A 143,178-nucleotide genomic window follows, 5' to 3' on the forward strand; every position below is an offset into this window, starting at 1 on the left:
TCCTGGGAAACCTAACCCAGGACACACATAAGTCAAACAAGAGTTTTGTGAAACACTATTTATCTTTTCTGTGTAACACTATTTATCTTTTCTGTGTGTCATGCATTCTCATATTATCTATTTATTTTATTTTAAAAATATTTAATTAAATATTAATAACTAATTTATTTTCATGTTGGTCATGACCCACTGCATTGATCTGAATCTGCCATGGCTTTGAAAGCACCTGCCTGGGCTATGTCCATGAAGCATGGAGGATGCTTAGTGTGTCCTTTGGGCTGTCTTTGTTTGCAAGTAAAAGAGTGCTTGGCTAAACACGGATTAAGTACTAGGGGTTCATTTTTTGCATAACAGATTTGGTAATAGGTGATTTCAGAGTTAGTTCATGACTCAACAATGTCATCAACCACCCAGGTTCTTTCCACGTATTTCCTCTCTGACACCCTTGACATATTGGCCATGTCTCCTCCTAGTCACAAAATGGCTGTCGCTGCGAGTCCCAGGCATCACATCCTCATACAACCACCTCTAAAGGAAGCAGGCATGGAGAGCAGCTCCTCATATATATTTTTTTTAATTCAGAAAAAAAAAAAAATTCTGCAGAAGCCCCAGGAGCAGCCTTCTCCTTATACCTAATTGGCCGGGTCATTGTTTATATCTTAATGAGTATCTGCCCATCCAATACCTAAGTTTCTAAATGAATCTCTGCCCATCCAATACCTAACGTTGCATTAGCAAAAGCAAACAGATGACTAGGCTAGGTATGGTGGCCCACTCCTGTAATCCTGGCACTTTGGGAGGCCAAGATGGGCAGATCACTTGAGGACAGGAGTTCAAGACCAGCCTGACCAACATGGTGAAACCCTGTGTCTACTAAAAATACAAAAATTAGCTAGGTGTGTTTGCACGTGCCTGTGATCCCAGCTACTTGTGAGGCTGGGGCAGGAGGATCACTTGAACCGGGCAGGCAGAGGTTGCAGTGAGCTATCATGCCACTACACTCCAGCCCGGGCTACCGAATGAGACTCAGTCTCAAAACAAAACAAAAAAACCAGAGTGTGTGTGTGTGTGTGTGCATGTGTGTACTAGATTGTGATGTAAACGTCTTCCATATTCTGGGTCCTGGTGGGAGTGGTTTGCAAGCCCCTGGCTGGGCTGGGCTGGGCTGGGCTTCTGCCTGAGTTGTTTTTCTCCTAATTGCCTTGTGAGGTGTAGTCACTTTTTCCAAGGCTCCGTTTGTGAGAAGCAGCCCTGCATTTATGAGACAGCCCCCTGGCATATTCAAACACCAATGCCAGGCAGAGCTGTTGGTACCTCCCATGCATTAAGAAATGGCAGCAGCTGCTGAATGTCCCCAAATGAAAATGACTAAGGAGGAGTAAAGCCAGGCTATATCGCTACTACCCCTGATGAATACACTCACGGCAGCCCTCTGGTTTCCGGGGTCCTCCTCCATCCTGTCTTGGCTGCCTCCTCCTTGACCCTTGGTTTCTTTCTTTCTCTGTCTCCCTTCCCAGAAGGTTGTCTACAGCAAATTGTATTTTAAGTCCTGCAAAGCTGCGTTGGTGAGAGGCTCAGAGCTAGCTCTGCCCTTGGCAAAAATCTGGATGAACTTTTCCCGCTGCTGGTTTGCAAAACCCTCCATGTGCAGCTCTTTGCTTGTTGTCTGGAACAGCAGGGAGGGACGGGAGAGTAAGAACCTCAGGGTCTGTGCTTCTGCCCTCTGGGAATGGAGGCTCAAGTGTCTGTAGAGCTCAGGTGTCAGGCTTTCTGTGTGCCCAAGTGCCCTAGGGAGTGTGCTAAAAATGCAGATTCCTGGGCTACTCCAAAAGCCCAGGGAGTGACCTGGGAATCTGCATTTTAAAAAAACCCAAAACTTTTCACTGACGTAATTTCACTCTTACAGAAAAGTTGCAAGAATGGTTCAAAGAGGTCACATTTGCTCTATCACTTCTCACCTTCCAGATATAAATGTGCATATTTTTTTCTGAATCATTTGAGAAGTTACAAAGGTAATGCCTCTTTACCTGAGCTTACCTCCTGAGAACAAGGAAATTCTCTTACATAACTCAGCACTGAATTACAAAATTTAGGGTACTTAGCATCAGTACTAGTATCTAATCCACAGTATGTAGTAAGTTTCCCTAACTGTCACTGCCCCTTTACTTTTTAATGATCACACATTGCTTCAGTTATATTAAAACGAAAAATTCGTTCTCTTTTTTTTTTGAGACCGAGACATACTCTGTTGCCCAGGCTGGATTGCAGTGGCGAAATCTTGGCTCGCTGCACCCTCCGCCTCCCAGATTCAAATGATTCTCACGCCTCAGCTTCTTGCACAGCTGGGACTACAGGTGCATGCCACCACACCTGGCTATTTTTTTTTGCATTTTTATTAGAGATGGGCTTTCATCATGTTGGCCAGGCTGGGTCGAACTTCTGGCCTCAAGTGATCCACCCGCCTCAGCTTCCCAAAGTGCTGGAATTACAGGCATGAGCTACTGTACCCAGCCTGTCTCTTTTAATCTGAAAGAGTTCTTCAGTACCCACCACTCCCCCACCCCGGCATCATTCATGACCTTGGCATTTTATTTCTTCTTTTTTTTTTTTTCTTAGAAATGGGGTCTTGCCATGGTGCCCAGGGTAATCTTGAACTCCTGGGCTCAGGCTGTCCTCCCGTGTTGGCCTCCCAGAGTGCTGGGATTACAGGCAGACTTGGACATTTGAGAAGCGAGCGTTTAGACCACTTGTTTTGTAGACTGCCCCTCAGTTTGCATTTGTCTGGGGAACCTGGATTTTTAACATCTCTGTTGACCTTGAAATCTTCGAGAGAATTGGGCTTCCCTGTCTAAGATGCACATATTTACAACTCGTACCTCTCAAGAATTCAAAGGACTTGAAAAAAATAGCTTGTTTTAAGTTGGGGACTTTTTTTTTTTAAGATCCGATTTGCTCAGAACTCAAATCCCAGAGATTCCTTAATTGCCTGGGTTGCTAAGCTGGCTAAGTCTTAAGGGATCCTGCTGGGCATTTAATTTCTCTGACTTTGATCCTCGGGAAGGCGGGAGCGTTTTGGCAAGGTCGAGGAGCAGGCTGGCAGGTGGGAAGTGGAGGGCAGGCAGGGGTCAAGGCTGGGCGGGGATAAAAACAGCAACGTGGCCGTGTGCGGTGGCTGCCTGTAATCCCAGCACTTTGAGATGCTGAGGCGGGCAGATCACTAAAAATATAAAAATTAGCTGGGCGTGGTGGCAGGTGCCTGTAATTCCAGCTATTTGGGAGGCTGAGGCATGAGAATCACTTGAGCCCGGGAGGTGGAGGTTGCAGTGAGCCGAGATCACGCCATTGCACTTCAGCCTAGGTGACAGAGAGAAACTGTCTCAAAACAAAAACAAAAACAAAAAGCAGCAACGTGTCCTCCCTGCACAAGAAGTGCTGGCAATGTGCTGGGTGCCCTGGGCTGATCGGTCCCCCAGGACTCTCACAGTTCTGTGTGGTGTGAACCATCATTAGCTCCATTTTGCAGATGAGAAGACTGAGGTTCAGAAAGCTGACATCACTTATCCCTCATTGCTTAGTTAGAAAGTGGCTGAGCTGGGATTTTGTTGTTTTTTGAGACAGGATCTCACTCCTTCACACAGGCTGGAGTGCAGTGGAGCAAACATGGCTCACTGCAGACTGGAACTCTCGGGCTCAAGTGATACTCTCACCTCAGCCTCCCTAGCAATGTAACTACAGGTATGCACCATCATATCCAGCTTATTTATTTATTTCTGAGGCAGAGTTTCACTGTCACCCAGGCAGGAGTGCCGTGGTGCCATCTCAGCTCACTGCATGCTTGACCTGGGCACAGGTGATCCTCCTGCCTCAGCCTCCTGAGTATCTGGAACTACAGGTGTGCATCACCATGCCTGGCTGATTTTTATTTATTTATTTATTTTGAGATGGAGTCCACTCTGTCACCTTGGCTGGAGTGTAATGGTGCGTTCTCAGCTCACTGCAACCTCTACCTCCTGAGTTCAAGTGATTCTCCTGCCTCAGCCTCCCTAGTAGCTGGGATTACAGGCACTCACCACAACGCCTAGCTAATTTTTGTATTTTTAGTAGAGACGGGGTTTCACCATGTTGATCAGGTTGGTCTTGATCTCTTGACCTTGTGATCCACCTGCCTCGGCCTCTTGAAGTGCTGGGATTACAGGCATGAGCCACTGCTCCAGGCACGCCTGGCTAATTTTTAAATTTTTCTTGGTCAAGGCTGGTTTTGAACTCCTGGGCTCAAGCAGTCCTCCCATCTTGGACTCCCAAAGTGCTGGGATTACAGGTATGAGCCACCACAAGCAGCCTTGAGCTGGGGTTTGAAGCTAAGCCTGTCTGACTGCAAACAGGCTTTCACTGTGCTTGCTTAACCATTGTGGCATCCCCCTCACCAGGGATCAAATACGGTCCAGAAAGTTCTGGAAGGAACCCAGTTTTGTACATGGGAAGCATGCAATTTGACCCAAACACCAGTGTAACAGGCTGTGATCGGTTGTGTTGGGGTGTGCCCCTTCTGTTAGGTGGTTTTTAGACTTCACCGTCTGCAGCTGCATACACGGTGGAGCCAGATGGTTTGAGTTCAAATTGTGGCTCTGCCACTAACTAGCAGTGTGACCCTGGGCAGTGCTGGGTATCTTCTGGTGGCCTCCCCAGATCCCTTCCCTGCCCTCTCCATCTTCTCAGGACCTGAGAGTTTGCCCTCAATGGATTTGGCCAATCGGGAACCTGGATGGAATAGAGGGAGAGAGGGGAGGGGGCTCACCGTGTTCATTTTCCCAGCTCCTTCTGGCAGGGACACCATGCATTCTTCTACTGAAGGCCATGGTTTCAATCAGGCCTCTCTCCCATCCAGGACAGCCACTGGATCTGGTTTTGGAAGCCTCCCCTTCCAAAACCCCCCTGTCTTCCTTTAGGGCTTCCATGCTAAGGGCTCCCTGCTGTTTTCTTTCTTTCTTTCTTTTTTTTTTTTTTTGGAGACGGAGTCTCATTCTGTCCCGCCAAGCTGGAGTACAATGGCAAGATCTCAGCTCACTGCAACCTCTGTCTCCTGGATTCAAACATTTCTCCTGCCTCAGCCTCCCAGGTAGCTGGGACTACAAGTACCCACCACCATGCCTAGCTAATTTTTGTATTTTTAGTAGAGACAGGGTATCACTGTGTTGGCCAGGCTGGTCTCCAACTCCTGACCTCAGGTGATCTGTCCGCCTTGGCCTCCCAAAGTGCTGGGATTATAGGAGTGAGCCACCGTGCCTGGTCCCAATAGCTATTTCTATTGAGTGCTTACTATGAGCTGAGATTTGTGCTACACCCTTTGCATTACTCAATTCCTCCTCACAATCCTAGGAGGTAGGTGCAATCACCATCCTGTTTACAGATGAGGAAACTGAGGCTCAGACTACTCAAGCAACTTGTTCAAGGTTACACAGCTGAGAAAACAGTGCACCTGTGAAGCCCAGGCTGTATCCACTGCCCTGCCTCCGAGGCATGAAGCCAAATACACAGTCTGAATGGGAATTCGTTATACAAGAAGGTGGAAATGTGTCAGCCCGGCCCTGGCCTTGGGACCTAAAACATTTGGTGCATTTTTGGTTGGGTGGTAGGATGATGGTGAGGTATTTTGCTCTGACACATGCCCAGGGTCACCTGCTGCAATTCCTGCTCAGCTACTTCCAAGCCTTTTCACCCTGGCAAGTTCCCTAACCTCTCTGTGCCTCAACTTATCCTTCTGTAAGCAGGGGATAACCACATGACCTGCCTCGGACGTAATGTTGTGAGGGTTAAATGAATGAATGTATTAAAGAGCTCAGCACAGCATCCGGGAAATATTTCGTACATTAATGTTAGCCATCATCATCGTTGCCGTCATCACCACTGCCTGTTGGACAACCCGTATGTGTGTGGCTGAGGAAATGGAGCGTCTTTGGTGAATTCCCTCCTTCCCTTGCTGCCTGGATCTCATCTGGTGCACCTGAGCTGGTCTCTGCTGAGTCATTTTACTTCTTTGTCCTCCGCAGCCAAATGGAGACCTCTCCCTGACTCTGCCTGGCTTTCAGACACTTTCAGAAGGCAGCTAACACCATCTGGCCTTGGGAATTCTGAGTCCTTATATTTCAGGATTGAGCTGAGAGCTTTTGGGAAACATCATCTCTGGGAGGGCCAGCCTGGGTCCAGCTCACAGACATAATATCCCAACTTCTCACTGACTCACACATACACTCAGTGCTTTGTTGAGCACCTACTGTGTGTCAGTCGCTGTGCACGGTGCTGGGGCTGTACTGTAGTAAGGAAAACAGGAGACGAGGTCCCTGCCATCATGAAGCTCACGTGCTAGAGGAAGTGACAGACAGCAGGTAAGTAACAAATGAATGTATAGTGGCAGAGAAAAATAACAGCAATGGCAAAAAGCAAAGCAGGAGAAGGGGGCTAGAGAGTGACTGGGACGGGAGGTGGATGGTGTGTGAGTATTTTAAACTCAAGGAGGTGCCTGTTCCTGGGATGCTCTGGGATATTCTGGGATAGCTGAGATAGCCAGGTAAAATGCACTGGGAATTTGTTGCTGACGCTGAGGCAGCAGGGTAGGGTCTGGAGCAGAGAGCCTAAGGTCGGTTCATGCTGACTTCCTAGAACTAAATCAAAAATCCCAACTTTTCAAGCCCCGGTAACAAAAGGACCAGATAAATAAAAGACCAGAGGCTGGACTGTGCTCAGCCTGTTCTTCCTACAATCTTTATGCAGAAGTAGATAAATGTGAAAACTAGAGAGTTTAAAAAAGTCTAAAAGGAGCTAGCTAGAATGTCAACAGAGGCTGCTCATAGAATTTTAAGAAGCAGAGCAGATAGAGGGTGCAACCTTGTTTCTGAGCCTGGCTGCCTGGGTTTGAATCCTAGCCTTGCCACTTGCTAGCTGTGAGAAGAGGACAAATCACTTCACCTATGTGTGCCTCAGTTTCCTCATCTGTAAAATGGATGTAAGAGTGACATGCAGGTATGAGATTATCTTACTATTTATAAAGCACTTCCAATGGATCTAGTACATAATGAATCTTATCTAAGTGTTTTTTTGTAACTGTATTGAAACAAGTGGGCACGAAAAGAGATTCCCTTTCCACCCTGACCTACAGATTGAGAATTTTGGGGGGCTGGGCTCCCCTCCATGCATTAAATATATATTTTGTAATTAAAAACCTTTTGTTATAGAAATTGTTGAACATATATGAAATTAGAGATAATATCACAATTATTTATTTATTTATTTATTTTGAGACAGTGTGTTGCTCTGTCACCCGGGCTGGAATGCAGCGGCACCATCTCAGCTCACTGCAACCTCCACTTCCTAGGTTCAAGTGATCCTCCTGTCTCAGCCTCCCAAATAGCTGGGACTGCAGGTGTGTGCCACAATGCTCAGCTAATTTTTGGTATTTTTAGTAGAGACTGGGTTTCACCATGTTGGCCAGGTTGGTCTCGAATTCCTGACCTCAAGTGCTCCATCTGCCTTGGCCTCCCAAAGTGCTGGGATTACAGGCATGAGCCAGTGTGCCTGGCCTACTTTTTATTTTTTTGCGACACGGTCTGTCTCTCACCCAGGCTGCAGTGGCACAATCATGGCTTAGTCACCTCAAACACCTGGGCCCATGGGATCCTCCTGCCTGAGCCACCTGAGTAGCTGTGACTACAGGCATGCACCACTGCACCTGGCTATTTTCTAATTTCTTTTGTCTTGCTATGTTGCCAGAGCTGGTCTTGAATTCCTAGGCTCAAGAAATCCTCTTGCCTTAGCCTCCCAAAATGCTGGAATTATAGGCATACGCCGCCTTCCCTGGCTCAGAATATTATAATGAACCTTTGTATACCCATTGCTCATGTCAACGATTAGTAGCTCATGGTGACGCCTGCATTTTTAACAAGGCCCTGGTACATACTACACTTTGAGAAACCCCCAGTGGGATTCCAGGATGCTCCTGAAGCTGTTACCAGAAAGGGGTCCCGACCCAGACCCCAGGAGAGGGTTCTTGGATCTCTTATAGGAAAGAATTCAGGGCAAGTCCATAAAGTGAAAGCAAGTTTATTAGGAAAATAAAGGGACAAAAGAATGGCTGCTGCGTAGACAGAGCAGTCCCGAGGGCTGCTGGTTGCCCATTTTTATGGTTATTTCTTGATGAGATGCTAAACAAGGGGTGGATTATTCATGCCTCCCTGTGTTAGACCATATGGGGTAACTTCCTGACGTCGCTGTGGCATTTGTAAGCTGTGGCAGTGCAGATGACGGGAGGTCACTGTTGTCGCCATCTTGGTTTTGGTGGGCTTTAGCCGGCTTCTTTACTGCAAGCTGTTTTGTCAGCTAGGACTTTATGAGCTGTATCTGCCTACCTCCTGTGTCATCCTGTGACTTAGAATACCGTAACTGTCTGGGAATGCAGCCCAGTAGGTCTCAGCCTCACTCTCCCCAGCCCCTACTCAAGACAGAGTCGCTCTGGTTCACACCCCTCTGACAAGGCCTGTTGCACACATGCTAGTTTGTTGGGATTTTGCTAGACAAATTGCTAATCTTGAAATCAGAAAAGATGATTAAAAAAAACTCTGTTCGCTCCCAAGAAAAATTTTGTCTGCTCCTAAGAAGAGGATTTTTTGTCCAAGTTCAGAGGACGAGAGCACCAAACACTTCCTGGAAAGGCTCAAGTTTCTAGCCTGTCCTGAGGTCCCTCCTACTGACAGCGACCACTCACTCTGCAGCCCCATTGACTATCAAGGGAGGCCAGGCCCTGCTTCACCCAGGCTCCGGGAATGAGGATCGAGAAGCAAATGAATTGGGGGAGTGAATTCAAGGGTCCCCTTTGGCTCCCTTAGCAGCACAAATTGTCCCTGAGACCGTTGGCTCCATTCTTGGATACCAAAGGAGGCACGAGTTTGCCTTTGACTGCTCTCTTGAGTGTTTTCTCTGGGTGGCTCCCTGTCATTAGGGAGGTGCCCACATTTACCAAATCAACAAGCCCGATTTCACCTGGTCACACCCTCCTTGGCACAGAAAACTGAGACTTCTTTTTCTTCCAGCTAATTTGCCATCAAGGTGTTCTGCTGTCACCGTCGTGATGGCCAGGAGTCACTGCCCACTTAGTACGCTCCTTATACCCACTAACTCACTGAATTCCTGCATCCACCTTGCGAGGTGAAACTATTGTTACCCGCAGTTCACAGAAGAGGACACTGAGGCCTAGAGAACTGTGGCAAAGACTGCTCCATGTTCCCAACAGCCAATGTTCCCTCTTTCAAAGTAAAAGAGATTCCATTTTACCAGGGCACATGGCAGTCTAGAATTTCCCAGCCTCCTCTGTGGATAAGTGTGGCTAAGAGGTGTGCAGGGAAGAGTCCCGTGGTGGTTCTGAAACGCTCTCTCTAAGAGGTCACTGCTTCTACACCCCTTCTTTTATTCCAGCATCTGGATCTTGAAGGCCAGCATCTTGAACTATGAGGGAGCCCTGAATGCAGGGACCTCTGGCTGGGAGGTTACATTGACCACTGTAACCAGGCCCAGTTCAAAAAGAAATAAGCTTCTTTCTTCCTTGTTCTTCCTTCTTCCTCCTCCTCCTTCTTTTTCTTTCTTCCTTTCTCTCCCCCCCATCCCTTACTTCTCCCCTTCCCCTTCTCTCTCTCCTCCCTTTCCCTCTCCCCTTCCCCTTCCCTCTCCCCCTCCCCTTCCCTCTCCTCCTCCCCTTCCCTCTCCCCTTCCCGTTTCGACTTTCCACCTCTCTCCCCATCCTCCCTTCTTCCTTCTTTTTCTTCTTCTTCCTTCTTCCTCTTCTTTTTTCATCTTCCTCCTCCTCTTCTTTTCTTCTTCTCCTTCTCCCTCTCCCCCTCTTCTACCTTCCCCCCTCTCCCACCCTCCCCCTGCCTTCTCCTCCTCCTCCTCCTTCTCCTTCTCCTTCTTCTTCTTCTTTTTCTCCTTCTTCCTCTTCTTCTGTTTTGGTAGAGATTAAGTTCTCACTGTGTTGCCCATGCTGGTCTTGAACTCCTGGACTCAAGGCCTCCCAAAGTGCTGGGATTACAGGCATGGACCACTGTGCCCAGCCTCTTCTCAAAGCCTTACATTTTTATTTATTGAGCCAAACTGCAATACCAAACATGGTGACAGATTTGGTTTGAATCTACATCTATGTGACTCTTAACTAACCTATCACCAATTATGGGGGGTATATTGTATAATCCTGTAGGATTCAGAAAACCCTTGTCCAAGGAATTATCTCACATGGTCTCAGATATCAACTCACTTTTGAGTAAGGAGTCTTATTTTTTTTTTTGAGACAGAGTCTTGCTCTGTTGCCCAGGCTGGAGTGCAGTGGTGCAATCTTGGCTCACTGAAACCTCTGCCTCCCGGGCTCAAGTGATTCATCTGCCTCAGCCTCCTGAGTAGCTGGGATTATAGGTGCCTGCCACCAGGCCTGGCTAATTTTTGTATTTTTAGTAGAGACGGGGTTTTACCATGTTGGCCAGGCTGGCCTCGAACTCCTGAGCTCAAGTGATCCTCCCTCCTTGGCCTCCCAAAGTGCTGGGGTTACAAGCATGAGCCACCATGCCTGGCCAGAATTGTATGCTTTAAATGGGTGAATTGCAATGTATGGGAATTATATGCCAATGAAGCTGTTAAAAAAATGATTAGTGCTGAGGTTGAGAAGGCCTGAATAGGAGGTCATTAGTTTGAGATAAGAAACTTGGGGGATCAGGTGAGGGGACAGGTTAGGCAGGCTAAGGAGTTTTATCTTTGTTACTGCTGAGGGGTGACAAGATTGGTGGACTTGTCCCTGGAGAGGCATTCATATTTCAGGGTTGTTTGGGCACCTCCCTGTGCTGGACATTTTCACGTATAGCATCCTGTACCATCCTCGTGATGAATCTGCAGTTAGGTCTGGCCAGCTCATTGTGGAGATGAGTAGCTGGGGCTCGGAGAGGTTTGGTGACCTGTTCAAAGCTGCACAGCTGGTAAGTTGTGTAGCAGGGGTCTGAACACGATTGGACCCTGTGGCTTTCTATACTATGCCCTGACTCTCACTGAGGGCTGTGGACCAAGGAGTGGCATGGGTGTCATCTGCCTCTGCTCTCTCCCGTTACTGCCCTGGTTGCAGCTTGGGTCCTGGAAATGCCCCAGGAGACCCTTGTCAGAGTGCTGACATCATCCCTCGGCTGGGGTGCAGCTGGCATCTGGATGGGGGTTGGTTGCTTAGCAACACAGATGCAGATTCTGCCCAGAGTGGAGGGAACTTCAAGGAGAATAGCCCCAGGAGGGCCTTGGGAACCTGGGGCCTGTTCCGAGGTGGGAGGCCTGGGAACAGCTTTGTCCCTGGGCTGGACAGGGAGAGCCCTCCTTAAGGGGGTGACTGAGCTTTAGAGGACAGAAAAGGAGAATCATGAGGCCTGGTTAATCATCATGATATTGTTCTTATAACCACAGCTACACACCATGCCCAGCACTGCGCTAGGTGCCTTAATTCCAGCATCCTCCCTGAGCCCCTTGCGGAAGGTTACTATTAGTGTCCTCTTTACAAAGAAAGAAACCAGGGCTCCTAGAGGGTAATTGACTTGCCTGCAGCCAGGAAGTGGAGCAGCTGGGACCTGAACCCCAGCTTCTTCTTGTTTTTTTTTTCTGAAGTGGAGTCTCACTTTGTCACCCAGGCTGGAGTACAGTGGCACGATCTCAGCTCACCGAAACCTCCACCTCCCGGGTTCAAGTGATTCTCCTGCCTCAGCCTTCTGAGTAGCTGGTATTACAGGTGCCCATCACACCCAGCTAATTTTTGTATTTTTAGTAGAGACAGTGTTTCACCTTGTTGCTCAGGCTGGACTCGAACTCCTGACCTCATGATCTGCCTGCATTGGCCTTCCAAAGTGCTGGGATTATAGGCGTGAGCCACCATGCCCAGCTGAACCCCAGCTTCTTTAACATCCTGAATCACCTCTGATTGCAGCCCTGACTGGGCACCTGGTAGAGAGACTTCACCCTGTGCCTCCAAGGTCCTGTGTGATCTGTTCTGCTCTCTCTGTGGTTCTCTTTTGCTAGCGCCAGGTATCATGTCCTTGCTTCATTTCCGTAAACACTCCGACCTCCTTCCAGCCACACGCAGGGCCTTTGCACTTGCTGGTTCCTCTGCTCAGGGTGCTCTTCCATCCCTCTGATCATGTAGTTTGCACTGACTCATCCTGGTCTCCAATGGAACATCTTTTCATTCATTCATTTGTGGATCCAAACATAGTTACTGGCCAGCCACTGTGGCTCACATCTGTAATCCCAGCACTTTGGGAGGCTGAGGTGGGTGGATCACCTGAGGTCAGGAGTTCGAGACCAGCCTGGCCAACATGGTGAAACCCTGTCTCTACTGAAAATACAAAAATTAGCCAGGTGTGGTGGCGCGTGTCTGTAATCCTAGCTACTCGGGTGGCTGAGGTACAAGAATCGCTTGAACCTGGGAGACAGAAGTTGCAGTGAGCCGAGGTCACACCACTGCACTCCAGCCTGGGTGACAGAGCGAGACTCTGTCTCAGAAACAAAACAAAACAAAACAAAACAAAAACTCCACATAGTTACAGTGCCTCCCAATGCCAGGTAAATATTAGTAAATAAAGTATACACGATCCCGCATCTCTTGGCGTTTACGCACTGGTGCCCGAGGCAGACATTGAATGATAAATGAATGGACAAGCCAACATAAATACAGTTGCAAACTCCCTCTCCTCCTGGGAAACATGCCCTGACTCCCCTGCCCTTTGGCAAGAATAGATCCGGTCTCCCTTTTAGATATACTCATGGTCTTTTGCAGTAGTTAGCCCAACAATAGCTAATCACTTAATTGTGTAATTATTTAATGCTGGTCTGCCCTCTTAGGCTGTGGGTTCTTCGAGGCCAGGGACTGTGAGGCCATCTGTGATTTGCTCACGCGTTTGTTCGTAGCACCCACTGTGGCTGCTCCTTCAACACTGTTTAATAATAGTAGAAGCACTTACATAGCACTTGTGAGGCACCAGGTGCTGTTCCAAGTGTCTCCTGTGCAGTAGCTTATTAAATCTTCTCAACAATTCTATGAGGTCAGACTATTCTTTTTTTTGAGACAGAGAATGAATATTCTTATTCATATTTTATAGATGAGGAAACTGAGGCACAGAGAGTTTAAGCAACTTGCCCAAGGTCACACAGCTGGAAACAGATGGAGCTAGATTGGTTTTCTTTTTGTTTTTGAGACGGAGTCTCAGTTTGTCACCCAGGCTAGTGTGTAGTGGTGCCATCTTGGCTCACTGCAAGCTCCGCCTCCAAGGTTCAAGCCATTCTACTGCCTCAGTCTCCTGAGTAGTTGGGACTGCAGGCATCTGCCACCACACCCAGTTAATTTTTGTATTTTTAGTAAGGATGAGTTTTCACTATGTTGGCCAGGCTGGTATCAAACTCCTGACCTCAGATGATCACCTGCTTTGGTCTCTCAAAGTTCCAGGATTACAGGTGTGAGCCTGTGCCTGGCTGGAGCTAGATTTGAACTCATGGCTCCATGATTTCAATCAGTAGTCTCTGAATGAAAGTAAGAAAGGAAGGAAGGAAGTAGGCAAAGAAGAAAGGAGGGAAGGAACAAAGGAAAGAAGGAAGGAAGAAGAGAAGAAGGGAGATAGGAAGGGAGGAAGGAAGCCGGGGAGGGAGGAAGGGAGGAAGGAAGGAAGTGGGGGAGGAAGGGAGGGAGGAAGGGGAATGGAAGGGAACTAGGTGTGGTAGCCCATCAGGTGATCATGTCTGTAGCCAGCCAGGTTTTGAAGGAAGTCGTCATCTTTTTCAGAGCTGGGAGCCCAGCCTCCTGGGTCCTGCCTTCCCTACGGCTATGTGGCAACCAGGGTTATATGACAGCCTGGGGAAACTCTTAATAATAGAACATGCCACCCACCAGCTTGCTTTGGGCCACAGGGAGGGAGCCAAGAGAAGGCAGCTTTGAATGTGAGAGGGGCCTTTGGGATGGTCATTCCAATTTCTGCTTCTAAACTGGAAAAACCAGGATCTTAAAAATCTGATCTCACAGCTCCTGAATCCAGCTCAGAGTTCTAGAAAGTACTCGGTTACTCTGTGCCAGTATTCCTAAGTGTGTATTCTCACAAATCTCTGAGCCAATGGGCTTTCTGGGGCCTTCTATGTTGTCATACCAAGGAAAGATTCCAGCGAGACAGCTCCTAAAGAACAGTTTTATGAAAGGTTGGGGCCAGAGCATGGAACCAATCCTGTTTTATACAAAGGAAACCTGGTGATATTGAGTGTGTACCATGTGCCAGGCAGTGTGCTAAGAATTCCACATAGACCCACACCTTCAACAGCCCTTCTTGTCTCTGTTGGACATAACTGTGTTCTCTCTCTTGCGAGCTGTGACCTTAGGCAAGTCCCTTCATTTTTCTAAACTTCCATTTCTGTTTGACATTAGAAAGATGAGAGGACTCGGTCAAAGTCACAGAGCCAGTGAGAAGGAAAGCCCGATGTGTCCATTCATAAACACTTCCTTAATGGATGAAGATCTATGACTCTTTGGGGGCAGGGAGTGGGAAGAGCTGATAAAGACTCTACTAGAACACATGGTTTGTCTTGACAGATAACCTGGATCACTTAGTAATGGCTGCCTTGTGGGTTGGATCCTGGATCTATGTGGAAAGAGTGCCAGGACTGATTAGTAATGTCTGCCGTGGGATCAGCCATGGGGAACTAAATATTTGCCATGCCTGGAATTGGAAATACCTGAGGGAAAAGAAGGAGGAAGAGACAACAAGTTAAAGTTCAGGGAAAACTCTTTGGTGGTGGCAGAGGTGCCCTGAGGGGGAAGGGGTGGACTGTGGCTCTGAAGATGTGTGTAGTGTTGCATCCACCCAAACTGGAGATCTCTGGAGACAGAACAGCAGGCTGGAGAGTGCACAGGCCCTGGATTAAATAAAATTTTGGTTGACTTGTTTGTTTCTTTTTCTTTTTTGAGACAGAGTCTCACTCTGCTGCCCAGGCTGGAGTGCAGTAGTGCAATCCCAGCTCACTGTAGCCTCCATGCCCCAGTTCACGTGATTCTCCTGTCTCAGCCTCCTGAGTAGCTGGGATTACAGGTATGCACCACTATGCTGGGCTAATTTTTGTATTTGTCTTTTTCTTTTTTCTTTTTTTTTTTTGAGACAGAGCCTCACTCTGTTACCCAGGCTGGAGTGCAGTGGTGTGATCTTGGCTCACTGCAACCTCCGAGCCTCCCAGGTTCAAGCGATTCTCCTGCCTCAGCCTCCTGAGTAGCTGGGATTATAGGCACGCACCACCATGCCCAGCTAATTTTTGTATTTTTAGTAGAGACAGGGTTTCACCATATTGGTCATGTTGGTCTTGAACTCCTGACCTCATGATCTGCCCGCCTTAGCCTCCCAAAGTGCTGGGATTACAGGCATGAGCTACCGCGCCTGGCTGATTTTTGTATTTTTAGTACAGACAGGGTTTCACCATCTTGGCCAGGCTGGTCTTGAACTCTTGACCTCAAGTGATCTGCCCACCTTGGCCTCCCAAATTGCTGGGATTATGGGCATGAGATACCATGCCTGGCCTGTTTTTTTTTTTTTTTCGTTTTTAGAGACAGAGTCTTACTCTGTCACCCAGGCTGGAGTGCAGTGGCAGTGATCATGGCTCACTTCAGCATCGATTTCCTGGGCTCAAGTGATTCTCCTACCTCAGCCTCCTGAAGAGCTGGGACCACAGGTGTATGCTATCACACCCAGCTAATTTTTAATTTTTTTGTAGAGATGAGGTTTCACTATGTTGCTCAGGCTGGTCTTGACCTCCTGGGCTCAAACTATCCTCCCACCTCGGCATCCCAAAGTGCTGGAATTACAGGCCTGAGTCATCCTTGCCCAGCCTGAAAGAAATTTTGAATTCAAATTCTGGCTCAGTCATTTATTTGACGTGTGACCTGGGGCGTATCATGTAACCTCTCTGAACCTCAGTTTTCTCTTTTGTAAAATGAGGAGGTTATTGGGATGATTGCCGAGTGCCTACTCTTGACATATGGAGCCCTGACTACCATATTCTGAGGGAGGCAGTATTGTAGGCGCCACCACCTTGCAGGACCCCCGGGGATGACGTTCGCCATATGGTCTGTATAAGTGGCGCCCCCTGGTGCACCAAAGTAAATGGTGTTTCCTGGAATTGTGCAACTTTGCAGCCTGGATCTTGAAGCAGAGGCCCAGAGAGGTTAACCCCCTTGCCCAAGGTGCATCGCAGAGGTGGGATTTGAGATCAGGTCTGTCTGCCTCCACCGCCCAAGCCTATAATATGCCCTCCTGGCCACTTCCAATTTACCAAATCTGCAACAGTTGAGCATTGGTGACTGCTTGAATGTCGGGGTACTGCTTCAGCTGTGTAACCTCCCCCATGTGGCTTTTCCCACAGGGGAGTGCAGCAAGGGAGCTCACACCTGCAGAAATCTCAAGCACGCAGCCTTCAGTGCAGTGGGCACTTGGGCAGGGAGGGCTGAGCACAAAAAGCAGAACAGCGAGGAGGAGGCTTGCTGGGAGATTGCCCCCACTTGAAGCTAAATGTGAGAGAGGAAACGCTGAGAGAGGGGTGACAGCCCTCCCTTCCCCGGAGCATTTTATTTTTTATTTTTAAGACGAAGTCTCACTCTGTTGTCCAGGCTGGAGTGTAGTAGCACTGTCTCAGCTCACCGCAACCTCTGCCTCCCAGTTTCAAGCGATTCTCCTGTCTCAGCCTCCTGAGTAGCTGGGATTACAGGCACACATCACCATGCTCAGCTAATTTTTGTATTTCTTTTTTTTGAGATGGAGTCTCACTCTGCTGCCAGACTGGAGTGCACTGGCATAATCTCGGCTCACTGCAACCTCCACCTCCTGGGTTCAAGTGATTATCCTGCCTCAGCCTCCCAAGTAGTTGGGACTACAGGCATGTGCCACCATACCCAGTGTATTTTTGTATTTTTAGTAGAGATGGAGTTTTAGCATGTTGCCAGATGGTCTCGATCTCTTGACCTTGTGATCCACTGCCTTGGCCTCCCAAAGTGCTGGGATTACAGGCGTGAACCACTGTGCCTGGCCTTAATTTTTGTATTTTTAGTAGAGATGGGGTGTCCCATGTTGGCCAGGCTGGTCTTGAACTTCTGACCTCAAGTGATCCGCCTGCCTCGGCCTCCCAAAGTATTGGGATTACAGGCATGAGCCACTCTGCTGGCCCCCAGAGCATTTTCAATGAAAGGGAAAAGCCCAGGGGTCCTTGGGTCAGAGGCAGAGAGGTAAAGGGAGCCGAGCAAACAATATGGGGGTCGGGGGAGGTGTGCTCAGTTCCCAAAAGGACTGTTGGGTCTCCAGAAGTATCAGTTAGGGTCCCTTGGAGACAGTCAGGCGGAGTGAGTGTGTGGCAGGATGGGGAGAGCCAGCAGGGATGGGGAAGTGCCTGGGACGGGCAAGTGCAGAGGAAGGATTGTTCTGGAGTCTGAGAGCGGAAGCCCATCAGAGGAGCTCCCCGACTGGAGCTCTCAATAGAGGAACCAGCTACCTGCATCTGACAGCACCAGGCAGCCTCCACAGCCTCATGGACTGAGTGCCAGGAGGTGGGATGACTCCCCAGGGAAATTGGGGTGCTCTTAGGAGAAGAAGGCAGGAAAAGTCAGCAGCAGGTCCTGACACAACCCTGAACAGGGCTATGTCCTGTCCCTCCCCTCGCCTCCCCTCCCCTCGCCTCCCCTCCCCTCTCCTCCCCTCTCCTCCCCTCCCCTTCCCTCCCCTCCCCTTCGCTCTCCTTCCCTACCCTTTCTTTTATTCTCCTGTCTCAATCCCCTGAGTAGCTGGGATTACAGGCATGCGCCACCAAGCCCGGCTAACTTTTTGTATTTTTAGTAGAGACGTGATCCATGTTAGTCAGCCTGGTCTCAAACTCCTAACCTTGTGATCCACCCATCTCGGCCTCCCAGAGTGCTGGGGTTATAGGCATAAGCCACCATGCCTGGCCTTCTTTTCTTTATTTTTTCTGTTCTGAGACGGAGTCTCACTCTGTCACCCAGGCTGGAGTGCAGTGGCGCAATCTCTGCTCACTGCAACCTCCACCTCCCTGGTTCAGGCAATTCTTCTGCCTCAGCCTCCTGAGTACTTGGGAGTACAGGTGCCAGCCACCACACCTGGCTAGTTTTTGTTTTCTTTTGTTTTTTTGTGATGGAGTCTTGCTCTGTCATTTAGGCTGGAGTGCAATGGTGTGGTCTCCACTCACTGCAACCTCCACCTCCTGGGTTCAAGCAATTCCCCTGCCTCAGTCTCCCAGGTATCTGGGATTACAGGAGCATGCCACCACACACAGTGCATTGTTGTATTTTTAGTAGAGGCAGGACTGGTCTTGAACTCCTGACTTCAAGCGATCCACCTGCCTCAACCTCCCAAAGTGCTGGGATTACAGGCGTGAGCCACCACACCCAGCCCGAGCAGGATTATTTCAGAACACATTGGCAGCTCTCAAGTTTTTTCAGTTTGATGACCATTGACTTGATCAGCTTTTATTTACCGGGACATTAAATTGTATGGAATTTGGTGGAACTTTAAAAGGGGACAGATTCTGGGCTGGGTGGGTGGCTGGGGGGAGGGGGCCCGAGGGCTGAGGCCATCAGTGTTTAACTACAGCACTTCCTCAAGTGGCCTCTGTGTTCAAGCCACCGATGCTCCCAGAAGGTGAAAAACGCACTGTCCCCAAACTCCCTGCTGTTATTAATCAGCAAACATGTCAGGGGCAGGTGCGCATGAGTGAATTTTGGGGTCATGGAGGGTAATGAGGTCTGGCCGGGCTGAAGCAGGTGACCCGATTGTCTGCCTGATCCTGAGCTATTGAATAAGGGGATTAATCTAATTCTGTCTGAGGAGAGGATGGCTTTTTGAGAAAGCCTGGGACCCAGAAAATGAAAGTTGGACTTAGACTTCAGGCTAAATTCCCAGCCCGGGGCCAGTGTGACCTGAGGTGTGTTCTCTGGGGACCTTTCAGCAAGGCTCATTGTACCTGAGCCCCAGGGATGTGAGGGCAGAAAACACAGAGCTGAAAAGGCCTGGGAGGAATGGAAATAGGCAATTGGGGTGGGAGCTGGGGCCAAGTGGGGAGGCCATGTCCTCATCGAGGGGGTAATTAAGACCTAGTGCTAGCTGATAGTCACTGCCTAGAGCCAAACAATTGGAGTTCAGATCCTGTCTCTGCCCTTTACTCATCACGTGACATTGGACAAGTCACTTCCCCTCCTTGTGCCTCAATTTTCTGTAAAACTGTACAATAACAGAACCCATGTTGGCCGGGCGGGGTGGCTCAAGCCTGTAATCCCAGCATTTTGGGAGGCTGAGGCCGGGGGATCACCTGAGGTCAGGAGTTTGAGACCAGCCTGGCCAGCATGGTAAAACCCCATCTCCACTTAAAATACAAAAAAATTAGCCGGATGTGGTGGTGCACATCTGTAATCCCAGCTATTTGAGAGGCTGAGGCCAGAGAATCGTTGGAACCTGGGAGACAAAGATTGCAGTGAGCCGAGATCACACCATTGCACTCCAGCCTGGGTGACAGAGTGAGACTCCCTCTCAAAAACAAAAAAACCCCAAAAAACAGAACCCATCTCCCAGAATTGTTTTGAGGGCTGAGTGAATGAATGATTTACAAATGCTTAGAACAGCGTGTGGTGCAGAGTAAAACGCATTATATGCCAGGCGCAGTGGCTCACACCTGTAATCCCAGCACTTTGGGAGTCTGAGGTGGGAGGATCACTTGAGCTCAAGAGTTTGAAAGCAGTCTGGTAAGCTAGGAAGACCCTGTCTCTACTTAAAAAAAAAAAAAAAAAATTTAGCCAGGCATGGTGTTGTGCGCCTGTGGTCCCAGCTACTCGAGAGGCTGAGGTGGGAGGATAACCTGAGCCCGAAGTTCCCAGCTGCAGTGAGCTGTGATCACACCACCACATGCCAGCCTGGGTGACAGAGTAAGACCCTGTTTCAAAGAAAAAAAGGCATTATATGTAACATTTGCTAAATAAATTAGGTAAATAAGAATGTAAGCCTTTTTGTTGCCAGATCTTCTAATCTTTCAAAGAAAGTAAATCTGGAAATCCAAGTTTTCATAATCTTATTAATGCCAAACACTCAGGCAGTTCCAAAACACCTTACGATAGTAAATATTGACAAAACATTATGATGTAGACACTGTTATTACTCCCATCCTACAGATGGGAAAACTGAGGTACAAATGTGTCACAGAACATGTGCTGGGCCAGGCATGGTGGCTCATGTCTGTAATCTCAGCACTTTGGGAGGCCGAGTCGGGTGGATCACTTGAGGTCAGGAGTTCAAGACCAGCCTGAACAACATGGTGAAACCCCATCTCTACTAAAAATACAAAAATTAGATGAGTGTGGTGGTGCGTGCCAGTAATCCCAGCTACTTGGGAGGCTGAGGTGGGAGAATCACTTGAATTTGGGAGGTGGAGATTGTAGTGAGCCGAGATCACGACACTGCACTCCAGCTGGGGTGACAAGATGAACAAGCATGCTAAAGTTATACGAGTCGTTGGTAACTGGGATATAGGGCGACCAGCTGTCTTGATTTTCCTGGGACCGTCCCTAGTTTTTGCAGTGTAAGGTCCACGTCCCAGGAAACCCTTCGGTCCAGGAAAGCCAAGGCTGTTCATCACCCTAGACTGAAACCTGCTCAGTGTGGCTGCGGCGTCCTGCCGCTTACCACTGTGACCCATTTTCTCTTGCATGAATGCTTTGGGTTTTTAAATGTTGGTCCCTGTGAGCCAAACGAACAAGCTGCAATTCCCGAAAGACTGATGCTTCATGACATTAGATTTCCCACTTGTTGCAGAGACAGGTTTCAGTTTCCTCACCTGTAAAGCGGGAAAGTTCATAATCTAGACCTCATAGGTTAGTTGTGAGGATTAAGTGAGTTTATAGATGCAAATCGCTTAAAACCATACCCGGCGAAAAGAAAGTGCTTTACAAATGTTTGTGTTTATGATTTTGTTTGTTTGTTTGTTTCTTTTTTTTTTTTTGAGACAGAGGCTCATTCTGTTTCCTAGGCTGGAGTGCAGTGGCATGATCTGAGTTCACTGCAACCTCCACCTCCCAAGTTCAAGTAATTCTCCTGTCTCGGCTTCCCAGGGACTACAGGCGCAAGCCACCAAGTCCTGCTACGTTTTGTATTTTTAGTAATGACCTGGGTTTCCCCATGTTGGCCAGACTGGTTTTGAACTCCTGACCTCAAGTGATTCGCCTCAGCCCCCCAAAGTGCTGAGATTACAGGCATGAGCCCCGGCACCTGACCTATCATTATTGTTAAATACATTCTCAAGATACCCTCAGACTTCCTGAATCGAAATCTCCAGCCACGTCTACGTGACCGGCCTCCAATAAAAATTCTGGACACCCAGGCATGGGTGATTCTTCCTGGTTGGCAATGCCTCTGCTGTATTGGTGTACGTTGTTGCTGGGAGAATTAAGTGGCGTTTGTAAGATTCCACTGGGAGAAGACAACTGGAAGCTCATGTGTGGCCTCTCTTGGTCTCTGCTCTCTGTGCCTTGAGCCTTTCCTGGTTTTGATCTGTACCCTGTCTCCGTAATAAACCGTAACCATGAATATGACGGCTTTCCTAAGTTCTGGGAGTCCTTCTATGAAATCACTGAACCTGAGGTTGATCTTGGGTGGCCATCTTGGAGCCTCCCTATTACAAAAGGAGGGAAAGTGGGATATTTGCCCCTCATGGTCTTCTCCTTTTTGGGGAGAGACTCCCTGCAGAGATCTCCATATGCCTGGAAGGATATGCCAACCCCTTGACTAATATATTGGGTATGGTTTAGCTCAAGGTAATCCGTCCCTGGGACTAAGGAGGAGGTGCAATGGCAGTTGGGCAGGCAACTGAAAGTGAATTCTGTGCTGATAGGGTGGGTGCAGTCGTTACTCTCACTTTGCAGATGAGGAAACCAAGGCCCAGAGAGGTAAAGTGTCTTGCCCAAGATCTCACCGCCAGCTAGTGGCAGCCAGGTCTTCCCGACTCCAGAGCCTATGTCCAGATGCTGTTATGTACCACTGCACCCAGCGTGGTGCCCTATGAATGGGAGACTCTATGGAAATGAATTAGGTAACCAAAGATGCACGGCAGAGGGCCCAGGAAGAGAGGAAAGTGGCACCTGCTTCCTCCGAGCTCTGCTGGCAGGGCATGGAAGCATCTCTTTTTATTTATCAAGAGAACAGCTTGGCGTCTCATTTTTTAAAAACAAAGTGAGGAAGAGCTGATCGTCTTTAATGTTGTCTGTGATTTCAGCTGGTTGCCCAAGAAATGTGGGAGAATGTCTTTGGGATGAAAATTGCTCTCTTATTTAGGAAACCATCTGGATGAGACATTTTAGTTTCGGAGGTGATCCTTCCTAGCTCCTTCCGTTTTCCCCAAACCAATCTAGCAGAATCAGGAGATGAAAACGGGTTAAATTTGTCAGCATAATGTGCTAATTAGAATTCTGATTTTTGGATGGTTTAGGAGAGCGGGCAGTGAGGAGTCAGCTTGAGTTATTCTTGGTTGCCTCATCTGTAAAATGGGAATAATGTGGGTACCTATTCTGTGGGGTTGTTATAGGAATGTTGGCTGGGTGCGGTGGCTCACGCCTGTAATCCCAGCACTTTGGGAGGCTGAATCATTTGAGGTCAGGAGTTCGAAACCACCCTGGCCAACATGGTGAAACCCAGTCTCTAATAAAAGTACAAAAATTAGCCAGGCATGGTAGTGGGTGCCTGTAATCCCAGCTACTTGGGAGGCTGAGACAGGAGAACTGCTTGAGCCTGGGAGGTGGAGGTTGCAGTGAGCCAAGATCGCACCATTGCACTCCAGCCTAGCTGACAGAATGAAACTCCATCTCAAAAAAAAAAAAAAAAAAAAAAAAAAGGCCAGGCACAGTGGCTTATACCTGTAATCCCAGCACTTTGGGAGGTTGAGGTGGCTGGATCACTTGAGGTAGGGAATTCGAGACCAGCCTGAGCAACATGGAGAAACCCTGTCTCTACTAAAAATACAAAATTAGTGGGGCGTGGTGGCTCATGCCTGTAATCCCACCTACTCAGGAGGCTGAGGCAGGAGAACTGCTTTGCAATGAGAGCAAAACTCCATCTAAAATAAATAAATAAATTTAAAAAAAGAATGTTAAGTGAATTATTGTATGAAAGTATTATTATGTATTATTGCTTAGAATAGTGCCTGATATGTACGGAGTAGGTGTTCAACCACTGTTACTACTACTGCTGCTTATTATTACCATTGCTATTATCATGGAAGAGAGAGCTTTTCTATGGAGTGGGCAGGAAGCTATAGGAGGTGAGTGGTGATCAGGATCTAAATGGAAAGATATTCTAGGGAGAAAGTCCCTGTCATGAAGAGAATTGTAGAACTTTATTAGTCTACTGTATTAGCAAGCAGTTCTGTAGGTTGCTAAATCTAAAACCTGAAAAAGAGTGGGCCAGGCACAGTGGATCACACCTGTAATCCCAGCACTTGGGGAGGCCAAGGTGGGTGGATCGCCTGAGATCAGGAGTTCGAGACCAGCCTGGCCAAGAAGGTGAAACCTGTCTTTGCTAAAAATACAAAAATTACCCAGGCATGGTAGCACATGCCTGTAGTCTGTAATCCCAGCTACCTAGAGGCTGAGGCAAGAGACCTGCTTGAACCCAGGAGATGGAGGTTGCAGTGAGTCGAGATTGCGCCACTGTACTCCAGCCTGGGCGACAGAGCGAGACTCCATTTCAAAAAAAAAAAAAAAATTAACACTATTTTTCTGTCATATAAAAGAAGTCTGAAAGAGGTAGGAGTCTAGGACTGTTAGGTCCCCAAGGTTATCAGGAAGCTACAATCCTTCTGTCCCTATGCTAAGCAAGATGTGGTTACAAGATGACTGCTGGAGCTCCAGCCATTACATCTATGTTTTAGCCAGGAAGGGAGATAATGGAAAAAGAAGGGAAGAGAGAGCATGCCAGCTCAGTCAGCCTGTTTTTAGGAAATTTCTCAAAAGTGTCATGCTTAGGTCACATTCTCCCAGAAGACCCTGAACCAAAGATCCCGATGCAAGTGATTAATCTGGGGAACGCTCCCGGGGGAAACTGGTCAGGGAGTGAGGGAAGCAGGATGAGGAGAAGGAACACGCCAAGCAAGGGTGTAACTTCAGGCCAGCCTCAGCTGGGTCCTTCCGGAGCTTGGGACTGTAAATTGCATCTCAGAGTTTGTCCCGTCTCAAAGGAAAGAAACTGGGCTCCTGCATCCCAACCCAGCCCTGGGCTGCCCGGAAGAGGCTGGGAGGAAGTAAAACTCCAGGAACTTCCGGCTTTCCACACAGCAGAGGTGGCACCATTGCCCACATCTATGTTAGAAGCATAGAATGGCTGCAGATGCTGGTGAATGTTTGCAGAATTAATAAAGGGAGGGAGGGCGGGCATCTGCTCAGGGCATTGGCATCAGCAGCACTCCCTCTACACCACCCACCACAGCTGCTGAGCCAGATCTTAGTCACATGGCTGTTAATTTCTGTAAAGGAGCATAGGAAATGCAGTTTTTGTTTTTTATTGATTTTTGTGTTTTGAAATGGAGTCTTGCTCTGTCCTCTAGGCTGCGGTGCAGTGGCATGATCTTGGCTCACTGCAACCTCTTCCACCTGGGTTCAAGCAGTTCCCCTGCCTCAGCCTCCTGAGTAGCTGGGATTACAGGCCCCCACCACCACAGCTGGCTAATGTTTGTATTTTTAGTAGAGACAGAATTTCACCATGTCGGCCAGGCTAGCCTTGAACTCCTGATCTCAAGTGATTCACCCGCCTCTGCGTCCCAAAGTTCTGGGATTATAGGCATGAGCCACCATGCATGACCAAGATGTGGTTTTCAAAGTTGGGCATGTGCCATCCCCAGTAAAGTAAGAAAAGGAAAGAGTAGATATTGAGGAAGTAAACTGTCACACTGAAGCTTCCATTTTCCCTTGAGGAGGAGGCCAGACAGGCATGACCTTTGCTGGGAGCAGCTGAGCAGCATGCTGGGTACCTATACTGCTTGGGGCACCAGGTCGCTGCTGCCGCCTCCAGATGGGCAGCCATTTGTTCTCCAGTGCCTTGCAGGGTCACAGCATGGCCCACAGGCTCCTCTTTTCCTCTCACTCTCCGAGCTCTGTGGGCTCTCCCTGTTCATAGCCTCAGCTGGGAAAAGTAGAACCAGGACAGGGAGAGGAAGGTGGCACACAGGGAGAGGAGAGAGCTCAGTTCTTCACTTTTTCAAAAAGATGAAACAAGGCTGAGGCAGGAGGATCACTTGAGCCTGGGAGGTGGAGGCTGCAGTGAGCCATGATTGCACCACTGCACTCCAGCCTGGGTGACAGAGTGAGAACCTGTCTCAGAAAAAAAAGAAAAGGAAAAGAAAGAAAAAGAAAAAGATAAGACCGGGTGCAGTGGCTCCCGCCTGTAATCCCGGCACTTTGGGAAGCTGAAGTGGGAGGATCACCTGAGATCAGGAGTTTGGGACCAGCCTGGCCAACATGGTGAACCCCTGACTCTACTAAAAATACAAAAATTAGCCGGGCATGATGGTGGGCACCTGTAGTCTTAGCTCCTCAGGAGGCTGAGGCAGGAGAATCACTTGACCCTGGGAGGCTGAGGTTGCAGTGAGCCAAGTTCGCGCCATTGCACCCCAGCCTGGGCAACAGAGTGAGACTCATTTCAAAAAAAAAAAAAAATTAATTTAATTTAAAAAAAGATGAAAACGATTGGCACAACTCCTGGTGGCAAATTAAAATTAATGCTGGCTTCACTCCCGGGCTCGTTCCCATCACCCTGCTGAGGGCACAGTCTCTGCAGCACTGAACCCAAGAAGGTCACTTGCTTGTCTTGTGGGAGGCCAGGAGGGGCTGTGATAGTCAGGGTCCCGAAGAAAACAGACTCTAACCCAGATAGGTCAAGAGACTTTAAAGAAGGACTTCTCTTGGAGTGTGGGCAGGATTGAGGGAACAGAGAAGGAAGGTTGAGGCACTGGGAGAATAGCAAGAGAAGGAAGCCATTGCCACAGTAGGGGTGGGAGGAGGCAGGAGAAGGAACTGGTGTGATGGAAGCTGAGTGAGGGCTGGAGCTGGGGAGGGGGGCCCTTTAGCAGAAGCTGTAGCAGCGCAGGGATGCAGCGCAGGGACGGGATGTCAAAGCACGAAAGGACTTTGCAAGAAACGCCTCACATCTCCCACACCCTGCCCTGCTGGTGTCCTGTTGGTCTCTCTCATCGGCCACACTCAACCAGAAGCCAGAGGGCAAGGGAGCCCGTGTGTGATGTGGACCACACTGTCCACTTCTTGGGACACACAGCAGGAAGAGAAGAGTGGCAAAGGAACTGGAGGGATGATGGACTAGGCTAGCTACAACAATATATACATACTATGCATATGCTTAATAGATGTGGATATTTGTTTTATTTTATTTTGTATCAAAATTTTTTTTAATAGAGATGGGGTCTTACTATGTTGTCCGGGCTGGTCTTGGCCTCCCAAAGTGCTAGGATTATAGGCATGAGCCACTGCACCAGGCCAGGTGTGGTTATTTTTATAGTTTTCAACACTCTAGAATATCCCATGAATAAAGAAGCCATAATTTACTTTAGAAATCCTCCTCTTGTTCATCTGTCTAGAAAACTTTTTTATTGGATATAATACACACATATAAAGGGTCCATATCATAAGGGTACGACTGGATGAATTTTCACAAATGAAATTGACCATGTAACCAGATCAAGAAACAGAACATTTGCAGCCCTGAAGCTTCCTGATTTCCCTTCCTTCTCCAACCCCCTCTACCAGATAACCTCTATTCTGACTTCTAAAGTCAAAGTTAGCTTCCCCTAATTTTGTGCTTTACACGAATGGCATTTTTTAGTATGAGCTCTTTTGGGCTTGGCTTTTTTCAGTCCATGTGTTTATTTTTTTGGTTTTTACTTATTTCGACTTGCCTGTGTAGACATGATTTTATAATAAGCACCTTTGTATATATGGATTTTGTTTTGCCTTTGGCTTATTTTCTTTTCAAAAAAATGCTATGCTGTTTATGTAACTTGAAAAACAGCTCAACATTGTAAACATACAAAATATAGAAGATTCTTCTTCTTCTTTTTTTTTTTTGAGATGGAGTCTTGCCTTGTTGCCTGGGTTGGAGTACAGTGGCAAGATCTCAGCTCACTGCAACCTCCACTTCCTGGATTCAAGCAATTTGCCTGCTTCAGCCTCCCAAATAGCTGGGATTACAGGTGCATGCCACCAGGTCCAGCTAATTTTTTTTTTTTGTATTTTTAGTAAGATGGGGTTTGCCATGTTGGCCAGGCTGGTCTCCTGACCTCAGGTGATCTTCCTGCTTTGGCCTTCCAAAGTACTGGGATTACAGGCATAAGCCACTGTGCCCTGCTAAATTCTTGAAGTTTCATTGATCGGGTGGCTCTGTGCTTTGCTGACAAGGAAGAGTTCTGCAGTTTGTTTAAAACAAAACTTAGGCCAGGTGCAGTGGCTCATGTCTGTAATCCCAGCACTCTGGGAGGCCAAGGTGGGAGGATCATTTGAAGTCAGGAGTTTAAGACCTGCCTAGCCAACAAAGACACTGTCTCTGTTAAAAAACAAAACAAAACAAAAAAAAACACCTAAAAATTAGCTGAGTGTGGTGTAGTTCCAGCTCCTCAGGAGGCTGAGGTGGGAGGACCACTTGAGGCTGTGAGGTCAAGTCTGAAATAAGCTATGATTGCAACACTGGGCTTCAGCCTGGGTGACAGAGGGAGACCCTGTCTCAAAAAGAAAAAAGCCCAGACGCGGTGGCTCACGCCTGTAATCCCAGCACTTTAGGAGGTCAAGGCATGCAGATCACCGGAGGTCAGGAGTTTGAGGCCAGCCTGGCCAACATGGCGGAGCCCATCTCTACTAAAAATACCAAACACAGTCAGGCATGGTGGTGGGTGCCTGTAATTCCAGCTACTCAAGAGGCTGAGGCAGGAGAATCGCATGAACCCAGGAGGCGGAGGCTGCAGTGAGTCGAGATCATGCCATTGCAGTCCAGCCTGGGCAACAAGAGTGAAACTCTGTCTCAAAAAAAAGGAACAAAAACCCAAACACTTATCATGCCAGCTGATCCCTCTTTGTCCACAGCTAAGAATGGCAGCAGAATGCTACATCACTCTATACAGAAACAAGACAACCTGAGCTAAACGGATGCCCACCGTGGAGTCAACAGGTCATTCTCACCGTGCACACACTCAGCTATGATTTCTCCAGAAGCCGTCTTCCCCCACGGCCTCATTGCCAACTGAGGAGCATCAAGAGTTTGTCTCGGTTGTTTTGTTCTGTTTTGTAAACTATGGATATGTATAGTCGATAACTCAGGATTCCTAGCCAATGACCATATAGTTAACACCACCTTAGATTTGAAAAAAAATGCCAGAAACATCTTTAAATGCCTTGTCATACCACCAAACGGCACAGAGAAAGGAGAACACAAGAGTGCCTTTGCATTTTAAAAATCTTTAACTTGACCGGGCATGGTGGCTCACGCCTGTAATCCCAGAAGTTTGGGAGGCCAAGGTGGGTGGATCATGCAAAGTCAGAAGTTCAAGACCAGCCTGGCCAACATGGCAAAACCCCATTTTTTAGTCTGTACTAAAAAATGCAAAAATTAGCTGGGTGTGGTGGTGCACACCTGCAGTCCCAGCTACTCAGGAGGCTGAGGCAGGAGAATTCCTTTAATCTGGGAGGCGGAGGTTGCAGTGAGCCGAGATCATGCCACTGCACTCCAGCCCTGGTGACAGAGGGAGATTGTGTCTCAAAAAAAAATAAATAAATAAAACCCCAAAAAACCCCAGCTTTGACTTATTTTCTTAGGATGAGTCTCCACATTTAGGTTTACTGGGTTGAAGAATATAAACATTTTTAGGACTCTTGCTGTGTGAGGCCAAAATGTTTTCTGAAACATGTATACCTGTCTCAGAAGTCTGTCGCTGAGATGGTAATGAGTGGCACTTACTTATGGGCTAGTACTGTTTTTATTTTGTTTGCTTGTTTTTTGAGATGGAATCTTGCTCTGTTATCTAGGCTGGAGTGCAGTGGCATGATCTCGGCCCACTGCAACCTCCACTGCCCAGGTTCAAGTTATTCTCCTGCCTCAGCCTCCCAAGGAGCTAGGACTACAGGCACACATCATCACACCCGGCTCATTTTTGTATTTTTAGGAAAGACAGGGTTTCACCATGTTGGCTGTGGGTACCACCCCCCATGGGCACCGAGGAAGGGGAACTGTCCAGACCCTAGGTACAATTGGTGCCTGAAGAATATCTTAGTTTATAGTGTTATTACTCAGCTATTTCCTTTATATAATCCTTTATATATAATCATATATTAGTTTATAGAATTAGCGCCTGAAGTATAACTTACTGCTTACATATATCTAGCATGCTTATTTTTATATAATCTTTCTATATAATCATGTAGGCATTGTAGTTGAAGCTGTACTGACACATTTAGTGCTGATTTATAGAATCTTTCTATATAACCATATAGTAGTTTGTAGTAGGAGGAGTGCCTAGAGCAGTCACAGGACAGAAGTAGCACATGGGAAAACAGCCAGACCGGGACAAGAACCAAAGACCCAGGTGGCGGCGTCCCTGCCTGAAAGGGTATATGCTGTATGGCAGGCTTGGAGCAAGAGCCTCTCTTCCTGATAAAGGAGTTGTAGTACCTTGCATCCAGTTCCTGTGGAAAGCAGGCCTCAGGCCTGAGATCCTAGAAATAACTGAGGGAGAAGAACCCCTCTGGTGTGACCAGTCACTTTTCTCGCTTCTGTGCTAGCTTAAATCATCCTCCCATGAATATCTTAAGAGAAGAGCACAAGTCTGTCAGCTCCTACTGCATTGGCTTACAGTATCCTTCTATTAGAAATCCTTTAAAGTCTCCAGCTCCCAGATAAGAAGTGTTGCACACGACACCTGCTGCACACAGCCCACCTCCTTGCCTCAGTGACCTAATGGGGGTGGACCCCTTTTCTGTACATGACCCTCTACTACTGCTCATGGCATGGCCCCCTACTGCGCACGGCCCACCTCTCTGCCCAGGTGACATAATGGGGTGGTCCCCTTGCTTGTGACTCACGTGATTTGGTATGCCCTATGACTAAGCCTATAGATTATGACCGCACTCACGACCCTTCCCCTGGCTTGTTCCTAATAAATACAGATGCTTCTGGGCATTCAGGGCCCCCGCCTGTCTCCGCTCATAGGTGGTGTGGCCCGCTGAGTCCAGATGCTCCTCACCAGTTCTTCAGTGTCCTATCTCTTTACTTCTCTGATCCTGCACCTCAGCACAGCATAAGGGACACCCCATGACCCTGTGGGGCCCAACAGCCCTACATTGGCCAGGCTGATCTCGAACTCCTGACCTCAGGTGGTCCACTCGCCTCTCAAAGTGCTGGGATTGTAGGTGTGAGCCACCATGCCCAGTCCTGTTTTTATTTCGTATGTCACGGGTGGGGTGAAATGTTTCACAATCTTCGCAGGCTTTAAAGTTCTCCATTTGGTCTGGGAAGTCTTAATAAATCAAGGCTCGGAGAGGTGTACTTGCTTTTCTAGGGGCACAGAGCAAACCAGTGGCAGATCCAGGAGTTTGGCATTCTCTCCACTGCGCCACTGTGCCTCATTGTGTTGCAGGAAAGGGGTCCTGATCCAGACCCCAAGAAAGGATTCCTGAATCTCGTGCAAAAATGAATTCAGGGCGAGTCCATAGAGGAAAGTGAAAGTAGGTTTATTGAGAAAGCCAAGGAATAAGAGTGGCTACTCCACAGACAGAGCAGCCCCGAGGTCTGCTGGCGGCCCATTTTGATGGTTATTTCTTGATGACACGCCGAACAAGGGGTGGATTATTCATGTCTCCCCTTTTTAGACTATATAGGGTAACGTCCTGACATTGCCATGGCATTTATAAACTGTCGTGGCACGGGACGGAGTGCAGCAGTGAGGATGACCAGAGGTCACTCTCATCGCCATCTTGGTTTTGGCCCACTCCTTTACTGCAACCTGTTTATCAGCAAGGTCTTTATGACCTGTGCTGTCCTCCTATCTCATTCTGTGACTTAGAATGCCTTAACTGTTTGGGAATGCAGCCCGGTAGGTCTTAGCCTCATTTTACCCAGCCCCTACTCAAGATGGAGTTGCTATGGTTCAAACGCCCTTGACAATAGGAAGGAGGTCAAGAAGGGTGCGGTTCTGGACCCCACTGGTGAGGAACTGGAAACTCTGGATGTCAACAATGCCCACTGTCTCTGTATCTGATAGTTCTTCTTTTTTCCTGCCTCAGTTTATTTGTACAGAGCACAGGAGGAAAACAGCCGCATGGGACGACAGCTCAGGGGTCATACCAATCCTTCTGTCCTCATGTTGGCAGACAGACACCTCTACTGTGAAGCCTTTGTTGGGGCCTGGGTGCCTTTGGGAGCCTGAGCTGGAAGCGATGCTCTTTGATCCTTGGCCGTTGGCCAAAAAAGCCTGAGACCCTTGGGAGTGCCAGCATGAGGCAGGAGAATCACTTGAACCAGGAGGTGGAGGTTGCAGTGAGCCAAGATGGCGTCATTGCACGCCAGTTGGGTAATGCAGGCAGGCTAATTGAGCTTCCCCAAGCTTGGAGTGGGCAGTGCAGACAGGTCGATCAAGCTTGCGGCTGATGCCCTTTGGGACCTTGAGCTTAGCCTCCTTGGCTTTGCAAGGGCCTTGCTAGCCTCGGCACCTGCACCCATGCCCTTGACATTGTCGGCCTGCATTCATTCTTTTTGTTGTGCTTCTTGGCAAAGCACATGTTCATCAGAAACTTGGGGTCCACTCCCTTAAGAGATTTGTATCTTCTGCAATCGGATTTTTATTTTTTGAGACAGAGTCTTCCTCGGTCGCTCAGGCTGGAGTGCAGTGGTGCAACTTCTGCCACCCAGGTTCAAGCGATTCTCCTGACTCAGCCTCCCAAGTACCTGGGAGTACAGGTGTGTGCCACCATGCCCGGCTAAGTTTTTGTATTTTTAGTAGAGATGGGGTCTCACTATGTTGGCCAGGCTGGTCTCAAACTCCTGACATTTAGTGATCTTCTTACCTTGGCCTCACAAAGTACTGAGATTACAGGCATGAGTCACTGCACCCGACCGGTGATCAGAATTTTTTGATGCCACTTCTGTGCCATTTTTTGAACTGGTTGTCTGCGGTGTGGCTCTTGGACTTGGCCATGTCTGCACCATAACCTGCAGCCCCTGAAGCACCTGGCTCTGGAAGGGAAAGGCTGTATCTGATAGTTCTTGGTTGCAAACAACAGAATCCTCTCCAGCTGGCTTAAGGGAGGTGAAATGCATTGAAGGCCATTAGGCAGTCCATGGATGATCCGGTGGGCTTGGTGGCTCTGCAGCGGGAACAGAACTCAACTCCCTCCACCTGTGGGCCCATGTGCTTCAGCTGACACCAGGGACTCTGAATGGAGACATTCAGCAAGCACCTGTCCCAAATTCTCCCAGCGGACTTCCCCTCTCACTGGCCACCCTGAGCTCTCAGGTGGGCTCAATCAGATCTTGAGATCTATGAGATCCAGGGTCCTCCACCCAAGTCTAGAATAAAAACGAGGACTTTTCTAGCAAGCAAGACGTGAGGGAAGGGCTTGTGCATGGTCTGCCTGTGTGGCAGTGTAGACTTGGCGAAGGAAGGCTACCCTGGCCTGACTTCACACAGTCTATTGGCCCCAATACCCAATACCTCATTAACCTATTAGTCAGTCCTTGTTTCCCAGGGAATTTTGTGTCCAGATTCCATTTCCCAGGAAAGGAGCTCTGATTGGTGTAACTTGCATGAGGTGTTCTCTCATCCAATCCTCCACAGAAGGAGGGAGGATTGAGGGACCTTGAATGCCAAGACGTGGTGATTAGGCCTCTCAGCAGGGCGGGGGAAGATGGAAGGGGCTAGAGTGGCCTCCTTTGCTGAGGAACAAAGACAGTTTATTTGTTACCCAGAAAACAAGTGAAGTGAGACTAATGGCCCTGGTGAAGTCGGGACACCCACACTCTTTTTTCTCCAACATGATTTGTTATGTTATTTAATACACACGACGTCAGAAGTCGGAATCCAGACTACTGGACGCTTACCTTGTAATCAGTACTCTTTATATTGAATGGCATAGCTGGAGCGAAATGTTTCTCAGCCTTTGCAGACTCTAAAGTTCTCAATTTGGTCCTGGCAGTCACAAGAAATTGAGGCTCAGAGAGGTCTATTTGCTTTCTCAGGGCATACAGCAAATCAGTTCTCTCCATTACACTACTGTGCCCTTCCTGCCTGTGCCCCTGTTCTGAGAATTTTTGTTATTTTTTATTTTTCTGAGACAGGGTCTTGCTCTGTCACCCAGGTTGGAGTGCATTGGCATGATCATAACTCTCTGCAGCCTCGAACTCCCAGGCTTAGGTAATCCTCCTGTCTCAGCCTCCTAAGTAGTTAGGACTACAGATGCATGCCACCGTTCCCAGCTAATTTTTGTATTTTTTTGCAGAGACAGTCTTGCCATGCTGACAGGCTGGTCTCAAACTCCTGGGCTCAAGCGATCAACCCACCTCTGCCTCCTAAAGTGCTGGGATTACAGGCATGAGCCATTGTGCCTGGTGAGAATTATTTTCAAAGACCCTGTTGGGGGCCACTGGATCCATGTCATTGGGGCAGGACATCACATCTAGACTAGGACAATCGTGTTCTCTTGGGAAGAGAGGAGGAGCATCTTTTGGGAAGAGATGAGGAAGTTGAGATGAGGACATTGATTTTTTTTTTTAAACTGGGCTCTAAAATGGGAACCCATAGAAGCAAGATGGGAGGAAGAGGGGAGAGCAGAGAAAATACTCCTTAAAAAAAGAGCCCAGGTTGAAAGAACAGGTGGTTGCAGAGGGGGATGGAGAGAGGAACTACCTTGGTTCCTGACGGCTTACTAGTTCTGGGTTCTTGTTCCTCATGGGATCTGCCTCCAGCCTTCATGAGATAGCCCTAGTATTCATATGATGCAGCACACTTTTAGATGAAAGAAACAGCAACTGCAATCTGCACTGGCTTAAACAACAAGAAAACATATTCATTTACATAATAGAAAGTGCAGAGTTCCTGTTGTTCCTAAGGTGGGTTTCAGGCATGGTATGATCAGGGTGCCAGCCACATTGTTCTGCAATTTTCTCTAGGCTCCTCCCTCCATCATGTGTTAGCCTTGATCTCACACTGGTTTCCCTTGTAGTTGCCAGAGGGCTGCCAGTAACATGAAGGGCAACATGCTTTCTTGTTTGCATCCATAAGGGTAGAAAAGCATCTCCCTTCAACCCAAGTTCTTTCTTTCTGATAGGCCACTGTCAGTTGCATGCCTATTCCTGGACCAGTAGCAGTTTCTGGGAGAATGCTATGCACTAATTGGCTTAAACTTAGATTCCCAGTCATTGGCAAGGAGGTTAGGATGGCTGTGATTGGCTGACACTAATGGAGATCTACCTTGGAGGTATGTATAAAACTTAACTGCTCCTAGTTACATAGGCTCAGCAGGGAAGGACCGTTACCTGAACAAATTGAGATCTGATGGGAAGAAGGAAAGGAAAACAGATGCTAGGAGGCAAAAAAAAAAAAAAAAAAAAAAAAATCATTTTGAGTTAGTTTGAGTAGGTTTCTGATTTTTGTAACCAAAGAGTCACTTGGACAGTCAGTTTTCTGGTCGACATCCAAATGCCTCTGCCCGGCCCCTCTGCGGCTTGGCTCTAATTTCCTCCTGTGTTCTGGAGGCCCTGATGTCGCCAACATTTCCCACCGCTGGCTCATGGCTTTGGCAAGCTGGCATCTCACCCTGCTCCAAGACCCGCTGATGAAGCAGAAGGTCCCTTTAGCAGAATCAATTCTGACATGTTCTAATTTAAACAGCCTGGTACGTCTCTGCATGAGGGCGGCTGAGAGCTGTGCCCATAAAGACAGAGAGTAAATTCATCCGAGGAAGGTCTATTTTTAACAAGTCCTGAACCTAATTGAACTTAATCATTTTTCAGTCTTTGACACTTGAAATGTGTAAGTTACTGGGCTCTGCATGGAGCTGAGTGCTGGAGCGGCCCTTTAAATATCCTTTAAATGGAGCTGCTCAGCTTTGGGGCTGCGGGTTCAGTCAGGGTGTGGAAAAGCATGGGACTCTAGAGACAGACAGCCTTAAGTTCAAATCCTGGCCGCTCCACTGACTGCAAAACTTGTTTTCTCCAAGTCTCAGTTTCCTCATCTGTCAAATGAGGATGGTCAAATGTATCCAAACACTTGATATGAATCATTTGGAGGCAAGGCCTAACATGCAGCTGTTCATAATCTATCCTTATCTTACTTGACATGAGTGCTCATGTTTCCTTACAGAAACAGTAAAGTGTGTGCTTCGGGCTGTGCTACCCAAACCCTATGTGTAATACACCATCCCACTGACTTCCGTCATGGTTACAACGTGGCTGCCAGCAACATCAGGGGCAACACACTCCCTGGTGTACCATATTATCTTTCTGAAACCAAAAATATGGTAAGTTCTTTTTTTTTCGAGACAGAGTCTCACTTTACCCAGACTGGAATGAGCAAGATCTCGGCTCACTGCAACCTTTGCCTCTGGGGTTCACGCAATTCTCCTGCCTCAGCCTCTGGAGTAGCTGGGACTACAGGGGCCCACTGCCACTGACTGGGTGCACACCACCATGCCCTGCTAGTTTTTTTTTGTTTTTTTTTGTTTTTGTATTTTTAGTAGAAATACAAAAAAATACACAGGGTTTTGCCATGTTGGCCAGGCCGGTCTTGAACTCCTGACCTCAAATGATCTGCCCACCTCAGCCTCCCAAAGTGCTAGGATCATAGGCATGAGTCAGCACACCTGGGCTCCAAAATACAGTAAGTTCTAAAACACATCCTGTCCCAAGAATTGACAGATCAAGTGAAGAACTTAGCAGGGCTGAGCTACTACAATCCACTCAGGAGTTAAAGTGGAAATCACAAGGCATCAAGATTACTGTAGAAATTTCCTATTAATTCTATGATTGTTTCTAGAGTTTAGCTCCAGAGGAAGTAGTTGACTTGTGTTTCAGGGCCAATTGTATGAAAAATATGTATCTTCAAACTACTAAACTCTGTTAGGGCAGTGAGAAGCCCACTTGCCTGGATCACACTTGGGTTCCCGTGTTATGTTCACAGGGGGTGGGAGTGAGGTAGATGTTCTGAAGAAAATTCTCCTGCACTGATGAAGTTATTTTTCTTGTGAATGATTTCTCTTCCTCCCCCAATTTTTTTTTTGGGGGGGGTTCCTTTGAGTTAGCTGCGTGCGAAGTCTGTACCTAGCAGGGCTGCTGTGATGGGAGCACGAGTGTAGGTGTAGGCTAAGAAGGCAGTAAATGGGGTGTAGTGGGGTGAGGCGGACCAGCGATTGCATGGCATTGGCCGAGGGAGGGCCTGAGACTGCTGATTGACTCAAGAAGTCGCTCAGCAGCCGGGCGCGGTGGCTCAAGCCTGTAATCCCAGCACTTTGGGAGGCCGAGGCGGGTGGATCACGAGAGATCGAGACCATCCTGGTCAACATGGTGAAACCCCGTCTCCAGTAAAGATACAAAAAATTAGCTGGGCACGGTGGCGCGTGCCTGTAATCCCAGCTACTCAGGAGGCTGAGGCAGGAGAATTGCCTGAACCCAGGAGGCGGAGGTTGCGGTGAGCCGAGATCGCGCCATTGCACTCCAGCCTGGGTAACAAGAGCGAAACTCCGTCTCAAAAAAAAAAAAAAAAAAAAAAAAAGAAGTCACTCAGCGTCATGAGGGTCCAGCTAGTCTGGTAAGGGGTCACTGGAGAATGGGTCGCTCCTCTCCCCCAACCAAAAGCCTCCCTCCAGCCAGCTGCTCTTGTCCTCTCCTCCCGAGGGCCTTGTGCCTTCCCAGGGACTTGCAGGGGAGAACGTCCAAGTCTGTGCGGGTCACAAAGGCGCCTGTTCCAGTGGTCCTAGAACTCCGGGGCGTGGGGCTGGGGGTGTGGCGCAGCGAGGCCGCAGGGCAAGCAGCCCTCCCGGCGGAGTCGCACGCGCAGCTGCAGCAGCCGTCAGACTAGCGGCCCGAGCCGCCAAGGGCACAGTCCGGGCCCCGCCCCTGGTAAGTTTTGTCGCCTGCTCAGCCGCTCCTGCTGCGCCATAGCTCCCCCTACCGGGAAAAAGCAAAGAGCGGTCGCAGTACCCAGCCCATTCAGTCCTCGGTTCCCTAAGCCTGGAAAATATCAGGGTCTCCAGTAATCAAGCATAAATAAATTGTAGCGTGTAAAAGAACTCCAGGGTTGCGCGAGGTGTCTCATGCCTGTAATCCTAGTACTTTGGGAGGCTGAGGCAAGAGGATCGCTTGAGTCCAGGAGTTTGAAACCAGCCTGGGCAACTTCGTCTCTACAAAATATTAAAAAACTTAGCTGGGCGTGGTGGCGCCACCTGTAGTCCCAGCTACTTGGTACTTGGGAGGCTGAGTTGGGAGGATCACTTGAGCCTGGGAGGTTGAGGCTGCAGTGAGCCGCGATTGCACCACTGCAAGCTAGCCTGGGTGACAGAGAGAGACCCTGTCTCAAAAAAAAAAAAAAAAATTCAACAAATGTTTATTTTTCTCCCATAATAATCCTTTAAACAAACAAACAAAAACCCAAAAAACATGCCTGTGTGTTTCTGGGCTCCTGCTTGGCTAGTGCCCTAAGCACATGTGTAATTCCATCAGCAGGCTGTACAGCCCTGACTCAGTATGATCCACGTAGCTGCCTGTCCCAGGGTCCTTAGAGAATCCTTCACGGTGCAGGCTTGTCTTTTAAAGGCAGATTGCTAAAATTCCGAAGCAGAGGAGCTGCAGGCCTAATTCAATATTAGACAAATAAAGATGGTCTCTGCCTGGAGGGAACTTCATTCATTCAGACTTTGCCAAGAGCATCTCATGTGCCCAGGACTATGGATGCTGTGGTGAACAGACTGAGGCCCAAGAATCAGGAGGCCCTTGCCTGATGTCCCCTTACCTGGGCTGCCGGACTTCTCTGCACTTTTCCTTGTACGCACTGCTCCCCAGAAGTGAGCAGGTTTTAGATTCCTACCAGGAACTGCAAATTCAAATTCCTGCTGGCTCTAGGCAGTTACAGAAAATGCAAGAATTGCGGGGAGGGGAGGTTAGCCAAGAGGGAGGAGTTCAGCCTGTGGCCAGGAGAGTGAGTGCATGACCCACAGTTATATTTTGAAACACTGTGGAACAGAACTGGAGGCACGTTGAATTGGCCCCATAGGTTAGGAGTTTGAGACCCTTGAATGAGAGGGTGGTAAGCCAGGGGTCAGGACATCTGGGAGATGCTCTGCAGACCAAGCTATGAAGATAGGGGTGGGGAGGGGGTGGATCTGTTCTGCAGGGAACAGAGGAACCCATCCCAGAGGGCACTGACCAAAAGAGAAAGACCTGGGTTAGCATCTGGAACCTGAAGAGAAGCCAGCACCCTAATGGGGAGTGACTGTATGCACATATGGACCAGCAAAACGGTGATGGAGCAAAAAGGTGAAGGAGCCTTTGGCTGCTGGAGAATGGTGCATAAAACAGCCAATGATCCCATGGGCCAGACAGACTGGTACTTGGAAATCCTAATTCACAAACAAGCTACATTCACCCAGTGTCTGTCATGAGCTAGGCACTATGCTAACCACTTTACAGGCATTATTTTATGGGTGTGGGTATCTCCATTCTACAAACGAAGAAATTGAGGCTCAGAGGGGTCAAATTACACTGGCAGTGAAGGTCAGGTATACCCAATTCATGCTTTTAAGATGGTGCCTTACAAATCCACTTAGGACACAAAGGGCCCTGGAATACAGAACAGCTCCTGGACAATATGAAATTGGAACTGCCCCGAATTCCAGGGTTGAAAGAGGTCCCAGAGGGAGTATCCTTTGTCCAAACCTTGTTAGGTAAATCCTCCTATAGCTTCTGCCTCCACCTGGAAGACCCTTCCAGAAATGATCAAGATATAGAACCATTGTCTTATACCACTTTCCTGTCTATGGGAATTTCTCAATATTAGACAATTCAGTTGACCCTCAAACCCTCAAAAACATTAGGGAAAATCCAGAGGTTCCTACGTTGCCAGCCACTATTGTCCTATTGCCCGTTAACCTGAGAATCATTTTCAAGGTACGGATCATGTGAGTTGGGAATGCTTTAGGCTGCAATGAACAAAATACTTGGTGACTGCCTTAAACAACAGTGACTCTTGTTATTTCATATAACACAATGTCTGGAAGTAGGCAGTTCCAGGGATGGGGCAGTAGCCAACAGTGTCAATTAGGACCTAATTTTTTCCCCATCTTTCCTCTTTGCTGTCTTTAGTGTGACAGTGATATTTCTCCTCATAGTCACAGGATGGTTGCCACTGCACCAACTATCATTCATGCTTTCACAATAATTCCTAAAAGCAGAGGTGAGAGGAACACATACAAGCTCTCACTTTTTATTTTATTTTAAAAAATTTTTTGAGATGGATTCTCACTCTGTCACCCAGGCTGGAGTGCAGTGGCTCCATCTCGGCTCACTGCAACCTCCATCTCTTGAGCTCAAGCAATTCTCCTGCCTCAGCCTCTTCAGTAGCTAGGATTATAGGCACCTGCCACCAGGCTTGGCTAATTTTTGTATTTTTAATAGAGCAGGGGTTTCACCATGTTGGCCAGGCTGGTCTGGATCTCCTGACCTCGAGTAATCTGCCTGCCTCAGCCTCCCAAAGTGCTGGGATTACAGGCTTGAGCCAGGCCCAAGTTCTCACTTTTTGTCACAAAGGAATGGAATAGACTTCTCCTTATGTCTCATTGGCTACATCTGGCAATCAGATGACAAAGGGAACCATGGTTACCATGATTAGCAGGAACCAATCATGAGTCGTCCTCTGGTACTAGGCACATTGAGTGGGGACAAAATCAGATTTGTGTTAGGAAGAAAGAAGTTAGGGTATTCTCAGGCATGCTAGCTGCTGTAACAAATACCTCCGCACATTTCATTCGCTTAACACGACAGAGGTTAATTTCACATCTGTGTAACAATCCGATGAGGATGTTCATGGTTGTCAGGTGACTTCTACAAGTTGATCTGGGGACCTGATTTGTGGCTCTGCCTCCCATAAATGTCAGATGAGGCCAGAAAGTTTGGAAAAGTCACATCCACTGCTTAAAAGTCATGGTCTGGAAGTGACAGACTTCCCCTCTGCTCACACCCTATTGGTGACAATTCATCCCATAGCCCTGCCTGGATCAGAGAGGAGCAGGGTAACTCAAGCAACAATGCCGCAGCACGAAGGGAAGTGACTGCGGGGGAGGCAATGAACTGATTTCCTCCAGGCCGATCTTATCTCATCCTTGCTTTTAAAAAGCATCAAGGCCAGGCGTGGTGGCTGACACCTGTAATCTCAGCACTTTGGGAGGCCGAGGTAGGTGGATCACCTGAGATCAGGAATTCGAGACCAGCCTGACCAACATGGTGAAACCCCATCTCTATTAAAAATACAAAATTAGCTGGGCATGGTGGTGCGTGCCTGTCATCCCAGCTACTTGGGAGACTGAGGCAGGAGAATCGCTTGAACTTGGGAGGCAGAGGTTTCAGTGAGCCGAGATCATGCCATTCCATCCAGCCTAGGCAACAAGAACAAAATTCTGTCTCAAAAAAGGAAAGAAAAGAAAAGAAGGCAGGATCCAGTCTCTTTGCTAGCCACTTTCCACTAGACGCTGCCACCTACGCTTGCCCACACATCATTCTCTGAACACTCCTTTCATTCGCTTCCTTCTCACCCTTTGCCCAGGCATTTCTCTCTGCCCATAATTCTCCCCACCAACTTTTCTTCTCCGCTTGGTGAACTCCTATTCATTTTTTAAAACCCAAGTTAAAAGTCATCTTCTTTGTGGAGCCTTTTCCACTATTTTGTCCCAGGCAGAATTTATGGGACTTTGCAGGTTGACTTACCACTGAATTCCACACCATATGTAGCACACAGTAGAGGCTCAGTTTATGTGCTAAATAGAGGTAAGTACTTCAGGTATGAGAACTCATTTGGTTGCAAGCAATAGAAAATGCATCTCAGGTTGCTGTAATGGAATATATTGATTTCTGTAATTGGACATTACCCAGAGGTATGTTCAGATTTGGCTAAATGCTGGTGCTTGGATGATGTCCTGTCCTCAAGGTTGTCTGTCTTCATTTTGTCTTCTTGCCTCCGTTTTAGCTTGGTGCTCAGCCTTTTGCAAAGGCAAGATGGCTGTCAGCCTCTCCTGGCCTTATCCACTGAGGTTCAAGCGCAGCAGGAAACAAAAGTCTCTCTCTCCTTGAGTGTTCCAGCTTAAATTCCACCATTCACTCTGCTTTGACTAGCTAGCTTCACGTGCCCATCCGCCCCTGAAGAAATCCCGGGCTAGAATGCTGAGGTCATGCAGATTGACCAGGGATTTTGCACTCTGATTGGCTCATCCAGAGTCAGATGCCCCAATCCTGAAGGTGGAGGGGTATAGTCCGCCCCCAGTAGTTCAGAAGGGTGTGGCTTCTCATGGGAACTTCAGGGTATTGTTACCAGGAGGTAGAGGAACACCCCTCACCGTCATCAACATTCACCACCCTGGACCTTCTGAAACAATCCATATCCTGCCATATCATCCCAGCCACTGTGCCAAGCACAGTGCTGAGTGTCTTATACACTCAATGACATGGCTTCTAGAATTTCTCCCATTTTCCAGACAAGGAAACTGAGGTCTAGAGAACTGAAGTGACTTGCCCAAGCTTTATAAGTGGCTTTGGAGAAATTTGAAATGACATCCAATGATTAGCACAACCAATGCTTTACACCGCTGCATTGCAGGACCCTCAGTGGTGGCAAAGCTGGAATGTCTGCACTGGGAACCCAGGCCCTGCAGTCTGGAATTGGCTGTGCAGTGGGTCTCACAACCTTAAAGGATGTGTGGGATTAATGCTGTTCCTTGCTCTGAATAACTGTGGGACAGATGAAGTTCAAGTGGTGATGATAGGAATACTGACACCTGCTCTGAGATGAGAGGGTGGGGATTCCCCGACAGCTGCAGCTGAAGTTGGCCACATTTCTGTTTAACCCCATCAGGGGACACACTGCTCCAATGCCTTTTTTTTTCTGAGATGGAGTCTCGCTCTGTCACCCAGGCTGGAGTGCAGTGGTGCAATCTTGGCTTACTGCAATCTCTGCCTCCAGGGTTCAAGTGATTCTCCTGCCTCAGCCTCCTGAGTAGCTGGGATTACAGGTGTGTGCCACCACGCCCGGCTAATTTTTTTGTACTTTTTTTTTTGTGTGTGTAGAGACTGGGTTTCACCACGTCGGCCATGCTGGTCTCAAACTCCTGACCTCAAGTGATCCACCCACCTCGGCCTCCCAAAGTGCTGGGTTACAGGCATGGGCCACCGTGCCTGGCCCACCGTGCCCGGCCCTCTGATGCCATTTTGCCCGCTCTTTGGGAACACAGGGAGCAGGAGGGTAACTGACACATCAGAACCATCTGCCCAGCTCCTAATAATAAATGGTGAGAGAAACAGGTTCTGGGAAAGCAATGCTTTGAAAAAAATTAAGTGCCTTTTGTCACACTCGGGTAGCCATCTGTGTATCCTCCTCATGTGCCAAGCTGTGGGTGGAGGAAGGAGTGGCAGGGGGAGGGAGGAGGTGCCATTCTGACCTGCACCCCCAGCAGGGGTGGCTCACAAGTTCTCTTCCTTTTGCCACAGTGGACAGGGCATTGCAGAGAGAGAGGCAGCCTTGTTGGCTTTGAGCTCCCTGGGTACGGCGTCTAAACGGAGGTCAAGTGTGATTCCAAGATGTCCGGGGTAGGTGATGCCAGCTCCCGGCCACAGAGCACCTACTATGGGCTCAGGCACTGTGCCGTCCACTTCACACATGTTAGCTCATCTCATCCTGACGACAGATCTGTGCTCCCCCATTTCATAGGCGGGAGGCTGGAGGCTCAGAGACACCTAGTGACTTGCCCAAGTTTTCACTAGATGGCACAGCCAGAACTTGAACCCAGAGCTCCAATGAACACCCACCTCCCACCATAGTATGCAATTACAAGTCAGTCATCTCTCCACCCGAGCAAGCCAGGGTGGGTTTTCCATGTAATAGACAAGCATCTGACATCACTCAAAGGAAGGTCTTCCACCTCTAGCCCTGGCCTAGCTAGCCCCACTGCCCTTCACCCTTAAGCCAAACTGTAGGCCTCTCTAGCCACCTGACCCACTATGGCCTCCCCGTCCTCTCCATCTCCCCCAGTTGAAGAAGTACAGGAGGAAAGACTCCGATGTTCCCGAGGAACCTTCGGAGAAGACCAAAGAGCAGCAGGCGGAAGCAGAGCTCCGGAAGCTAAGGCAGCAGTTCAGGAAGATGGTGGAAAGCCGGAAGTCTTTTAACTTCCGAAACCAGCGGAAGATCGAGAGTCAGAAGTAAGTGATGGGTGGAGCTTCACATAGAGTGGCCTTGGAGGAAAGGTGGGGTTGGGTTTCATGGTGCTTGTCTTCTTTCCTGTGACCTCTGGGCCAGGGAGCCACCTCTGAGCCCCTCTGGAGGACTCATGGTCTTTTATCTGCAGACTAGTTTCAAGAGAAACCCACTTGAGATGGCTTCAGTGGAGAGGACGAATTTATTGTCAAAATGCAGGGTGTTTTGGGGACCCCTGGGGGGAAGGGCACCCAGATCTCAGGGAAGGACCTAACTGAGGACGAGTTCTGGTTTTTGTTTTTCTCCACACATGACTTTGGTTCTTCTGTCTCTGAATTTCAGCCCCAGCTGGTGGGAAGTGGCTGCTCCATCTCTTAAGTTTACCAGCTGCACAGAGAGAGGGTCGTGCCTGAATCAATTCCAACCCCACATTCCTGGAAGTGGGAGAATCTGATAGGCTCAGCTTGGGTCAGGGGTCTCCTCCTGGTCCAATCAGTTGTGGCTTGAGGGTGCATGGCACACAGAAATGTCACTCCCTTTGTCCTACTAGAGAAGTGGATGAGTTCCCAGAGAAGGCGGAAACTCCAACGACTTTTCCTAATTGTGAGAACTGCAAGATAGAATATTTAAAATTTGGTTGTACCAGAAATTAGAATGTATTGTTTCTTTCTTTTCTGTCTTTTTTTTTTTTGAGATAGAATTTTGCTCTTATCACCCAGGCTGCGGTGCAACGGTGTGATCTTAGCTCACTGCAATCTCCGCCTCCCAGGTTCAAGCAATTCTCTGCTTCAGCCTCTTGAGTAGCTGGGTTTACAGGTGCCTGCCACCATACCCAGCTACTTTTTGTATTTTTAGTAGAGGCGGGAGTTCACCACGGCCAGGCTGGTCTCAAACTCCTGACCTCGGGTGATCTGCATGCTTTGGCCTCCCAAAGTGCTGGGAATACATGAGCCACCGTGCCTGGCCTGAAAGGGATTCTTTAGATTTTCCATGGATTCAACTTACTCAGGGCCAGGTGTAGCCCATAAGAACCTTCCATGTGAATTTTTTAAAAGGCACACTTTCTCAAGACACTTTACTGCCATCTACTGGAAAAATTGTCATTATATAGAGTTTTTGTTAGAATAAGAAAGTGTCTCCCACAAAACTGTAATAAATCTACAAAACAGTGATGTGTTTTCAAGCTGGTGGTGCTTCCTAGGGCTGTGCAGTTGACAACCTGCACATCTGTTCCTGGCTGGCCTGATTCTCAAGCCTACCTCTGGTGGGCATCAGGAAATGCCTCCTTTGTGATATATCTCTGACAGTTTTTCTTGAATTTAACCTTTCTCTACTCCAACCCTGCCCCACACACAGGGTTCTGGCTCTAAGTCAATTCGTTTGATCTGGTTTTACTCTGATGGAACTGAAGGGGAGGAGGGTGGAAGTGAAGAGTTTAGGTTCTTATTATTTTACTTATTTATTTTTTGAGATGGAGTTTTTCTCTTGTTGCCCAGGCTGGAGTGCAGTGGCGCGATCTCGGCTCACCGCAACCTCCGCCTCTGGGTTCAAGCAATTCTCCTGCCTCAGCCTCCTGAGTAGCTGGGACTATAGGCATGTACCAACACGCCTGGCTAATTTTGTATTTTTAGTAGAGATGGGGTTTCACCATGTTGGCCAGGGTGGTCTTGAAAGCCTGACCTTATGATCTGCCTGCCTCGGCCTCCCAAAGTGCTGCGATTACAGGCGTGAGCCATCGTGCCTGGCCCGAGTTTAGGTTCTTTAAACACCTATACAGTATTTAAGGAGGCACTTTCCCCCAGCACTGACCCTGGCTTACAACAGCCAGGGAGTAACTGAAGGTTTTGGGGGATCTTACTGCCTTTACACCAGTCCCAGCCCTGCTTTGAGATAGACAAACCTTCCTTTTGTTTTTACCAACCCTCTCTGGAAACCTCTTTTTGTTGAGGTGGAGTCTTGCTCTGTCGCTCAGGCTGTAGTGCAGTGGTGTGATCTCGGCTCACTGCAAACTCTGCCTTCCAGGTTCAAGCTATTTTCCTGCCTCAGCCTCCTGAGTAGCTGGGACTATAGGCACCTGCCACCACACCAGGCTAATTTTTGTATTTTTAGTAGAGAAAGGGTTTCAACATGTTGGCCGGGCTAGTCTCGAACTCCTGACCTCAGGTGATCTGCCTTCCTCAGCCTCTCAAAGTGCTGGGATTACAGGCGTGAGCCACAGCGCCCTGAAAACCCAACTCTTGTAGTGTTGTACTCTCTTTTCTCTCCACCTTAACAAAGATACCCCTCTGCCCCCACCTTCCAGGATGGGCTTAAGGAGGGAAGAGAAGTCCCCAAGCCGGTTGAGAAGATAGCTGGTCACTGGCCCAATGTCACTATTTACATTTGTAATTAATTAACATAAATAAAAATACAATAAAATTTAGTTCTGCTGCAAACGCGCAGCTCCAGTATTTCAAGTGTTCAGTAATCACTTGTGCCTCAGTGGATGCTATGGGCCCTGCGGATAGAGAGCATTTCATCACTGCAGATCGTCCCATTACAACAGGGTCTGCAAACTTCAGCCAAATCTGGCTGGCTGCTGGTTTGTGTAAATATAATTCTACTGGCGCACAGCCACGCCTATTGGTTTACTTTTTGGCCCTTTGTAGAAAAAGGTTTGCCAACTCCTGTCCTGGGACATTTTTTTTTTTTTTTAATTTGAGACAGGGTCTCACTCTGTCTCCCAGGCTGGAGTGCAGTGGCACGATCTCAGCTCACTGCAACCTCTGTCTCCTGGGCTCAAGTGATCCTCCCACCTCAGCTACACTTTCTACTTTTTGTAGAGACAGGGCCTTGCTATGTTGCCCAGGCTGGTTGTGAACTCCTGAGTCAAGCAATCCTCCCGTCTCGGCCACCCAAAGTGCTGACATTACAGGGGTGAGTCACTGCACCGGGCCTGTAGAACATTCTTTACTGTTCTATAGCAGTGTGTCCAAAACTTTTGAAGTATCTGGACACTTGATCTTGTAATGAAGCAGATTCTGATCCAATTGGTCCCAGGTTGGGCACCTGAGATTCTGTATTTCTCCAAGCTGCCAAAGGACATTCATGCTACTGATCTGCAAACCACACTGGGCAATGGTGTCAGTCTCCAGACTGCCAGAAGCTCAGCCTCCGTGCCATGTCCCCTTGTTCCATTGTTGTGCAGTCTTTCAAGCCCTCTTTGATCTTTTGCAAATCCACCTGTTTACCCACATCCCAGTAAACAGGAAAAGGAGGAGGCTCAGATTAGCCCATTTCATCATTAGCACTCCAAGGAGAGAAACTGGTGCAGCTTAGAGGCTGTTGGGCATCCTGTGTGGATGCAAACTTGAAAATCCTGCCTGGCCAGGCGTGGTGGCTCCTGCCCGTAATCTCAACACTTTGGGAGACTGAGTCAGGTGGATCACATGAGGCCAGGAGTTTGAGACCATCCTGGCCAATATGGCGAAACCCATCTCTACTAAAAATACAAAAATTAGCTGAGTGTGGTGGCACATAGTCCTAGCTACTCTGGAGGCTGAGGCAGGAGAATCGCTTGAACCCAGGAGACTGAGGGTGTAGTGAGCTGAGATCCCACCACTGCACTCCAGCCTGGGTAACACAGCGAGACTCTGCTTAAAAAAAAAATCCTAGCCCGGTGAGGTGGCTCACGCCTATAATCCCAGCACTTTGGGAGGCTGAGGCAGGTGGATCACGAGGTCAAGAGATCGAGACCATCCTGGTCAACAAGGTGAAACCCCGTCTCTACTAAAAATACAAAAATTAGCTGGGCATGGTGGTGCGTGCCTGTAGTCCCAGCTACTCTGGAGGCTGAGGCAGGAGAATTGCTTGAACCCAGGAGGCGGAGGTTGTGGTAAGCTGAGATCGTGCCATTGCACTCTAGCCTGGGCAACATAGCGAGACTCTGCTTAAAAAAAAAAAAAAATCCTGCCTGATGGTTTACTCCTCATTACTGGAGATAATTGATGGTGAAGTCTGGAAAGATGATCTGCAGAATCAGACAGGTGCCAGGGAGTTGCTGGCGAAAGAGAACTTGGGGGCTTCCTCCATGTCTGGGTAATGGGTTTTGACAGGCACAGCTGCAAATTGTTCCCTAGGAAAAATACCTACCTCAGAGAAGGCGGGGCAGCGGGAAATCATGGTGAACCGGGTCTCAGGTGATCAGGCTTCCAGACCTGGAACTGAGACCTTCGACAAGTCTTTTTTGCCTTGTCACTCATGTGGGAAGTTCCTCTCTCCACGTCTCCTTGCAGGGCTGATGTGCTCTGTCAAGGTTAACTCAGGGGTAAACTCAGGGGTTCAGGGTTAATCGCGGGCTGCTTTTCCAACAGCAAGGAGATCAAGACCCTGAAGGCAGAGCAGGAAGAGCTCACCCTACTGCTGAGTCTCATGAAATCCTCAAGGAACGTGAATCAGAGTGAGAAGGACTACATGGAGCTGCGTTTCCTGCTGCAAGCCAAGGAGGACTACGAGGCCTCGATCAAATCCATGAAAGTGCAGTTGGCTGACCTGGATGAGAAGGTGTGGGCTTTCTCTTAAAGAGTTAACCAGAACACAGAGCAAAGGGTAGCAGTTGGGGTGCATGTTCATGATGCCTTAGGCCAGACCTGACACCCCAGAATCCCGATATCTCCTCTGAACAGCCTGCTAAATGTGACTGCTGCTATCTTGCCACCCTTGAGACCTCTGGGCTCCAGTACCCAGGCTCAGCCTCACCAATCCATCCCTCCACGGTGCTCCCCAGCGCCGCCCGCTTCACCGAGAATAAACCGCCACAGCTGCACCATATTTGTTAGGAGAGGTTTGATTAATATGAATGCAGCCCCCTCCTGCATTCTCAGTGGTTTAAAACTGAAAGTTTAAGGTTTTCTCCTTGTGGATGCTACGTAACTGTTGTGGGTTGGCTAGGAGCCCCTGTATCTTCTCACACTGAGACTAGGCTGAAGGAATTGCCACCATCTTGAACATTGCCAGGTGTTACAGGAAGGAAAGAGAGTTCTAGAGGGTTTCATGTTGGCAATTGAATGTTCCAGCCTGAAAGTGAAACATGTCACTTTTTTTTTTTTTTTTTGAAACAGAGTCTTACTCTGTTGCCCAGGCTGGAGTGCAGTGGTGCAATCTCGGCTCAGTCCGCTTCTCCCGTTCAAGCGATTCTCATACCTCAGCCCCCTGAGTAGCTGGGACTATAGGTGTGCACCACCATGCTGACCAATTTTTGTATTTTTAGTAGAGATGGAGTTTCATCGTGTTGGCCAGGCTGGTCTTGAACTCCTGACCTCAAGTAATCTGCCTGCCTTGGCTTCCCAAAGTGCTGGGATTACAGGCGTGAGCCGCCGCAGCTGGCTGAAACATGTCCCTTCTGCTCATGACCCAGAGGCTCAAAATAGTCATGTTTTCTAATTATGGCAACAACAACAAAAAGAGATAGAAAAGAAAAAGCAAGAGCAAACAGTCATGTACGTGACCTTACCCATCCACAAAGGGGTCTGGGAAGTGCCATCCTCTCATTATCTAGAAGGCAAAGAGCACAGCACTAATGGTCACGCCCCTTACCATGGCTTGAAAGGCCCTGTATGATCTAGCCCCCGCCTACCCCTTGGCCCCGCTCAGGGCCTTTGCCTGTGCTTCCCCATTCCCACCCCTTCCCCACTCCCAGCCATCCTTCAGGTCTCAACTTAAATGTGGCTTTCTTAGGGAGGCCTTTTCTGTGCCCCCTCTCTAGTTTATACCTCCCTGTGTCAGTCAGCTTCCTGGCTGGGAACACAGAGCACCCCCAGCAGAGTACTTTGAGAAGAGTTTAATGCAGGGCCCATTTGCAAGGGTATGGGCATGAGTAGGGATGTTGAAACACTAGGGTTCACAATGGCGGGCGAGGGGGCTGTGGTCTGGAACTTGGAGAGCCTGGAGCAAGCCAGGGGAAATGGCTTCTCTTTCTTCCAACCCTCTGATCCTCAGTGCAAGGGAGCCCCTTGGGGATGCAGCCGGGTCAGCCTGTTGGGGCACAGAGCAGCTGGGGGACAAGCAGGGATACCTTGGCTCCCTGTAGCACCCTCTTCATAGCTCTTCTCACCGTTGTTGTTATGCCTTAATCTGGTGTTGTTTATGGCTCCCTAAGCAGCCTGACGGCTCCACAAGGGGGAGGACCATGTCTGCTTTGTTCTCCACGGTGCCACCCCTGCCCCCAACCCCATGCCTGTCCCAGTGTCCTGCACACAGTCGATCCTTGGGAAACACTTACTATTTCTATTATAGTATTTATTAATTGCTATGAAGAAATGGCTGAGACAGGTAATTTATTTAAATATTTATATTTATTTATTTAGAGACAGAGTTTCACTCTTGTTTTACAGGCTGGAGTGCAGTGGTGCAATCTTGGTTCACTGCAGCCTCCACCTCCTGGGTTCAAGCAATTCTCCTGCCTCAGCCTCCCAAGTAGCTAGGATTACAGGCATGTGCCACTATGCCTGGCTAATTTTTGTATTTTTAGTAGAGACAGGGTTTCACCACATTGACCAGACTGGTCTCAAACTCCTGACCTCAGGTAATCCACCTGCCTCGACTTCCCAAAGTGCTGGGATTATAGGCATGAGCTGCCGTACCCAGCCTCCAACACCCATTTCTTTTCCTTTCTTTCTTCCTCCCTTCCTTTCTCCTTCCACTGAGTTGCTAATTACACGCAGTGAGGTGCACACGTCTTAAGGATACAGCTCAATGAACCGATGCTTAGGTATACACTCATGTAATCATTACTAAGATCAAGAGGTGTATTATTGCCGTGTCTAGAAGGCTTCCTTGGTCTCTTTTGGCAAACCACCCCAGAGGGACCTCATCCTGATGTCCAGCATCACACCTTTGTTTTGTCTGCAGATAGAATTGCATCTAAATCACCTCTTCCAGGATATGCACTTTATATCTGGCTTTTCAAACAACATTATGTCTGCCAACACACTTTTTCAACAGCAAATAATTATTTCTTTACAATCCTGAAATGAAATTCATAAATGATACAATCCTTTCCCTTTACTTATGCTTTACAATCAATATGATGCTTAATTATAATATAAAGAAGAAATAAAAGGGAGGTTATTTATACTAAAATATTTATTTTGATACATGAATGTCCTCATCTGACTTACCTAGAACAGGGCCAGCAAGCGGTTTCTACAGGGAACCAGATAGTGAATATTTTGGCTTTGTGGGCCATGTGGTCTCTGTTGCAAGTCCTTAGCTCTGACTTTGTAGCTTGAGGGAAGCTATAGACAATACATAAATGAATGGGCATGGCTGGGTTTCAATAAAACTTTATTGACAAAAATAGGAAACGTGCCAGATTTGGCCAAGGGGTAGAGTTTGCAGACCCCTGGCCTAAAAAATGCAGTCACAGGCCTGTTTTGATCAGCAGAATCACCAAAGATGACACACACTGCAGAAAGATGCAGCCTGGCTACATCCACAACTCGAATAACGTGATTCAGGCTGCGCTGGTGATGTGATTTTCAGAATGGTGACCAACTCTTAGTAAAGTTCCAAACAAATCAAAGAACAATCTTCTCGTGATTGATATAGTGACTACAGTCCTGGATAATTCAGTGTCTGTTAGAACTGAATGGAAAATTCTGTGTGTGTGCATAGAAAAGATAGTTGTGTTTTTGTTTTAAGACAGGGTCTTGCTCTGTTCAGGCTGGAGTGCAGTGGCACAATCACGGCTCACTGTAGCCTTGACTTCTCAGGTTCAAGTGATCCTTCTGCTTCAGCCTCCCAAATAGCTGAGACTGTAGGTGCAGGCCACTACGCTTGACTATTTTAGATTTTTTCATAGAATGGGGGGGGGGTCTCACTTTGTCATCCAGGCTGGTCTCAAACTCCTGGGCTCAAGTAATACTTCCACCCTGACCTCCCAAAGTGCTGGCCGAATTGTCTGTGCCTAGAATCAAACTATCTTCTTTGGCCAGGTGTGGAAACAGCCAGGCATGGTGGCTCATGCCTGTTATCCCAGCATTTGAGAGGCCAAGGTGGGTAGATCGCCTGAGGTTGGGAGTTCAAGACTAGCCTGACCAACATGGAGAAACCCTGTCTCTACTAAAAATACAAAATTAGCTGGGCGTAGTTGCACATGCCTATGATTCCATCTACTCAGGAGGCTGAGGCAGGAGAACTGCTTGAACCCTGGAAGCGTAGGTTGTGGTGAGCTGAGATTGCACCACTTCCAGTCAAGATTCCAGCCTGGGCAACGAAACCCTGTCTCAAGAAAAAAAAAAAAATAGCCAGGCATGGTGGTGCATGCCTTTGGTCCCAGTTACTTGGGAGGCTGAGGTAGGAGAATTGCTTGCACCTGGAAGGTGGGGGTTACAGTGAGCTAAGATGGCACCACTGCACTCCAGCCTGGGCGACAGAGTGAGAGATCCTGTCTCAAAAAAAAGAAGAAGAAGAAGAAGAAGAAAATAAAGTTTCAAAGCAAAGCAGAGAAAAGTATAAAGAGGTCTCTCACCTACATAATGTCCAGAGGGACACTGGGAAGTCACAAGGATAGATGATAAATCTTGGATTCCTGGTGCTATCCCACATGTTGCAGGGTATGTGACCCTCACGACCCACCATTAAATGCCACTAGTGCCTCCATCATTGCAAGAGCCAAAAAAACACCTCTCCAAGCTTAAAGAAGGCCCCTCAGAGGACGATGTCATTTCTGCTGAAAACCATGACTTTGGGTAGGCAGAATGTATGTCAATGTATGTCAGTGTTGCAGGTGAGTGACATTCACATGCACAAGTGAGAGCAAAAACTCCATATTGTTTCATTGTACCCCAAACTGGCTAAGATTAAGTCTAATTGAGCAGGCATCCAAGAGACAAGTTAAAATGCCATTTTTGGGAAAAGAAAGAACATTGCAGCTTTTTCTGAGCACCCTTCAGTTAGTGAACTGTAGAACTGGTACCCATACAGATGCTAACACAGCTGGAATTTCTCTCTCTCTCTCTCTCTCTTTTTTTTTCAGATTGTTCAGATGGAAAAAAAAATTGCAAACCAAAAACAGATTTTCGTAAAAATGCAGGAGGCCAATAACGCCCAGAAACTGCAGAAACAGATCCACATTTTGGAAACCCGTTTGAATCTCGTATGTAAGGTCTTCTCTGCAGCTCTGCAAACAGCTCTGCCCACCTTTGCTCACAGCAAAGAATGATGTCTGCCCAGCCATTAGCAGAGCATACCCATTTCCCTGGTTAACTCAGGAGCAGGTGAACTAATGGACACACAGACCAGGAAGCCTTTAGGATTTACCACCCACCTTAGCAAATGTGGTTATCCCCTCAAACCCTTACCCGAATCCCCCAGCCTACATGGGATGCCTACTTTTAGTTCTCTGCCTCCAAACTTCCAGTTTGTTTTCAAAAAGCAGCTCACATATTACCCATTACCAAAGCAGCATTAGTTAGACCTTCCTTCTCCGTGACAAGCCGCTCATGCCTCTGTCATGCCAGTGCCTGTTTGTTGGTGGTGCTGTTGTCTCCAAGAATTAGTAGGCATAGATATGCATAACTTGATAATGGGAAAGGTGGCAGTGATCACCCTTAATCTTCAGTGGCTTTTGCATTAACCAGGGTTCCCTAAATTGCAATCTGGCTTAAGCAAAAATAGAGAATGTGTTTGTCATAGAATTGAAAGATTCAGAGGAGGAAGTGAGGCTTTCAGGCATAGCTGGGTTCAGGTGCTCCATATTTGTCTTTAGGACATATTCTCTGTCCATCTCTCCTCTGAGAAAGGACAGAGGACTTCATTTTTAGGTAACCCCCAAAATGAACAAATGTCAGCAGAAATGAAACATCTTTCCCCTAAGAGTTTAACCACATGCTCTGGGGAGAGTTCCCACTGGGCCAGCTTGGGTCATGTGCCCATCCCTGAACCAATCATGGTGATCAGAAGAATGAAATATATGGGCCCGAGTCACATGACTACCCTGGGACCCCTCTCCCCACAACCCACCACCACCACCCCAAGTCAGGGAAGGGCAGCCTTATCCAAAATATGTGGATTAGAGGAGAGGTGGTTCCCCTGGAAGAGCAAAAAGAGGAGGGGCAGAATCATAGACAGGCACAAACCACACATTCCAGCCTGGTTTGTGAAACTGTAGCTCCCACACGAGCTACTGGAGAAAGTGAATGGATTTGGAAGAAAGCCCATCATTGCCTCACTAAACAAGGTTCTTAGCTTTCTCCACTTTGACCACCGGGCTTTGACCAGGCATGATGGGAGCTAATTGGATCTGATCTCTGTTTGCCTCCCCAAGTTGCTGCCGGAGGACAGGGCAGTGTCTTTTTAATATCCATGCCCAGTGATTTGCAGCTGTGCCTCAGAATTCCCAAGATATATGTTAAAAATACAGATTCCTGGATGCCCTCTGGATTCACCAAATCAGAACCTCTAGGGCTTAGGTTCAGACATCAGAACCATTATTGGCAAATCCAGAGAGACCAAACGTCCCATTGGTTCAGACTCATAGATTTAATGCCTTGCATGGTGTTTAATGCCTCAGCAAGTATCTGTCAATTGAATGAATTACTAAATGCATGCATGATGTAATGATGACTTGTCTATAGGTCCAGTTTTGTTTTTTTTTTTTTCTATTTGAGATGAAGTCTCACTCTGTCACCCAGGCTGGAGTGCAGTGGCATGATCATGGCTTACTGCAGCCTCAGAGGTCTGCTTTTTTCTTGTAAGTCTATTTAGATGTTCTGTCCTTCGCAAGTCAATTTCAGTAATGTGTGTCTTTCTAGGAATTTGTCTATTTCATCTAAATTATCCTAATCTCTTGGTATACAGTTATTTCTTATGCTTTTTCCATAAGGTCTGTAGTAATGCTCCTTCTTACATTCATGAGAGGTCTGTTTTTTTATATCTCAAGCTGGTCCCCTTCATCCCTAACCAGATGTGATTGTGCCTTTTAGTAGGTTAGGCAGCTGTCTGGACACAGTGGCTCACGCCTATAATCCCAGCACTTTGGGAGGCCATGGCAGGTGGATCACAAAGTCAGGAGTTTGAGAGCAGTCTGGCCAACATAGTGAAACCCCATCTCTACTAAAAAGACAAAAATTAGTGGGTGTGGTGGTGTGCTCGTGTAATCCCAGCTACACAGGAGGCTGAGACAGGAGAATCGCCTGAACCTGGGAGGTGGAGGTTGCAGTGAGTCTAGATTGCACCATTGCACTCTCGCCCAATCAACAGTGTGAGACTCTGTCTCAAAAAAAAAAAAAAAAAAAAAAATTTGCCCGGCATGGTGACACACACCTGTGATCCCAGCTACTTGGGAGGCTGAGGCAGGAGAATCACTTAAACCTGGGAGGTGGAGGTTGCAGTGAGCCAAGATTGTGCCACTGCACTCCAGTCTCAGTGACAGAGCAATACTCTGTCTCCTAAAAAAAAAAAAAGCAAAAGTGGAGACTGAGAATCCTCCCCATACATCAGGTCTTTCTCTCTCCCAACGATCAGAGGATAGAGAGTATGGAGCAAAATACTAGTCCTGGAGTATAGTCCTGGAGCAAAATTCACACTAAAGAGCAAATGACTGAAAACTGCTAACTTCCCAAGAGGAAGTGGAGGATGCCAAGACAGGATAAGAATGCTCTGCTCCCAGGGACTCCCCTGCCTTGTGTGGTGGCTAGGGGAGACACTCAGGAATACCCAGAGCTGGGCCTAGCGGAGGCAAGCAAAGAGCCCAGGGTGCAACATTTGAGGAGGCTCTCATGCTCAGGCTTGTGGAAGCGCAGGGCTGGCGCCTGAGAGCAAGTGCCCCCTTAAATGTCATGCCCTGGTTGTCTCACTTGCTTTACCCCAGTGTTAGCCCTGCAGAAACCTAAGGTTTCTGAGAACATACTTTGAAAACCTCCAACGAAATTAAATCCCCTTACAGTTAGGTGTTTTTTTTTTTTTTTTTTTTTTGTAGTTGTTTCTTTTCAATGCTTATGGGAACGCTTCACATGGTCTTTTAAAAAAAAAAAAAAAACCTAAAAAAATTATTAAAAAAAAAAAAAACAGGCTGGGTGTGGTGGCTCACACCTATAATCTGAGCACTTTGGGAGGCTGAGGTAAGAGGATCGCTTGAGCTCAGGAGCTTGAGACCAGCCTGGGCAACATGGTGAAACCCTGTCTCTAACAAAAATTCAAAAAAGTAGCCGAGTGTGGTTGCCTGCACCTGTAGCTGCTCGGGAGGCTGAGGTGGGAGGATCGCTTGAGCCTGGGAGGTCAAAGCTGCAGTGAGCTGTGATTGCACCATTTCATTCCAGCCTGATTGACAGAGTGAGACCTTATTTCACAAAAATAAAAAATAAATTTTACTGTATATATTTAAGGTATATAACATCTTATTGGATACATATAGATATTAACGTGGTTACTACAGTGAAGCAAATTAACATATCATCTCACATAGTTACCCATTTTTGTTTTTTCTTTGTGGCAAGAGCCTCTAAAATCTGCTCATTAGCAGGAATCCCAAATACAGCATAATTTTTTTTTTTTTTTAGATGGAGTCTGGTTCTGTTGCCCAGGCTGGAGTGCAGTGGCATGATCTCGGCTCACTGCAACCTCCACCTCCCAGGTTCAAGCAATTCTCCTGCCTCAGCCTCCCAAGTAGCTGGGATCACAGGTGCCTGCCACCACACTCAGCTAATTTTTTGTACTTTTAGTAGAGACAGGGTTTCACCATGTTGTTCAGGCTGGTCTCAAACTCCTGACCTCAAGTGATCCACCTGTCTTGGCCTCCCAAAGTGCTGCGATTACAGGCATGAGCCACTGTGCTCAGCCCCTCAATTTCTTCATCCATTCATCTGTCAGTGAACACTTAGGTGGTTTCCAAATCTTGGCTGTTGTGAATAATGCTGCAATGAATGTGAGAGTGCGGATGTCTTTACGAGGTGGTGATTTTATTTCCTTTGGGTGTATGCCCAGGAGAGGGATTGCCGGGTTATATGGTAGCTCTATTTTTAACTTCTCTAGAAACCTTCGTTCTTGTTTTCCATAGTGGCTGCACCAATCTACATTCCTGTGAATAGTGTAACCGATAACATCACCTTTAAAAAAACACTTTCTAAAAAAGCTAAGATAATTTATAAGACATATAGGAAAGTAGAGGAAATGAAACAATGAACAGACCTATCACTTTGGTTTAATAACTGTTAACATTTGCTCTATTTGCTTCACCATTTTCCCCCAAAGTATTTGAAGGTGAATTACAGGTGTCACAACATTTCACCCTGAAATACTTTAGTTTGTATATTTTAAACTTAAACATTTTCTTTCACAGTCCTAAGACCAGTATTACACCTTACAAAATTAATAATATTTCCACGAGATTACGCAATACCTAGTCCACATTAGCACGTACCTGGGTGGCCCTAAAATGTCTTTTGAAGGCAGATCCAATCGAGGTTCACATAATTGTTAGGTCTCTTAAATTTCTTTAATGGAGAACAGTGGCTCTCAATTGGGAGTGATTTTGCTTCCAAAGCATGTTTTCCCCAAAAGTAGACAGTGTTGTTGTCACAACAGGGTTGGAGGTGAGGGTGCTACCTGCATGCAGTGGGTGTTTAATATCCCACAAAGTATAGGACAGCCCCCCCTATTGCAAAGAATCATCCAGCCCAAAAGTGCCAATAGTGCTGAGTTTGAGAAACGATGCTTGAAAACAGCCCCACCCCATTTTTTTTCCATGCTATCAATTTGTTGAAGAATCCAAGACAATTGTCCTGTAGAAAGTTCTATCAATACCTTCTCAGTTTGGCTGATTATTTCCTATGGTGTCATTTAGCTTTTTCCCCTCTCCCCTGGAAGTTAGGTCTAAAAGTAGTTGAGGAATTTGAAATCCAGGAAAAACGATCCCCCAAAGGGTGCTTGGCCAGGTGGTGAGCCACTCAAGTGGCTCCAGCCAGTTGAGCCTCTTCCCCAGTGCTCCAACCACTCTTCCATGGCCCTTGGGTGTGCAGTGGGGCAAAGACTTGCCAGCCCTCCAGGTGCCTTCTGGAAGCTTGTCTTAACGCCCCAGAAATTAGCCCTGTTTTGAAGCATGGCATTTTCAACAGGTCACTGTTCACTTAGACAAGATGCTGACGACTAATGCCAAGCTCCGGAAGGAGATTGAAGACCTACGATTTAAGAAGGCTGCTCATGACAATGTCTACCAGCAGCTCCAGCGGCACCTGTTAATGCAGAAGAAAACCATGAACTTGGCCATTGAGCAATCTTCTCAGGCCTATGAGCAGAGGTGGGCTGGGGAGAGGTCCAGGGGCAGTGAGGTCTCTGAGCCCCATGCTGAGCATCTAGCTTCCTACTCTGGGCCATCTCTTCCCCTGGCGCTTATGTGTCGGGTGATCTTAAATCAGAATAGTAATAATTCTGAGTACTGACTGTGTGCTAGGCATGAGCTAGGTACTCTGGTAGGTATTGTTTTAACTCTCACAACAGCCCTAGGAGTTATTATGCCCATTGTATAGACTAGGACATGGAGGCTTAGAGATGCTAAAATGCCTACCCGAGATCCAGGTAACCGGTGACTGTGGTGAAGTTGAGAATCAAACCTCTGTGCTGTACCATCTCCTCCAAGTGCCCCTGCCTCTAGTCCAAGGGGGTCTTTCTCAGTCTGGGCCTCCACTGGATCCACAGTCATAAGAGAAAAAGACATATAGTTTGTCTGTGAAGAGCACAGCTTTTAAAGTCAGATAGATATGGTTTAAATCCTGGTTCTATCACTACTATATTGTTGTAGGTAGGGTCTCTCTCTCTCTTTTTTTTTCTTTTTCTGAGACAGAGTTTCGCTCTTGTTACCCAGTCTGCTGGAGTGCAATGGCGTGATCTTGGCTCACCGCAACCTCCGTCTCCTGGGTTCAGGCAATTCTGCCTTAGCCTCCCGAGTAGCTGGGACTATAGGCACACGCCACTATGCCCAGCTAATTTTTGTATTTTTAGTAGAGACGGGGTTTCACCATGTTGACCAGGATGGTCTCGATCTCTTGACCTCATGATCCACCTGCCTCGGCCTCCCAAAGTGATGGGATTATAGGCGTGAGCCACCGTGCCCGGCCTAGGATCTCTTTTGATGGTAAAGAGGATTAAATAATATATAAATGTAAAGTAGTGCCTGGGACACAGTAATGGATAAGTGGTGATGATAGTGGTGATGATGATGATGGTGATGGCAGTGGTGGTGGCGGTAATGAGGGTGATAATGGTGATGGTAATGATAGTGATTGTGGTGATGGTGGTGGTGATGATGGTGATGCTGATGATAGTGGTGATTAGGAAGGTAATGATAATGATGGTGATGGTGATGGTAATGTTATTGATGGTGATGGTGGTGGTGATGATGATAGTGGTGATTAGGAAGGTAATGATAATGATGGTGATGGTGATGGTAATGTTATTGATGGTGATGGTGGTGGTGATGATGATAGTGGTGATTAGGAAGGTGATGATAGTGAGGTGGTGGTGGTGATGGTGATGGTGGTCATGGTAATGGTGATAATGGTGATGGTGGTGGTGATAGTGATGATGGTGTTGGTGGTGATGACAGCGGTGATAGTGGTAATGACAGTGATGGTGACAGTGATGATGGTATGGTAGTGATGATGGTGATAATGGTGATGATGGTAATGGGGTGGTGATGGTAGTCATGGTAATGATGGTGACAATGGTGGTGGTGATGGTTATGATGCTGATAGTGGTGATAAGGATGGTGATGGTGATGGTGGAATGATGATAGTGATGATGGTGATGGGGGGGTGGTAGTGGTGATAATGATAATGGCAGTGGTGAGGATGATGATGGTGACAGTGATGATGATGGTGATGGTAGTGATGATGGTGATAATGGAGATAGTAATGGTGGTGGTGGTGATGATGGTCATGGTGAGCATGGTGATTATGGTGGTGGTGATGGTGCTGCTGATGATGGTGGTGATGAGGATGGTGATGGTTGTAATGATGGTGATGGTGGGATGGTGATGATAGTAGTGATAATGGTGATGTGGTGAGGGTGATGATGGTGACAGTGATAAAGATGGTGATGTTAGTGAGATGGTGATAGTGGTAATGGTGGTGATGGTGGTGGTGGTGATGGTTATGGTGATGGTGAAAGTGATGATGGTGGTGATGGTGGTGGTGAGGATGATGATGGTGACAGTGATCATGGTGATGGTAGTGATGATGATGATGATAGTGGTGATGGTGGTAATGAGCTAGGTACTCTGGTAGGTATTGTTTGTATGCTGGTGATGGTGATGGTGGTCATGGTGGTCATGGTGATGATGGTGATGGTAATGATTATGGTGATGGCGGTGATGATGATGTTGATGGTAATGATTATGGTGATGGTGATGGTAGTGATGATGGTGATAATGGTGATGGTGATAATGGTGATGATAGTAGTGATGGTGATGGTGATAATCGTGGTGGTGGTGATGATGGTGACAGTGATGATGGTGATAGTGATAATGGTGATGATGATAGTAGTGATGGTGATGGTGATAATCGTGGTGGTGGTGATGATGGTGACAGTGATGATGGTGATGGTGATAATGGTGATGATAGTAGTGATGGTGATGTTGATAATGGTGGTGGTGGTGATGATGATGGTGGTGATGATGGTGATGGTGATGGTGATGATAGTAGTGATGGTGATGTTGATAATGGTGGTGGTGGTGATGATGATGGTGGTGATGATGGTGATGGTGATGATAGTAGTGATGGTGATGGTGATAATCGTGGTGGTGGTGATGATGGTGACAGTGATGATGGTGATGGTGATAATGGTGATGATAGTAGTGATGGTGATGTTGATAATGGTGGTGGTGGTGATGATGGTGATGGTGATGGTGATGATAGTAGTGATGGTGATGGTGATAATCGTGGTGGTGGTGATGATGGTGACAGTGATGATGGTGATGGTGATAATGGTGATGATAGTAGTGATGGTGATGTTGATAATGGTGGTGGTGGTGATGATGATGGTGGTGATGATGGTGATGGTGATGGTGATGGTAGTAGTGATGGTGATGTTGATAATGGTGGTGGTGATGATGATGGTGGTGATGATGGTGATGGTGATGGTGATGATAGTAGTGATGGTGATGTTGATAATGGTGGTGGTGGTGATGATGATGGTGGTGATAGGAAAATCATTTCTGGGGGTGATCTAGAGCTTACAGCTCCTGTTGTTCAGATAAGGAGGGTTGTTTTTACACACCCAGAAACCTTTATGATTAATAAAAATGATAGTCATTGTCTAGGCAGGAGGTCCCTCTGGACTGGCAGGGAAAGGAAAGCAGAGGCGAGGAGCCTCAGATGCTCAAGCTGTGTAACTTCTTTGCCCAGGGTGGAGGCCATGGCTCGCATGGCTGCCATGAAGGACCGCCAGAAGAAGGACATCTCTCAGTACAACGTGGAGATCCGAGAGCTGGAGCGTCTCTATGCCCATGAGAACAAGCTCAAGTCCTTTCTGCTCGTCAAGCTGAATGACCGCAGTGAATTAGAGGAACAGGCGAAAAAGGAGGAAGGTATTCGCTCCTGGAGCAAGCTCGTGCTCTCTCACTCTCTTTCCTGCTCTTTTTTTTCCCTCTCTTTTTAAGTGAAGGTGCCCAAGTATCCTTGTGGTTGCCAAGTTCAGCAAATAAAGATACAAGATGCCTAGTTAAGGTCAGCCGTGGTGGTTCATGTCTGTAATCCCAGCACTTTGGGAGGCTGAGGCAGGCTGATCATTTGAGGTCAGGAGTTTGAGAACAGCCTGACCAACATGGTGAAACCCCATCTCTACTAAAAATACAAAAACATTAGCTGGGCATGGTGGTAAGTGCCTGTAATCCCAGTGACTTGGAAGGCTGAGGCAGGAGAATCGCTTGAACCCTGAAGGTGGAGGTTGCAGTGAGCCAAGATTGTGCCACTGGACTCCAGCCTGGGCAACAGAGTGAGACTTGGTCTCAAAAAAAAAAAAAAAAAAAAGATGCCTAGTTAAATTTAAATATCAAATAAACAATAAAGAAATGTTTAGGATAAGCATGCAGTATTTGGGACATACTTAGGATAAAACTTTTTCATTGTTTATAATTGGGAAATATTTATACTTAAAAATACATTTGTCTAAAATTCAAATTTAACTGGGAACCCTCTATTTTATCTGTCAATCCTAAGTAACAGCATGTGTCCTCATTTGGGGCTCTCTTTCTGTTGCTTAGGGGGAGACGTGTATGTCAGGGGTCCCCAGGTTCATCTCTAGGTTTGATGATTCACTAGAATATCTTGTAGGACTCAGCACAGGAGCACAATCATGGCTGGGATGTGTAATAGTGAAAGGTGCCAAGCGAGATCAGCACAGGAAGAAGCGTGGGCCAGCGTCTGGAGGAAATGGTGCGAACTTCCACACAGAGTTACACTGAGCACGTGGTCCTTCAGGGATCTACCTGTGACCACACATGTCAAGAGTTATGTAGTAGGCTGGGCATGGTGGCTCATGCCTGTAATCCCAGTGCTTTGGGAGGCCAAGGCAGGGGAATTTCACCTGAGGCCAGGAGTTTGAGACCAACCTGGGCAATAGAGCAAGACCTCATCTCTATAATAAATTTTAAAAAATATTAGTTGGGCATAATGGTACATGCCTGTGGTCCCAGCTACTCGGGAGGCTGAGGTGGGAGGATGGCTTGATCCCAGGAGGTCTGATGGTGACAAGGTGCTGAGGGGTAGAAGAAAGCAGATCCTAAGCCCAGGAGTTTGAGGCCACAGCAAGCTATGGTTGCACCACTCTAGCCTGAGTGACAGAGCGAGACCCTGTCTCTTAAAAAAAAAAAAAGGGGGGGATTGTTTTATAGTCGGGTATACTAGAGACTCAGTACCCCACATTCTTACTGGGGGCTGGTCATGTAGACACCTCTGCCTAGCACATACCAAAATGCCAGACTCCCAGAGGAAAAGCAGGTGTTTGGCATAAACTGACAGCCATGGTGGCACTTGCCTGTGGTCTCAGCTACTGGGGAGGCTGAGGTGGGAGGATCGCTCAAGCCTCACCAGAACACTGGGGAGTGGCAACCTATAAGGAGGTCACGTGGTCAAGTGTACCTAAAAGATCCTTTTTTTTTTTTTTAAGAAACAGGGTCTTGCTCTGTCTCCCAGGCTAGAGTACAGTGGTGTGACAGTCACAGCTCTCTGCAGCCTTGATCTCCTGGGCCCAAGCCATCCTCCCACCTTTGCTTCCCGAGTAGCTAGGAATAACCAGGCATTCACCACCATACTTGGCTAATTTTTTAAATGTTTTGTAGAGGTGGGGTCTTGCTATGTTGTCCATGCTGGTCTTGAGCTCCTGGGCTCAAGTGATCCTCCCGCCTTGGCCTCCCAAAGTGCTGGGATTACAGGTGTGAGGCACCATGCCCAGCCGGGATAGGGATTTTGTATCAGCAGTGATTAGCACAGTGTATGGCTCATCGTAAACGCTTCACAAGATAATGTTTGTAAAATGAGTGATGGGTGAAACTTCTGCTCTATCTCCTGGACACATCTGGCCTCATCTCGAAGGCATAATAATAATAATTATTATGTACATATTTTTTGAGATGGAGTCTCACTCCATCACCCAGGCTGGAGTGCAGTGGCGCAAACTTGGCTCACTGCAACCTCTGCCTCCCGGCTTCAAGCAGTTCTCCTGCCTCAGCCTCCTGAGTAGCTGGGATTACAGGCACTTGCACACCTGACTCATTTTTGTATTTTTAGTAGAGATGGGTTTTCGCTATATTGGCCAGCCTGGTCTCGAACTCCTGACCTCAGGTGATCTGCCTGCCTCAGCCTCCCAAAGTTCTGGGATTACAGGCGTGAGCCACCGTGCCTGGCCATAATAATAATATTGATCACGTGACTGTCTGCCTGGCATGGATCTGAGGCACTTCCTTTTGAATGTCACCGTGACTGATTTTTCCTTTTCTAGCTCTCAAGGAAAAGAAGCATGTCAAGAAGAGCAAGGGAGAGAGTTTTGAGAGCTACGAAGTGGCCAACCTCCGGCTGCTGAAGCTGGCTGAGAGCGGGAACCTGAACCAGCTCATTGAAGATTTTCTGGCCAAGGAGGAGAAGAATTTTGCTCAGTTCACGTATGTCACAGAGCTCAACAATGACATGGAGATGATGCACAAGAGGACCCAGCGAATCCAGGTCAGGACCCTGCTCTGCTTTCCCAGGCCCTGGGGCCTCTGCATGCACAGCAGCTTTCCCAGAGCAGTCTCTAGGAAGGCTCTGTGGGAGGCACTCCAGAAGGTGGTTTGGCCAACGCTGCTCTATTCCTCCAGGGCTCCCCCTGCATTTTATTTTATTCTATCACTTTTTTTTTCTTGAGACAGAGTCTCAGTCGCCCAGGCTGGGGTGCAGTGGCATGATCTCAGCTCACTGCAACCTCTGCCTCCTGGGTTCAAGTGATGCTCCTGCCCCAGCCACCCGAGTAGTTGTGACTACAGGCACCTGCCACCACACCCGGCTACTTTTCGTATTTTTTTTAGTAGAGACGGGGTTTCACCATGTTAGCCAGGATGGTCTCATTCTCCTGACCTTGTGATTCATCCACCTCAGCCTCCCAAAGTGCTGGGATTAAAGACATGAGCCACTGTGCCGGGCCTATTTTATTTTATTTTTAAGACAGGATCTCACTCTGCTACCCAGGCTGGAGTGTGGTGGTGCGATGTTGGCTCACTGCAGCCTCGACCTCCCGGGCTCAAATGATCCACGCAGCTCAGCCTCTTAAGTAGCTGCGACTACAGGTGTGCACCACCATGTCCAGCTAATTTTTGTATTTTTTGTAGAGTTGGGAGTTTGCCATGTTGCCCAGGCTGGTCTTGAACTTCTGACCTCAAGCAATCCTCCTGCCTTGGACTCCCAAAGTACTGAGATTACAAGTGTGAACTGTTGTGTCCAGTGTCCCCTTGCTTTTTATTTGTATTTTTTTTGAGATGGAGTCTTGCTCTGTCACCCAGGCCAGAGGACAGTGGTGTGATCTTGGCTCACTACAACCTTCTCCTCCTGGGTTCAAGCGATTCTCTTGCCTCAGCCTCCAGAGTAGCTGGGGCTACAGGTGCCTACCACCATGCCCTGCTACTTTTTTTTGTATTTTTACTACAGTCAGGGTTTCACCATGTTGGCCAGGCTTGTCTTAAACTCCTGGCCTCAAGTGATCCACCCACCTTGGTCTCCCAAAGTGCTGGGATTACAGATATGAGCCACTGTGCCGGCCTATAATTGTCTTTCAATAGATGCATACATTTAATGTATTCATGTCCCCCAACCCAATAGTGACATTATAATCCATGGCATGTTTTATAAACCAGCATTCAGTAAACTATAGTCCATGGCTGCTTTTGTCCAGCCCATGACCTAAGAATGATTTTTACATTTTTAAAGGATTGTAAGAAGAAAAATAAGAGAGAGAAATATGCAAGAGAGACCTGTAAAGCTGAAAGTATTTATTATTTGGCCCCTTTCCTGACCCTTGTTAATTAACAGCTTCATAGAATTGAGGAGAGAGAACTCATTCTCATCTTGGCAAGACCTGGCTCACATGAGTATAGTAAAGGTCCTGATAAGTCCTGCAGCACGGAAACCTGCATATCTTTGTTGAACCTATAATTTCCCAAATGTCATTGGCTTCCTGGGGTACTTGCATCCCAGTATATAAATAAACATCCGTTAGAACTGTCTGCATAGAATAGAGTCTAAACCCTTAGTGTGATATTCCAGCCCTCAAAATTTGGCTTCTACCTGCTTTTGCCAACTCAGGTCCTATTATGACCCCTAGGACACCCTCTGCTGCTGCCAGTCCCAGCTGCCCCATGCTGTTCCCCCCTCCAGTGCCTTCCCCCTGCCATTCCCTCTCCGTCCCATCCCTTCTCTTCTGATGGAATCCTGCTCATTAGTCCTGACCCTGCACAAGTGTTGCCGCCTCTGGGAATTCATTACTCCTCCCTCTGAGGGCCCTGACCTCTGCTTATGTGACCAGGGTAGCTGCTTTCCTTTGCGGTATGTCACTGGTTCCCAAATGTGGGGGTACCGTACGCTGGCCATGAGCAAATAGACTGCAGCTAGACTATAGGTGAAAACATTTTAATTGGCTAGTGAAGAATTAATTTTTAAGGGAATAATAGAGCTTGCGAGCAAACTTGTGATTTAATGGATATTTCCTTATGGTAGTAAGTAATAATAATGGTAAACAAAGAATAATTAGAATGGCTTGATTTACAGAAAACAATTATAGATAATAACAGGCCAGGTGGCTGCAGAAAATGCAGTGAAGCTGATTTTATCAGTTAGGATTGTCACTGGAAACAGACAGCACAGCCGACATGGGTAAATTGGCCAGGCGTGGTGGCTCACACCTGTGATCCCAGCACTTTTTGGGGCCAAGGTGGGTGGATCACCTGAGGTCAGGAGTTTGGGACCAGCCTGGGCAACATGGTGAAACCCTGTCTCTACTAAAAATACAGAAAATGAGCTGTGTGTGGTGGCAGGTGCCTGCAATCCCATCTACTCGGGAGACTGAGGCAGGAGAATCCTTTGAATCCAGGAGGCGGAGATTGCAGTGACCCGAGATGGCACCACTGTGCTTCAGCCTGGGAGATAGAGGGAGACTCTTTCTCAACAAACAAACCCACAAAAAACCCTAAGCCCCCCAAAACCACCAAAAAACAAAAATAAAATGGTTAAACTGAGGAAAGTTTTTTTTTTTTTTTGAGACAAGGCTCGCTCTGTTGTCCAGGCTGGAGTGCAGTGGTGCAATCTTGGCTCACTGCAACCTCCGCCTCCCAGGTTCAAGTGATTCTCCTGCCTCAGCTTCCTGAGTAGCTGGGATTACAGGCACATGCTACCATGACTAGCTAATTTTTATATTTTTAGTAAAGATGGGGTTTCACCATGTTGGTCAGGCTGGTCTTGAACTCCTGACCTTGTGATCTGCCTGCCTTGGCCTCCCAAAGTGCTGGGATTACAGGCTTGAGCCACCACGCCTGGCCGAGGGGAGTTTTTAAAAAGGGACTGTTTCCAGCGGTCTAAGGAAATGAAGACGGGAGCATGAAGGAACAGCTAGAGCTTCAGAATAGGTCAGAGGAGGGAGTGGTTTTTGGAATCCAGAGAGAGGAATGGGGAGACGGCTGCCCGCGCTGCCCTTCCTGGAGGGGTGCAGCCAAACTAGGGACAGGCCCAGGGGGTGGCACACACCCCAACCTCCCTCTCCTCCCACCCTTCATCTCCCTCTTGGGCCTCCCACTGGCTGGGCCCCCAGCAGCCAAGCACAAGGGAGCCCGTAGGTGCAGGCCCTGCAGGTCCCAGGCAGGACAGGGGATGGTGCGGGGTGGGAGGTGTACCTGGAGGCAGGGAAGGCAGACTCAAATGACCCTGATGCCACTCAGTCCTCCTTCCACGATGAGGAAGGCACAGGAAATGTTTCTTCCCCAGAAGTGACCTTGACCTCCCATTCACCTTGAGGCTGCTCTCTCCTTTCCTCCTGCAGCCACACAGCATCTCCTGCACTGGGACAAGTGCGGCCGCTCTGGGACTCAGTCTCTCTATCTGTAGAATGGCACACACACTTAGACTAGAGGAGTCCTCCAAGTCCAAATTCATTTTATAATAAAAGTTTCAAACTTTTATTTAAAAGGCTACGATTTTTTTTGGAGACAGAGTCTTGCTCTGTCGCCAAGGCTGGACTGCAGTGATGTGATCTCGGCTCATTGCAATCCTGGGTTCAAGCGATACTCCTGCCTCAGCCTCCTGAGTAGCTGGAACTACAGGCACCTGCTACCACACCCGGCTAATTTTTGTATTTTTAGTAAAGTTTTCACCATGTTGGCCAGGCTGGTCTTGAACTCCTGACCTCAGGTGATCTGCCTGCCTCAGCCTCCCAAAGTGTTGGGATTACAGGTGTGAGCCACCGTGCCTAGCCATGAAAAACATTTTTGTTTAATCCCATATTTTGAGGAAACTCTGGTATGTAAAACAGGAAAGGGAGCAGACCTGGATGGAGTGGGGGTGGGGCGGACGAGGGGAGGGGCTGGGAGCATTCCTTTTTGCTTTCTTGTTGCACCTTTGCTCAAACTAAGGGATCAGGTTTAAAAAATTTTTTTTAAATTAATAACAGGACTGTAACATCTGACTTCACCCCTCCCTAGAGGCTGGTGTGGAGTCTCATAAACCGCTGAAGCCAGCCTTCTTTTTTTTCTTTTTCTTTCTTCTTCTTTTTTTCTGTTTGTTTGAGACAGAGTCTCTCTTTGTTGCTGAGCTGGAGTGCAGTTAGTTGTGTGATATTGGCTCACTGTAACCTCCGTCTCCCGGGTTCAAGTGATTCTCCTGCCTCAGCCTCCAGAGTAACTGGGACTACAGGTGCATGCCACCGTGCCCAGCTAATTTTTTGTATTTTTAGTAGAGACGGGTTTTCACCATGTTGACCAGGATGGTCTCCATCTCTTGACCTTGTGAGCCACCCACCTTGGCCTCCCAAAGTGCTGGGATAACAGGCATGAGCCACCGGGCCCTGTCCTAGCCTTCTTTTTTTCTTTTGCTTGGTCTCTTCCACCTCCCCAAGTTGCCTGAGACAATCACTGGTGACATTCTGAAATATTTCCTTCCAACTTCAAACATTTTCTCCTCCTTCCTTCCTTCTTTCCTTTCTTTCTTTTTTGGTTGTCCTTTTCCTTTTTTTTTTTTAATCAGGCAGGGTCTCATACCTTCACCCAGGCTGGAGTGCAGTGGCATGATCTTGGCTCACTGCAGCCTCGATCTCCCCGGGCTCAGGTGATCCTCCCATCTGAGCCTCCAGAGTAACTGGGACTACAGGCGCACACCACCACCGCCAGCTAACTTCTGAAGTTTTTGTAGAGATGGGCTTTCACTTCCCCAAGTTAAATTCTTAGTGCAGTGATTTAAAAACCAGGATATTGCACATGAAAATCTGAATTTCTGGTTTCTCGTGGAAAATCAGATCTGACAACTCCCGCCCACATTCCCGCAGGAATCCGACTTCCTACAAACGGGGCCACCCGCTGGCTCCTCGCTCGCGGAGACCAGTTTGGCAAGTGCTCTGGCGCCCCGCAGAGCTCAGCGGGCCTCTGCCTTTGCGACCCGAGGTTCAGGCGCGCCATCACTGTCCTCTGGCGGCCATCTGCGGTATTGCAGGGAAGGTCTCTGCCGGCAGGCCTGAAGTGAGCAGGGCTCTGAATTCACCGGTGCCAGTGGGACATTGAGGACAAGCCCTAGCAGAGGGGTGTGAGGACCCCGACAGGATACCCTGACCTGATAAGAAAATGTTCCTAAGCTGATTTGGCCTTGATTTTTCCCCCTCCCCATAAGGGGACCCTCTTCCTTAGAGTCATGACAATGTGTCTAAGATGGGTTAGTGCTCTCCTCTCTGGGCCTCAGTTTCCCCATCTGTAGAGTGATGTTTGGATCAGAATAGTAGCTTCCAAGCGCTTTGTTAAAGTTACAGAACTGTGCCTTTTGGGACTCAAATAGAGCTGCAAACACCTGTTGAATTAGTCCAGAGAGCACTAATTTCCAATAGTAAGATCTAATTTCGTAAAAAAATATTACAGGACAAAGATATGCTCACTGTGGAAAATCTGGAAACCAACTAAGGATGGAAGGAGTTTTAAGCCACCCACTATCCCATTGCCTGAGACGATTCTGGAATATTTCCTTCCAACTTCCAACATTTTCTTTCTTTTTTTGGGGGGGGGGGGTTGTGCTTTTCCTTCTTTCTCTTCTTTCTTTCTTTTTTTCTTTCTTTCTTTCTTTCTTTTCTTTCTTTCTTGGCAGGGTCTCACACTGTCACCTGGGCTGGAGTGCAGTGGCATGATCTTGGCTCACTGCAGGCTTGATCTCCCTGCGCTCAGGCGATCCTCCCATCTCAGCCTCCTGAGTAGCTGGGACTACAGGTGCACACCACCACAGCCAGCTAACTTTTGTATTTTTGGTAGAGATGGGGTTTCATGATGCTGCCCAAGCTGGTCTCAATGGTTGTGCTTTTAAAATGTAACAGTTATTATCATATAAAGTTGCATATCTGATTGAACATATGTCCTTTTGGTTATTCATTCATCCAGCAAGTATTTATTGAGCACCTAATGTGTTCCAGGCACTGCACTAGACCCTGGTAATGTGGCAGTGAACAGAACGCCAAAAAGCTCAGCCCTCATGGAATTGCTGTCTTGGTCGGGAGAAACAGGCAATAAACAACAAGCCCAGGACTTAACAGAAAGTGTAGAGTAAGTTAGAAAGAGAGATGCAGTGTGGGTAAAAAGAGCAGAACAGCGTTTTGGAGCCGGTTGGGGGGCTCCGGCAGTTGGGGAGTTAAGATCTGAATGAACTTACAGGTGAGGGATTGAGCTGTCCAGATCTCTGGGGAAGAATTCTCCAGTCAGAGGAAACAGCACGTGCAAAGGTCCTGAGGCAGCTTGCAAGCAGGCCAGGGTGTCTGGCGTGCAGAGAGACATGGGAGGGAGAGGGGATGAAGTGGGGGGTGAGGGCTGCTGGGCACATTTCCAGAAGGGATTTTGATCATTTCTCCAAGAGGCAGAGGCTATGGGAGATCTCCGAGCAGGGGAGCAGTGCCATCGACCCAGGTTACCGATGCAATTTGCAAAATACTAAAAAGTCTCCATATAAACCCAGGAAGAATCTCAGCACCGGGATAGGGCATTTGCTCATCTTTTTGCCAGAACTCCCCCCACCCTTGCCCTGTAAAGATCGAAAGACTTACTTTCTGTTTTTTTCCAAAATAATACTTTTTTTTTCTGATTAGAAATTTTTTCACAATTTGGAAAATACTCAAAAGTATAAATACAACCTTCAAATCAGGAATAGTTCCATCACATGGATATAGCGTTCTTTCATCTTTTTGGTACAGTTCTTTCTTAAAAATTTCCAGCACTTTGGGAGGCCAAGGTAGGAGGATCACTTGAGCCCAGGAGTTTGAGACCAGCCTGGGCAACATGGCAAAACTCCATCTCTACAAAAAAATACAAAACACAAAAGGAAATTAGATGCATGTAATTTCTAAAAATTAGTTCATCAGAGTTTGTGCCTGTAGTCCCAGCTACTCAGGAGGCTAAGGTGGGAGGACTGCATGAACCCAGAAGGTGGAGGTTGCAGTGAGCTGAGATTGCACCACTGCACTCCAGCCTGGGCAATAGAGTGAGACCTTGTCTCAAAAAAAAAAAGGTGACTTTGGCCAGGTACAGTAGCTCACACCTGCAATTCCAGCACGTTGGGAGGCTGAGACGGGAAGATTGCTTGAGCACAGGAGTTCAAGACCAGCCTGGGCAACATAGTGAGCCTGTGTGTCTACAGAAAATTTTTTAAAAACTAAACAATTAGTCTAGCATGGTGGCATGTGCCTGTGGTCCCAACTACTTGAGAGGCTGAGATCGGAGGATCGCATTCGAGGCTTCAGTGAGCCATGATTACGCCATGCACTCCAACCTGGGTGACAGAGAGAGACGCTTTCTCAAAAAAAGAAAAAGAAAAACAAAGCACATTGCCCAGATCCCCTCCCATCCCTACAGACCTGGCTTCTCTATAGATGGGCCAGGAATCTGCATTTTAGCCATATTTTAACCCAAGACCCTCTCCCCTGTTTTATGAATGTGCCGTCATTGATTTAACTGACCTTAGCAGTAGACATTTGGATTGTCCCCAACTGGGGGCCTCTATAAACCGTAATACAACAGACCACCCTGAGGGGCCACCTTCACCCACCTGTTCTGTATTTCCATGGGACAGACACCCAGGCCTGAGATGGCTCAGTCAAAAGGCGTGTGCCTTTTTCTATCAGGGCATGTGGTTTAAGCCCCGTGGTTCTCAAAGCTGGTCCCTGGGACAGCAGTGGCAGTATCACCTGGGCACTCGTTAGAAATTCACATTCTTAGGCCCTACCCAGATCAACGGAATCAGAAGCCCTGGGCGTGGGGCCTGGCAATCTGCATTTTCACACGGTTCCAGGTGACTCTGGACAGTATGAAATATGCTCAGGTCTGAGAACTCCTGCTCCACAGCCACGCTGTTCAGTACTGCAGCCACCAGCCATGTGTAGCTTTTTAAGTTACATTAACTGAAATCCAACAACATCTAAAAATTAGTTCATCAGAGTTTGGGTGGGGGGTGGCTCATGCCTGTAATCCCAGCACTTTGGGAGGCTGAGATGGGAGGATTGCTTGAGTTTAGGAGTTTGAGAGCAGCCTGGGCAACATAAAAATAAAAAAAGAAAAAGAATAAAGAAAAATTAGTTCCTAGTGGCACCAGTTGTATTTCAAGTGCTCAGCACCGTTTTGGCAGTGACTATGGTGTTAGCATGGATAGAACATTACCACCAGCGCAGACAATTCTATTGACTGCATTGTTCTAGAATTTTCCAGAAGAGACCAAGGCAGGCAGATTGTCTGAGGTCAGGAGTTTGAGACCAGCCTGGCCAATATGGTGAAACCCCATCTCTACTAAAAATACAAAAATTAGCCAGGCGTGGTTGTGCGTGCCTGTAATCCCAGTTACTCAGGAGGCTGGAACAGGAGAATCACTTGAACTTGGAAGGTGGAGGAGGTTGCAGTGAGCTGACATCACGTCACTGCACTCCCACCTGGGCAGCCAGACTTCCTCAAAAAAAAAAAGGAAAGGAAAGGATGACTCACCCCTCCCATCCCCTTTCATGCTCTCACCCTCCTTTTACTTAAGAAATATCAGAGAAAAAAGAAACACACAGGCATAAGAGGGGCCCAGGAGCCAGGAGTTCGGGAGCTCCTTGAAACGGGTCATTGAATTCCTTATGGACTCTTTGAGGTGCAGACTTATTTTTGGGAGTGGTGGGGAGGGAAGAGCCCGCTTTTCCTCATGGTCTTGTTCTCTCTGAGCAGGAGGAGATCATGCTCTTGCGATCCCAGCAGAAATCATCCCACGATGACAACCGCTCTGTCCTGAGACAGCTGGAGGTGAGACCAGGATCGGGAGGGAGGGATGCGGGAGCTTCTGTTGTGTGTCTCTGTCTGACGGGAGCTTCTGTCTGTCCGTCCGTTGATTCTCAGGAGCAGTAAGAGGTCTGCCCCATGACTCGAGGCTGGCCGGGATCATATCCAGACATGTTCTGATCTTTTGTACCGGGCACCTTCTGCTATGGTGTCATTGTAGAAGTCTGTCTCTTCATTCTAAAGGCTCCCCCATTTCAGAGTCCAGCCCTGGCTCTTGGGCCTGCAATTCCACCCCCGATGGGTTCCTTCCAGATGGATCTCTGCCTCTTTCCTTCTTTCTTCCCCTTGTCCTGCCTGTGCCCTGTTCTCAATCACTAATGACAAATGCACACGTTTCTGAAGTAATGACCATGTATGAGGCAGCGGGCTAAGAGCTTGGCTTGTGCTTTCACTGGGTCCTGACAGCAACCCGATGAGGCAGGTGCTATTGATCTCGCCGTTACAGATGCAGAAACTAAGGGTCATGGAAATTAAGTCACTTGACCAACATCAGGGAGCTGGGATATTCTACCAGATTTGAGTTTTATTCAACTGCTAGTAACAGGGACTCCAAATAACAGTGGTTGAAGCAAGATACAAGTTTATTTACTTTAAGAAATAAGTCTGCCAGCCTGTGGAACCCTGTCTCTACTAAAAATACAAAAATTAGCCAGGTGGTAGTGGCACGCACCTGTACTCTCAGCTACTCAGGAGGCTGAGGCAGGAGAATCGCTTAAGCCTGGGAGGTAGGGGTTGAAGTGAGCTCAGACCATGTCATTGAACTTCAGTCTGGGTGACAGAGTGAGAACCCATCTCAAAAAAAGAAAATAAAAAAGGAAATAAGTCTGGAAATAGGCACTTCAGGGCTGATATGGCACCTTCATGATGTCATCAGTGATCCAGGCTCCATCTGTCTTTCTGTTTTGCCATTCTTCGTGTGTGACTTACATTCCAAGGGTATCTTGTGGTTGCATCATAGCTGCCACAGATCCAGCCATCGCATATACATTCCAGATAGGAAGAAAATGGGAGCTGCAAAGAAAAAAAAAAAGGACTCATTAGAAGAGTCAGCCAGTTTAAAAGTTCTTTCCCAGAAGTCTCCGACAATGTAAATATCACTGTATTTACACTTCATTGGCCACCCCTATTGCAGGAGAGGTTTGGAAATGTAACTTTCTAGTTGGTCACATTGCTGCCCTAAATACAATCAGGCTTTTGTTATTAAGATATAAGGAGAGAGTGCATAGCAGATGTCTGACAAAGACCTGGGAACTGCGCTGCAGAGTCATTTCCCTTCCATTCTCTGTGGCTTTTTTTCCAGCCTTTTTTCTGTCTGACACGCACCTGGGAAACAGGGCTGGCCACTAGGTGTTATTCTCCTTTGAGCCACTGGATGGCAGCAAACACATGCTGCCCATTGAGGTGCTCAGAGTGGCATCTCCTGGGTGTCTGAGTATGGGGAATAACAGGCTTCCAGGCAGGGTCAGGTCTACGGAGGCCCTCCCCAAGCTGGGCGGGTGACCATCACTCAGGGCTACCCAGAATCGACTCTTGGGGTTGAGACTGGTGCCCCTCTACATCTTGGGGTTTTGAAGAGGCTGACCAGTCAACCCCAAACATCTCCCCAGCTCTGCCCGAAGCCCCTCCACTGCCCGCAGCCCCTCCGCTGCCCGCTGCCCCTCCACTGGTGGAAGCCCCTTCACTGCCCGCAGCCCCTCCGCTGCCCGCAGCTCCTCCACTTGCAGCCCCTCCGCTGGCGGAAGCCCCTCCACTGCCCGCAGCCCCTCGGCTGGCGGAAGCCCCTCCGCTGCCCACAGCCCCTCTGCTGGCTCTTTGTTGCTTTGGCTTTAGCATGACTCTGGGGGCTTCTTTTCAAATGCAGATACTCTAAGCAGGAGAATTGGCCTCTTTTTTTTTGCCAATCAGTTTGAGCTTTATGAGGTTGCTCAGGTTAGCCTTGAACTGATGACCTCGCCTTCGCGAGCGCCATGACCTCCGGCGGGAGCCACTTTGGACCCCCCCCTTTTTTTTGAGACGGAGTCTGGCTCTGTCACCAGGCTGGAATGCGGTGGCATGATCTCGGCTCACTGCAACCTCTGCCTCCCAGGTTCAAGCGATTCTCCTGCCTCAGCCTCCAGAGTAGCTGGGATTACAGGCGCGTGCCACCACGCCTGGTTAATTTTTTGCATTTTTAGCAGAGACGGGGTTTTACCATGTTGGCCAGGCTAGTCTCCAACTCCTGACCTCAGATGATCCGCCTACCTTGGCCTCCCAAAGTGCTAAGATTATAGGCGTGAGCCACTGTGCCTGGCCAGAATTGGTCGATAGCAATGGACTCACAGGTGTTTCTTAGCCCTGCTAAAGATCACTTCCACCTGCTCTGTTCTTGAAGCCCTTTATTACATCATCTCCTCCCCCTTTGGGAGAAGTGGTGGGACCACATGCATCATAGGAGGGGTTTGCATAGGAATTCAGCAACCAAGCTCTAGGAGCCTGGATATGACTTGCAGAAAAGTCACTTTCTAGCTGTCTGACTTTAAGATAGTGACTCAACCTCTCTGAGCCTCAGTTTCCTCATCTGTAAAATGGGGATAATAATCATACCTACTTCTTAGGGCTGTGAAGGTTGAATAAAATCACACATGTATACATTTGGCACATTGCAGTGCAGAGAGCTGTACATTGTAGCGGTTATTGTTGTTGTTTATCATGTGAACCAGAAAAATTCTAAGTCGCCCTCACTTTGTTACTAAATCATTGCCCAAGTAGAGTTGAGCGGCAAGGTCAAGCCTTTGGAGGTGCTCAGGGCAGGGAAGTAAACATGAGTTTCCCTTTCCTCTCTGACCTTAACATTGCTCATCTGAAAACTGGACTGGTTGGGAACTGAGTTCAGATGATGAGTGTGAAGTACCCGGAATGTTTTAGGAGCCAGACACGTGTTATCACCATCACATCAAGCTGAATACTGACTTTTAAAAATGAATCCTGTGATTTTCTAATGTGATTTTTAATGCACTTTTATTATAATTTGTTTATTTTTTGAGGCCGAGTCTTGCTCTGTCGCCCAGGCTAAAGTGCAGTGGTGCGATCACAGCTCACTGCACCCTCCACCTCCCAGGTTCAAGTGACACTCCCAACTCAGCCTCCCAAGTAACCGGGACCACAGGCACGCACCGGCACATCTGGCTAATCTTTTATTTCTAATTGAGGCAGGGTCTTGTTATGTTGTTATGTTGCCCGGGCTGGACTCAAACTCCTGGACTCAAGTGATCCTCCCACCGCAGCCTCCCAGCATGTGGGGATTACAGGTGTGAGCCCCTATGCCTGGCCTAATGCCCCTTTAGAGAGGGCCACTCTTCTGTCATATGGGAACTTTGCAGCCCTGGGGACTGGACATTTAGTAGCCGGGCAGAAGAAGAGGCCTGATGTGCTGGTTGAGAGACTGAGTTCCATTCCTCGCTTCCTTCTCCTGGCCATGTGCCTTGGGCCCTCAGTTTTCTCACCTGCAAAATGGAGGTGTGAATAGGGCCGACCGCTTGTGATTATATGGAAAGCTGAGGCATGAGAATTGTTTGAACGTGGGAGTCAGAGGTTGCAGTGGGCTGAGACTGTGCCAGTGCACTCCAGCCTGGGCGACAGAGTGAGACTCTGTCTCAAAAAAAAAAAAAATTGTAATCCTGTACACATGTAGACACCCATATACACATGTGAGTGAAGCAAAACTTACACTGAACAACATCTACCCTTACAGCCCCCAATGTACACCAGTATTTTCTCTTTTCTTCCTTTCTTTGCTATTCTATTTCGTTCCGTCAAAATTCGATGGAAGCCCATTTAATTGATCTCACACCCCCTCAGAGGTTTGAAAACCAGTGGTTTGAGGCCCTGACCCCAGAAAGTCCCAGACACCCTGTCCACTGAAAAGTGGGTGGGAACTGGGGTCTGCCGCCAGGATAAACTGAAGAAGACCACGGAGGAGGCAGATACGTATGAGAGCAAGTACAGGGAGGTGAGCAAGGCCTTGGAGCTACTCAAGAACTCAGTGGAGAAACTGTTCAAGAAGATAAACGGTGATGCCACCGAGATCCGGGTGCAGTTAGGGGAGACGGGGGACGTCACGGACATCAACCTTCCGCAGTATTTTGGTGAGTCAAGCTGGGGCCCATTGGACTCTTAGGAGCCATTTCCAGAACTTTCTGTGACTGGGCATGAGGACTTGCTCTTACCGAGTAGTGAGCTTGGTGGCCAAGGGCGTGGGCACTAAAGCCAGCCTGCCTGGGTCTGAATCCTGGGTCTACCCTTAGTAGCTCTGGAGCCTTGAGCAAGTTTCTTTTTCTTTTGTTTTGAGACAGGGTCTTGCTCTGTTGCCCAGGCTGGAGGGAAGTGGCGCAACCACGGCTCACTGCACTCGCAACCTCCTGGGCTCAGGCAATCCTCCCACCTCAGTCTCTTGAGTAGGTGGGACTACAGGCAGGTGCTGCCATGCCCAGCTAAATGTTTGTGTTTTTTGTAGAGACAGGGTCTTGTCACATTGCCCAGGCTGGTCTCAAACTCCTGGGCTCAAGTGTTTCACCCTCCTTGGCCTCCCGAAGTGCTGGGATTATAGGTATGAGCCACCGCGCCCAGCCAGGGAAGGTTTCTGAACCTCTCTGTGCTTCAGATTTTTGATCTACAAAAATGGGTATCTTTTAATGCCTTAATTTTTTAAAAAAAAATTTGGTTTAAACTCAGTATCTATCTCAGAGACTGTTGGGAGACTTAAATACATGTATAGTTATTAGAGAAAAATGCTATGATCATCTCAATAAATGCAAAAGAAGCATTTGATAAAATTCAACATCCATTCATGGTTATAAAAAAGAAAACTCTCAGCAAACTAGAACTAGAAGGAAATGTTCTTAACTTGATGAAAGACATGTACAAAAATCCACCCAAAACTAGGCCAGGCACGGTGGCTCTGTCTGTAATCCCAGCACTTTGAAAGGCCAAGGTGAGCAGATCACTTGAGGTCAGGAGTTCAGGACCAGCTTGGCCAACATGGTAAAACCCGTCTCTACTAAAAATACAAGAATGGTGGTGCATGCCTATAGTCCCAGCTTGGGAGGCTGAGGCAGGAGGATTCCTTGAACCCAGGAGGTAGAGGCTGTAGTCAGTCAAGATTGCACCACTGCACTCCAGCCTGGGCAACAGATTAAGACTCCATGTCAAGCAAACAAACAAAAAACACTGAAAACTATAGCAAACCTCATCCTTCGTGGTGGGAAGTGAATGTTTTTCTCCTAAGATCACGAACAAGGCAGGGATGACTGTGTGTTGTCGCCATGCCTATTCAATGTTGTACTGTAGGCCCTAGCCAATGCAATAAAGCATGAAAAAGAAATAAAAGGCACACAGATTAGAAAGGAAGGAATAAAGTACTCAGCGTAGTGCCTGCATAGAGCAAAGCTATTAACAATCACATGGATTTCTAGCCATTGGCCCTAAGCTCAGTGGACAGGGAGAGACATGCTTGCAGAGATCCTAACAATTTGGAATGAATGACTTTCACTGCTCCTAGAATTAAACCTCAGACTCTTTTTTTTTGAGACAGAGTCTTACTCTGTCACTAGGCTGGAGTACAGTGGTGTGATCTCAGCTCACTGAAACCTCTGCCTCCCTGGTAAGTAATTCTCCTGCTTCAGCCTCCCAAGTAGCTGGGACTACTGGCTTATACCACCACGCCTAGCTAATTTTTGTATTTTTAGTAGAGACGGGGTTTCACCATGTTGGCCAGGATGGTCTCGAACTCCTGACCTCAAGTGATCAGCTATAGCAGCAGTCTGGATAGTGTGAGATTTATTCAGAAAACATATCCAAATCCAGTAGTTACTGAATCAGACAATGAACATCTGGATGGCAAGGGCTGCCTCCAGTGGTCTGTTCAGGTGTTGAACGTGGCTTTCCCTCTGTCCCTGCAGACACACAGAAGCTCTGGTAGTGCAAGGGCCACGTTCGCGCTGCCAGTGTTGTCATTGTTTAGCCTTTCCTCCATTGCATCCTTAGCGCCTAGCATGCTGCCTGGTGTGGTAGGCCTCGAGTAATCATTTGAGAATGAATGAATGAATGAATGAATGACTCTTATGACTGCAGGAGGCTACAGAGCTACAGTGCAAGGGGATGTCCCCTGAATGAAGCAGGTCAGGGAAGCATTTCTGCAGGTGGCAAGGAGTTGTGTTTTAAAACACCTCTAGGGGGTTTTTCAGGGAAGTGCATAGGGAAAGGCATGCTGGCAGAAGGAACAGCATGAGCAAAGGTGTGGAGACTTGAAACAGAGCACTGGGCAGGCCAGGAGTTTAAGGTGGGGCTCCCAATTTTTAGTGTAACCTGGTATTTCTCAACCTTCTTTTCATTATCATCCTGCTTAGGAGCCTCTCTAGACATACTTTGCCTAATTGCCCTCCTTATAAATGTAATATTTTAATATCATTGAGATACTGTATGTCTGCTTATGCCCCGTGTGTATCTGTGTTTATACATTAAGGAATGAGAGGCCAGGCGCGATGGCTAACACCTGTAATCCCAGCACTTTGGGTGGCCGACACAGGAGGATAGCTTGAGCCATGAGTTCGAGACCAGCCAGACCCGGTGTCTACAAAAAAAATACAATAATTAGTGGGGCCTGGTGTCATGTGCCTTTGGTCGCAGCTACTCAGGAGGCTGAAACAGGAGAATTGCTTGAACCTGGGAGTTTGAGGTTGCAGTGAGCCAAGGTCGTGCCATTGCACTCCAGCCTGGGTGACAGAGCCAGACCTTGTCTCAAAAAAAAAAAAGTAGTCAGAATTCTTTTCCTCTCAAGGAGCAAATTTCAGCCCTAAGGGTGAGGAGTGATGTTATCCTGTTGAGAATACCAGGCGTCATCCCAGAGAAAGCCTTGTCCTTATCAGAGCCCAGATACCGCACCCCTGTACTTCCTCCTCCTCCCCGCCCTCGGCAGCGGCAGCGGGGGCACCGCCCCAGTGGCCCCAGGCCCAGGTCTCTCAGCAGCCATCTTGGTCCTGTTTCTTGTTCTGCAGCCATCATTGAAAAGAAGACCAACGACCTGCTGCTGTCGGAGACCTACAGGCGCATCCTAGAAGCGGAAGGGGCAGAGACCGAGGTCCTGCCATCCTTCGCCAACCCTTTCTGGGGCGGCTCTGCCCTCCTCAAGCCCCCAGAACCCATCAAAGTCATCCCCCCAGTGCTGGGGGCTGACCCCTTCAGCGACAGGTTGGAAGATGGTGAGTTCTCTCTCTCCCGATCTGTGCAGGTTGCTAGGAAACCTGTGCCGTCGGGTCTGGGGAGGCTGTGTCCAGGTGCCCAAGAGGGTCTGCAGTGTCGAGCCTCAGTTTCCCTTCTTTATGAGCCCTTGCAGCCCACCAGCTCCCTTGAGTGCCCTCTTGGCTGTGGCTACTTGATGTCATTTGCTTGGGGACTTTTCTCTCTATGATGCTAGGGTGACACAGATCCTGAAGTTTAGTTATTTTGGATATTTTTAAAAGTCACAACTACCTTTTGATCATTTAAAATGAACCTTAAAATATCAAAAGTTTGCAAATTGGCAAGTTGTGGATAGACAGGGTTTCCAGACTCTGTGTCTCATGCTCACCCTATCTGTGCTCCTCAGTCTTACTCACCCATGACCTCCCTTACTTTCCCTGACCCACTGTGCCCCCGAGGCCCCATTCTCGGCCCCTCCCCATTTTTGTCCCCTAACCCCACGATTGAAGCAGCTTCAATGTGGTCCATGCCAGAAGCCAGACGCTCAACTGTGGCTCTTCCCACACTGGTGCATTGATCCTCCTTCCGTTCCAAGGAAGAAACTCACTCATCCTCATGTGGGGAGCCAGGCCCTCGCTCTGAAGGTGGGAATCAAATTGTCCTCATCTTTTTAGAGAGCAGTCTGGCCATGTATATGGGAACCGGTCCTTCTAGAAGGACTTATTCAAGGGTTGAAGATGAAAGGTGAAGTGAAGGCTGTTCATTGCAGCCCCAAACCAGAAACAAATATAATGCTGAAATCAGGTGCAGCTCATCCACACACTCAGTGCAATTCGGAGCAGCCCCCAAAAGAAGGCACGGGGCCAATATGAAAGGACTGGGAAGGTGCCCTGGATATTAAGACAAAAAGGGAAACAGTCAGTTGTACGACAGCTGTCTGGGCCTCCTGGGAAGTACCGTATTGTATGATCCCTTCTTTCTAAAAACATTCTGTACATATGCACGAAATACACAGGTACACACACACGTGTGTTTGTACATATATGTGTATGTGTGTGTGTGTGTATATATATACAGTGTGTATATATGTGTATGTGTGTGTGTGTGTATATATATATATACAGTGTGTATATATGTGTGTGTGTGTGTGTATATATATACAGTGTGTATATATGTGTGTGTGTGTGTGTATATATATATATACAGTGTGTATATATGTGTGTGTGTGTGTGTATATATATATATATATACAGTGTGTATATATGTGTGTGTGTGTGTATATATATATATATATACAGTGTGTATATATGTGTGTGTGTGTGTATATATATATATATACAGTGTGTATATATGTGTGTGTGTGTGTATATATATACAGTGTGTATATATGTGTATGTGTGTGTGTATATATATATATACAGTGTGTATATATATATATACAGTGTGTATATATGTGTGTGTGTGTGTATATATATATATACAGTGTGTATATATGTGTGTGTGTGTGTGTATATATATATATATACAGTGTGTATATATGTGTGTGTGTGTGTGTATATATATATATATATACAGTGTGTATATATGTGTGTGTGTGTGTGTATATATATATATACAGTGTGTATATATGTGTGTGTGTGTGTGTATATATATATATATACAGTGTGTATATATGTGTGTGTGTGTGTATATATATATATACAGTGTGTATATATGTGTGTGTGTGTGTATATATATATATATATACAGTGTGTATATATGTGTGTGTGTGTGTGTATATATATATATATATATATACAGTGTGTATATATGTGTGTGTGTGTGTATATATATATATACAGTGTGTATATATGTGTGTGTGTGTGTGTATATATATACAGTGTGTATATATGTGTATGTGTGTGTGTATATATATATATATACAGTGTGTATATATGTGTGTGTGTGTGTGTATATATATATATATACAGTGTGTATATATGTGTGTGTGTGTGTATATATATATATATATACAGTGTGTATATATGTGTGTGTGTGTGTGTATATATATATATATACAGTGTGTATATATGTGTGTGTGTGTGTGTATATATATATATATACAGTGTGTATATATGTGTGTGTGTGTGTGTATATATATATATATACAGTGTGTATATATGTGTGTGTGTGTGTGTATATATATATATACAGTGTGTATATATGTGTGTGTGTGTGTGTATATATATATATATATATACAGTGTGTATATATGTGTATGTGTGTGTGTATATATATATATATATACAGTGTGTATATATGTGTGTGTGTGTGTGTATATATATATATATATATACAGTGTGTATATATGTGTGTGTGTGTGCCAGTTCTCAGCCAGGGGTGATTTCCCCTTCATGGGATATTTGACAGTACCTGAAGATATTTTTGGTTGTCACAACTGAAAGTGATGGGGTTGCTGTCATCTAGTGGCCAAGGATGCTGCTAGAAATCTCACAACACACAGGACAGCACTTTACAACCCTGATATGTAATAAGATATATGTAAAATGAGAGAGAGAGAGGGAGGAGAGGGAGAGAGGAAGGAAGGAAGGCTCAGAGGCAGGAAGAGGAGGAGGAGGAGGAGGACGAGGAGGGAGGGGCGGTGAAAGAAAGGGAAGGAGGAAGGAGGAAGGTTTTTAGATTATGCATAAAAATCAGAGGTGTATTAGCCGTCTGGTACAGTGGGTAATTCTGGATGCTGCTTTACAGAGAACTTTGCATTTCTAAGTTAAACAATTCTGTATTGTTTGAAATTTTCTCTTACAATGACCTTGCATGACTTTAGTAATTAGAGAAATAAAATCTTTTTTTTTTTGAGACAGTCTCGCTCTGTCACCAGGCTGGAGTGCAGTGGCGCAATCTCTGCTCACTGCAACCTCCGCCTCCTGGGTTGAAGTGATTCTTCTGCCTCAGCCTCTGGAATAGTTGGGACTACAGGCGCCCACTACCATGCCCAGCTAATTTTTGTATTTTTAGTAGAGACAGGGTTTCACCATGTTGGCCAGGCTGGTCTCCATCTCTTGATCTTGTGATCTGCCCGCCTCGGCCTCCCAAAGTGCTGGGATTACAGGCATGAACCACCATGCCCAGCTAAAAAATCAGTTTTTTAAAAGCTGCCCCCATTCTCTGAGCAGCATTTTAAGTGTGCAAAGGATGGAGGGAGAGACCCTCAATAAGCACACGTGCACACACATGCACACACACGTGCACACATACACACACACATGCACACAAACGCACACATGCACGCACCCACACACACATACACAGAGATCCTGTGTGTTTCAGCTGAGGAGACTGAAACGTAGCAGGAGTGGAAGCTAGGTCTGATGCCACCCATCTTAGCACAACTTCCACAGCCCTTTCAGTTCCTAAAAGGTTATGGGGAGCAGTGGGCAGAGCTGCTGGTAAAGTTGTCCTCACAAGGTCAGAAATGTACAGATACTGTCTTCACATCTATTCAGGGGAATATTGACGAACTTTAGGTTCTCCCAGCCCACAGGGAGATTGCAGGGACTATAGGTGTGAATTAGAAGAGAGGCCACTTCTGGGAAATTAATTAGGAAAAGGCGCCCCTTCTGGTATATACAGCTCTGCAGTCAAGTGGGGGCTGGATTTCAGCCCATCCGTCTACCCGGCTGCTCTAGGTGTCTTTGTGCAGTGCATTGCCTGAACAACTGCACTTTGTGACTCTGCCTCCTTCACAGTAAGCCAAGCATTCTTCACATCCTCCTTTGGGAGAAAACTAGTCATTGTCTGGGCAGCCCCGAGATGTATGTTTCTGTTCATTCTCCCCCTCCTTGAAACCTGAGAATTTCTGTGCTCCACTCGCCAATGTTACGGAGGGACGCCAAACCAGGCTTGGCCATCCCTGCCTTGGGCAGAGAGACAGACTCACTGAGAAGGAAGCCCCAGCCCTGGGTTTGATTTCCCAGCACCTCACACAAATCTGGTCTTGGTGCAGTGGAACAGCCCCTGGACCACAGCAGCCTTCGGCAGCTGGTGCTCGACAATTACATCCTGAAGGAGAATCGGATTAAGGAGATGCGCGGAGACAGCCTGCCCGAGAAGGCAGATGACCTCAGGCCCAGGAAGACGGCAACCGTGTGAGGCGCATGGGTCGGGCTGCCTTTGCACCGTAACCGAAAGAATAAATGTTTTGTTCTGTAGCCTTGTACTTGTCACACACGTTACTAAGGGCTTTGGGTGCTGGGGCCACCTCTGGGCTGGGGTGGAGGAGCAAGAAGTAAAAGCAGGAACAGGGGGCGGGAACAGGAGGTGGGAACCTTGTGAGGCCATCACAGCCCCTGGGAATCTCTGAGCTGGAGGCCAGCACAGGCCACCCCCAGCCATGTAGAGACACAGATGCAGATGTGGTCCACCAGATGTAGTGGGGACTAGCCTAGGGGCAGGGCCATGCTGGAGCCAAACTGTGGATCCTGAGACTCCACTGGCCACCCGGGGCGTGGCCAACACTCGCAGAAAGGAAGCTGGGGATGTCCCGGATCTGCTTCTCTGGGTGTGTGTGTGTGTGTGTGTGTGTGTGTGTATGTGTTTGTGTTTCTGGGTGTCTGTGTCTCTGTGTGTTTGTGTCTGTGTGTCTGTATCTCTTTGTGTATCTGAGTGTGTCTCTGTGTGTCCATATATGTGTGTACCTATGTGTGTCTCAGCATATCTGTGTGCATCTCTATATGTTGCTGTGTCTCTGTCCCTGTATGTCTCTGCATGTCTGTATCTCTGTGTGCATTTCTGTCTCTGTCTTTGTCTGTGTCCCTGTGTGTGTCTGTGTGTCTGTGTGTGCATCTCTGTATCTCTGTGCATCTCTGCATGTCTCTGTCTCTGCGTGTGTCTGTCGTGGGTGGGCGTGTCACTGTGGAGCCGAGTCCAGAGTGTCTTGCCCAGAACCACACACGGCCTTGGAGTGTCCTGAGTCCTGCCTTCTCAGTGTGGGACTGCATCTCTGACTACAGGAGCAGTGTAGGAGGCTCTCCGCCTGGGCCGACTCTGGAGTGCATGGAGGCTATGAGGGGGGAGGGGCGTCACAGGGTGTGGAGCATCCTGGGTTGTGGGGGTGGGGCAGTGACTCCCCTGGGTCCCTGCCCACGCAGCCTGCTGTGAAAGGGGCCCCTGGTCTCTGCAGCCAGGAGATGGTTTCATTCGTCCTGTTGATGGCTCAGCCCTGAGATCCTCCCATGGGCGACGCTGTTGTCACTGTCAAGCCTTGAGGACTGGCCCCAGCTGTGGCTCCTCCGACCTCCTGGGCCCTCCTGCCTTTGCTGTGACCCCAGCTCCACTCCCTCACCCAATTTCAGCTTGTTCCCATCATGTCATTGACTTGGGCTGTGTCCTGGGTTCTTGGGTTCTTGAGATTCTCTCTTTTTTTTTTTTAGACGGAGTTTCATTCCTGTTGACCAGGCTGGAGTGCAGTGGCGCAATCTCAGCTCATGGCAACCTTCACCTCCCGGGTTCAAGCGATTCTCCTGCCTCAGCCTCCTGAGTAGCTGGGATTACAGGCCCCACCACCACGCCTGTCTAATTTTATATTTTTATTAGAGACAGGCTTTCTTCATGTTGGTCAGGCTGGTCTCAAACTCCTGACCTCAGCTAATCTGCCTGCCTCAGCCTCCCAAAGTGCTGGGATTACAGGAGCGCCTGGCCGGACTCACTCTCTCTCTCTCTTTTTGAGATGGAGTTTGGCTCTGTTGCTCAGGCTTGAGTGATCTCAGCTCAGCGAGTGGCTCAATCTCGGCTCACTGCAATCTTGCCTCCTGGATTCAAGTGATTCTCTTGCCTCAGCCTACTGAGTAGCTGGCATTACAAGTGCCTGCCATCAGGCCTGGTTAATTTTGTAGTTTTAGTAGAGACAGGTTTTGCCATGTTGGCCAGGCTGGTCTCAAACTCCTGACCTCAAGCAATCTGCCCAACTCAGCCTCCCAAAGTGCTGGGAGGGTTCTTGGGATTCTCTTGAGAACTTGAAGTGCCCAAAGTCCACTCCCTGCTTCTTCTCAGGTTTTCCTCCAGGGAATCTCCCCTCCCATCTCCAGGCTGTGTGGTTCAGGAGGGCTCTGATTTCAGCCCTAGCACAGGCTGATCAGCTGAGCCAGGCCTGCCCATCAGAGCACTGCCCCTGCCAGTCCACTGTGATGGGCTCAGGGGTGTCAGGTGCCCCGGAGGGACCCCATGAGGGCCTGTTCTGATGTTTGTGTGGAGCTGGGAGAGAGAGGAGTGTGCCCTTCTAGGATTGCTGAGTGGCTGGAAAGGGGGCAGGAGCTACTCTTAACTATTTTGCGACTGCCAAGAGCGGAGCAACATGACAGAAAACAGAGGCTTCCCCAGCCTCCGAGGGCACTGCCTGGGATCCTGGATGCAACTGTGCCTGAAGCCCCTGGACTTCTTAGTGATTTGAACCTATTCCTTTTTTTCTTTTCTAAGAGAGAGTCTCACTCCGCCACCCAGGCTGGAGTGCAGTTCACCACAGCGTTGACCTCCTGGACTCAGGCGATCCTCCCACCTCAGCCTCCTAGGTAGCTGGGACCACACATGCACACCACCATGCCTGGCTATTTATTTTTTTGTAGAGATTGGCTCTCACTATGTTGGTCTAGGCTGGTCTCAAACTTTGGGGCTCAAGCGATCCTCCTGCCTCAGCTTCTCAAAGCACTGGCATCACAGGTGGGAGCCACCACACCTGGCCCTGTTTGTTTCTTACACTGGGACTCTTGCAGCCATAATAGGCCTGAACGCTCCAACCATGAGGGTGGGCACTCAAAATCAAGGGTCAGTTCACATCCAGGCCCGGGCCCCAGATGGGGCCAGAAATCAGTACCACTCCCCATGTTTGCTGGGGAAGAAGTACAGACGGCTTCTACTTTATCTGAAACTAGAAATCACCCTCTTAGGATTAGCAGGTGTGATTGCTATTGAACAACCTATGTTCCTACTATGTGTCAGGCCATTTCCTCCTTGTCACTGTCACTTGCAGGAGAAGCATTCTGATGGCATCCCAAGGGAAGGATGTCATGGAACCAAGGGCCTCTAAATGCTTGAGCTCTTTGGAACAGAGGGCTGTGGTGTCCAGTTAACATTCCAGTAAAACGTGGTCCTTGATAGAAATAGTCCTGAGTGGCTGCAAAGGTCTATCTTAAGTAAAGAGTCACCAAGATTCAATAATAACGACTGCAAGGCCATCACTAGCTCCTCTGCCTTTGCCTTCCTTACTCAAGGCACTGTCTGTCAGGGGAATGTCATGACCAAATACACGACCTCCTGTTTATTGGAACATGGCCTCTGGATGGATTTCCATCTGTAGGATATGTGGCCACAAGGTAGCTGTAGCCACCCAGGCTGCAAAGAAGATGGAGATGGACAAACGGGGCAGCCACACAGCTAACAGACCAGGGTGGGGACAGAGGTGGTACTCGCAGGAGAGAGAGGAGGGCAGGGTGCAGTAAAGGGTCCCCTCCTAGTCCTTCTCTTCTCCATGGGTGATGATGTGCACCAGGTTCTTATAGTCCAAGTTGCCAGTCACATCAGGAGGGAAGGCGGCGAACATCTGGTCAATCTGCAATGAACCAGCAGGATGTGCTGACGTTGAGGGGAGGGGAAGCAAGATGGAGGGTGGGGGGACTGTGGACGGGCCTGAGTGGAATGGACAGCTGTGGGGCAGGGGATGGGAACCTGGGCCACTCAGAACGTCCTCCGGGAAATGACTTCCCTAGCTCCTTCAGGGCCCCCTGGCACAAGGCCATGCCCTTTCTGGGGCAGCCCACAGCCAGCAGATCGGGTTGGTGTGGGGCTATAAAGGCGTGACCATCTCCCCCGACTTGGGACCTCTCGGGAGAGCTGTGGCATGATCTCCCTCCCTGGAGAGTCAGCGGTGCGGGTCTTTGGGCCTGAATCTTGGCTCAACTTCCTCCATGCACTTTTCCTTCCCTGCCCTTCCCTGTTCTTCCTTCCTTGACACCAAGGGCCCTCCCAAGTAAACATCCTGCAGAGTTGTCCCTGGAAACACAGCCTTTCACCGGGATTAAGCAGGGCGCAAACTCAAGGGTTCCAAGGGGCTGGGCAGGTTATATAAGGGAGCAGGATGGGTCCTGTGGCCAAATAAGAATGTGGCAATAATTTCAGGCTCTAAACAGGTCTCTGTGCATCGTGAGGAAGGCAGAACCTGAAGTCACGCAGACCTACGTTTGAGGCCAGGCCCTGGCATGTACTATTAGTGTCGTTATTTTATTTTACATTTTATTTTTGAGATAGAGTATTGCTCTCCTGCCTAGAGTGCAGCAGATGGAGTGCTGTGGCATGATCTCAGCTCACTGCAATCTCTGCCTCCCAGGTTCAAGCAATTCTCGTGCCTCAGCCTCCCAAGTGGCTGGGAGTCCCGGTGTCCACCACCATGCCCAGCTAATTTTATGTTTTTAGTAGAGGCAGGGTTTTATCATCTTGGCCAGGCTGCTCTCAACTCCTGGCCTCAAGTGATCTGCTTGCCACAGCCTCCCACGATGCTGGAATTACAAGCGTGATTGCTGTAATTTTAGACAAGTGACTTGACTTCCCTGGGTCTCAGGTGTCATTTGTAAAATGACAGTTATGCTAGTCCCTGCCTCATAGCGGGGCACAGAATGGAATGAGGCCAGAGCTCAGAAGATGATATCTGCTTCTCTGTCAGTGTGGGGTCAGGGGTGCTTTGGGCAAGAGGGGGAGATGGAGCCCCCTGAAGGTTGAACCCAGGAGCTAGGGTGCAGGGAGTGCTCGAAGGACCACATTACCTCCTCCTTGGAAAACCTCTCCGCCTGCGTGGTCAGCATGTCCCGAACGCTGCAGAGAGAGGAAAGTAGGTGTTGGTGTCAGGTGTGTGTGTGTGTAGGTGGGCAGGGGCAAGCAGGGAACCCCCCTCCTCCCCACAGACCCCACTCACTAATCAGCCTTTAGCACCCCTTTGCCTTCCGGGTCAAACACTTTGAATGCGTTGAGTATGGTTTCCTCAGGGTCCGCTCCTGAAACGGAACACAGGGCTTACATGTACTGGGGGTGGCTGGGAACCAGTGGCACCCCAGGCAGTGGGACCCAAGTCTCCCCATGGAGGGAAAAGACCCTGCTTTCATTTGATCACTGAGTAGCTGTATATGGAAAGAGAGGGCCGAGGACCCAAGGTCAAACGTGATCTAGATGTGAAAGCCTGGGATTCCAATCTTAACTCACACCCTTGCTAGCTCTGTGGCCTCAGACAAGTGACTTTCTGTCTCTGAGTCTCAGTTCCCCATCTGTAAACTGGAGATAAGAATAGAGCTTACCTCCTAGTTGCTATTAAGGGGGATACTGCATATAAAGAGGCTAGTGTGAGGTTTGACTTAGGTAAGTCTTGGAGCTGTGCTTTTTGTTTTATTTTTTTATTTTGAGGCAGAGTCTCACTTTTACCCTGGCTGGAGTGCAGTGGCACAATCTCAGCTCACTGCAACCTCCACTTCCTGGGTTCAAGTGATTCTCCTGCCTCAGCCTCCTGAGTAGCTGGGACTACAGGTGCATACTACCATACCCCGCTAATTTTTTTGTGTTTTTAGTGGAGACGAGGTTTCACCATGTTGACCAGGCTGGTCTCGAACTCCTGACCTCAAGTGATCCTCCTGCCTCAGCCTCTGAAAGTGCTGGGATTACAGCCATCAGCCACTGCGCCCGGCCAAGTTGCTGTTTTTATTATTTTTTCCAATGGTGCTTTATCTCTTTGAAAGCTAACCATCTTCTGCCAGCCCCTCTGAAGACACACACACACATACACACACACACACACACACGCACACAAACTTACCCTTAAGTTTCTCCCCAAACATTGTGAGGAACACAGTAAAGTTAATTGGACCTGGAGCCTCCTTGATCATTTCATCAATTTCTTCATTTTTCACGTTCACACGCCCTAGGGTAGGAAACACACACTCAGGTTCTCCAAACTGGGGAAGAAAGAGCCATCATGACACTACCACTGGCTCCTTGGATTCCACCTCAAGAAATCTAGTCCAGAAATAATCAGAGATGGGGTGGATGGAAGCAAAGATCTTATGTGAGAAGATGTTCTTGACAGTGTTATTTATAAGAACCAAATGACTGAAAACAACCTGATGCGGGAAGGGGTTCATTATTTTTTTTTCTTCTGGATAGGATCTAGCTCTGCCACCCAGGCTGGAGTGCAGTGGTGCAATCTCAACTCACTGTAACCTCCGCCTCCTGGGTTCAAGTGATTCTTGTGCCTTAGCCTCCCAAGTAGCTGGGATTGCAGGTGCACGCCACCACGCCCAGCTAATTTGTGTGTGTGTGTGTGTGTGTGTGTATATATATATATATATATATATGAGATATGGTTCTGCCATGTTGCCCAGGCAGGTCTCAAAGTCCTGGGCTCAAGTGATACTCCGGCCTCGGCCTCCCAAAGTGCTGGGATTATAGGTGTGAGCCACCACACCTGGTCAGTTTGTTATATTTAAAATAGTGTCTTCAGAACCTGGAACATTTGATGTAGAGATTTTCATTTTTCACTTAAATAGGAAAGGCTCATATTCACTGTTGGAGGCAGGAGAGACAGATCAGGATAACCTGAGGGAATTTTTCAAGTTAACCCTGCTGTAACCTACAGCCTTGGCTATTCCAATTTACCTGCTCTAGTCCTGCCACAAGCCTACCTTTGTGCAAATAAGAAAAATCTGTCACTTTTTAAGCCAAGGTATGTTTTAAGTATAAAAAGCTACACTCACTGAACTATTCGCAACCTGCACGGCTGTGTATGGCTGCCCCGAGTTCTAAGGTCAGGAGTAAGTGGCAGCGGTGGGTAGCAGATTGGACATGTATATTTTGAAGAAACTCCATGTTACTCACATTCACACTGTTGAGATGATACACTTTAGAAGAAGAATTCAAAACAGAATGATTCTAATAATTTAAAAAACTAAAACCCAAACCAAACAGACATGTCTAGAGAGACTTAGAGAAAAGAAACTGAAACGTTCACAATGGAATATGACCTGCTGGGTGACGTTGCTTTCTCCTTTATACTTTTCTGCATTTTCTCCATTTTCTGCTGTGAGCCGGCATTACATTCAAAATCACGCAAAAAAGTTATTTCAAGAGAAAAAAGGTATGTGAAGCTACTCAAGGACTAAACACCCCTTTCACATCCCCTGAAACTGGTCTTAAAGGTCAGTTGCGGTGGAGTTGTCTCTCTGGGAAATGACACCATCTTGACCTTTGCTGATGGTCCCACCTCCTGCCCCTCATGGATGTGGGATAAAGAGACCCTCCTGCAGGGGTGGGGGAGGTGACATACCAAGGGCAGCAAAGGTGTCTCTCAGATCGTTCTTGTCGATGAAGCCATCCCTGTTCTGGTCCATGATGGTGAAGGCCTGGGGAAGGGAAGTGATTGGCAGCTCAGCCTGGGAGAAACTGGCAGAGTTGCCCACGAGGTTGGGCCAGGGACTTCGCAGGAGCAGGATCCTGGGATCTTCAAAGATCCTGGTAGGACCTCACATCAAAAGTCAACAACTAATCCAATAGTTTCTTCAAAATGGAAGGCCTCATATGGCCCAGCCATTCCGCTGCTAGATACATAGGCAAGAGAATTGAAAGCATGTCCACCTAAGAGCCTGTACACAAAGCCGGGTGCGGTGGCTCACGCCTGTAACCCCAGCACTGTGGGAGGCTGAGGCGGGTGGATCACTTGAGACCAGGAGTTCAAGACCAGCCTGGCCAACATGGTGAAACACCGTCTGTACTAAAAATACAAAAATTAGCCAGGTGTGGTGGGACATGCCTGTAATCCTAGTTATTCCGGAGGCTGAGAGAGGAGAATCGCTTGAACCTGGGAGGTGGAGGTTGCAGTGAGCTGAGAATGGGCCACTGCACTCCAGCCTGGGCAACAGAGGGAGACTCTGTCTCAAAAACAAACAAACAAACAAAACTAAATGAGGAATCATGGCTATGTTTTTTGAGTTCTTTGCATCCTCCACCCATGGCCCCCGGCAGCTGATTCTGGAGGTTGGAGCAGAGTGAGGGAAAGAGGCGGGTGTAGCTTTCTCCCTGGAAAGCAATTATCTCAAGTTCCGATATGACACTTGTCTCAGGAATTTCTCTTTCCCTATGGGACACGGCACTCCTGCAGTCTGAATGTTAGGGCGGACACAGGTACAACACCCAAATGGTTTCCCCTTTGATATAAAGCACACTGGAGTGGGGCGCGGTGGCTCACACCTGTAATCCCAGCACTTCGGGAGGTCAAGTCAGGAGAACTGCTTGAGCCCAGGAGCCTGAGACCAGCCTGGGCAACACAGGGAGACCCCATCTTTACAAAAATCACAAAAAATTAGCTGGGTGTGGTGGTGTGCATCTGCGGTCCGAGCTACTCAGGAGGCTCAGGTGGGAGGATTAATTGAATCTGCGAGATTGAGGCCGCAGTGAGCCGTGATTGTGCCACTGCACTCCAGCCTGGGCGACAGAGTGAGACCCTGTCACAGAAAAAGAAGAAAAAAAGCAGACTGATTTCTTTAGCATCATTTTAGCATAGCTCCCTCTGGAGAGCCAGGTGGGAGGGGGATGAGTCAGTGTGAGCCCTCACGGCTGCTGGAGAATGAATTCAGAGCCGGTCCTTCCAAGCTCCTGTGCGGTTTGGTCTAACTGGTACTTGGGTTCTTTTTAGAAGGTCCGTTGCCATCGAATGCGATGGGGTTTCAAACAGGGCTAGTGGTTAATAATCAAAGACTGTAAAATTTAAAACCCTGAAGATACTGCTTTTCATCCCTCAGACTGGTTTAAAAAAAAAATTATGACTATTAACACCCAGCGCCGATGGAACTGAGGGGAAAAGGCGCTCTCCTCCCGAGGCTGCTGGGCGTAGGAGTGAGGGCTGTGCGGACCAGCGGCTCTGTCTGGTTTTAGTTCTTTTGTTGTGGTTGTTTTAAGTTCCTTTGAGGCAGCAGTTCTGCTTTTAGGAATTTACCCCTGAAGAAATAACCAGAGATACAAACAAAGAGGTGTTACTTATAACAGTAAAACATTATCAACAAATGGCACATTTAACCATAGGAAACGGTTTAAATACATGATAGGAAATGTTAATGGTGAATTTCTCAAAGAAAAAAATGCAGGTAGCAATCAGTGGGCATAGATGATGGTAACTTTGTTTAATAAATATATACGTAGATAACAACAATGGCTTGAAGGGCATATACTAAGCTGCGAACTGATTATCTCCCAGCAATAGAATTGTAGGTAATTTTTATTTCCTTTTTTGTGCTTTTCTGAAAAATTTTCTGACATTTTTTAACAAGGAATATATTTTATTTTGATAATCAGTGAAGTTATTAAAAATAGTTTCTTTAAAAAATTTACACATCCATTCAGGCCGAATTTGGGATTGTTTGGAGGATGGAAGCAGCTAGTCAAAGGCCCCTGCTGGGAATCTGGGACAAAAGAAGGGTTCCCTCTCACAGCGGGTTTTCCATCCAGGCGATGATTCAACAGCGGCACCCACCTCCTTGAATTCCTGGATTTGGGTCTGTTCGAACATGGAGAACACGTTGGAGTTGCCCTCGACTCTCTTCTTTGCTTTCTTAGGTGCCTGGGGGAAAAAAGCATCGATTAAGAGAGTGAGAGGCTGGGAGTCAGAAAGCTAGGTCAGGCCCTTTCTCTGGGTGAGTGCCTCTCTGTTGCAGGGCCCAGCTGCTCATCTGTGAAATGGGGGTACAGCGCCCACACTCAGATCTCAAAATGGTGATGCTGGAGGGAGCAGAGGACACCACATGAAGTTTCTCCAGAGACCCCCAGTCCTGGTGGATCGCAAGTGTCTGTGCATCTTGCAGTGGCTCCTTCGCCAACTGGGAGAAGGCACAGGTGTGTCCCTGGGGATCGAGGCCACAGCTGCGGATCACCCCTGCAGGATCCAGCTGCTTATGTTCTGACGCATTTCAGTAAAGGCTCAGTAATGCACAGAAGGAGAATTGATCGGAGGGAAGGAAAAAGTCAGGCTCACTAAGCCATGATGAAATGACAGTTCTTCAAGGTGTTAAAACCCAACTGCGCCCCACACCCCACAATTTTCCCTTGATCCAAATGGCAGCAAAACCTCCTCTCTGAATTCTCTGTCCCTGCACCATGTCAACAAGGCAGAGAAGAGCGAGATCACCTTTCTTCCCCACCCCACTTCTCTCTGACTTTAAATAACAGCAAATGCTTCAATACTGTACATACGTATTATTTCATTCTCATAACTGCTCTGTCAAGTGGACACTATTATTATCATCCCCATTTTACAGGGGAGACAACTGAGACTGAGAGAGGTTGGGTCACTTGCCCCAGATCACACAGCCATACACACACAAAAGGCAGAGCCGGAGTTGAACTTGGGCATTTCGACTCCAGCGGTCCTGACCCTAACCACTCTCTCTCCTGTGCTAACCCCGATGTGGGGGCTGCCCGTTTCAGGAGGGAGACACCTGAACCAGCAGCACAGAAAGAAAGGTTTTAAATTTGCAAGTTCAAAAAGTGAAAACAAAACCATTCTTTTTCCCAGATGCCTGAACAAGAGAAAAGAATTACAATTTGATCCTTAAAAGCGTTCAATCCCATTTTGCAGGCCCTGAGAGTTATTGATTCCTCGAGAGGTCAGTAGACAAGGCATAAAAAAGCCAACTCTCTTATTTTGTGTTTGTGAGTCCCCAGGAGCTGCTGTTATTTGTGGCCTATCGGGGCATTGATTGGGGTTCCTCTGTGCGCGCTGCCAACGGGGCTTTTTCCACGAGGGGCTGGACGCTTTGAGAGCCGCCTTCCTCCCGCTCCGCTGTGGTCCCTTCCGCTCCTCGCCCACCCGGCACCATCAACTCCTGGAGCCCTCGTACTCACCATGGTGGAAGGGACCCAGCACTGCCTCCCGAGAAGAATTCCACACTCCGCCCAGCCCTCCACAGCCCGGGAACAATAAATACTTCCGCCCCATGTTTAAAAATAACCCCATGACCGCTTTTGGCAGTCGTAGGTGAGGCGGACACCACCTAAGGCCCCCCCACCCCATGCCGTTCTTCTGAAGTAAGGGTGGCTCACTTGCCACTGGGTGACACGTGAGCCCCCAAAAAGGCATTCAAGGTTAAAGAGGCAGTAGCTGGGTCATGGTCACGGGGCGAGATGCTGCGCGCGCTCTGCAGTGCTTGGGCCTGGGACACTTGTGCTTGTCAATTTTGAGAAAGAGAGTGTCAGGGACAGGAGACTGCTAAAACGCTCTGTTTCATCGGCCTGGGTCTGGCCTCAGGGCCTTTGCACCTGTGTGCCCTCTACCTGGAATGCCTTTCTGTCCATCACCACAAGGCTCCTTCCTGCACTGCCTGCCCTGCCTCTCTGCTCAGACGCCACCTTCCTAATGAAGCCTCTCTGGCCACACTATTTAAAATAACCATGAAGGCTGGCTCTGTGGCTCATGCCTGAAATCCCAGCACTGTGGGAGGCCAAGGCGGGAGGATTGCTTGTGCCCAGAAGTTTGGGACCAGCCTGGGTGACATAGGGAAAATAGGGAGACACCTGCCTCTGCTTAAAAAAAAAAAAAAAAAAAAAAAGCTGTGCATGGTGGTGCATGCCTTTAGTCCCAGCCATTCAGGAGGCTGGGACAGGAGGACCACTTGGGCCTGGGAGGTTGAGGCTGTAGTGAGCCATGATCACACCACTACACTCCAGCCTGGGTGACAGAGCAAGACCCTGTCTCAAGACAAACAAACAAAATATCCCCGCCCCCCTTCATCTCCCTTCTCGTCTTTGTTTCTCTGCGCAGCGTGAGAAGGTGCCTCACACTCTGCTGCGCACTGACTCATTTCGTTCAGTGTCCATGGAGCGTCAGTTCAGAGGCGGGGGATCGCTTTAGTTTCTCTCACCACGTACCATCTCCCCAGCTCCCAGCTCGTGATGCACACAGCAGCAGCTCAAAAAGGAATATTATTGACTGAAGAAATGACAAATCTCACCGACTGAGCACTGGCACCTGCCGGACACCATGTGCTCATGGCTCCTGCTCATAATTTTCCAACCGCCCTGGAGGGGGTGGGGACCACCTCATCATCCGTGCCCCCATTTTACAGATGAGGAGATGAAAGCTCAGAGAGGCGAAGTGAGCTGCCCAGGGTCACACGGTGATGGAGCTGGGCGTGGACCCCTCCAGAGGCCCCTTTGTGTCCAGAGTCCAGGCTCTTTAAGGGCCTTGAAAACAGCAGCTGCTCTCAGAATGCAAAGTGTTATTATATAATACTCTTACTCAAGACCGCTTTCCAGCTGGGTGCGGTGGCTCCTGCCTGCAATCCCAGCACTTTGGGAGGCTGAAGTGAGTGGATCACCTGAGGTCAGGAGTTCAAGACCAGCCTGGCCAACATGATGAAACTCATCTCTACTAAAAATACAAAAATTAGTCTGGCGTGGTGGTGTGGTCCTGTAGTCCCAGCTACTCCAGAGGCTGAGGCAGAAGAATCGCTTGAAGCTGAGAGGTGGAGGTTGCAGTGAGCCGAGAGCGTGCCATTGCACTCCAGCCTGGGTGACAGAGGAAGACTCCATCTCAAAAACAAACACAAAAAACCCAAAACCAAACCAAAACAACACAAAAGGTGGCTTTTCTCCCGTGCCCTCTAAGACAGCCTTGGGATTCGGGGAGCAAGAACTTGGGGCTTGGAATCATTGTGGTTATTTAGTGGCTGTGGGTAGCAGATCTGAGTGCCAGATGTCATGCCTCTAAGAAGGAGAATGTCCCCCTGTCCTCCCAATGGTGTGGGCACAGGGCTGATGGCTGAACGAGCATTTATCCCCCTTAATTGAGCCCAGCGCAAAGCAACAAATTCCCTGCCCTTGCGGTGCTAATTGTGAGGGGAAGATGGACAGAGAAAGTAAACAGATGCACAACCCAGAGAGTTGCAGGCGGTGACGGATATCATGCAGGGACGAGACAGAGGCAAGGCAGCGGCCAGGTGAGAGCCTCGGACAGCGGCGCAGGTGGGTTCCTCCAAGTAGAGTCTGCAAAGTGGGCTTCGGGAAGCGGGGACAGCACATGCCTCAAAGCAGGGAGAATTTGGAGGCTTTGAGGAACAGAAGGTCCCTGGGGCTGGAGTTTTCCTGAACATAAAAAAGGAAATCAGTTTTCTTATTGGGTTTTCCGGAGAGTAAAAGGAGGTGAGGCCTGGGATATGGTAACTATCACTCACTCCCTTTCTCAGGTGGAAAAAAATCTCAACTTGGCGGCACACAAACCCAAGGACCATTTATGACTGTGACAAAAAAAGAGGTGTGGGTTTTTTCTTCTCTGCAGTCACACATGGGTTAGAACTACCCCTTCTAACACAGTCTTTAATAACAAAAGATGGATGAGTTCATGTGTGTGTATGCACGTGTGCACAAAGACATGTTTGCACATGCACAGAGGCACACAGACGTGCACGCACTGGCATCCGCATATGTGCAATGCACGGATCAGGAGGAGCTTTCTGTCCAAGACTCTCCAACAACACCAGAATAAGTGTTTCCCCAGCTAATAGGCACACCATGGATTTTCGTTAAAACTCTGTGCAGGCAGTCAGTAGCTCTAACCGGCCAAGCGAAAAGGTTGTTGCAGCCACAGATGTGGAGAGTGCATGATGCGGGTGGGCAGGCCCAGGGTGGGGCTTAGGGTGGGCTGGGCCCCCAGAGGCGAGTGGGGGTATGTGTCCCTGAGGGACACCTGTACATCTGGGCCTCCAAAAGGGGTGCTAGGGGAACCATTCTGGCTGGATGGGAAGAGGGGTTGTCAAACAGGGCACTCACACTCTCAGGCCTCAGTTTCCTCATCTGGAAAACAGAGATCTCACACATCCCCGTAAGGCTGCTGTGAGGATTGAGATTGTGCCTAGGGATTCTGGGAACATGGCAGCCTGAATGGGGCACGGAACCACGTGACAGCTGAGATGTGGAGCCCATGGGCTGTGGATTAGGCCTTGCGGTCTGTTGAGAGAACCAGAGATCCAAAGTCTCTCTCAGCAAGGGGTAAGTTTCCCCAGGGAGCCCCCAAGACCAGGCACAAGGCCCTGGGATTGGAGAATCCAGGGAGGACTGGGGTGTTGGTTCTGCGTAGACTTCAGGGGTTCCTTGCAGCATCAGCCTTGAGACCACACGGGGCTGGGGAGGGAGCCGGTGGGCGGCCGGGGCGGCTGTGCCCTCGAGGCTGCTGGCAAAGGCATCTTGCTGTGACAAACAGGCTGGCAGGACCTGAGACCTCTGCCTTTTTGCTATCTGTGGGATTCCTACAGCCACACACTTCCAGTCACCACACCTGAGTCCCACTGAATAGAAGAGAAAAACAACTGCTGACCTGAGGCTCTCCGAAGCCAGAAAGTAGCACACTGGGCTGATTCTAGAATAGCAGCTTCTAGAAAATCAGAAAACCACGCGTATTTGTTTCTTATTGATGCTAGAAAAATATTATCAATTTGGTGGCTTAAAACAGCACTTCTTTTTTTTGAGACAGGGTCTCACCCTGTTGCCCAGGCTGGAGAGCAGCCTGGAACTCCTAGGCTCAGATGATCCTCCTGCCTTGGCCTCCTGAGTAGCTGGGACTATAGGCAGGCAGCACCACACTCAGCTCATTTTTAAAAAACGTTTTTAGTAGAGAAGGGATCACCATATGTTGCCCAGGCTGGTCTTGAACTCCTGAGCTCAAGCCATCCTCCTGCCTTGGCCTGCGAAGTGCCAGGATTACAGGCTCAAGCCACTGTACCTGGCAACATGTTTACGATCTTGCGGTCAGAAATCGGGCTGTGTTCCTTCTGGAGGTTCCTGGAGAGAACAATTTTTACCTTTTCCACCTCAGAGGATTCAGCGGTTGGAGTGACGTGGAGCACGAGCCAGGGAGAGAGGTGCCGACATTCCTTCTGGAGCACGAGGCCCCACGTTCCTTGGTTTGTGCTCCACATCACTCCAACCTCTGAATCCAACCTCTTTGGTGACTCTGCTTCCATATGTATTTTTTTTTTCGAGACAGGGTCTCACTCTGTCACCCAGGCTGGAGTGCAGTGACACAATCTCGGCTCATTGCAACCTCTGCCTTCTGGGTTCAAGCAATTCTCCTGCCTCAGCCTCCTGGGTAGCTGGAATTACAGGTACCCCTCACAACACCTGGCTAATTTTTGTATTTTTTTTCATAGAGACGGGGTTTCACCATGTTGACCAGGTTGGTCTTGAGCTCCTGAGCTCAAGTGATCCATCTGCCTCGGCCTCCCAAAGTGCTGAGATTACAAGCGTGAGCCACCTCACCTGGTCCCACTGAGAGTTTTAAAAGAAGAGATGAAGAGAGGGAGAATATGTAAGTATTCTTTATAGATACACACTGCTTTTAAGTAAGAATGATTTTTTTTTTTTTTTGAGACAGAGTTTTGCTGTTATTACCTAGACTGGAGTGCAATGGCATGATCTCGGCTCACCGCAACCTCCGCCTTCTGGGTTCAAGCAATTCTCCTGCCTCAGCCTCCCGAGTAGCTGGGACTACAGGCGCGCACCACCATGCCCAGCTAATTTTTGTATTTTTTTAGTAGAGACGGGGTTTCACCTTGTTGACCAGGATGGTCTTGATCTCTTGACCTCGTGATCCACCCACCTCGGCCTCCCAAAGTGCTGGGATTATAGGCGTGAGCCACTGCGCCCGGCCTTAAGTAAGAATGATTTTAACCCCAGATCGAAGGAATGAATTTGCACAGATTTTATTCCAGCCCCACTGTGTGCAGGGCGTTATGTACATCAGTAACGCCTCATTCAGAGTGAGGGGAGATATATACACATTAAGCTCAAATTCAAAAAAAGCGGAAATTGATGTTCAACTGTATAATAGTACAATAGTCTTCATTTTCAAAAACAGAGCAGTGTATTAATTTCATTGGTTTCTCAAGCCCAAGTACTGGTTTTCTCCAAAAAATGAAAATAAAAACAAACCTACAAAAACCTTAGGGAAATTCAAGTGAAACCCACAAATGACTTCCAAGAGCTTTCAGACCCGATTTTCAAACTAAAAATGAAGTGAATGAATTGCAGGAGAGGTTAGTTTCGCTGCGGTTTAAATAGTGGCCTAGAAGATGATATCTTGGGAATATCATGAAGCAAAATAATGAAGAAATGTAAATAATCAAACATTCCAGAAACAGAGGCCAACAGTAAGCGAGTAATACAAGAAAAGCTTCTTCAGCACAGAAGAGAACGAAATCTGTAGGTGGAAGGAACTCACAACTCCAAGCTGGAAAGATAAGAGAAAACACACACCAGGGTGTATCCCGGCAAGATTCACAAACTCCGAGGATTAGGAGGATAGCTGGCCTACTTCGGGCAGAAAGAACAGAACTCTAGTGGGAAAATCAGACTGGCGTACTTCTTGGCAACACCGCCGGCAAGGATAGAGAACAGAGGGCTCTGGCCCACAGACCCACAAGCCTGACAAGGTATTGACCAGCTGCCAGACTGACGACTGGGGGAATATTTGCTTTTGGTTGGATGGCCTGACATGGTAGCTCAGGGCTTTGTAATCGGACTAGCCAAGATTTGCATACAGGCCAACAGGGTGACTTCTGACAGGCTGCTTCTCCTCTCTGAGTCTCATTTTCCTCCTCTGTAAAATGGGATAACAGTACTCACCTCCTAGGGCTGTCGTGAGGATTAAATCAGAGAGTGCATTCAGAAATGTTTGATGGCAGTGCCTCACACCTGTAATCCCAACATTTTGGGAGGATGAAGCTGGATCACTTGAGCCCAGGAGTTGGAGACCAGGCTGAGCAACATGGCAAAACCCCGTCTCTGCTAAAAAATACAAAGATTAGCTGGGTGCGGTGGTGCACACCTGTATTCCCAGCTACTCAGGAGGCTGAACGGGGAGGATCCCTTGAGCCAGAGAGGTTGAGACTGCAGTCAGATGTGTTGGCACCATTGCACTCCAGCCTGGGCAACAGAGAGAGACCCCGTCTCAAAACAAAATAAGATACATAAATAAACAGGTAAAAAATGAATCTGAGCTGTGAGAAGTCAGGATAGAGGAGGGCAGTATGAGGAGGGAATGTTAGGAGTGGGACTGCCAAGTTTAGCAAAAAAAAAAAAATTACAGAACATCCAGTGAGAGCAGAATTTGAGAAAAGTAATTAGGGGCCTCTTGGGGGAGCTGGGAATGGTGTGGGTCGTGATCTGGGTGTGTTACATTTGTGAAGATTCACGGGGGCTGCACATTTACGATCTGTGCACTTGTCTTGATGCATGCTACATGCCCCAAAATTAAATTAATATGATGTGGACAAACACATTCTTACTATAAAATACTTGAAAATGTTACAGAAGATATTGACTAACACCCCCGCTTCCCATCAGTGCAACCAAATCCTCCCCAAAAGGAATAGCGTTTGCAGCTTCCTGTGAATCTTTCAGATGCTACTTTTTATTCTTCACTTTTAAAATTGAGACAGCAAAGTGCTTGTCTCTTAAGTGTCCGGTGAAACGAGTTTCTACACAGGCGCACACCATGTAACCACCACCCGGGGCCAGGACGCAGAACATTCCAGTCCCAGAGCTTTTCCTTGTGTCCCCTTCTAGCCACCCACCCTGAAAGTCAGCACCGCTTGGCCTCTAGCCCCGTAGATTAGTTTTGCCATTGCAGAACTTCAGTAGATTCTTTCCAGACATTTTTTAAATAAAAATTTTATTGAAGAGTTTATTTAAAAAGTGGCAGCATTCTCCTTTCCCTGGCCCAATTTCCCTGATGTTAACACGTGTTACCTGCCCCTAATATATTGGTTACAACAAGGAAACTGAGATTAGTGCATTACTATTGAGCAAACTCCTGGCTTGATTTGGATTTCACCAGCTTTCCCTCTGTGGTCCTTTTCCTGTTCCAAGATCTAATCCAGGGTATCACATTGCATTTAGCCTTCCCAACTCTCTCTTTCTCTCTCTCTCACTCTCTCTCTCTCTCTCTCTCACACACACACACACACACACACACACACACAATATGTGTACTTTTTCCAATAATGATGTCATACTATGCAAACAGAGATACACATTTTCATGTTAATGGTATCATAACTCACACATGTGCACACATACGCCCCACCACCTGAACTTTCCCACTCTGTGGTGGGCTTTGGAGACCTACTTTGCAGTCCCTACCTCACTGATGGTGGCGGTGTGGCCTCCCCGCCAGCTGAGCCAGGCACACTTAATACATGCCCAGAGCAGCAGAGGTGCCAATGACAACAGAAACCCAACAAACTTTTTGGGAAAAGGGTATAAGGTTATATATATATATCTCCTTTGTCCCACCGGTGACAAAGTGTCAATCTATTCTTTTCTTTGAAAAGTGTGTATATATATATATGAGTCTCACTCTGTTCCCCAGGCTAGAATGCAGTGGTGTGATCTTGGCTCACTGCAATCTCCGCCTCCCAGGCTCAAGTGATTCTCGTGCCTCAGCCTCCTGAGTAGCTCTAGTGCCACCATGCCTGGCTCATCTGTGTACTTTTAGTAAAGACGTGGTTTCACCATAATGGCCAAGCTGGCCTCAAACTTCTGATGTCAGGTGATCTGCCCGCCTCAGCCTTCCAAACTGCTGGGATTACAGGCATGAGCCACCATGCCCAGCCAATTAATATGTATTTTTAAAAGGTCAAAATGTCATCATGGGGAAAAAACCCGAACATGGAGGGATGCTCTCTGCTGGCTGGACCATTTAGTGCTGTTTTTATCTTTTTTTCACTATCCGGTGGAGACAGCCAGCGTCTTTTCAGTCTTTGGGGCTTCAGAGGTTTCAGTCCAGCCCTGCTGGAGGCATATTTTAATTCGTTTCTTCTGCAGGGTTTTTTGCACGTTAGCTCCTGGAATTCATCCTTTACATCCCATATTGTAAGGGACAAAGGGGAAGCTTCTCCATGCGTTTGTCTTATAAAACTAGAGGATCGTGCAAGTATATGTGTTAATATCAGTAGCTTACAGAGTTAATCTAGTAATATATTAATATTTAGGACAGAGCCTGGCACAGGAGAGTGTTACATAAGTGCCCACCATGATTTCCATTGGAAGCAAGTGGCACAGTGGATTAACTTGCCGTGGGGTGTAAGTCCCCTTTAAGGAGGGCGGTGAAGTCAGCTACCTCTTGATAGAACAAAGGCATACCAGGCCCTGCCAGCCCAAAGCTTGGTGGCTGATGGCTTTTGTCACCAAGTGATAGCCTATCTCCTTGTGTCAGGGCCCCCAGGCGTCAGTGAGAGCTGCCAAGTGGGGAGGGTGGCTTCTCTCACAAGTCAGATGTAGGTGGACCAGGCCTGTGCCCAGCAGAGATGGGTCAGCCACATAATGGGGCACCCCTTGTGTACAGAGCACCAATGGGACAAGCAGCATCAGCTCCCTGTGCCTCAGTTTCCTCATATGTGAAATAGGAATATATAATAGAGGTCCTTACTTCAAAATGTTATGAGGTTTGAATGAGTTAATTAATTACTACTTCTAAAGTTCTAGAATGCTGCTGGGCACGGTGATGTTCAGTGAATGCCAGCTCTTATTCCAGAGCATTGGCTGGGCACCCATGTCAGTGGAGATGGAGGTAAAAAAATAATATGTTCCAGCCGGGTGCAGTGGCTCACGCCTGGAATCCCAGAACTTTGAGGCCGAGGCAGGTGGATCACAAGGTCAAGAGATCGAGACCATCCTGGCCAACATGGTGAAACACCATCTCTACTAAAAATGCAGTCCCAGCTACTTGGGAGACTGAGGCAGAAGAATCACTTTTACTTGGGAGGTGGAGGTTGCAGTGAGCCGAGATTACGCCACTGCACTCTAGCCTGGTGACAGAGTGAGACTCCGTTTCAAAAAGAAAAAAAAAAAGAAAGAAAAAAGAAATAACATGTTCCAATATGAATTCGTTTTCTCTCCTCTTCTTCTCCCAAATCCTTTTCCTATTAGTGACTCCACCTCTCTCTTAGGTTCCCAGACCAAAATCCTCAGCCATCTTGATTCTGCCCCACTGGTGACAAAGTCTGTCTATTCTTCCTCTAAAATGTCTTGCAAATCCATTTTCTCATGTCCTGACCCAGCTCTGGCTTATGGTGGGAGCTCCCAACTGGTTTGGGGCCTCCCCTCTCTTGTCTTTATATCTTGCTCTTCACACATTCTGAGTCTAACTCCTTTTTCCTATACCCCATTCCGATGATGACCTGCACATGCTCTAGAACCCTCAGTGGCTCCCCACTACCTCAGGAGGAAATCTCCCCTCCTTGGCCTGACAGCTAAGATCTTTTAGCACTTGACCTGTCCTACCAGAATGGTGTTATGATTGTAGGCTGGCTTTCAGGTCAGTTCCTCTGCTTCCTTGACTGTGGGACCCTGGACAGGTGACTTAGCCACCCTAAACCTCAGTCTTCACTTGATAAATGGAGAAAACTGTCATGCTCACCTTGGAAGAGTGTCGTTCAAGTGAAACTAGATAAATGTGATGCTAACGATAGCAGCTAACATTTATTGTGTGCTTATTCTGTTCCAAGCACCATCGATGTTGTTACTCATGCAATGAGTGTAAATGGCTTTGCATGGCACGAGGAATGGAGTACATGTACTCTGTGTGTGTGTGTGTGTGTGTATGAGTATGTGAATGAGTGTGTGTATAAGTGTGTATGTGAGTGTATGTATATGTGTGAGTGTGTGTACGTTTATGTGTGTGAGTGTGTATGTGTATGTGTGTATAAGTGTGTGTGAGTGTATGTATATGTGTGAGTGTGTGTACGTGTTTATGTGTGTCTGTGTGTATGAGTGTGTATGTGTATGAGTGTGTATAAGTGTGTGTGAGTGTATGTATATGTCTGAGTGTGTGTGTACGTGTTTATGTGTGTCCGTGTGAGTGTGTATGTGTGTATGTGTATGAGTGTGTGTATGTGTGTGAGTGTGTGTGTTTATGAGTGTGTATGTGTGTATGTGTATGAGTATGTGAATGTGTGTATAAGTATGTGTATGTATGAGTGTGTATGTGTGAGTGTGTACGTGTTTATGTGTGAGTGTGTGTGTTTATGAGTGTGTCTATGTGTATGAGTGTGTATGTGTATGAGTATGTGTGTACGTGTTTAATGTGGATGCCCGTGTGTGTATGTGTATGTGTATGTGTGTGTTTGTGTATGAGTGTGTATAGGTATGTGTATGTGTGTGTGTATGAGTGTGTGTACGTGTTTGTGTATGTCTGTGTGTGAGTGTGTGTGTTTGTATGAGTGTGTGTATGTGTGTATGTGTATGAGTATGTGAATGTGTGTGTATGTGTATGTGTATGAGTGTGTATGTGTGAGTGTGTATGTGTTTATGTGTGTCCGTGTGCGTATGAGTGTTTATGAGTGTCTATGTGTATGAGTGTGTATGCATATGAGTATGTGTGTACGTGTTTAATGTGGATGTCCGTGTGTGTATGTGTATGTGTGTGTATGTGTATGAGTGTGTATAGGTATGTGTATGTGTATGAGTGTGTGTGTACGTGTTTGTGTATGTCTGTGTGTGTGTGTTTGTGTGTATGAGTGTATGTGTGTATGTGTGTGTACGTGTTTATGTGTATGTCCATGTGTGTGTATGAGTGTGTATGTGTGAGTGTGTATGTGAATGAGTGTGTGTATAAGTATGTATGTGTGTATAAGTATGTATGTGTGTATGTGTGTATACGTATGTATGTGTGTACATGTTTATGTGTATGTCCATGTGTGTGTATGAGTGTGTGTGTACGTGTTTGTGTATGTCCATGTGTGTGTGTGTTTGTGTGTATGAGTGTGTGTATGTACGTGTTTATGTGTGTGTATGAGTGTGTATGTGTGAGTGTGTATGTGAATGAGTGTGTGTATAAGTATGTATGTGTGTATGTGTGTGTACGTGTTTATGTGTATGTCCGTGTGTGTATGAGTGTGTGTGTGTTTATGAGTGTGTGTGGTTATTACTGGTTGTCTTCCCGGCTTCATTTCCTACCCCGGGCCCCATCTCACCCTCCAGCCCGTCATTCAGGGCTCTTGGGGACAGCTGCTCTGAGCTAGCGGAGTACAAGCTATCATGCATTGAGTGTTCCAGGGGACTCAGGGAGGCAGCCTGCCTGCTATGGCCACCACCCAGCCACGGCACAGCTCACCAAATTGAAGTCCCAAAAGAAATCACATTGTCACCTCCCTCCCTAGAGCTCCCTCCACGTCACACACTGAGCCACATGCTTTACCCACTGTGTGATTTAATTCTCACAACACTATGAGGAAGGTCCTAATATTGGACCCATTTTCCAGATGAGGAAACTGAGGCTCAGAGAGAAGCAGTCACTCCCCGAGGCCCCACTGCTAGCACCTGGTAGCACTGGGCTTTGACCCCAGATTGTCCGTCTCCTCCATACACGCTTTTCCTCTTCGTGGTATTCTGGTTTCAGAGCCAGGGGATCCAGCCCCAGCTCTCACTGCCCTCAGGATCCCAGAGCTCAGGGCCACCAGCCTCAAGCATCCAGACAGCCCTCCAGTGGCTTCCTTGTCCCTGGTATTTTTAGCCCTCCCTCATCTGTCTTGCCTGCACTGGGGACAGAGGCACCCAGACAATCCCATTTTTACTGGTGCCCTTCAGATGCCCGTGGGCTCAGCTGTCTCAGTGCCTGGCATTCCGGGGGCATTGTTCCTCTCCATGAGGCCCAGATTCCAGCAACAGCTGCTGCCCTGGCCACCCCCACCAGCTTCCCCCTGCCTGCCTGCCAGAGCCCCCTTGCTGAAGAACGTGGCACAGGGCCAGCCTAACCTGGTCCCGCATGCTTGGGCCTGGAGCTATATAAAGGCCACACTCCTGGCTCATCAGTCATCCGACCTGAGGTTGTCGGGTGAAGGACCTTTCAACGAGCCTTCGGCACACACCCAGGTCTGTAGGCCCCTGCCCCTCCCCAGCACAGAAGCAGAGCTTCCATTCTGGGGTAGCACGCTTAGCCTGGGCTCTATGGACGTTTGGGGCTGGACAATTCTTTGTGATGGCAGAGGAGGGTGTCCCATGCTTCACAGGATGTCCAGTCGCATCCTTGGCCTCCAGCCAGTAGCAGCCATTAGCAAACTCCCCCGCCCCCCAGAATCGTGATATCCAGAAATGTCCTCAGTGTGGCAGCTGTCCTGAGAGGTATGCATTATCCCAATTTCAGCCCCATCCACCTACACAACAACTCCTAGGAAGGGAGAGACAGGTTCCCTGCTAGTAGAGTTTGAGGATGGTTTAGGGATGCCTGAGTCCGCCGACCTCCTGAGGTCTCCTGGCTGGGGACTTTGGGGAAGAAGGGACATTTGGAGTTAGGACTAGGCTAGAATGTCAGCTCTGCTGCTTGCTGGCCTGATGACAGAGGTCCAGTGGCGTTCCTGGGTCCCATTTCCATTAAAATGCGTTGGATGGGAACACTGACCTCATGGGGGCGCTGTGAGGCTGGCTCGAGATCACGTTGAGCAAAACACAGCTTCCTTCTTCATAATTCTGTTCTGGGGTGGGGGGTGGAGGGAATCTGTGCTTGTTCTTAGATGAAAAGTCAGGATTTCTCTGCTCACTCTTAGGGAAAAGGAGAACCTTAAGGTCATGGAGTCCAAAATAGTCTTTTTTATTTTGAGAGAGGGTCTTGCTCTGCCACCCAGGCTGGAGTGTGTTTTTGCCATCTCATCTCACTGCAACCTCTGCCTCCTGGGCTCAAGCAATCCTTCCACATCAGCCTTCCAAGTAGCTAGGACTACAGGCGTGTACCACCACGCCCAGCGACTGTTTGCATTTTTTGTAGACATGGGGCTTGCTATGCTGCCCAGGTTGGTCTCCTGAGCTCTTCTGGGCTCAAGCGATCCGCTCACCTCAGCCTCCTAAAGTGCTGGGATTACAGGCATGAGCCACTGCGCCCAGCCCCAGATAGTCTTAATTCAGTGTGTACAATGCCCAGCCCCAAGTGGCCATGATAATTCAGAACTCCACATTTGAGTGTCCACACTTGGTCTTCAGGCCTGCGGTGAGCACGCGCTGCCCAGGCCACGCCCCTACACCCACTCTCCTGGTCTGTGCTTTCACCCTTGCTGCACATCAGCCAGAAGGACGTGAAAGGAAAAAAACACCCAGCTCGGTCATCACCTACACCTTCTTTTTTTTTTTGAGACGAATCTCATTCTGGCGCTCAGGGTGAACCTCCACCTCCCAGGTTCAAGCAATTCTCCTGCCTCAGTCTCCCGAGTAGCTGGGATTACAGGTGTGCACCACCACGCCTGGCTAATTTTTGTATTTTTAGTAGAGACAGTTTTCACCATGCTGGCGGGGCTGGTCTCAAACTCCTGACCTCAGGTGACCCGTCTGCCTGGGCCTCCCAAAGCGCTGAGATTACAGGGGTGAGCCACCGTGCCCAGCCACCCTCATGTTTAAATGGCTACCCACTCTCCCAGGATGCAGACTCTTCCATCTGCCTGGACCACCCTCCTCCCCTCTTTGTCTGGATGGGGGTTATCACCTTAGGCACAGTGACATTGGGCCATGTCATTCTTTGCTGTGGGGCTGTCCTGTGTCTCGGAAGATGTGGAATAGCCTCACTGGCCTCTGCCCACCAGATGCCACCCAGTCATGACCGCCAAAGACGTCTCCAGACATTGCCATGTGTTCCCTGGGTGTGGGGGCAAAACTGCCCCAACTTGAGAACCACTGGTATGGTGAACTTTTGTTTATTCTTCCCCAATCTCCAGACCCGGCCCCTCAAGCGCTGCGTTCCTTTCTCCCTCCCGGTGTTGAGCCACAGCTGCATTCTACTTTTTTTTGTCTGATTAGCTGATGAACACCCAACTTTCTGCTTGGACCATACCTACGGAGCAGGCACCATGCCTATCTTGCCCACCGCTGCTTCTCCCGCTCTCAGCCCAGCGCCTGGCATATAGCGGGCACTGCGTCAGCCCTTGCTGAATGGCTGCTCTCGTATGGCACTTCCTGCATTCTGCTTCATTGCTGTTATTCTGTTTCTTCCACTAGAAGGGCCCTCGGTCCTGGCACACTGTGGGTGATCGTGATAGATTTGTTCCATGGAACTGAATTCCGTCAGGACAAAAGATGATCCTGGAGTTGATCCAGGACACAGGCGGGAAGGGCCTATGAACAGCTCTCTGCGCTCTGTCTCCAGGGCTGAAGACATTGATCCTTGCACACTCACCCTGCTTGCCCACGGCTCTCCAGGACAGCTAGGTCCCCTCTGGCTAAGAGAGAATGAGGGTGTCAGGCCTCAGGACAGTCTTCCTGAGGTGAGTGTGAACTTTACTCTTTATCCCCTGTCTCCAGCCACGTCATAGAGGTCCTGACCTTTCAGCTTATCTCCCCTGCCAATTCCACTCAGTAAGAAGGAGTGTGGTGATTGATTAGCAATGTCTGCCATGGACTGGGTGAAGGAAGGGTGGCATGCATGTCATTGCCACTTGCTATGTATTTGCTATTCCTCCTTTGTAGGTGTCCTCTGAGACAGAAAGAAGTTCTAGGGTCATGTGTGGTAAAGAAAATCGGAGAGACTTTTGGGGTTGGGACACACAGTAAAACAGTTTCATTTCCCCCAGGAAAAGCCAGCCAGAAAAAGTTAGACTGGCCCTGTTCTTTTGGGTGACTTTGGACAAGGGAACAGGAGCCCGAGGGATTAAGGGGGAGGGTGTGCTAATACTGCTGTATCCTCGTAGGGGGCCAGGGCATTTCACAAAGGACAAAAATAGACAGGAGAGAGGAGAAAGACAAAGAGATGGCTCCTGGAATCCTTTCGGGAATGAAGGTGTGTGGCCAGCAAGGGCCTCGGAGGTGAGTCATGGTTTTACAAAGGGAACAGCCCCAGGGAGGGGTATGGGCTGCCTGGAACGATGCCCAGACACTGTCCTCAAGGTGAAACAGAATATGTAGACGAATGGAGAAAACCAGGATGATTTTAATTTGGAACAGAGGACTGGGACCCTGGAGCCGTGAGGAATGTTCTGGGATGCAGGTGATGGGCGTCCATTAGCAGCAGCCTAATCCAACGGGGGTGAGTTTTCTCCTAAGGAGTTGTGGAACAGACAGTTTCAGGGTTGTTCAGCAGCTGGACATGATCGTGGACCCCAGAGCTGTCTCGGTGACTCTGTGGGTGTTCCCCCTTGGTGGCAGTAGAGCCAAGGTCCCTGTCCTCATGGCACTACATTCAAAGCAAAGGCTGTGGGATGTCACTGGGGGTGGGGGTAGGGGTCAGGTGCTGGTGTTTCTTCACTGCTCAGGGAGGACAATATCTTCATGGGGAAGCTCCTAGGAGGCTTTTCATACACTTCACTGGTCAGAACAAGGTAAGGTGCCCACATCTAGACCAAGTCCAGCCTACCTGCTTTGAGATGCAAGGTTCTTTGGCCTAATCCTGAACTTAACCAGAATTCTATTAGCAAGAAAAAAGACAGCAAATGGACTTGGGGCAGGCAGTGAATAATGTCTGCTCCACCCACACCCCCAATAACTGAAGTCATATTTCCCCAATATATATGCTGGCGCATACAGTGTCCTGCGACAAAACGTTTCTATAGGCCGGGCGCAGTGGCTCAGGTCTGTGATCCCAGAACTTTGGGAGCTGGAGGTGGGTGGATCATTTGAGGTCAGGAGTTCAAGACCAGCCTGGTCAACATGGTGAAACCTCATCTCTACTAAAAATACAAAAATTAGCCAGGCGTGGTGGCACTCGTCTGTAATCCCAGTTACTCGGGAGGCTGAGGCAGAAGAAGCTCTTGAACCTGGGAGGCAGAGGTTGCAGTGAGCCGAGATCACGCCGTTGCATTCTAGCCTGGGTGACAGAACGAGCCTCTGTCTCAAAAAAAAAAAGCTTCTATAGCCAAAGGGTGAGTCTAGTTGAATAGGTTCCCCAGCTGCAGAACTTCTTAGAGCCTTTAATGGTGATGGCGACTGCTTATTGACTATTTGCCAGGCGCCTCGTCCATATCTACATCTCTATTATCTCATTAAATCCTTATAATAACTCTAAGGGACAGAGGCAGTAGAAACTAAGAAGGGGGCAGAGTCAGGATTCAAACCCAGGACTCTGATTCTAGACTCCTATGTTGTCCTTGTACTACAGAGCAAGCATCTACTAAAAGGACAAGCTATTCCTCTCTGGGGAGATACTGAATGAAGATGAAGAGCCTGGAAACGTACAGCTTCTCCCTTGCTATTCCTTTCTGCCCGTAGACTGCCCCTGGCTCCTGGGAGAGGATTTCAGATTAAATCTCATGTCTTCAGTGCGGATTCCCAAAACTGAAGTCTGGTCTTTTTTTCTCTATTTTGTAGCACGTTGGATTTCTCTTTCAGGGCACTTACCTTAGTGTTCAGTTAGACGTCTCCATTTATTCATGCGTCAGGCACTTGCCCCTTTACTGTAATCCTGGTTCCTTAAAGGCTGAGGTTTTTGTCTTTTTTGCTGCTGTAGCCCCGGCACCCAGAACCGCGCCTGGCACACAGTAAATGCACAGTAAAAATGTTGAGTCAATGAACAATCTTGACTTGGCTAATTGATAGGGTTTGGCTCTATGTCCCCACCCAAATTTCATCTCCAATTGTAATCCCCACGTGTCAGGGGAGGGGGCTAGTGGGAGGTGATTGTATCATGGGGGTAGACCTTCCCCTCCCCGTGCCGTTCTCATGAGAGTGCTGGCTGCTTCTCTCAGTCTCTCCGGCCACCTTGTGAAGTAGGTGCTTGCTTCCCCTTTGCCGTCTACCATGATTGTAAGTTTCCTGAGGCCTCCTAGTCACACTGCCGGCTAAGCCTGCGAAACTGTGACTCCATAAAACCTCTTTTCTTCATAGACTCCACAGTCTCAGGTAGTTCTTTATAGAAGTGTGAAAATGGACTAACACACCCACACATTTCCTCTTTCTGAAACTGCATGTGCACATTTGTTGACAGTTTGGGTAGAAACTTGGTTTGAAATTCTGGTTTTGTGGGGTGGGTTTGATAAAAGGATATGTGCTAACCACAAAACCTGTGAGGAAACCCAGGGAAACCAGAAGTTCCAAATCCAGATCCCTGAGAATTAGCCTTGAATTGCAGCTGATTTCTATCAAGGTCACTCTTGGCCTTACCAGGAGAAACCCATCCATTTTGAGAGGCGGACTCTGCTTGAATCAGGGACCTGCAGCTGAGAGAATGGGCTCCATTTTTTTCTTGGCTCCTCTTCCTTTCTGAAAAGGCCTCCCATAGACCCGTCTGGCTGCTTCACCCCCCCCCCTCCCCAGTGACCTTTCCATCCTGTTCCTTTCCAAATTTCCAGGTGTAATTGTTTGAAATGTATCTGGCCCAAGGGCTGAGCGTCCGCACTGCAGTTCTCCAAATTTCCCAGCAGGGGGCGGTGCTACTTTAGGGCTCCGCGAAGCCTCGGCTTCCCGCTGGCGAAGGAATCTGGAGAAGGCGAGGGACAGCTTTCCTCCCACCTGTCCCCCGCCAGCCCAGCCAGACCTGTCTCATCCGTGCCGCTACTTCTGAAAATCAGAAGAGTGAGGATGGAACAAAGTCTTCAGAAAGGAAAACCATTTGCTTGTTTAGATTTCATTCATTCATTAATTACTCAAATATTTACAGTGCCAAGCTCCTACTGTGTGCCAAGCCCTGATCTGTGTCAACAGGGAACAAAACACACAAATTCCAACTCCTGCCTTCCTGGATCAGTCCTTTGGGCAGGAGGTCCTAGATAACAGACCTAATAAATAAGCAAGCAACCTAGGAGGTTAGAAGTTGATACCTTCTATGGAGTAAAATAGGAAAATGAAACAGGGTAAGAGGGAAGACAGACAGAGACAAAAGGGAGGAAGAGAGAGATCCACACATTATTTTTAAATATACCTTATTGAGACAGGGTCTCTCTCTGTCACCCAGGCTGGAGAGCAGTGGCACCATCGTAGTTCACTGCAGCTTGGAACTCCTGGGCTCAAGCGAAGCTCTCACCTTAGCCTTCGAGTAGCTGGGGCCACAGGTGTGTGCCATCATGCCCAGCTATTTAAAAAAATTTTTTTGTAATATATAATGTCTCATTTTTTGCCCAGGCTGGTTTTGAACTCCCAGCCTCAAGCCATCCTCCTGCCTTGGCCTTTCAAAGTGCTGGATTATAGGCATGAGCCACTGTGCACAGCCGAGACACAGTTTTACATGGTGTCTTCAGTGGTCAGGAAGCCTCCTGGAGAAAACGACATTTGAACAAAGACACGAAGAAAGTGGAGAATATTTGGGGAAGAGCATTTCAGGCAGAGGAAGCTGCCAGGGCAGAGGCCCGAGGTGAGACTGTGCTAGCATGTTATTAGTTTTTAGTTTTAAAAAGTGCAAAATAATATCCGTTTACTATGGGAAAATTAGACATTAGAAAAGAAAAATATCACTTCTTATCCCTCTTCCCAGAAAAAACCGGTAACATGGTGATATATATTTTTGTGGTCTGTTTTAAGCATACACACACACACACACACACACACACACGTGTGTGTGTGTATATATATATTACGTACATTTTTTACAAGAATTGGGATCATACCATACATACGGTTTCATAACCACTTATTTGTGTAATAATATATCAAGGCAATCATTGCATGTCAGTAAGTGTTGATCCACATCATTACTGAAATGGTTGTAGAATGTTCCATCTCACAGATGTCTCAGATTTTATCCAACCATTTCCCTACTAATACGCATTTCGGCGATTTCCCCAATTAGAAATGGCGATGTAGCCACCGTTCTTGTAGCCTTTCTGCACTGTCTGAGTATTCAGTTATTTCCTTAGAGTGCGCTTCTTCAGTGGAAATGTTAGAGCAAAGGTGGTTCCCTCTCACAGTCTGTGAGCCGTGTGTGTTTCTCAGGAGATGTGTGGGAGGGCTTCAGGGGGACCCCACAGCGGCCTGAGAACGTTCCCCTTGGCAGGAAATCACGTTCGCTGAGAAGAAAGGCGTACCCCACCATATTGCCAGGGCGTGTCTCCAGAGGGCGGGTCGTTTGGATATTTTAAATTTCCTTCTTTATTCATTTCTATATTAAATTTCTTTATTGGACATGCATTGCTTTTTGTATTAATTTTTCTTTTTTCTTCCTTTCTTTTTTTTTTTTTTTTTTGAGACAGAGTTTTGCTCTTGTTACCCAGGCTGGAGTGCAATGGCGCGATCTCGGCTCACCACAACCTCCGCCTCCTGGGTTCAGGCAATTCTCCTGCCTCAGCCTCCTGAGTAGCTGGGATTACAGGCATGCGCCACCATGCCCAGCTAATTTTTTGTATCTTTAGTAGAGACGGGGTTTCACCATTTTGACCAGGATGGTCTCGATCTCTTGACCTCGTGATCCACCCACCTTGGCCTCCCAAAGTGCTGTGATTACAGGCTTGAGCCACCGCACCCAGCCCTGTATTAATTTTTCTAACAAAAGCAATTTTTCTTGTGATAAAAACGAAACACAAGAGAAGCACGTACAGTAGAAAGAAAAGGACCGCATCTCCCCAGAAGCTGCTGGGGTTCATTTGGTGTGTTCATCTTCTAGAAAGGGTTCAGCCCCTGTATAAGTTTTGTTATGGGAATTTTCCCTCAACAGGAAAAAAGTAAAAATAAATAAATAATAAAAATAAAAATTTAAATAAAATTAGTGTCACGTTACACATTTAAAAAAGCCTCCAAAAGGGCTCATTTAAAACTGATTTCTGGGCCAGGTGCGGTGGCTCACGCCTGTCATCCCAGCACTTTGGGAGGCCGAGGTGGGTGGATCACCCGAGGTCAGGAGTTTGAGACCAGCCTGGAAATATGGAGAAACCCCATCTCTACTAAAAAATACAAAATTAGCCGGGCGTGGTGGCACATGCCTGTAATCCCAGCTACTTGGGAGGCTGAGGCAGGAGAATCGCTTGAACCCAGGAGGCAGAGGTTGCAGTGAGCCGGGATCATGCCATTGCACTCCAGCCTGGGCAACAAGAGCGAAACTTGTCTCAAAAACAAACAAACAAAACAAAACAAAACAGCTGATTTCTGTTCCTTGGTTTCTTCTCTCTCTCTTTTTAAAAAATTATTAATATTTGATTCTTTTATAGAGACAGGGTCTTGCCACTTTGCCCAGGCTGGTCTCAAACTCCTGGGGTCAAGTGATCCCCCAGCCCTGGCCTCCCAAAGTGTTGGGATTACAGGCGTGAGCCACTGCGCCAGGCCCATGCTTTCTTCCCTTGACAAGGCAGTTGTCCCTTGGTTTAGGCAGGGGATTGGCTCTGGGACCCCTTTGTTTACCAAAATCCTTGCATACTCAAGTTCTGCAGTCAGCAAGAGAGAACTCCACATGTAAGTGGATCTGCAGAGTTCAAACCTGCTCACGTGTCAACTGCATGCCTTAGAAATTGTTCCCTATAGGGAGGGGCACATGGGCTGCCTTGCTCTTTTCTATTTTATTTTATTTTTTGAGACAGGGTCTTGCTCTGCCACTGAGGCTTGAGTGCAGTGTGGTGATCATAGCTCACCACACTACAGCCTCTAACTCCTGGGCTCAAGTGATCCTCCTGCCTCAGCCTCCGGAGTAGCTGGGACCACAGGCACATGCCACCATGGCTAATTTTTTTATTTTCTTTTCCTGTTAGAGACAAGGTCTCATATGTTGCTCAGGCTGGTCTTGAACTACTAGCCTCAAGCAATCCTCCCACCTCGGCCTCCCAAAGTGCTGGGATCACAGGCATTAGCACCAAGCCCAGCCTGCCTTGTTCTTTTGAATTGCTGCAGCAATTTTCACTGTGTAAAGTCATGTGAATTATTTACTCAATCCCCTGTGAATGGATAGCTGGGTTGTGTTGCCATTAAAACAATGATGCTCCATGGTCAGGTGTGTGATGAGGGCAGGACTGGGCTGAGCAGGGCCGAGAGAGCCCACAGTTTCCATCAGGCTCTCCTCTCAGCTGCAGGACTACAGCAGCTCAGTTAGCCTCTTAGAGCCTCAGTTTCCACATCTGCCAAATGGGTACAATCATAGTTCCCACTTCACGGTATTGTGAAGATAAAGTGGGCAGTGTTTATAACTGTGTGGCACAGGACTCGGCACATTGTCAATTCTCAGGAAATTGTAACTAATATTTCTGGTGGGTATTTCTATCATCATTTCATTTCCATGAGTGGCTAGCTTGAGAGAAGTCCAACTGTACCCAATTTACAGGCAAAGAAGTTGAAGAAAAGGGCTACACACAAGCCAGGTCACCTCACCCATAACCCATATGTGGCAAAGAACCTGCCCAGGGCTGTATCATGTTCCCCAGTCCAGTAGCGTCTCCCTCGGTGTCCTTCCTTGCCTGATGAAAGACTCAGACCTCAGATGATCAGACTGGGAGCTGAGACCTTGGGCCCGTCCCTGACTGCTCTGAGCCACCCACTACTTCACATACAGAGGAGGGCTTCAGATGAGCAGGCCTCTGTCCTCTCAGCCTGAGATCCCACCACGATCGACCCAAAACATCGGCCTCCCCTAGAGTGTCAATGTCATTTCCTCACTTGGGAACTCCTCGCTCTCCTGGGGCTGGAGCAGAAGAGCATTGGGGCAGGCCCCTCTGCCAGCCTCTGTTGCTTGGCTCTGTGGGTGCACAAATGACCTCATTGCCAGGAAAGCTGAGAAGTGAGCCCGTGGCCCCTGCAGGATAGCATCTGTCGCTGCCTTGAGCTGAGCTCCTAGCAGATCTCGACACAGAAGGGATGCACGGGGCTGGCTCCTGGGGAGGTGGAGGTGGGAAAGGCAGGCAGGGAATTTTCTTTATTAAAAATAGCTGCCTTTCTTTGAGTGCGTCCCATGTGCAGGCGCTCAGCTAAGCCTCGGTGTAAATTGTGCCATTTAGTCCTCTGGACAACCTTGAGAGATGTGCACCATTATTACCACCCTTGTTTCGCAGATGAGTGCCCTGAGGCTCAGTGAAGTGCTGGGACTTGCTCATGGTGACGGGGGTGGTAGCCGTGGAATGTGCCACTCTCCCTTCAAGAGACCACCTCCTTCCTCAAGGTGCTGGTGACAGCCCCCAGTGCCACATCTCCAGATTGACATGGTGTCCACTGACCACCACTCCCAGCCAATGACTAGGCACGGCCAGGGTGGGAGAGCTGGCTGCCCAAGATGGGGACAGGCAACCCTTGCTCATCAGCCTCGGGACCTTTTCAGAGCTGCACTGCTGTCTGAGGCTTCTCCTCCCCAGTCCTCCATCCTTATCATTCTCCTCTCCTTTCCCAGGTGTCAGACCAGCATCAGGATCTGAAGGCTCTCCCTCCCAACTCCTACTGTCTCCTCTTCATCCTGTTCATTTTCTTTCTTTTCTTTTCTTTCCTTTCCTTTTTTTTTTTTTTTTTTTTTTTGAGATGGTCTTGCTCTGTCACCCAGGCTGGAGTTCAATGGTGCGATCATAGCTCACTGCAACCTCAACCTCCTGAGCTCAAGTAATACTCTCACCTAAGCCTCCTAAGTAGCTGGGACTATAGGCATGTGCCACCACACCTGGGTAATTTTTAAATTATTATTATTATTTTGTAGAGATGGGGCTTTGCCATGTTGCCCAGGCTGGTCTCGAACTCCTGGGCTCAAGCAATCTGCCTGCCTCGGCCTCTCAAAGTGCTGGGTTTACAGGCATGAGTCACTGTGCCCAGCCCTTTAATTTTTTTGTAGAGATGGGGTCTCACTATGTTGCCCAGGCTGGTCTCGAACTCCTGGGCTCAAGCAATCTGCCTGCCTTGGCCTCTCAAAGTGCTGGGTTTATAGGCATGAGTCACCATGTCCAGCCCATTAATTTTTTTGTAGAGATAGATGGGATCTCATTATGTTGCCCAGGCTGGTCTCGAACTCCTGGGTTCAAGCATCCTTGCCTTGGTCCCCCAAACCACTGGAATTACAGGTGTGAGCCACCGTGCCTGGCTTCCCCTCCCCTTATCTTTCATAGGTATCTTTCCCAATTAATTTCTTGCAAGTTCATTTCTACCTTGGTGTCTGCTTCCCAAAGGGCTGAACCGGAACTCTGAGGGAACTAGAATTGGAACTGGGATCTTTCTGAGACTGTGACCTGCACTCTCCATCACTGTGCTATTGGTTAAGCTCAAAGCGAAGGCCTAGGTTTGAGGACTCTCCAGATAGTCCAAGAAATGGCCTAGTTAATAACAACAACTGTTAACAAGGCTGTTTGTCTTCTGCCCTGGCTGAATCCTCTATAGGAAGAGCACTTAATTAGGAGTCCAGAGTCCTCAGATTAGTGTAAACGTAGGCAAGTCACTTATCTTCTGGAAGCCTCAGCTTCCCAGCTGTGAAATGGAGATGGCAATGGCACCCCCCTTGAGGGTTATTGCAAAGATTAAATGAGCACAGATGAGAATTGCAGTAGAGAGAACAATAGTGCTGCCAGCAGTTGCAAGGGACACACCTACACACACACACACATACACACACACCTACACACACATACACACACACCTACACATACACACACATACACACATACACACACACACATACACACACACACATACACACACACACACACACACACACCCTCCACACTCAGTGCCAAGTCCACACATTGTGGACATGATGGAAACCCCAAGAGATCAGTTAAGATCATCTTTGCCTGTAAACCTCTGATAATCAGCTTAAACATAATTCATTTCACAAAATAAAGAGTTTGGGGCAGGCAGCTCAAAGCTATACAGAGAATCCGGGAAGCCACCAGAGATATCAGTTCCTTCTCATTTCCTGCTTCATCTTCTTAGGATATGCAACTTCCTCGTGGACACAAAATGGCTGCTGCAGCTCCAGGCCACACATCCACCTTCTGTGTAGACAGAAGTCACTGGGAAAGGCAAGAAGAAAACGATTCTCCCCTAACAAGAACCTCTCCAGTTTCAGCTTTCTTTGTGGGGCAGTGGAGCGGCAGCGTTCAGTATTCAGAGAACCCACAGTCACACTCCGCTTAGAGAAGGTTGGCCTCTGGGGATGTCTTTTGATCATCTCTACTCAATGTGACCATCTTAAGGCAGGAGGAAGCAACAGAAAGCAGGGAAGCAGGTGCCCCAGCAGGAGCCCAGTGCCATGGAAAGATGAGAAAAGAGGTAGCGAATGAGACCCCGGATTCTTAGGAACTTTCTCTACTCCGCTGGTGCAGATGATGGAGGGTTTGAGGAGTGTCAGTGAATGCTCTGTGTGGACTGGACTGGGACCAGACTGGGACTGGAACTCTCTTGGTGGGGGACAACTTTGACCAAGACATCTTTAGGGTCTGCCAAGTCCTCAGCAGGGGTTTTATGATGTGCCTTGAGATTCCCAAATGAGAAGGGCAGTGGGATTCTTCCCTCTGCAGCCAGGACCACATCTGTGCTTTTTCGTAATTGTGGAGGGGGAGAAACAAAGGTCTTCCAAAATTTTCTGATGGAATATATGCTCAGAGCCCTAAAAAAGAAAAAGAAATGAGTAGAAGGAGAACAAAAATGATCTGGAGTTCCAGTCCCCGCAAATGAGCATGGTTAACATTTCTTCTAGACTTCTAATGTATTCAGACACATGCACTTTCCGCCCCCATACTGTACATATTGTCTCTTAATCTGCATCTTTTTCACTTAAAATATGTCATGCACACCTCGGCATGTCAATAAATATAGAAGAATGTCGTCCCTTTTAAAGTTCGCATAGTCCACGGTTGTGCCAGAATTTATTTACGAACCTCCTCTGCTTGGGGGTTGCAGGTTGGTTTAAACTTTTGTCCGATTCTTAGCCCTCTTCTGTTGCTTGCCCTTGTATCTATTTTATCTGACTCCCGTTTTTTTCTTAATTCCTAATAGTGCAACTGGGGGGTCATGGAACTTTTTAAAAAAGATTTGATGCACAGAACAAAACTGCCTTCCAGAAAGAGGCTCATTTACACGCTCAACAGCTATATATGATATTATCCCACACACCACTAAAACTGCTCACTAGAGAGATTGGATATATTTCCAAATTGCTTTTTAGCCATTTTTATTTCTCCTCCTCATCCTAATTCTTATTTTGCATTGCATGCTTCTATCTTTGCCTATGTTTTTAAAAACTGGCAATATATAGCTGTTATTTTTTGCAAATATTTTTCCAGTGTTCTATTTGTCTTCAAATGATCTTGTTTATTGTGGTAAAATACACATAAAATTTACCCTTTTAGCCATTTTTAAGAGTCCAGTTCAGGCCACGTGTGGTGGCTCATGCCTGTAATCCCAGAACTTTGGGAGACCGAGGCAGGTGGATCACCTGAAGTCAGGAGTTCGAGACCAGCCTGGCCAACATGGTGAAACTCTGTCTCTACTAAAAATACAAAAAAAAAAAAAAAAAAAAAAAGAATAGCTGGGCTTGGTGGTGCACACCTGTAATCCCAGCTACTTGGGAGGCTGAGGCACAAGAATTCCTTAAACCTGGAAGGTGGAGGTTGCAGTGATCTGAGATCAAGACACTGCACTCCATCCTGGGCGACAGAGTGAGACTGTCTCAAAAGAAATGAAAAGAGTCCAGTTCAGTGCCATTAAGTACATTCGCATTGCCGTGCAACCATCACCACACCCATGTCCAAAATATCTGCATCACCCAAATTTGAAACCGTGAACTCATTAAATAGTAACTCCCCATTCTCCCTCCCCCAGCCCTGGTAGCTCTTATTCTACTTTCTGTCTCTATAATTACTCCAGGAACCTGAAATAAATGAAATCTTACAATATTTATCTTTTTTATGTGTCTGGCTTATCTCACTGAGCATGATGTCTTCAAGTGTCATTCATGTTGTAGCTTATGTCAGAACCTCCTTTCTTTTTAAGGTTGAATAATATTCCATTGTGTGAATAGACCACATCTATTAATATTTTTCTTACTGCTTTGGCTCTGGGTTCCTTTCTACATTATTTTAAGAGATATCTAGGTAAAGTTTCTATTTATTCATTACTGTGTAACAATTTACCCCATAACTTAATGGCTTGAAATAAAAATCACTTGTTTTGCTCGTGAATCAGCAATTTGGGCAGGACTTAGTGGGCTCAGCTTGTCTCCGTTGCATTGAGGTTTCAGCTGAGGCAGCTCAATGCAAGTGGGAAGATCTACTTCCAAGATAGCTCACTCACATGGCATCTTGGCGCTAACCATTGGTTAGGAGCTCAGATAGAGAACTCTGGTTTCTCTCCATCTGGGTGTCTTCAGAGGCTACTTGGGCTTCCTCACAGCATGGTGACTGAGTTTCAAGATGGAACATCTCAGTAAATCAAGGCAGAAGTATATGGCATTTTTGTGACCTAGCCTCAGAAGCCACATGGTGTCACTTTTACTGTATACCACCAGTCAAGAAAATCATAAATGTCCATCCAGGTCCAAGGGGGGATGGAACATAGATTCCACCTCTTCATGGAGGAGTTGCAAAGTTCTAGAAGGGCATATGGGTTAGGAAATATTATTGCAGACATTTTGGAAAATATAATCTGCCAAGCTCACTCTGTAGCCACAACAATTCATATCCCTTCCACATCTAAGATACACTCTTTTGAGCCTTCCCAGCAGTTTCATCTCATTACAGGATCAGGCTCAGTATCAAGGTCCAGGAGTTTATTATCTAAATGAGGTCCAGGTCCACATGACACTCCTCAGGTATGATGCTTTGGGGACAGCTCTTTGAGTACCTTTCTTTTTGACCTGAACACCTATGAAGTAAAGAGCAAGTTAACTGCCTCCTATAAACATGTAGTTGTGGGTCAGGCATAGAATAACTTCTACAGGCACACACATTCAAAGAGGTAAATCACTGGTCCATAGCAATTCTAAAATCCAGTTGGGCAAATGTTGCTAAATGTTGCCAGTTCCTTGACTGACACCCAGGATTGTTCCCTGGATATGATTCTGAGTCACTGTTATTTTCCATACAGCCATGTTTGCAGCTGAGGGTTTTTCTTGGCTTGCTTCCTACCTATAGAAGTTTGGAAACACAAAGACCTCATTTTATTTTCTATTCTCTGTTTCTTTTAGTTCAAGCAGGCACAACTTCTACCAGAAAAATTCTATTAAAAACATTGTGGGTTTCCTACAAATCTTATTGAGATTCATGCCATTAAAGAAAAGCCAAAATCACAAATCTCTTTGAGATAAACCCTTTTCTACCTTGGGTTCCCATTGAGATCACTGTAGGTAAGCCTTTAAGATCTTAAAAAGGCTTATCATATAATGCAAAGTGCCTGTTAGGCATGGCCTTTAGATCCTTGGAGAAATTTCTCTACTGGAAAGGTTCTGTCAGGTAATGCCATAGATCCTTATTGTGTTTTAAAGAAACTTAAAGTCCCACCTGGATTTGATATTAGGTCTGAGGCCTTTCCTTCCTTCTTTCTTCCATTTCCTTTTTTTTTTTTTTTAATGGAGTTTTGCTCTTGTGGCCTAGGCTGGAGCGCAGTCTCAGCTCACTACTACCTTCACCTCCCAGGTTCAAGCAATTCTCCTCTGGAGTAGCTGGGATTATAGTTGTGCACCACCACGTCTGGCTAATTTTTTGTATTTTTAGTAGAAATGGGGTTTCACCATATTGGCCAGGCTGGTCTCAAACTCCTGACCTCAGGTGATCCACTTACCTCAGCTTCCCAAATGCTGGGGTTACAGATGTGAGCCACTGCACCTGGCAATTTCCTTCTTTTTCTTTGCTATGTCTCTCACCTCTCCTTTTTCTAAGTCAAACTTACTGAAGTAAAATTTACATAGAGAAAAATTTGCCCTTTTTAGGGGTATAGTTCTCTAAGTTCAGCAAATGCATACAATTATGTAACTACCACTACAATCACCCAAAAAAGTTCCCTTGTATGCCTTCGTAGTCATTTCTAGCACCCACCCAGCCCCTGGCAGTTCCTCATTTACTTTCTGTCCCTGCAGTTCTGCCCTTTTCAGAATGCCATATATGGGAATGACGCAGTATGTGAGTAGGATTCCATTGCATGGATATTCCATAATTTGTTTATCCATTCACCTATTGGTGGACATTTGCCTATTACAAATAAAGCTGCTATGGGCATTGATGCTTACAAGTCTTTGTGTGGATATACGTTTTTATATTTGCTTGCTATGGCTGCTATAACAAATCACCACAAATGTAGAGGCTTCAAACAACACAAAAATTTATTATTTTATAGTTTTGGGGGTCAGAATTTTAAAATGAGTTCTGCTGGGATAAGATCAAAGTATCAGCACAGCTGCATTCCTTCTGGAGGCTCTAGGAGAAATCTGTTCCCTTGCCTTTTCCACCTTCTAGAGGCCATCTGAATTTAATGACTTTGGCTCCTTCCTTCATCTTCAAAAGCAGCAATGGCCTGTAAAATATTGTCACATGGCGTCACTCTTGAGGCTCACTCTTCTGCCTCCTTCTTTCACTTATGGGGACTCTTGTGATGACATCAGGTCCACCCAGATAATCCAGAACGATCTCTCCATCTCAAGATCCTTAATCTAATCATGTCTGAAAAGTCTCCTTTGTCATGTAATTTAACATATTTATGGTTTTCAGGGATTAGAGCATGAACATGTCCAGGGGCCATTATTCTGCCTCCCACAGCTTTCTTTTCTCTTGGGTAAATACCTAGGAGCAGAATGGATGGATCCTGTGGCAGGTGTTTAACTTTTTTAAAAAATTGCCAAACTTGTTTCCAAAGTGCTTGTACTATCTTACATTCCCTCAGCAACGTACAAGAGTTCCAGTTCCTCCACATTCCTGGCCAACATTTGGAATGGTCAATATATTAGATTCCAAGGTTGCTGTAATGAACTGCCACAAACTGGGGGTCTTAAAACAGGAGGAATCTGTTTTCTCACAGTTCTGGAGGCCAGCAGTCTAAAGTCAGGTGTCAGCAGGGTCAGTTCCTTCTGGAGGCTCTCAGGGAGAGAGCTTGCTTCTTCCAGCTCTGAGGGACCCAGATATTTCTGGGCTTATATATATATATATACCTCATTCCAATCTCGGTCCCTGGCTTCACATGGCATTCTCTTCTCTGTGTATCTCTGTGTCTTCATGAGGCCTTCTTAAGGACAACTATCAGTCACTAGATTTAGGGCTTACCCTAATCCACTATGAACTTGCTTTAACTAATTACATCTGAAAATATCTTATTTCCAAATACAGTCACATTCTAAGGTTTCAGTGGACATAGACCCAGTATAGCCAGTCTTTTACATTTACCATTCTAACAGGTATGTAGTGGTGTCTCATCGTGGTTTTAATTTGCATTTTTGTAATGACTAATAATGCTAAACATCTGTTCATGTGCTTATCTGCCATCTTCTTTGGTGAAATGTCTGTTCAAATCTTTTGCCCATTATAAAAGCTGGACTGTTTATTTTCTTATTATCGAGACTTGAGAGTTCTTTATGTATTGTGGATACAAGTTGTTTTTATTTAATTCAGATGTGTAACTTGCAAACATTTTCTCCCAGTCCATGGCTCATGTTTCCATTCTCTTAAAAGTGTTACTCAAAGAGCAGAAAGTTTTAATTTTTATGAAGATCACTTTTTCCATTTTTTTATGGCTCATGCTTTTGATAGTGTCTAAGAACATCCCCTTTGCCTAACCCAAGGTCACAAAAATTTTCTGTTTCTTCAGGAATCTTTGTAGTATTGTATCTTTGCATTTATATCTATGAACTGTTTTGAGTTAGTTTTTTTTTTTTTTGAGACAGAGTCTCTCTCTGTTGCCCACGCTAGAGTGCAATGGCACAATCTTGGCTCACTGCAACCTCTGCCTCCTGGATTCAAGCAATTCTCCTGCCTCAGGTTCCTGAGTAGCTGGGACTACAGGTGCATGCCACCATGCCCGGCTAATTTTTGTATTTTTAGTAGAGATGGGGTTTCCATCTCTACTATTGGCCAGGCTGGTCTTGAACTCCTGACCTCATGATCAGCCCACCTCCACCTTCTAAAATGCTGGGATTACAGGCATGAGCCGTCACGCCCAATCTTGAGTTAATTTTTATATATAAGATGTAGAATGCCTGCTCTCACCATTTCTATTCAACATTGCAGTGGATGTTACAGCCATTTTGATAATGCAAGGCAAAAACATAAAAGGCATTAAAATTAGAAAAAGGAAGTAAAATTTGCACGATATAATAATCTTTATATAAAATCTGATGGATTTTCTAGTAATTGAGAGCTAGTAATTGAGTTTAGCAAGGTTGCAGGATACAGGATCATTATACAAAAATCAATTGCACTTCTAAATACAGTCAAGAACAACTAGAAATCAGAATATTAAAACACAATGCCATTTACGATAGCATCAAGAATAAAAAGTGTTAAAGGATAAATCTCACAAAAAAGTGATGAAATACCGACTAAAAACTGAAAACACTGCGAAAGAAATTTAAAAAGAGCTAAATAAGTGGAGAGATATATCCTGTTCATAAGTCGGAAAACCTAATATTGTGGTCATGGCAAATCCCCACTAAATTGAACTATAGATTTAGTGCAGTTCTGATCAAAGATTCCAGAAGGCTTTTCTTTTTGGTAGAAAGTGACAAATTTATTCTAAAATTCATATAGAAAGGCAAAGAACCTAGGAAGCCTTTGAAACATAATAAAGTTGGAGAACTAGCACTACATGATTTCAAGACTTATTATGAAACCACAGTATTCAAGGCAACCTGGTATTGGTATAAAGACAGGAATGTAGATCAATAGAACAGAATACAGAGTCTATAAATAGATCCACACATAAATGGACAACTGATTTTTGACAAAGGCACAAAGGCAATTCAGTGGAGAACAGATAGTCTTTTGCCCACTTTAAATTGGGTTGCTTTATAATAAAATTGAGTTTTCTTTCAAAATTGCATTTTGAGAGGTTTTTTTAATCTTCTTATTTTGGAAACCACTCCTTTATAAGATATATATTTTGTAAATATCTTCTCCCAGAGTGTAGTTTCTTGTCTTTTCATTTTCTTAACCATGCCTTTGAAAGAGCAGAAGTTCTACATTTTGATGAAGCCCAATTTATCAGCTTTTTTCTTTTATGATTTGTGTTTTTGGGTCCCACATGGGAAATCTTTGCCAAACTTAAGTCACAAGGATTTTCTCGTATGTCATCTCCTAAAAGTTTCATGGTTTTAGGTTTTGCATTTAAGTCAATAATCCATTTAAAATTAATTTTTGTACAGGGAGCTAGGTATGTGCTGACGGTTTTTATATTTTGCATATAATGTCCATTTTTCTAGCATTCTTTATTGAAAAAGACTATCCTTTTTCTATTGAATTGCCTTTGCACCTTGGTTGAAAATCAATTGACCATATACGAGCAGGTCTATTTCTGGATTCTCTATTCTGCTCCATTGATCTATGTGACTGTCCTCTCACCAATACCACACTGCCTTGATTACTGTAGACTTACTTTATAGTAAGTCTTGAAATCAGGTAATAAAAGCTTGAGGGCTTTTCTCAGTTTGAGAAGTTTTTGCCATCTAGAGAAGCTAGGAACGAAAAATAATTTTGTTTTCAAGCCCAGCAGTTCCTGGCTCCTTTATATTTAATGGCTTGTTTGAGTTCATTTCTTTCCTTTTGTATTTTATCATAGGTAGCAAGAAAAAGCCAGATAACAGTTTTAATATTCTGCTACAGCAGTGGGACCACAGGGTACGTGTCTTCTTTCTATGTTACTGCAGGTGACAAACTTTCCACCACCACATAACAAATATCCCCTTTCTTCCAGTTTCTAATAACGTTTTTCTGAACTCTGAGCTGACATCCTTCTCAGGACTCTACAAGCTTTTAGTATTTCCAAGGCCCTGCAGAGGTCTCTGGTGCGTGGCTCTGGCCCAGAGCCTCCTGCACAGTTATAGTCAAATGGAGCTGGTGATTGGCCAGCAGGGGCAGCTGGGTGTTCCTGGGCCTCTCTCTCTCTTCATGGAGTCTTCCAGGCTCTCCATGCAGTCACTCTGCATAGGCTAGTTTGGGGCTCCTCACAACATGGCAGTCTCAGGTTGGCCAGATTGCTTACATGGAGGCTTCAAGAGTGAGTTTTCTGGGTCACAAGGAGGAAGCAGCGCCATCTTTTCTGACTTAGCCTTGGAAGTTACATATGGATGGAAGCCAGTTCCACCATACTCTATTGCTCTAGGCAATCCCAAACTCACCCAAGTTCCAGGAGAGGACACGGACTCTTACCTCCTGCAGAGTGGCAAAATACTAGAAGAACATTTGGAAATAAGAGATATTCTGTGGCCACATTTGGAAAATACAATCTAACACAATAAGGAAAACCTCTCTTTTATGAAAATTGTCCTTTATGCTTAATTTAAAAAACATCTCATGTCCCATAATTATGTAATACATTTCCTCTTTTGTTGTTCGTGAAGCTTCCTCTGGGGATTTAGCTATCAAATCCAGGGGTAAGGTATACTGGAGGTAGCTCACACTGGCTCAGGAAAGCCAATTGTTAAATTTTTAGGAATTTTGCAAGCTGCTCATTAAACAGCAATTATTTTAAATTAAATTATATAACACAAAGAGATTAAATTAAAAGCACAATAAATGATGCACTACTCATTACTTACTGATTATTTTATACATTTTGCTATTATCTATGCTCTTGAGATTAAGAGCATATCTATTCTATCTGTATGGTGGAAATAACATATAATGGTGGGTCACTCACTACACCCTGCTTCCCAGCTTCACTTTCAGTGACTCTACCTTGGTAGCTTGAATCTAGTAGCCACGGTGGGAATATTTACACCATGAAAATAGACAGATGCTACCAATCAGGGCTTTGGCTGACTGTTTAGACCTCAGAAAGAAATGGAGAAAATGTTATAATACAGATTAAATGTTTCAGTGTATTGTGTTATACCCATTACATTGTGAATAGCAATAAAAATTGGAGTAAATATTCTTCCAGTATTAAAAGCTATTACCCAATCAGGCAAAAAAGTTGATGGCTGAGTGAAGTTCCAACACATGTCTTTGCTGTCCCACTTTCATTTTACTCCCTAATGGAAATGGAGAATCAGCCAACATTCATGTTGGAAATACACTCATGACTAGGGTGCAGCTCCGTTTGTCAGATCATGGTTGGCTTGCAGCCTGGGCAACAGAGACCGTATCTCTAAAAAAAATTTTAAATATCATTAGCCAGTCATGGTGGTGGGCACCTATAGTCCCAGCTACTGAGGAATGCTTGAGGCCAGGAGTTCAAGATGAGCCTGAATTATATCAAGATCCCATTTCCAAAAAATGAAGAAAAGAAGGAAATCATGGTTAACTTGCAATCACAGAGAGTTGATGGCTTCAGAGCTTGGCAAAAATCAGTGAAATTTTATTGTTATTTGCAAATTTTGCAGCACACATCCTAAATTCCTTATCAGTAAAATCACACAAAAAAGTATGTATGTGCCTGTATACATGTATACATTTTTAAAGAGATAGGATCTTGCTATGTTGCCCAGGCTGATCTCAAACTCCTGACCTCAAGTGATCCTCCCACCTTAGCTTCCCAAAATGCTGGAGTTACAAGGATGAGTCACCATGCTTGGCCTACAATTTTTTTTAGGACACCTAGTTGCTACTAGCCTGCCACTGATCAAAACCCACCACTGAAAGAATGACAGTTTTCATTTACTGAGAAGTTAGTGAATGCTGGAAAATAAGAAGAGTTAATATTCATCATGTGCTGTTCTGAGCCCTCTACATGTCTCATCACATTGAATCCTCACAGCAGCCTGTGAGGTGGGTACTATTATTATTGCCATTTCAAGATCAAGAAACTGAGGCACAGAGCTGAGACACGACAGAGCCAGGATTTAAAGTCATGAAGACTGAATCCAGACTCTGTATTCTTAGCTCCTGCTCTGTGCTGCGTCTCCAAGGGCAGCATGCTATCTTGCAAAGTCATAAAATAATTGTCATGATTCTACTGACAATAAAAATAGCTAATTTTTGGCTGGGCACAGTGGCTCATGCATGTAATTCCAGCACTTTGGGAGGCTGAGACAGGCTGCTTGAGACCAACATGGTGAAACCTGTCTCTACAAAAAATACAAAAATTAGACAGGGGTGATGGCAGACCCCTATAGTCCCTGCTACTCAGGAGGCTGAAGTGGGAGGATTGCTTGAGCCTGAGAGGTTGAGGCTGCAGTAAGCTGTGATTGCACCATTGCGCTCCAGCCTGGGTGACAAATCAAGATCCTGTCTCCAAAAAAAAAAAGCTATTAGAAAAATCAGTTACTTCTTTTGTGTCAGGCCCTGTGCTAAGAGATTTCCATGTTCTGTCATTTAACTTCCAAATATCCATTTTCTGCTACTATCCCATTTTACAATTCAGGAAACTGAGACCCACAAAAGCTCAAGTCACCAAGCCAGCCCTTATTAGGCTAGGACTCGAAGCCAGGTCTGCCTGAAATTAGGGCCTCAGCTCTTTCCCGCACATTTTTAGCCCAGAACCAAGCTGTTCATAAAAGGCATGCTCCTAAATAGAAAACTAGAGAGAATGGGCCCTAAGAGAGAGCTCTGAACCCCATCTTCAAACTTGAATCTGTCCTTGGACTGCACCTGTCTTTGGAAGGTCTGCGCATATGAGTAAATCTGGAACAGAGGCCGGGCTCAGTAGAACTTCCCAAAACTGAGATTAGATGAAGCAGAGCCCCGTTTTAAGGGTTGCACAAATACACCCGGGGCCTTCCGTGTTCTCTCTCTCTCCACCTGCCTCCCTACCAGAAGCAACTGTAGGGACTGAGAGAAAACAGTGGCCTGGGCCATGAGGAGGAAAAAAAACCCGAGATCTCAGTGGAGATGGGGAGGGAGTGAGGGAAGGAAGCAGCCAGGCAGAGAGGCGTGGGGCTTTATTAATTAATCGAGGGAGGGACGTAATGGAGGTAGAATCCACAGAGGGAAAGCAGGGCTCTGTCTCGAGTTTATGGGTCATTTTTCTGGTGGCGGTTCAGTTGCCCCAGAGAGGATAGCACCTCGGTCTGTCGCCTCCTGACAAGCACTAGTGGCCCTCAAGGCAAGTGGGATGTGCCCCCTCCTGGCCTGCAATAGAAAGAACGCCCTTCCCGGATTCCACGTGCTTGTTTTGACCACGTGGAGTGGTCATGGTGGGCTGCTCTGGGAGCCATACTGAAGGTTGGAATCCCGACTGCTGCTGTGTAGGAGCTGTGTGACTTTGAGTGAATCGGTTGACCTTTCTGTGCCTCAATAACCTCCCCTGTGAAGTGGAAACAACAGTATCTGCCTCATAGAGTTGGAACGAGGATTAAATGCTTGAAATGATGCCAGTCCCACAGTAAGCATTTGGCAAAGGATGGGATTTTTGGACTTGGGAAGGAGAAGACAGGTGCCTCAGTTTACCACGGATTCCACATGTGACCCAAAATGCCAGCATGGGGGGGAGGAAGCGTCTCCTTGCCCCTTAGGCCTGGACAGTAAGAAGCCTCCATCAATTCCACAGTCTGCCAATTTCTGGTGAATTCCTGGGTTCCTCTTCTCTTCCACGCTTCCTGGGCTCTGCCTCCTTCATCTGCCATCTCTGCTCCTCCATGGGTCCCTCTGCAGACCCCACTGATATCCCACAGTGCCTTGGACATTCACAGCTTCAGTTTCCCAGCATACATTGCACTGCTCTGGGGAACAGTACTCGTCCTTCCCCAAGGGCCCGTGGGCTTCTAGGAAGTGACATCCTCCAGGGGTGGGGCCTGTGGCTGAGACCTAAGCCAATCAGGATAATCCCCACCCCTTGGCTACAGTGATTGGCCCAAGGATGGGCATGACCTGAGCTTGTTCAATCAGAATAAAGATGAATGTTTTCTACACATTGAGCGAGGAGACTCCTTTGCTGGCTGGTCTTAAAAAAGGAATGATATTTCTCCAGGTGCTGCTGACAGCCATCATGTGCTGCAGAGGAAGACTGACTGAGAAAGGAGCCATTAAGAAGGAAATGGGGCAGGGAAATAAAGAGAAATCAAATCCCATCTTTTCAGTCCCACCTCCTTCTCTCCCTCTGCCATTCTCCCTAGCAGACTATTGAGTTGTGCTTTTTAAGTATTCTTCTGTTTGCGTTTTTCGCCTAAGATAGATTAGCTTGTTTGTTTTTCTCTTGCTTGCAACCACTCGTGGTTATTATGAATTTAATAGACTTCATACAAGATTTTGTAAAGGGTAGAAAAGTCAGGTTGGACAGTGACTTTCTCCTAGGACACTATCTATCTTGCTGGCACTGTCACCGCTGTCTCCAACGTGGATCTCCCATTTTGTCCCTGAAGCTTCAAATTCTTTTCCTTCAATTATACAAAATGCAGCAGCTCTCCTTTCAGTAGTCCTACCTTGTGCCCCACCCTGGGGAGGAGGTAGCTCGCCTTCGAACCTGAGCTCTTGGCAAGGACTTTTTCCGGATCCAAGGCAGTTTCCTTCCTAAGGGAGAGTCAGATGCCACTGAGGAGAGAGAAAGGTAGTCGGATGGAATGTTACAGCAGACTGTGGTTTCCCACTAATGTAACATCCCTCTCTTCTTCCTTGCTGTCAAGACTCTAATCTTGTTCCGGGATTTAAGGAAGGTGGATTCAGCCTCTGGCCTAGAGGAGGGGATAGAACCCAGTCTGACCAGCAAGGTCTAAAGGTCAATTTATGAGCATTCAGGGAAAGCTTTTCTTTTCGGATAAGAGGAAAACATAAGGGGATGTCTCTACTCTAAGCCTCCAGCGACTTCCTTCTTCAAGTGCAGTTATGTGAGGATGTGATGCCTGGAGCTGTGGAAGCCACTTTGTGACCGTGAGGAGAAAGCCAAGAGACTAACAGAGACACCATCCCAATATCTTCAGTATTGTTTGGCTGTGAAACTAACCCTGGAAACTCCTCCAGCCACAGAGTAGATATTTTAAGTTTTGCCAGCCATGTGTCTCTGTCATGACTACTAAACTCTTCATTTATACCATGAAAGTAGCCTTAGACAATATGTTAACAAATGGGTGTGGCTACGTGCTGAGAAAACTTCATTTTCAAAAACAGGCAAAGGGCCAGATTTGCCCTGTGGGCCATAGTTTGTCAACCTGTATTTTTGGCCATATTATCTGGATTTACAGTTACCTGGACTCCAAGCATTTCTAACAGAGCATGTATGGGTTGCCCCAGAGGGCCATCTCTCACCCCAAACACAGCTGTGCTCACAGGCTCAATTGCCACTTGCTGGCAGCAACAGTTTATTTTCTTCTGTCTACCAACATTCATTCACTCAACACACATCTACTGAGTGCCTACTCTGTGTTAGGAACTGTTCTGATGCTGGGGCTAAAGTAGGGAATGCTGAACCCTGTCCTTTGGGAAGTTCTCTTTCTATAACAATGGGAATCAAGAAAGCCTTCCTGGGGGAGGTGATCACTGAGTTAGCTCTGAAGGATGAGTAGGAGTTAGGAAAATAAAGGGCAAAACATGTGAGCTTGGGTGGGTAGGATGGCATTCCAGGCAAAAGTAAGAGAGTACATGGTGCATAGGTGGGTAGAAAAGGGCAAATGAGGGAAAGAGTGGAGGAAAGTGAGGCCAGAGAGGTTAAAAGAGACCAGATCACAGGCCAGCTGGTAGGTCATTGGTTTTAACATTGAGTGAGATGGAGTAACTGGAGGGCTTTGAACAGAGGGGAACAGCAACCACTGGCAGCTGCGTGGGCTAGGGTGATGAAGAGGGGATGAAGGGGGGATGGCCTTGAGTGATTCTGAGGAGGTAAAAGGGAACTGTTAGAATGACGTGCAGAGTTCTGATTCTGAACTATGTGGCTGCATCTCTAAAGAAATAGAAATAGAGCAGAGGAGAATATAGGAAGTTGGTTTTTGTTTTGTTTACTTTTTTTTTAGTTTTATTTTGTTTGAGAGAGATTCTGGCTTTGCTACCCAGGCTGGAGTGCAATGGTATGATCTCCACTCACTGCAAGCTCCGCCTCCTGCCTTGGGTTCAAGTGATTCTCCTGCCTCACCCTCCCAATTAGCTGGGGCTATAGGCGAGGTGTGCACCACCACACCCAGCTAATTTTTGTATTTTTTGTAGAAATGGGGTTTCATCATGTTGGCCAGGCTGGTCTCAAACTCCTGACCTCAGGTGATCCACCTGCCTCGGCCTCTCAAAGTGCTGGGATTATGGGCATGAACCACTGTGCCCAGCCCAGAGGTATCTTTGAAGCCTTTGTGCAGTGGCTTTATCAGAAAGAAAAGAGCAAAAAATAGATAGGAGCTCGGGCTCCCACCTCATAATCAAGCTTTGCCTTCCATTTGTCCCAGAAAATTCACTGGATTAATTGGACTTCAGCACAATTGTCTTAATTTATAGCATTAGGTAAAATCTATAGATGTTAAGATGCGAAGTGCAGGAATGTAATGGGGACTGTCACAGAGGCTGCTACATCTGCAGTATTCTTTCCTAATTGCCTAAGACGTGTTTGCTTGAAGACTGGGTCCAAGAGCTATGTAGGAACCAGGAAGAGACCTGAGCCTCAACCAAAATAACATGAGAAACCATGTGTGTCAGGCAGTTCCTGAGGCCAGTTCCAAACACTCTACTAACCTATTTTCAAATTTAATTTTAATGGTTATTAAAATACTGCAGATATATTGATTTTTGTTTAAAAAGTCAAACAGTCCTTATATCTGCTATGGATTGCACATGGCTGCGAGAAACAGAAAACCCAATTGCTGATAACATAAACTATAAGAATTGATTTTAATATTTTTGGTGTTATTCACAACCTGATGTCCAGACGTGAGCAGTTGGTTAAATGGCTCAATAGCATCAAGTCAGATGTTTTGCCATTTTTTTGGCCTTTCTCTCATGATCACAAGATGGCTGCTGTACCTCCTTAAGTCATCAATCACATCTGTGTTCCAGGCAGAAGGAAGGTAGCAAAGACTTTCCCAGAAATCCCCAGCAGGGTTTTGATGATGTCATTGGCAAGAGTTATGTCTTCATTACCCCCAGCTGCAAGGGAGTTTAAGAAGGTGAGCATTTTCCTTTTTTTTTTTAGCTCTTCAGCCTGTACAGGAGAAAGTCAAGGAAAAAGAGGTTGGGATGGGTGTTGGGTGGTCAGTATCCACCATGGTCCCTGTTCCCTGGCCCACCTCTCCACAGCCTGAGTTTTCACTCTCCGGAAGCAATTACTTTCCATTCTTTTGCAGTCTTTTCTTTATTTTTCTAAATAAGCATTTATTCTGTAATTTCTTGATTTTTTTCTCCATTCAGATACTGATTGTCTCTCAACTCTGAAAGGTAAAGATGTCTTCCTTCATCACTGTCCCCACCTGTTACACATGCCACACACATACATGTAAGTCTTCACCACTTCATATTCCAAGTATAGATTGGTACTATTTAATTTTTTTAATTATATTTTATTTCTACTTTATTTTTAATATTTTAAAGGTATCTAAGTGTCAAACAGTACCTTAGGTGATCCAGATCAACATCGACTGTGATAAAACATGTTGATAATATTGGTACCCTTGGTGTGATGCAATGAAATGGCACTTCACCACTGTGACTTTCCTCCGAAACATCCATAACTCAGGCTAATCGTGAGAAAAACATTAGACAAACCCCATTTGAGGGACATTCTCTAAAATACTTGACCAGTACTGTTCAAAACTATCAAGGTCATCAAAAACAAGGGAAGTTTAAGAAACTGCCACAGTCAAGAGAAGCCTAAGGAAATACTACAACTAAATGCAGAACGGATTCCTGGATTGGACCCTAGAACAGAAAAAGTCATTAGGGGAAGCTAAGGCAATCTTAGGCATCCATGGACTTTGGTTGATAATAATGTATTGAGATTGGCCCATTAAATGTAACAAATTTCATGTAAATAGAAACATAAGATGTTAGTGATGGGGGAAACTGGTTATGGAGCATATAGGAACTACCCAAACTACATTAGCAATTTTCAGTAAACCTAAGACCATTCTTTAAAAAGTCTATTCAAACATTGAATTAATATTCGATGCTTACATTATGATGATTCAGTTTTTTGTTGTTGTTTTTCTTGTTTTTGAGAGACAGGGTCTCACTTTGTCACCTAGGCTGGAGTGCAGTGGCACAATCATGGCTCACTGCAGCAGCTCACTCCAGGCTCAAGCAGTCTTCCCACCTCAGCCTCCCAAGGCTCAGGCATTACAGGCATGGAGTCACCATGCCCAGCCTGATGATTGTTTATATTGTTCACAACTGGGCCACTTTGTGTGCTATGAATATAACATTTTGTTTTTCCTGGAGTTAGCCATTGCCTCTTTTTTTTTTTTTTTTTTTTTTTTTGTCTTCTGTGTTCTTATCAATAACTACCCCAGACTCTCTGCTATTAGTATTAATCTCTCAATACATTCAAGCATGTTGAGTAATTTGTCAATTTAATTCATTTTTTGGCTCCAAGCACTACTCCATTGTCTTAATACTCTATTGTCCTAATTCTCCTTCATTCAGAAGGTAGCAGGGTTTTAAAATATTAAAGGAGTTATATATATATATATATTTTAAAATCTCAATTTTACTGATGGAGAAGACTGTAGAATTCATCAGAGAAGGAATAGAAGCTGGATGTGCCTCTCACCACGGAACAGTTCTTTCCTTCCAACACTTAGCTTCTCTCAGCACATTTTTGTGTGTATTATAGTCAGAAAATAACAGGATATTGGACTTTCCTGGGACTTTCAGTCTTTGGTTTAGGGCCCCACCTTAGGCTGATGGACAACAATTATCATCACAGCTACCATTTCTTGTGCATAGTCTGGATGCCAGGCACCGTGCCAGACATTTACATACAGGATCTTATGTGACCTGCATAGCAACTTAGTAAATCTGTCACCTTGGGTGTGGCACATGCCCAATGAAACATCATCTTCAGGATTCTTGTTTCAACCTGCCAACTTTATTTCTTTATCTCCCTGTGTAGCCCCCTAGATGCCATCTGAGTCTTTGACATTTCTTTCCAGGGAAGACCATGCCTCCAAGCCCCAGACGGAAGATGGACTGGTCACAGCCAGTCCCCGTGGCTTCCTACAGCAGCTTAAAGGGCTCATCTAGCAGGATCCTGCCCTGGGCTCCCTCTCCCTCCTGTGTAGGATAGGATGACAGCTGCCAAGAGGGACAAGGCATTTGAGGTGGGAAGTTTTATAGACCCAAAGAAGGGATCAGAAGCCACAGCTCCAAGAGCCAGGGCTTGCCCTGGGGCTGACTTCTCTTGAATTTCCTCTGAGATTCATGTTTTCCCATAAGAACCACTTGAATCACATTCTGTGTATCTAGCACTTTATCAGGCACCAGAGCATCTATTCTACAAGGGTCACATAACTCTGGCATCTTCCAACTCAGCATTTTTTTTTAAATTTTTATGTTATTTTTGCGATGGAGTCTGCCTCTGTCACCCAGGCTGGAGTGGCATGATCTCGGCTCACTGCAACCTCAACCTCTGCCTCCCGGGTTCAAGTAATTCTCCTGCCTCAGCCTCCAGTGTAGCTGGGATTACAGACACACACCACCACCCATGGCTAATTTTTGTATTTTTAGTAGAGATGGGGTTTGGCCATGTTGGCCAGGCTGGTCTTGAACTCTTGACCTCAAGCAATTTGTCTGCTTCAGCCTCCCAAAATGCTGGGATTACAGGCATGAGCCACTGTGCCCGCTCCCCTACTCATGCATTTCCATCTAGCCATCACCTGGCTGCCTACAGCCAGTGGAAAATACCAATCTATCTCGATCTATAGTTTATTCACTTTTAGTGAGCAAATACTATGTACCAGGCATTGGGCATTATCTCAGTGTTTCTCAAACTTCAGTCATTTGAATTCTGCTTCACAGTTTTTGCAAGTGTCATCTGTACTACTTTCAACTTAATATTTTTCTTTAAATTTTCTTTTTTTGTTTCAATACATTTATTTTGAAAAGGAAATTTAGAGCACTGCCATCAGTGAAAAAAAACAGTATCACTTTCCAAAACTAGATTGTAACCTTAAAAATAAATGCATAACTATTAAAATAAAAACTGTTGGTCTCTGTCCCCCTATAATGACCTCTAATACCCACCAATGCTGCATATACCTGGCATACCTGCTTTTCACTCCATCCCCACAAGGTGAATTTCATTGCCATCCCCATTCTACAGATGTGAGAACTAAGGTTCAGAGGGGTGACGAGACTTGCCCAAGGAAAAACGTTGGGGAACTGGTGGGGTCGAGGTTCAAATCCAGGTTTGTCTGGAACGAACACAAATGACCCTCAATCACAAGGGCTTCTGAGACCCAGTCTTGGTTCCCTTGGTGCGTGCTAGGGTCTTCTCTCCTCCCAGTGGCGGTAGGCACTGATGCCCCAGGGCAATGAAAACTTGCTTGTACTCCCTTCTCCATTTATCCCCAGATAAAAGAGGCAGGGGGTCGGGCGCGGTGGCTCACACCTGTAATCCCAGCACTTTGGGAGGCCGAGGCGGGTGGATCACGAGGTCAAGAGACCGAGACCATCCTGGTCAACATGGTGAAACCCCGTTTTTACTAAAAATACAAGAAATTAGCTGGGCATGGTGGCGCGTGCCTGTAATCTCAGCTACTCAGGAGGCTGAGGCAGGAGAATTGCCTGAACCCAGGAGGCGGAGGTTGCGGTGAGCCGAGATCACGCCATTGCACTCCAGCCTGGGTAACAAGAGCAAAAACTCTGTCTCAAAAAAAAAGAGGCCGAGGTTACCCACGAAAGCTACCTGCTGGTGTGAGAGAGCCACAGAGGTTCAATCTCACATCACATGACCCAGCCTTGTTTTCCGCCCATTCACTCACCACTCTCTGTACTTATCTCAGGCGGGTGCTGATTGGCTCAAGCTGGGCTCTTGGCTCTGGCTGGGCCAATCGGATTCTCTCCTGTACTCGCTCTTTCTCTGTCCTCTGGTTGTTGGCTGGGCCTGGGTCAAGGTGAGGAGATGATCCGTCCAAAGCAGACGCCGAGTGGAAGATGGTTGGTGTTCCGAAGTCAAATCAGGGTGCTGGTACCTGAGCAGGAAAAAAGAGTGTCAGGAAGGCCAAACAACAGACATTCTCTATGGGCATAAAGTTAGCATTTGCAAAACACCGCAAGACCTGGACATTCCTGTGACCAGAAAAACAAAGAGCTGGATCGCCGTCCCAGTTTCTCGGATGGACACCGTGGTGTTTCTGAGGGAAGGTCATCAGGGCCCAGTAAAGTTGTTTTCTTTTCAGCCCCCACCCCGACCCCTGCCTCGTTTCCTGAAAAGGTCGGAAGAGCTCTATCCCAGCCCTGGTGTTGCCAGGTGATTCTGTCCAGGGCACCATGTCTGGACTGGTTGACCGAGAGATGTCAAGGTCCCTTCTCTCTCACCACAGGCTTCAGCCAAGAAACAGCCCTTGGGGAAGCAGGAGAATTTAAACACAGGGACAGGGTGTGGCCAGTGCTCAGGACAGAGGGAGACTAATAAGAGGGGATTGGCAAAGAGATGGTGATCCCTCTCCTTCCTCTCCCCTCCACGTCCCCTTTTTTTTGAGATAGGATCTTGTTCTGTCAGCCAGGTTGATCTCAAGGAATCCTCCCGTCTAGGCCTCCCAAAGTTCTGGGACTACAGGCATGAGCCTCTCCGGACAGTTTTCCTTTCCCTCTTGTTTTCTCCCTCCCTCCCTTCTGCCTCTCTCTCATTCCCCCTCTCTCTGTCTCTCTCTGCAGCCCGAATTCTCCCTTCCCAAACACATGGCCTAACATCACTTCCCCACTGCGCCCAAATTTCCTCCATTTAAAGGTCTCAGTGCAGCCTGAATAGAGGAGAGAATTCGATTGGCCCAGGCAGAGCCAGGAGTCCAGCTTGAGCCAATCAGCTCTAGCCGGGCGGGGGTGGGGGGGGGTGGGGGGTGTCACGTGATTTCCGGCCAGGTGATTTCAGGCAAAGGTGCCCAGGTCTCAGGAAGACGGTGAGTAGGACCCAGGCTCCCATCCCAAGAGAAGCCGTTAAAATCCACCAGCATCCCGCTTCAATCTAGTGACTTTTAAATTTCTATATTCAAATCAGGCCTCTCTCTCAGGGCATGTGTGTGGCGGAGGGTGTGAGGGCTGCCTTCCGAGTGATAAAAAAGAGATTTAATAACATTGTTCAAATGTGGGAAAATGCCACCGCAGCCGTCCTCGTGAGAAGACAGGACTGCCCGAGCCACTGCACAGAACTCCTGGGCCTGAGATAACACTGATTTGGGCGCTTGCATCACACATGTGCCACATGACGGATTGCTGGACGTTGACAGCATGGCTCCGCTACTAAAAACATATGACTCCATATGGAACGCCGTGGTGTGGGGTGGAAATCCTGGACGGCTCCAGGCTGCAGATGGCCATGTATAATTCACGGGATTTGTAAGACTCTGCATCTGCTCCGTTGCTCATTCTTCAGTTGTCAGACAGACATAATCCCGAGCCTCTTATTTTATAACACAGATCTGCCAACGGGAGTGGGGAGGGGAGCCGGGGAGGCAGAGCCGCTGCCAGGAGAACTCAGAAATAATTTGGGGAGAACATTCGGCATGTCAGCGAGGACAGAAGCGCGCACCGCAGGAAGCCCAGGCGAAGTTGGAAACAGGGCTGCCGGTTCCCTGGTCCCTCCCTGGAGGCCGATTCTTGAGGAGGCTTCTGGAAGGGGATGTGCTTTGATCTTGTCTCTGCCTTCAGCTTCACAGTAGCATTTAAGCTCAACCTGGGATCAGCCTCATCGGTGAGCCAGCAGACCAAGCGTCAGGGTATTTGGGCGTTTTGTACCTGAAGTCCGCCTCTCTTACAGGCTGTGTCATTGTCAGATTGTCGCATTATGTGGCCAGCAAAGGTTAGAATTTTTGCATCACTACCTTAAGAAGCTTTTCCTCACTCTTCTTCACTAAATTAGGGACCTGTGCCAGTCATTGCTGGTAACCCATAGCTTCTCTGCCCATGCTGGAGTCATCTGCACACAGTTTTGGGGCAAGCCACGGGGTTCTTCCATCTGCCTGCCTGGGGGCTTTTAATTTTCTTTAGATGCCAGAGCACCCTGGGTCCGTGCATGGGGACAGGCCAGAGTGCCAGGGAGTTGATTGTCCCCAGGAGTAAATCTTAACCAACAAGACAAAAGACATGATGGCTAAACATCCCAGCTTCTCACCCCTCCAAGGCAACACCAAGATGTGTTCTGCACAGTTTCCGAGAGGGTGCCTAGTTGGGGGGAAGGAGGGCTGTGCCCTAGCTGCCACAGCATACAATCTGTTTAGTAACACACCCTTCAACACGGATTCTCTTCCCTGTTTCACTTCCCCCATTCCCCTACCGCCACTTCCTGCATTACCTCCCCCAAATCTGTGTGCTCTCAAATTTTGCTTTAGGGTCTGCTTTGGGGGGACCAAAATTAAAATAAGGACCCTCTTTCACACTTTCTCAGACCTGGAGATTTCTTCTGCCATCACATTGATCACATTTGTTTGCCATGACTTGTTCAATTTTCTGCCTCCTTGTTACTCTTTGGGACAGAGACTGTGTTTGTGTCTTATTCCGTTTTGCATTCACAGTGCCTGGCACTTAGTAGGTGCTTAATAAACATTTGTTGAGGTCCTCCTGGCTTCCCTACTTACCAGCTGTAGGATCTTTGGCAGGTCACCTTACATGTCTCAGCCCCATCCGTTCCCTCATTTGCAACACATGGGCAGTAATATCTACCTCACTAGTTTGTGGAATCGCAGGGAAGATTAAATACAAGGATGATGGAGGAAAATCTTAGTAAATTCTGAAATGCTCAACCAAAGTAAGGACCCTACTAAATCAGAATTTCCAAAACTGTCACTCCACTGGTTTATATGAGCCAATTTCACATGATAGCCAGAAGCAATTTTATTGAAATAATTACAGGTTTATTTGAATTAAAATAGAGAAAAAATATAAGCAGCCACTCAAACTCAGATGTATTAATTAGGCTTCAAATAACAGAAAACTCAACAAGTAGTGGCTTAAACAAGTAAGGATTAAATGTTTTCAGTTAATAACATTTTTAGATGTCAACACTCCAAGGTCAGTACAGCTATCCAAGGATATTGCCAAAGACCCAGTCTTCTAAGGCCAGGTGTAGCGGCTTGTGCCTGTAATTCTAGCACTTTTGAAGGCTGAGGCAGGATTACTTCAGTCGAGGAGTTAGAGACCAGCCTGGGTAACACAGCAAGACCCTATCTCTATTTAGAAAAGAAAAGAAAAAAAAGACCTAGTCTTTTAGCTTCCTTCTTTCATCCTTAGCATGAGGCCTTTATCCTTATAGCCTCAAAATGATGGCTCTACCTCCAGGCATTGCATCCTCATTCCAGGAAGGAAAAAGGCAAAGGGAGGAGGAAAAAGGGTGTACTAGCTGAGTCTGTCTACAACCATCATTACCACTACCACCTTCACCATTTCTAAATCAGGAAAACAAGGTGTTACCTGGGAAGCCCACCCAGCAGACTTCTGCCTACATTTCATTGACGAGAACTATGTTCCCTGACTACTCCTAACTACATGGGAGTCTGAGAAGGCTTCTTTATTTATTTATTTTTGAAGCAAAGTCTTGCTTTGTAGCCCAAGCTGGAGTGCAGTGGTGCAATCATGGCTCACTGCAGCCTTGACCTCGCAGGCTCAAGTGATCCTCTTGCCTCAGCCTCCAAGTAGCTGAGATCAAAGGTATGCATCACTATGCCTGGCTAATGTTTTTAAATTTTTGTAGAGACAAGGTCTCCCTGTGTTGCCCAGGCTAGGCTGGTCTCATCCTTCTGGGCTCAAGTGATCCTCCTGCCTTGGCCTCCCAAAGTGCTGGGATTACAGGCGTGAGCCACTGCACCCAGCCTGGTTTTCTTAAAATAAGAATAAATTTAAAATATTTTATTGGAGTCAGGCATGGTGGCTCACGCTTGTAATCCCAGCGCTTTGGGAGGCCAAGGTGGGAAGATCACTTGAGTCCGGAAGTTTGAGACCAGCCTGGACAACATGGCTCAAATCCTGTCTCTACTAAAAGAAAAAAAAGTTATGTTGGGTGAAAGAAGCCTTACACAGAAGATTACACAACACATGAGTCTATCTATATGGACAGAATAGGCTAGACTAACCTATGGTGAGAAAAATCAGGACATCAGTGCCCTCCTAGGAGAGCAGAGATGGGTATTGACTGGGAAGGGACACGGGGGAGCTTTCAGGGTTTTGAGGATGATCTGCACCTTGATAGGGTTTTGGGTTACCCAGTTTAGACCTTACCAAAACTCATGCAATGATATGAAAATTGTGTTCATTTTACCGTATTTCAACTTCCCTAAAGAAAGGAAAAACCAATATTGAAGGACAGTTGATACACAAGCCGAAGTGTTAAGGGGTGACGGGTGTGGTGCCTGCGACTCCTTTTGCACAACCAAAAAAGATGAACTGACAGACAGCCGGAAGGATGGGGAGCTTGACAGCCAGGCAGTACAGCACTGCAATTCACGTTACAACAAAATGTAGGCGGTGGGGACATGAGTAGCCATAGCTCTTTCTACTTTTCTATATATTTGGAATTTGTCATAAGGAAATATTGGAGGAGGCTGGGTGTGGTGCTTCGTGCCTGTAATCCCAGCACTTTGGGAGGACGAGGCAGGTGGATCACTTGAGCTCAAAAGTTTGAGACCAGCCTGGCCAATATGGTGAAACCTCATCTCTTCTAGAAATACAAAAAATAAAATTAGCTGGGCATGGTGGTGCATGCCTGTAATCCCAGCGACTCAGGAGGCTGAGGCAGAAGAATCGCTTGAACCCAGGAGACAGAGGTTGCAGTGAGCTGAGATGGCAACATTGCACTCCAGCCCGGGTGACAGAATGAGACTGTCTCAAAAAAGAAGAAGGAGGAGGAGGAGGAGGAGGAGAGGAGGAACAAGAGGAACAAAATACTGGGGGAAAGACCAAAACAAAATCCAACGACAACAAAATACGATGGAAGAAAATGCTGTATTAGTTTGTTAGTGCTGCCATGACGAAGTACCACACACTGGTGGCTTAAACAACAGAAACGTATTGTCTCGTGGTTCTAGAGGCCAGAAATCTGAGACCAAAGTATTGGCAGCGTTGCCGCCCCCCGGCCACCCAAGAGCTGTGAGGCGAATCCGTTCCAGGCCCCTTCCCTGGCTTCTGGGGTTGCTGGCTGGTAGAAGCAGCACCCTGATCTCTGGCTTCCTCTTTGTGTGACCCTCTTCCTGTGTGTGTATCTTTCTGTCTGAATTTCCCCTTTTTATAAGGACACACGTTGTACTGGATGGGGACCCATCTTCGTGACCTTATGTTAACTTGATTACCTCCGGAATGACCCTGTCTCCCAACAGCCACATTCTGAGGTACTGGGGGTTA

General features: G+C 47.3%; 2 protein-coding genes and 1 long non-coding RNA gene across 4 annotated transcripts; 2 read left to right on the plus strand and 1 right to left on the minus strand.

The window, feature by feature from the left end:
- The first annotated feature begins 37,121 nt into the window (after positions 1-37,121).
- Positions 37,122-84,006, plus strand: CCDC63 (coiled-coil domain containing 63). Of its 2 annotated transcripts, none has more exons than XM_035257596.3 (12): positions 37,122-37,220; positions 42,849-42,947; positions 43,390-43,559; positions 47,907-48,096; positions 52,571-52,690; positions 57,648-57,829; positions 60,933-61,114; positions 63,526-63,746; positions 72,473-72,547; positions 76,515-76,707; positions 79,615-79,818; positions 83,802-84,006. In XM_035257596.3, the coding sequence occupies exons 2-12, from the start codon at positions 42,939-42,941 to the stop codon at positions 83,945-83,947; spliced, it is 1,692 nt and encodes a 563-aa protein (XP_035113487.3). In that variant the 5' UTR covers positions 37,122-37,220; positions 42,849-42,938; the 3' UTR covers positions 83,948-84,006. The 2 variants fall into 2 exon arrangements, with proteins under 2 accessions (XP_035113487.3, XP_078193400.1); XM_078337274.1 differs by lacking the exon at positions 37,122-37,220 and adding an exon at positions 42,511-42,649.
- Positions 84,007-87,092: 3,086 nt separating this feature from the next.
- On the minus strand, positions 87,093-94,767 carry MYL2 (myosin light chain 2). The gene is made up of 7 exons (XM_002753014.7): positions 94,715-94,767; positions 93,348-93,434; positions 91,149-91,224; positions 89,643-89,747; positions 88,755-88,833; positions 88,606-88,654; positions 87,093-87,398 (listed from the first exon to the last, which is right to left on the minus strand). Exons 1-7 carry the CDS (start codon positions 94,715-94,717, stop codon positions 87,300-87,302), a joined length of 498 nt encoding a protein of 165 aa, XP_002753060.1. The 5' UTR covers positions 94,718-94,767; the 3' UTR covers positions 87,093-87,299.
- An 11,910-nt stretch (positions 94,768-106,677) lies between these two features.
- LOC103795414 (uncharacterized) lies at positions 106,678-111,109 on the plus strand. Its single transcript, XR_622977.6, has 4 exons — positions 106,678-106,735; positions 108,990-109,107; positions 109,531-109,645; positions 110,934-111,109. It is a non-coding gene; the product is annotated as an uncharacterized LOC103795414 (long non-coding RNA).
- Positions 111,110-143,178: the final 32,069 nt, after the last annotated feature.

The sequence above is a fragment of the Callithrix jacchus genome, chromosome 9 (genome assembly GCF_049354715.1).
Source record: "Callithrix jacchus isolate 240 chromosome 9, calJac240_pri, whole genome shotgun sequence".
Lineage (NCBI taxonomy): Eukaryota > Metazoa > Chordata > Mammalia > Primates > Cebidae > Callithrix > Callithrix jacchus.

Coding starts and splice junctions, on each gene's coding strand:
- CCDC63 (XM_035257596.3), top strand. Junction 52,691..57,647: donor TGGAAACCCGTTTGAATCTC/GTATGTAAGGTC, acceptor CATTTTCAACAG/GTCACTGTTCACTTAGACAA. Junction 57,830..60,932: donor TCTCAGGCCTATGAGCAGAG/GTGGGCTGGGGA, acceptor TTCTTTGCCCAG/GGTGGAGGCCATGGCTCGCA.
- MYL2 (XM_002753014.7), bottom strand. Junction 89,748..91,148: donor AGACACCTTTGCTGCCCTTG/GTATGTCACCTC, acceptor TTCCTACCCTAG/GGCGTGTGAACGTGAAAAAT. Junction 88,834..89,642: donor GTTTGGGGAGAAACTTAAGG/GTAAGTTTGTGT, acceptor GTTCCGTTTCAG/GAGCGGACCCTGAGGAAACC.